Raw genomic sequence first — 144,179 nt, forward strand, 5'->3', positions numbered from 1 at the left:
AGTTGTGGGGGAAGTGAAGCGTGCTGTGGCAGAGGGGGGTGCACAGCAGCTGGCAGCTTGCTGGAGCCCAATTAGCATTAGCAGCCTGGCATATCTACTGAGCAGGGTGAGGGAGGGTGGAGGTGGGGCCAGAAACAGATGCTATCAATAAATAAGCAGAACTGTAGTAGTGCCCATTGCGGCATCACCGAACAGAGCCTCATATGCAATAGGATCAGCAGCTGTACTGTCTAGAGGCCATGTGTGAGCAAGGAGGGTCTTAAAACCGTGTTGGTACAGAGAAGATCCCCGCAGGGAGAGGTGCAGCCTGCAGAGAGAAGCTGAGAAAGGAATAAGGATGCAGGAGTAATTGTGAACCTTTGGAGGTACAACCTGTGTTCTGACAGTGAATAACTGGAACCTGCAGGCAGAGGGAGGATCACTTCCATTCCCTGTGGCTAGACTTAGGAGCGATGACCTCCTTAAAACCAGTTTTAAGGAAATTGTTCTTGAGTGTCTTGGACTCCTACTCTTCCTTAAGGCTCCCTAACTTCTGCCTCTAGTAATCAGAAAGTATTTAGACCAAGAAAAATGAAAAAAACTTCAGGAGACCTCAGAAATAAAAGTTGCCCTGGAAAGTCCACTGCTGGTTTAGTTAGGCCAAGCCACAAAATCACCCACTTACCTGGAGACAGCGCTAACTACAGTGTGGGACAAAACAACAGGGCTTGCTGACAAGATGGGGTGAAGGGCCATATTGCCAAGTTCTTGGATGTGAAAGAGCAATCAGGCTGCGTGTTTGCTGAGAGCAGGAGAGGTATTTGGTAGATATGGGTAAGATGCTTTCCTACACTTAAAACAAGTTCACAGATTTGCAGTGTTCTCGTTGGATTTACAGTGAGTTTGTGATGTGAGTTTTATGGCTGTGTATGATAAAACTGGAAACGCTTCCCAGACCCCGCGGCAAAGCACAGTGAGACAACACTGTTGTCACCGTAACAAGCTGCAATACAGCAAGGCTGTTGCTCGGGGCTCCCCGTTTTCCCTGTTTGCCCTGTCAATTTGCTGGCTGCAGCTGATGAGATTCTGTGGTGACAGGGAATGTAAGCAGAGACGGACGGTGATGCATCCCACAGCCAACACACTATGATCCCTTCCATGCCATTTCCTTGTGCTCTGTGTGAATAGCTACATTGTTTTATGGGTCTGAAGAATGGGGCATGGAACCATGTAGACAGCTGAGGCAAGGAGAGAATTAGGTCAAAACCCCAATGAAATGGCGCCCTGAATACAAAAGGAAATAGCGCTGCAGTATGAGGCTCCTTGGTGTTTCCTGAAGTGATTGTGCATGTTTCTCTACTGACCTTAAACTTGCAGGAGAGCAGCACCAGCAGAGTCAGGAATATCTGACTTCCTTACAGGGAAGGCACATCTGAGTGCAAGTGCTAACTCACAAGGCTGAAACTCTTTCAAAGTAGTTTTTAAAGCAGTCTAAATTTATGTTTCAAACTCCATCTATATTAGCCTGAATTTTCCGAATGGACTAGGAATAAAAGCAATCAATATATGCTAATCCTCTTAGTGTCTGAGGTTCAGAGCAGCCAAGGGTTTCTTTCCTGTGAGAAACCCCTGCTGAAACAACTTGTGTTTGAAATTCTTCACTCTGCTTTTGTTTCTTCCACTCTCTACACCTTTCATCACAGGCAATCTACTTCTTCTGCCTCTGTTTCTTTGTGTTTTCTCCATCCCACCCCCGGCTTGGCTGATGGTAGGAGGGAAATACAGCATACATAGGATGATGATTTCTAAACCACATGCTTTACTTCAAGAAACAGGCAAAATAGGAACAGTTTAATTTGCATACAGCGGTCACAAACATTCGCAACTGCAGCAGGATTGAAGTAAAATGTTAATAACAGTGAGGACTTCAGCTCCCTGACAGACAAATACAGACCACCGTGGCAGTCTTTGAATTCCAGTACTAGGCAGATGCTGTAGCTAGCTTCCTAGCTTCCATCTCCTGCTTAGCCTTTTCTCTCATCTCTCTCTCTCTCTCAATGAGAAGTGCTTGTTCTTGCTCCCACTCCTTTAGCTTCTGTTCATGTTTTGCAATGTCTTCCACTTCACATGCTGGCAGCTTTTCCTTGACAAGCTGGGTGGTCAGGGTTAACAGGCTTTCAGATTCAACCTTGCCAAGCGAATGCAGCTTAGAGTACAGCTCCTGTCATAAAAAGGGATTTGGTGGGGAGTGAGAAGGAGAGAGCCAGTCAGTCACAAAACAATCAGTCACAAACTTCCCTATAACAACCAATACATAGATGTTTGAATCTAACTACTAGCTGGGCTGTACAGGCCAGGTAACTATTTTATACTAGCTAAATGTTTTGACTGTGGTAGCTGGCATAATTTCTCAAAATGCTAGCCTCTAGAATAATTTTTTTGAGCAAAAAAACTAAAATAATGAATTTTCATTTTCACTAGGCATTTAAATTATCTTTATTTTTCCAAGTTCAGTTATCTGGTATTAACAAAGATCAGCTGACGAGTCAATGTAATCTGAACACCTTGGTTCTGCTTCTTACCTCAAAAATGACTGAACGATTTGCCACACACTGCCTACATTAGCAGCCCTCTCAACAGATGCACATCGCTTTAAATGCTCTCTTGCTAATGGCATACTAAGTAACTCCCATGATTTTTCTTCCAGACAGTTACTGTGATCTGAGGGCTGACTACGCCTACACAGACTGTACAGCAGTGCTAAAGCAAGCTGTATTTTTTCAGTAATATTCCACACTGAAAGTAAAAGCTTCAGTAAGAAACCGTGCAGTATTTGTGTCTTGATCTTTACTTACCTATATTTCATGTAGCATAAATAGCATAAAAATATTAATTCACTTACAATGACGAATCATCCAGTGATATTATTTCTGGCTTTCTGGAATCTAGCCTGATGACTCACTAACAATCTGATTAATTGCCTTAAAAGTGCAGATACACAGCCAGGAAGGATGTTCCTGGGGGAGAAAGATGACATGGCACTTGCAGATTCTTTGCTCTTTGCTCACTCATTAGATGGCAACACATTTTCCTGATTGTTTTTTTTTTATATAAAATATTTTACAGAGCCCAGCACTTGCAAGAAATGTTTAAATTAAGTGTGTGTCCTAAAGAAAGGTACATGCGTGCTCCTTTCCAGGGCCATTTGAATAAAGCCCATTGTTTTGCATTGCAGGATGACGGAAAGAAGAGGTCAGGATCATCCGCCTCCAAACAAAAAGGCAATGCTGGGGCCATGCAGATATCCAGACTTTCACTCCCAGTTATCACTGGAAGCTTACACACCGTGCTGCTGGCCCACAGTGTTCCTCTTACCCAGCCCACACTGGCAATAATCTGCAAAGGCAGTGCCCCTCAGGTCCTGTTCTCGAGGCTCTGCCTTGCTCTCATGCAGGAAACTACCACATTCCCTCTGAGGCCTCTCCGCTTCTCTCTGCCTCAGCCAACAAAACTGCAGGCTTTGCTGTGTTTTGCCAGACCCTGGAAGGTTTGAACTGGACAGACAGCAGATTAAAGACTCTTTAAAATGCTAGGCATGCAGGTCTGAGGGGCCTGGGTATTTGGCTCTGTCTGCTCTTTGATTTTATGATAAAGAATGAAAACAGAAACAGTAGCTTTGAAGCTAATGGACTGAAACTGAACTAAGTAATAGTTAGGTGTATTCATCTCTATTTTGTTTCAAATGTCAGTAAGCATACAGTCCATCAGTGAGAAACACAAAGATCATACAGCTTGGGTCTGGGGAAGCAACCTGCAACTATACTCATGCTTACAGATTCAGTTCAAACGTAACTGGTTTAGATAATTCAGATTCTCCCTACTAATCACTACCAAGGATTTGCTAAAAACAGGGTTTGTGCACTGAACCTAAGCAGTATGAAATTGAACTAGAGAAAGGCAACAAACTAGCTACTAATAGGATCGCTCTCCTAACCCATTACTGGTACCGCTGAACTGTAATCTTCCCTGCTCTGCTGTGATACATTAGTGAAACTAATTCAGGAAAGCAGGAGGCTTTATGTCCTGCAGGTACCAAAAGGGCCCATTTTCAAGTAGCTAAATTATTGATGTTTATACGCAGTCTCCAGGGCTCTGCATACAGACACTTGGAGAAGGAACACTGCTTTTAGAGAGGGTGTGCCCAGAATTTATGTGATGAAATGCTTGCCCACTGATCATTGACACAGATGGAAGGAATTGCCTGAGGAACACTACTGAGTAGTGAGCCTCAGTATATGGGATCTGAAAAGAGGTAATTACAACATGAATGACAGTGTCAGACGGAGAGTCTAAATTACAGCTCTAAAGGGTTTATCTAGAAAGAGCCAAGTGCCCTGAAGTCCTGTTTGTTTTAGTGAAAGTGAAGGACATACTGTCTCTCACACATCCTATCTGTTAGGCTGCCATGGCTTTTTCAGGTACTTCCACAAATGGCTGGTCTGAAGGTTGGTATGAGACATGGAATCCAAGTACGTGTATAGAAGCCACGCAGAACAATCTACAGTTCTAGACAGGAACTGCATGTCTGGGGCAAATACACTTTTCCTTCCATACCCAGGTGTATGACTTGTGAAAGGACAGAAGAAATTTGTTTTGAGCTCAAGAAGAAAGACCAGGACGTGCAGGGCTGGACAAAGTACGACAGAAGTCGTTTCAGCAACAGGAAGTGCAAATTCGGTGTTGGGGTTACATCACACGAGTGGCAGATGACCTGTGCTGAGACAGCAGCTGTGAATGCCAACATCACCAGGTTGCTTCAGAGCTGCCACCTGCCCTCAGACTCGTACGTAACTCCTCTGCTCTGTGAACTAGACCGACAGGTGTCCAAGGGTTCAATTGGGAAGACAGGCTGCTGCTGGTCTAATGGATTTGAGAAGAGTTGGAGAGCTCTTTCAGGCTTAGCTGAAATGGCATTCTAACTTGAGGGCTCCTTTTCTAATCCAGATAACAAGAATTTGTGTCTTATCTATATATAAATTACTGTTGGGTGCCTAGATTTCACATGAGGGCTACGTCTTTCCTTATGCAGAGCTAAGCATTGGGACTGTAGTTTGTCAGCTCGATGTCAGGGTACTCACTACCACACCAGGCAATGCCTAAACTGGGGTGAATCATGGAACTTGTGGAAAGGTTGAGGTGAGGAGAAAAGTACTCTCTTGGCACCAGTCTGTCCCCAGTTTTGACATTTAGGCCTTGTTTTGAGCACTCTGCATTATTTTCTTCAATGCTAGACAACAGATAGACAACGAGCGACTCATAAAAATGTCTCACTCCCTCCTTCAAAGGGCACTTGTGTTTACCTAATTCACTGTAATTCATCCAGGCATTAATTAGCACATGCTGTGCACCCACTGGTTCCCAAACACTTTAATTAAAAAGTTCTAAGTGCCGACAAAACAAGTTTAATATCTAAAGATTAGTTGCAAATAATTTATATAACTAAAAATAAGAGAAGGGAAAAGTGTGTGTTTGTGAGGTGAAACCATAGGCTACTAGTCTTTTAACTTTTGAAATTTCTTAAGAAGAACAACTGTCTGTATCCAGGACAACTGTCCAAGGTCATTACAGCAGCAACGGAAACCGATGGGCTATGGAAAGAGTACTGCTCCTGGAACTACAAGCCAGTTAGTTTCAACTTGAGGTATTTGATCTTTACCACAGCACAAATCAGAGATGATAGAATAAAATTAGACTGTTACATAGCTATGAGATGATCAAATAAAATGAACCCATTATATATAGTAGCTATGCCCTAATGAACAAATATTTGTGTTTCACATTATCAGTGTGACGACCTAAAGATAAAAGGGAGGTGATATAGCCTTTATTCCCCAGACTGAACTTATAGGATGCAACATTCCTACTTAATCATAAAATACACAAATGGACAATAAATTCAGGATGGTGTCATGCCCAGTACAATTTATTTTAACAAGGAAGAGCCCACACAAGGTCAGATAATGGATCTCTAATGACATACCACTTTCGTGAACAAGATTTGGATTTATCATTTTGATGTATGAAAAGTGAAGATAAAATCACAGCAGACAGACAAAAGACAAGTGGCCTTGAGCATTTATGTCTTTGTAGGCTACTGCGTCCTGTTTGAAGAAGTTAAAACGTAAGGTGACATCAGTTTCAAAAATGCCAGGTAGGACTCCTTGTGCACTGAAGGGATGTCAGCCTACTAGCCATTATGAGACAGCTTATATATTTTCTAGTATATATTATGGAGATATACTACCGCTTAGAATATTTAGACAAATGCAAATCTCTTACCTTGAATCGGCTGTAGTACTCGGGTGCTTTAGACTGCTCTGTTAGTTCTGATTCTGCACACTGTGACTTCTGCTCTGATTCCTTGACTTCTTCTGTCGATTCTGGACCAGGTTTTGCTTCAAGGACAGACTGCAAAATGGTCTCCAGAGCATCAATCTGGACAATCACATTTGTCATTGTTAGCATAACCAGTTTGGAAATACAATCTAAGTAACACTACTGTCACGTTTGCAAACAACTTCATGAGTTACCATGTATTTTGAGATGACTTCTGTTTCTGATAAAAAGAAAAATTCTAAAAAGAAATGGGACTTACTCTTGGAAGAATTTTGTTCTATCTTGGGACCTTTGACGCTGGACATTAAATCCCAGCAACAGAACAACTCTTCCACCCCCTGTCAACAGTAAAACTCCCCATGACTCAGATGCTGACTGATCTTTGCAGATCTGCCAGGCATTAGATCAATGTCTCCTCTTGGTCTGACATCTGGCCATAATTCCTAACACTAAATGGTAGCCACAGTGATACCAGCACTAGCATGATATACAATCACATATACATCTAAATAAGATACTACTATGGAATGTTTGAACTATATAATCTCTAACAGATAAACACCACCTCTTTAGTGAAAATAAGCAGGGAAATCAACCTCTTCACTAACAAGTGCATTCATTTGTATCATTAGTTTAACAGTAAAAATGGAAATGTAGGCATATAATATACTGGTATAGGTATATTTTTAATGTCTGGGATACCCGCATTGTCTTCATGCTTTTGTCTTTCAATGTGAGAGAGAACCACCTTATCCTAATCTAATTGCAGTTGTATCAAAAGAATGAGTTAGCTTCACTAAGGGACTTGGTAAATCATTTCTGTGTGCGTTACTGACAGAAAAGATGGAATTGCTATATGGATGCTGCTACTGTTTTGGGAATAACAGGATCTCTGTAACTAGAATTACTGGATGGAGGTTGCCTGCATTTTGAAGCACAGCTTTTACAAATCCGAAGAGCTGTTACCCTTCCAAGAATCCTAATTCTGAATGTTTATCAGTAGGATGAAATAACTCTGTGTAAACTTTGAATCTGTGACACTTTCTCCGAGCAAAAGGGATCTTGATAGTTATGGTTTCATTTTCCTAGCATAAGTATATAATCCTAAACAACAAAAATTAGCCTTATTTGAAACAGTATTTTTGACACTGAAATGTAATCTTTAAACTAACAATATTGAAACAGGATGAAGTAAGCAACGAATTAATAACTATATGCTTGGAAATGCATACATTCATTTCGAGTTTCTCAGTCAAAAAACCCCAAAATTTGTCTTGCTTATTCAGAGTTAAACAAAATAGAACAATACTAAAACAGTGTTTCTATTATTTTATTATGATAGTAATGGCAGAGAGAAAAGGACACCCTGCTAGTCAGAAGTGGATGGAAGCTTAAAGTCTGAAGGAAAAGTGACTGATAATTGGCCAAATCACTTGAAAATGTTTGCACCACAAGTGCACAGTTAAAAAAGTTAATTTGAAAACTTCCCTTTTAGATAATGAAATTTGTTCAGCCAGAATATACCATTACATTTTGCAAAAGAACCTAATTTGCAAAACCAGGGCTGTGTCTTTCTCAGGTAACTCTATGATTGTGCAGGCATACAAGAATAATTATTTATAACATGGCCCACAATTCTCAGTGCTGTGATACGGATTTCCAAGAACTGCACAGTGATCAATCTAGTCTTGCCTGAGAGGGGCCCAGGGTACTACAGGAAAAAAGGGTTTATGGCACCTGGGGTTCTTTCCATCGTATCTGCTGGTGAATTCAGTGGAAGCTGACTGACTTCAATATTGACATGGTCAATGCTTTCAACACTTCACCCTTAGGAATATTGCATTTTATCTGGAGATAGTAATTAAAAATACCTTATGGATTTTAATAGTAAAATCTTAACGAGCATTTAGGTAGAAAAGGCAAGATGACGCTAATCAATACACTGTAATTACTTTATACCAGATAAGGATATGGACCAACATATTTTTTTGTTTTCCTTTCTGCATTGGGGTCACAAAAATACATCACAGAAAAATTATTTTGATAATAGCAAAGTATCCACGTCTGCTCTTGGTCCTCAGGTTGGCGAAACTTAGGTAACTTGCACTATTGTTAATATACTGCTACCTAAAATCCAAATGAGGCCAAGTATCATTTCAGGGAAATTTCTGTGTGGCTCTCATAGTCATTGCTTTTTGGACTCTACTACTGGATTTGTACAGAGACACTTGCAGCAACAGCACGTGATCAGCAACAACCTTATTTTGTAAGTTCTTCTGTGAGTTCTTAAAAGACACATGTGATTAAACCCTACAGCTTTATTTGTTCACTGAACAAAGTAAAAAGTGTTTCTGCAAAGAAATATTGCTAGGTATTACCAGTTTTTACAATTACAGTACCAGTACACAGAAGGATGGGACCCTCCATAGACACAGATGTAGCCTTGTTCTAACATTAGGATGTTCACCCACAACCCTGAACAAGCTGAGAAGTTCCTTAATTTTTCTAGGGTTTGTAAGCAGAAAAAATTCGCAAGTGTATTAGGTTGAGTTCCTCAGACTTGGAGTAAGGATGAAATCCCCAACACCACACACCCATACAGGTAACTTTTTGGTGGAAGTTCAGATGTGATCCTTCCTTGCACTGTCCGGTATTACACAGAGCTGCTTCTGAGTATGGAGCAATAGGAAAACCTGTTGAGTAGTGCCCAGGCCTTTATTTGTCAAGGGAAATGCAGACACTGCAAGCCTAATAGTGATGCTAACAAAATGGGGATTTCCATCACCAGAGACACTGTCAGGAAAGAGTACCAAGAAGGGTAGATGAGATGTCAGTGCTCCAGATTATGTGGTGGTGCTTTCCTAAATTACTCCTCCTAAACTGGCTGATTCCAGGATCAGCCTGAAGCACTCCTGAGGCCTAAGTCCCTTACCACTGACCTGGTAAATGGACTGAATCTATCCATCTGTCCCGACTGAGAGACTACGACCCTTCTAGAAATCATTCTGTAGCTTTTTTGGACCAGTATCACTCAGAACAGTATCATCTCAGAAGGCACAAAATACATGGAATTAGCCAGGAGAGGAACAAGATGTGACATTTCACTCTCACTGCTATGAAATGTGTTTCTGAGTGAGTTCAAAAGCTTGGGAAACAATGGTATCTTCCCATCCCTATAGCCATATGCTTGCTGTGATACAGACCCCAGTGTCTCTACAGGGAGGGAAAGGCTCAGGAAACATACTTAGATGGTTTGTGGCAATAGCGGACACTCATTCCCAACGACATGCCAGTAGACATCCTCACTGGCTCATCAACTGAAGCAGCGGTTCTGCTGTAAACATTTCTTTCTCTGCTGCCTTCCAAATCTCTGAAGTATTGCTGAGCCTGTAAAAGTCTGGTATCTTCTCATTAACAAGGCACAGAATTCACAGGTTTTACTGGAGATTGGTTTGTACAAAATTCCCTCTGTTCAGCAGGTTATAGCCTTCATACTTACAGCTTCTTTGCAGATTTTGCTGTCCCCTGACAATGAAGCCACATTCTCCATCACTTGCAAAGCTCTGTTCAAGTAACCAGGTGTCCACATCAGTGGCATTAGATTGTATACAGCTCTTAGCCCTTCATTCACCTCCACTTTCCCTGTGATAAAAAAATAATTTAGATTTAATACTTCAACATTTGAGTCTTAATGGAATCTGTATGGCTTAGCTCTGTTTTTCAGAAGTGAGAGCACGTGTCTGGGCTTCTGTGGTAAAAACAACAGGCTCTTATACAAAGGTGCTCTGGCAGAACTGTGATTACCTTATTTTGTTAAGGTTCCTTCTTTTTGCCCAACTTCATGGCTATTACATGTTTGTTGCTGGTTCATCCCCATCCCCCGCCTCCTCCCGCCTTGCTATAAATTTTGTCCAGATGGGAAAGAGGAGATGTGGTCAGGTTTTCTGGTTGTCTGGCAGTTCTAACAGCAGCAGGATGTCAGAAGACCTCAGACAAATGGTTCCTTAGCCTTCAGGGACCAACTATACAGGACGTGTGCACTAAATTTGAGGCACTGGACTCACCTCTGTGGCTTTCAGGCTCTACTCACATATGTGTCATGGTCAGACTGTATAGTATTTACAGCATCTGCTCTGGCTAACTATACAGCTTAGTAGCCCTATTTCTCCTGGAGTTTCCCAAGAGGAAATAGAGGAGATCTGCCAAAATGAAATTTGGGTCCTCAATTTAGGACACTCTGTGCAATAAGGTCTTCACTGACTTTAGCAGGACCTGTGATGTGCAGCATCATTGCCAATGTGGCTTTTCTTCTGACAGTAATTGCTAGAGAACATGAAACTCCTACGTAATAGAGGAAATGTACATCACGTTGCAGTTAGCGAGGACTAATTTACAGTGATTGTTGCTCTAACGTCTCAGTTTTGTCATTGACAATGTAACAAATAATACCACTTCAGTGTAGTTTATGAGGGTCATACCCTCATAACCATCACTGGGCACTTGCCCAATCTAATTTGCACTCTGGCTATAATGACACAAAACTATGAAATGCACCTTGCCCTTCTTCATATGGAAAAGTTTAGGAAAACCAAGGTAATAAGTGCTCAGACAAAGCTCATGGACTGTAGCTAAATTAAAACAGCTGAGGTGCTTGAGGCCACTCTGTGCCTGTAGACATCTTTCACTCTCTCAGAGGTTGGTTCCATTAGTGTTGGCAAGACTGTGGAATACGTGACATAACAGTAAATAGCTTTTGATCTACTGAATGTCAATGTCATGGAACAAGTATTACTGCTCACAGACAACAGAGAAGTGCATTTCTGAAATACAGCCACTACTCAATCAAACTATATGGCATAAAACCCACCACGAACTGAATGCCAATTGGACAGCAAAGTCCCTGTTTATATCAGCATCTCCACTGGATAACAAACTACAGCTCTATGGAAAACTCTGCTTTCAAATTAATTTTCACATTTATCTCTCTTTTTGACTGAAAACTAGGTTTTTTTGTCTAATGGTCATGATAAATCAGAATCGGCATCCTAATTCTGCCAGTACATGTTGTATTTTGAGGCCACATTTTAAGAACAAGTCCATTTTTTCTTACCCTCAATAAATTATAGAATAAAATATAATGCAGCAATGGAACAACTGCATAATCATAAACTCTAAATTAATTGATTACTTTCAAGTAAATAATAATTTTGCAGAGAAGGACAAAAACTATTTGCACTATGGTCCTCTAAAGGTTAGAGGAAATTAAAGAATTACTTATTCTTCTTCCTCATTCCTCTTCCATCCAATTCTAGATGTACTCTGATCTAACTGTAGTTTAATAATATAGCGTATTATTAGAAGCAAAGACTCCTTAACAGATGTAGGATAAAAACAATGCTATCTGCTGTTCACAACAGAAACAGTAACTTTACAGTGAGCAGTAAATGTTCTAAACATAGATTTTTGCAGGCTGTAATCTGCAAACTTCTAGTAGTTTTAAGAATTATTTTAAGAAGCTCACAAACTCTAAGAAACAGAGTCTATTGCCCATAAACTTGAATTTGTTTTATGTAACTCTTTACTTCTTGGAAAATTTGTTGGTCCACAAACAAACCAACCCTATTGTTCTGCAAAGATGTCTTATTTGTTTCAGCTGCCAACCTAATCCTGCAAGGGGCCCTGAAGCAGGTTCTGAAACTGTCTGATAAAGTGCATACCATTCAAATCAGTATTATCCTCCAGCATTACAAAACAGGTTCAGTCTTAACTCTGAAATTGTTCCTTCCACTATTTCTGCCTTTTTTTAACCTCAGTCTTCTCCCTGATTACATTTTATTGAAATAAAGATGCCAATTTAATTCAGCCACTGAAGATGCGATGGAAAAGATGACTGCTAGGGAGGTAAAACTTACCAAGGAATGCATAGCCATACAGCTGGGAGCTAAAACCCAGAGTGCTTGTTTGTTTTAAACCCGTAAGCACTAGCGATGCTCCAAGATTTCTCTCCTCTTCCCACTGCAAATAATGTAAACCAAGTAAGTGTTACGTGACAAACACAAACATAAAATGTCAGCAGTCAAAGACAGCACACGTGGCTCTCATCAGATGTCTCAGCAATAAACTAAAGAATCATTAAGCATGTCCAGTGTTCAGTTGCAGTATATATATCCTAATGAATAGTACACTTCTCATACTGAGGAACATCTCTCTTTCCAGAAGACAGTAAAATCTGGGTGGGTGAGATTTTGCCTGGAAGTCAATCAGTGCATTTCCTTCAGGACAGAGGGTTACACTGATTCACATTGGCCAAACTCTGCCTCTGTCCTGTATGTTCTAACACTTGCTTCAAGCTAAGACTGCTGAAGAAAAAAATTAGATGGCTTCTGTAGCAGAGCAGCCCTTTCTTTTAAAAATACGGTAAGATCCATGCTCCACCATCCCCTCTACAACAGGAAAATACTGAGAGAAAAATATGCTGCTAAAGGCAGCACAGTCCAAAACCTCCACCGTGAAAAGAACATGTGCAACTCACCAAGATCACTGTATGCCCCAGGATTAAATGTGCAGCTGTCTCTACAGCTAGAGATAAGTACCAGCTGTCTGAGCCAGACCACTGCCAGCATCCTATCAGTACATACATTAAAACCGTAAAAGTAGTGTGAATTTTATTTTGCTATGAGATAGTACAGTACATTTTTAAAGACCAGAGGAGCACAGTCATCAAGGATAAATGTCTCTTCACTGCGAGTGAAAGGAGCTGAACAACTCTCATTGCTAAGAAAATGAGGAAAAGGAAGATATAAAAGGCCATAGACTGGAGGAAGCCTGACTCTCTAAAACATGGATGTTGTTGCTGGGTACTTCAGTATCTTGCTTATTACCTTATGACCTGTAACAAATAACCCTGGTGAAAGGAAGAAGCCTTCTGAAAAATTCCCTGGATTTGACCTTCTGGTTTAATGCATTATTCAGAGATATCTTTTCAAGGTGTGGCATTTTTTCCTGTTTCCATTTGGGTGCTACATGAATTTGAATGGTACAATCTGATACAAAATAACATCACCTGACAGCCAGGCAAGGTATTTGCCTGACTCAGAAAAGGGATACAAGGGGATAGGGCTGTTTCCTGCTAAATTCAGCACTCCAGCTGAAAGTTATAGGAAAATCAGATGCAACTAGAAAAACAGAGCTTTTACCAGTCAGTCTAAGTTCTTTTGGGAGTTAGCCCATTTGGCTTCAAGAGCTAGAGGAACTGGAAGGACTTCATGTTAACACCTCTGCAGTGGAAGGCAGCAATCACACTGATTGTTTCTAGCAGTCAAGGAGGAAGCTTTCCAGTGAGAGGCAAGGATGCCCAGGCTTTCAGTGTTGTTTATAACAGCAAAAAAAGGAAGCTCCGTATCACCACCGCTATACACACCAAGGACTACCATAGTCAGATTGGCCAAGATTCAGCTAGCAAAGTCAAAAAACTTTTCACCAGGCTGTAGGACCCTCAGCTACAGCCAAAGGCCTGTCTGCAACAGTACACTCTGACCTGTCCCACATCTTGGGAAAAGGGAACGGGGATTTTCAGAAGTAGCTGAGCAGATCTCATAACTTCATCTACCCCCACCTCTTAAATCAAACACAAAAAATTGGTACTGAGCATTATGAGGTGTTGAATGGTACACCGTATTGTGTATACATATAAAAATATGGCTTATTGCTGGCTTTGGATGGGGTTATTTAAAAATGCATATGAAACAAGTCACAGGTACTTAAATATGCTTGTCTTAAATGTGTCTTATGCCCACACCTTTGCCTGCATGTTCAGCTTGCATGAAGCGCTACACATATTGACAAGTGCTTCTCTTTGCAGTGAGGATATACAAACAAGACAAACACAATTGGAATATGAGATCTTGGTCCCTCTGCTTTTCATATACAAGTGATCACGCATATTTGAATTCTGGGGAATGAAGGAGAATATAGGACAGAGCAAATGCACATCTGTTTTCTATAGTGAACTCTGAAATTACAACCCAATTCACTAAAACCTTTACGCATTTGTAAAATGCATTTTGGAAGATGCTTCATGTAACACAAGTAGAGACTTCAAAGATTTTAATTATGGACAACACCATGCTATTGAAGGCTTGTGGCAAACCACGTGAGAAGCAGCTGTCTAAAGTGATGGACATGGCAGAGCCCTTTGCTGGTACCTGAGCCCCTTCTGTAAAGGAAGAATAAAGCCACTTCCAAGAGCCTGAACTGTCAAATTGGCCTTAAGCAAGAGAGAGATGTGAATAAGAAATTCCTAATCTTTAGAAACAGGAGAGATGTAACAAATTTCGTTTTAAAACAAATACATGTGGAAACAATACTCTCAAAGCCAAATGGGATAGTAAAAATCCTGGTGAAAATGCTTTACAATTATGCAACATCACCTTTACCAAGCTCCAATGGTGAGCAACGTTCACCTTAACACTGTCCTGTACAACAAGTGAGAAAGTTTTTTGTGTTTACTGGTACAGCCCTCTTTGATCTGAACTGGCATATCATAACTGTCCAATGGGCATAGATTACATCTGAAAATCCCAACACACCCTCCCTTTCAGAGAAAGGAGCAAAAGGGGTGACAAGTTATTTGCCGTCTTTCATATTTTCTTGTTTGGTTTTTTTTTCTCTCTTCTGCATTTAATTTTTGCAGGTAAACTTAGGAGAAATAAAACATATTCATAACTGAATGCCAAACCAACTGCACCACGACACTTAGAAAGAGAGGCTCTGTGTATCATTTTCACTGTGGTCAGCTTACCGTATGTTCAGACTTAGTTGCGAGGTACTGGTACAAAACATAGAGAGAAAGAAGCTGTGTTGAGACTTCATCAAAACTTTCTTGCAGCATGATTTCTGTTACTACTGACATAGCATCTATGGAGGAAAACAATACACAATCAGCAAGTGCACACTGACATGTCTCTTTCCTTTTGCATCCACTAGTGTTCACTGATACTTCACCGTTGCAGTATGTTTTCAAGAACCCAGGAAGAAAGTTAAAGATTTTTTTATTACTAGCAGTATAGACTTGGGTTATTCAAACACACTGTGATAAGGAAGAATGGGTTGAGTAGCATAAGCCCACAGCAAAGGGGCTTTCCAAACTCACCTCACCTCTACACTCTTCACCGGCTCTTCTTTGCTCAGCCCTTCAATCATTAACATTTTTAAACAAAATCTCTAAAAATGACTTATTTGTTCTTGTGTTGAGATTACAAACAAGAGAAGATCAGCTTAAATTCACTGCCCTTAAGGTGACAGGAGAGTACAGCGGAGCAGAAATACTGTCACAAATCACCCACAGCGCTCACTGTATTCAGCCAGCAGCGCTCTGGAGGAGCTCCACAGGGAGTTCCAGTGACACTCCCTGCCAGGAAGGACACTTAGTTAAACAAAAGGCCTAGAGCTTGTCAGAGAAAATAAATATGGATGGAATAAACGGAATTCTCAGATAGGGGAGTTCTCAGAATAAAATATGTATTAATTTGCCACTTAACAAAACCTTCATAGAAATAGCAAAACCTGCAAAATAAAAGCTACAGACATGTTCTTCTGCAATTCTATTATCCCTTTCAGTTTTTTGTTTTACAAGAAGCTTAGGCAAAGAAAAGCTCACTGCAAATCTACAGTAACAGAAAACCTGCAGTGAAATGAAAATCTTAAACATTTGTCATCAAAGCTGAGAGGATTATTCATCTTAACATTTAAACAGTCAACAGGGCAAGAGAGGCACCTCGACACAGCAATTAAGCAGAGCTGGCTCTCTGGAGTGACAGCCTAGACAAACAGTTCAGTTTAGATGTATAGCTTTGTTAAGGAAATGTAGGAAAACGCAACATGCACTTTGATTCTTGTAACACTCTAATTGTCGCTAATAACTCCTATGATCTTGTTAGTACATAAGCTGGACTTGTAAAAATTGAAGAATTTTACACTTGAATGGGATTAATCACAGTAGAAACTGTGAACTGCACGTGTTTAAAAATTATATAATGAATAAGAACCCAACAAAAATGAGACATAAACACGCAGAAAAGTAGTTTAAAGAAGGAAGGAGAAGGTGTGTTTTTACAGTGACTTCGGAGGAAATATGGCTAAACGGTTTTAATTCACATAAAGGCTGTGCAGATTTAAGAGCATACAACTGAGGATGCAGAATTGCTACATAGTTTCTTACCTTCATATTTCTTCTGCTTTATAAAGCAATCCAACAAAATATTAAATGTAAAATTATCTGGAAAAATCCCATACTGAACCTGAGGAGAAGGAGGAAAAAAAATCACTGTGAAAATCTGCTGTTTAAATCTTCCCAAGCATAGCACTGCAGGTATCAGAAAGATCAGAACAATGGCATTGCACATGGGTGCAATGTGGCAGTCAAACAACACAAGGAGATTAGCACAGCTCCTGCGGTTTAGGCGTTCTAACTTTCAATGTACTGGATTTGTTCTGGCACTTTGAGACCAGAAGGGGCATTGCCTATCAGGTTTTTATGTCTCTCGTGCATCTAGCATGTTTCAGACACCAGCACTGTTTAAAAACTTCCTGGGAAAGAAGAGTCAATGAAAGCTGTAAAGGGCTTTAGCTAATTCAGGTCCAACATTAATTTTTGTCTTGACAAAGAAATGTCTGAACTTAAAACCACAGTCTATAGACCTGGCTGCAATAGGAACTTCAAGCAGCCACACTTGTCTCAAAAAGCTGATCAAATATTCTTGGCTTTTCCTTGTAAAAACTTACCTTGTTTTTTAATGTGTATAAGGCTTTGTCTTGTGCACCGTATTTTAAGCACTGTCTGATCCAGCTGTGGATGGTCCAGTCTCTCAAGTACCAGCAATTTGGACTATGCCGAAACCTAAAGGATGATAAATAGTCCAGGCGACAACATGACTCTTCATTATCACAGAAACAAACTCTGTAAACAACAACTATGGGTTTCAGAACTCCTGCCTTTTATGATCTTAAATATAAATCTGTCTGTATTTGTCTTTGCAGTCAATCATTGCTTTCAAAGCTTTGATATACTTTAACAGTGTGTATGAAGGAGGAACCTTAACTCTTCACAAATGCATTATATTTGAAACATCACTTTCCAGAAAGCCTACGGCTTTTCCCCAAGAAGATGAACACTGTAAAACAATAGCTTGGTATATTTATGAAGGCCAAGACTGCCATAAACACTGTAGTACTTCTTAACCTGCCTTTCTGATTGTGTCACATCGTATTGTTGCTAGTCTGGTCAAAAAACCACACTGCTCGGTGACTGACAACACAGCAAGTATCAGAATTCCATCAAAATGTTTATCTAGTGTTTCCCACCCTTGACTTAGAGAGTCGTGCCTCACTTCAACCCCTAGAGAATTCTTTGTGCCTCAGCACAGGCCATCGCTGGGCTGCTGCGTGCTTCTCGCGCATTGAGAAATGTTTCATCAGCAAGGCATGCCTCACGCAGGGGCAAACTCTGCTCCCCGAGCTGCCTGGTTCCCGACAGATGCTTCTTTAACCTGTTCTGAGATAGCTCAGGCCGTGGCTTCAGCAGCGTGCCTGGGCAACTTACTCCAGCGCTCAACCGGTTTGTAAAATTAAATACTTTTAAGTTTAGCCTCTTCTGTTTCATCCTTATTCAGCGATATGCACTTTGCTCTGTAGTTGGAAAAACGTGACGAAAAGCATATGGGGCTTCACCTTTGGCAAAGACTCAAAAACTAATTAGGAGTCCAGCGGTAGGAGCTGCTGCCTTGGTTCTGGGCTGAATTTCACACCCCAGTGTGAAGAGATGCACACAGCCTTTCCCAGTTCAAACTGTAAGCACGAAAAATGGGCTCAGTCCCCAGCACAGAAGTGACTGCCACCTCCTGTAGAGAATGACGATGGCGGCGCCGGGCTCGTGTGCAGATGCTTGCAGCCTCAAGCCAAGCTGCAGCACCATTTAGAGGCAGGGCAGGCTCTTCCATCTGAGTGAGCATGCTTTCCAGAACATTTATCAGATTAATGTGGCCACCAACTCTCTTTCTCCCTCAGTGAATCTCTGCGTATTGCATCCCACAGCTGAGGGCTACACAGATGACCAAGCCTGGAAAAGTACTGCAGCCTAGAGAGCCTTCAGAACGCAGAAGACATCTGTGCCAAAAGCAGAGCTAAACAACTACACAAAGTATAAATATACTGTTTTTGTAAGTGGCATATGAAATATTCCCATTAAATTAAACAGAAAAAAAGAAAAGCATGCTTTGAATATTAAATTACAAACATCCATTTTGTTGCTCTAATTGCTTTCCATTTTCTTCCCTCTGGAGTTCAAATATTTGGAACAGCAAGAACATATATTTGCTTTCATTAAAGTCCTGTTTCAATAATGCTTACAGGAAGCATCAATTACAGGCATTTGGATTTAATCATATTTTGATGAAACAATTATCTAGTTACTGCACACTGTTTCACCAGCCATTTAAGGTGGGTCAGAGTGCAACACCAGCACCCAGTAATAAAGCTGCCAGCATCTTTTAAAGTCGCTTCATTAAAGGGTTAATATTGTTTCACAAGTGGAAAACAACAGACTTGTCTTATAAAAACATCACACTCTCAAAGACTTAGGCCTTTTTTTTTTTTTGATACAGTCTTTGGCATAATTTCTACAAATTAGTTACACAGGAGGGAAGCAAACATTTAAAAAAAAAAAAAAAGGAAAGGAAATAAAACCCCAAACCCCAAAGGTTTTAATGGGTTTGAATATTCACCTTTTTGCAGCACCATAATTATTCTCTTGAGTACAGCAGAGTGAGAGAGAGCACTCCAATATCTCCTGCACCTTGGGAATGCTAGAGTCTAATGTAATGGTGAAATGCTTCAAGGTTTCAAATTTAAATTGTACTTGGACAGTAAAAGGCCTAACAGGGATGCAATGTGGTCTAGAAACAGGATGAAACACATCCTCAATTAGCACAAGTTCTTGGAATCGATATGCACAAAATTCAGAGGCATGTTATAAAACTCTTTTAAAAAAAAAAGTTCGCATGACCTTCGTAAGGCTGGGACCGATTCCACTGTGTGTGTGTTCACGTACAGAAAACCACGGCATCTGCCAGATAAAATTACTGTATGTTACTGTTAACAGCCTTACACTTGGACCAGGTATCTACTGTGCTAGGTACTATGCAAACAAAAAGCAAACAGATTCTCAGCCAAAGATTTTTCTAGTTAATTCTAACAGTTAATTACAAAAGAGTTGCTTGGGAATGAAGAAAGGGGACTGGTGCCAAAATTGCTGTCTCCAAGTCAACAAGAATGCGATACATATGCATGTACATGATCTCTCAAGACTACACACTTCCATTAATCCACAATGTGGCAGAAAGAGAATTTGAAGTGAAAGGGAAACAGGTACGCTGCAATCTTTAATTGTTTCTGATCCATATAGTGCTGGAATGAACTCTGTTGTACTAGCTGAGAAGAGAAGCCAACAGAGAATCTGTTTTTACAGCTAACCTAGACAAACTAACCAAATGTTGCGGCAGACATTTTTATTTGAAAGGGAATCAGAGAAAGGAGATTGCTGGTCATTTTGACAAGCATTAATATCTTCTTCCTTCTCTTTCTCCATGAAACACAAAACAGGATATAATTAAGCAAGGCAATATGTTCGGGGACAGATGAAAAGACAGAAGGAAGCTGAAACTACAGAAAGCAGAGGATTCAGAGTGAATTAAATAAAGGAAGCCTCTAGCAATTGCTGTGTGTTTAATGGAAAGACCAGGAGGTTATCTTGCAGACGTCTGCTGCTGAAACTCATTTTTCTGAGAACTAATAAAAACCCGAGAAGCACAAGCTTCTTATAATGTGTTCAGAGAAGACCAGAAGAAGCATCCATGACAGTATTAAGGGAGCTCCCTGTTGGTACATTTTAATGTTAATGGCTAAAGAATCAATATGGTCATCCTCCTGGTCACTGTGCCCCCATAGGGAACATCTGCCCCCATAGGGAACAAGAAGAGGAATACCTGTAAGACAAGGAGTTCCTGAAATGTCAAGATCACTGTGACTCTAACAGTATACAGTGCAATGGTACTAGAATTTCCTTTATTTTGGAAAATTGTTCAAATTATGCATTCCAGAAACTTAGTTTTCCTAAACTATTGCTTTGTACTTGCAAAATGATTATTATTATAACTTGGAAGAGATACAGTGAGCGGACAGCTTCCGTACAAGGCAACCAGAACATTTTTTGCCAAGCAAGTGCACACTCTCTCTTGCTCAAACTGACCAGCACATTGGTCTAAGCATACATTTTTAGTTTTCTAACTTCCTGCACAAGGCCTTATTGTCCGTTATCTATAGCAGTGCTGAAGGACTAATGCTGTATTAAAGAAACTGAACAATGGAAAAGTTTATCAGATGCTGAGACTGCTTTACGGAGTGCTCTACTTATACAGCAAACATGACTTCTGTTGGTGCCCTATCACACTGCAGAAAAGCTGAGTTACTTCCCTTCTTCATTTATTTTAAATGCTCTTTGAAATTTGTTTGGTGCCATCAAGCGGTGATAGACCCTAGTGCGGCTTTCACATACCTTGTATTCTCAAGGGAAGTAATACAGCAACCCTGAGAGCAAACAGAAGCACCAAGATGCTGGACTGTACTCTTTTCCCTGTGTTTGGCACAGGGGCATTCACTGCTTTGGGGACAGTCACAAATGAGGAAGATAGTAAAGGAAAATGTGCTGGACTACAGAAGAGCAAGCACTGCAGAAGTAATACACTATCACAAAGAGCTCTGCGGTACAGAGGGAAAGCCAGCTCAGCAGATCTGTTCTAATTCTTTGCTAAGATAATCAGAAGCTCCCATTTTGCACTCTGTGGCTTTCTTAAGGGTGGATACAACATGTGTCAGTGCCAGAGGCTATCCTTCTGCAATACAATATTCTTTGTTTTTCCCGATCTGTGAAATACAAAGAAGAGTCCCCTTCCTTTCTCCAACGTTGTCTGAACTAATGAGAAAGTATTTTGTAATGATCTACGCATCCAGTGCACAGAACCATATGATCTCTTGGGCTCCAGATTTCTTCAAGACTTTCTAAATTTCACCTGCAATTTGATTTGCTAACATTGCATTACCATACATAAAAACATGTCCTTAAATAAAACCTCTTGTACTATAATGTTCTTTGCTGTTCCTATGTTTTAGGGATTCCTATACTGTCTTCTGCCATATTGCAAGGAAGTGGAGAAATTAACAACAGAAAGACACTGAGTAATCTCCATTCTTTCATTATTTCTAATATAGATCATTTAGATGTGTTATTCCGCTTTCCTCAGAGTTAAAACCAAAAAGGTTTCATATGCTGCTAGTCCACTTGTAGGACCTACTCCAGGAAAGGAAGGAACCTACCTGGTGGTGGTCACTGTAAAAAATGTCTGACACTTACACTTCAGATCTCTCTCATTTCTTTTAGAACTAGAAAGAAATAGAGGTTTGCATGTTCATTTGCTTTAATCAGGAGGGAAGAGTGCGAGATTTCTTCTCATCCACTTAAAATTCTAAAAAGTCCTGAAGAAAAATGTAAGGAGACTTAAAATGAGTAAATATCATGAGAAATGTCTCCTGCGAGCCAGGAAAAAGCTCTCACAATGGAATGAATCCAAAGCCACTCCACATTTTACACAAGTCATACATGGCTGTGAAACTCCTTGGCAATGCCATGTTTTTTTTCTTTCCTGGCACATATTTAAGCTGCGGTGTATACTGATCGAATGGATTCCAGGCAGGCTTAGCTTAGAAACTGGAAGGCTAAGGAAACGTCACCCAAGTCTCCCTTTGTTTGTTATTTCAAGACACAGGACTTGGGAAAAATCCTCTGCATTTTAAATAGACCCAGAGGCATTGCTCATGTGTCAGCATGAAAGGCAACAGCCCTGAAAAATATCTGTTGTTTGAAATTTCCTTTTAAACATGAATAAGACTTTTATTTTTGCATCTCTTTTTTGCCTGCATCTTAGTCTACACCTTTCTTCGTATGCATCCTTTTAAAATTTCATGTATAAACATACCAGTCGAATACGAAATAGCTCATGCATTTACCTATACTCAAGCAAAAACAGAGGGAACGCTTTCATTTTTTGTTGAAATAAAAAACTCAACTAGCATACATAGTATAAGAAATCAATTATCAAAAGCAGTAACAGAACAGGTTTAAAAAATTAGACGAGTCAACTACAACAGAGGATAGTCTAACGCTGAGTCACAATTGTGCTCTTACACAAAAAGATAAGCAGTTTGCAGACTCCCTGAAGAAAGCCCACATTCAGACCTTCTTCTGTTTTAATTTTTATTGACTCTACCTGGTCTTTGTTTTTAAACTAATTCAGCTCTTGATTGCTTTGGCCATAAAATGAATTCTTCTAAATGAGGCTTGCTCCACCTCCACATGAATGTGTATTTCTTGCACAGCATCTTTTGTTCAGGGGTTGCACAGCGCCCTAACACCACGGATGAATGGCAGCCTCAGAAACAGACCTGAACGATCGGGTTACACCAGTGTTGTGGTTTAACCCCAGCCAGCAACTAAGCCCCACGCAGCCACTGGCTCACTCCCCCATGGTGGAATAGGGGAGAGAATCAGAAGAGTAAAAGTGAGAAACTCATGGGTTGAGATTAAGACAGTTTAACAGGTAAAGCAAAAGCCGCACACGCAAGCAAAGCAAAATGAGGAATTCATTCACTGCTTCCCATGGGCAGGCAGGTGTTCAGCTATCTCCAGGACAGCAGGGCTCTATCATGCGTCATGGTGACTCGTGAAGAAAAACATCATGAAGTCCCTTCCTTCTTCTTTCCCCAGGTTTATCGACTGAGCATGACATTACATGGTATGGAATAACCCTTTGGCCAGTCTGGGTCAGCTGCCCTGGCTGTGCCCCCTCCCAGCTTCTTGTGCACCTGCAGCCTTCTGGCTGAAAGGTCTCTGACTTGGTATAAACATTGCTCAGCAACAAGCAAAGATCAGTTTATTGTCAAAGTTCTTCTCATACTCAAACCAAACCACAGCGCTATACCAGCTACTACGAAGAAAAATAACTATCCTAAACAAAACCAGGAGAACCAGCTAGCCTTGAACCCCTCTGGAATTAGAGAGGAGGAATCCTTCAGACAACTCGATAAACTTAAGTATCCCACAGGTTTCCCTTGAATTCCTTGAACGTTTATACTAATTAGTTCATAACCAGACTGAAAGAGTAAAGCTCAGGCTCAAACAAGATACTACTTCTCAAGACTTCCTTTGCCTCTAGGAAAAAATCTTCCAGCTGTTAAACATGTTTGCAAAAAGCTCCTCTAGCCACGTAGATTCAAAATACACCAGAACTATGTACTCCTCAGCAGGACACCACTGAAGTTCACTTCTCAAAAGAACATGAGTCAGGTTTTCTTCTGTATCAGCTTAATTGAAGGTGCCTGTATGCCTTAACCTGACATAACAGGACATCAGTCACAGGTTTTGTCTAGGTAGAAACTAAAGGTCGTAACACTTAAAATACCAGTATCAACATGGTTCCTTGTTCTAAGCATAATATTCTAAAAAGCCAGTTTAAAGTGAAGGTTGCCAGCTAGCTCACTAAAGCTAAAACTGGCCATCAGGGCATCTCCAGTGTGACTGGTAGAGAAAAGAACACTGTCATGCTATAAATATTGCTACTGAGAAAAGGTGGTAGTACCTGGTTTAGTTTCACGGAGAAAATAAAAGTGGGTCATTTCATCGACATTCAGAAGCTTTATTTCAAATCCAAACTATGAAACAAGCAACACACTTTTTCAGCTTTACTTCTTTATGGTCAAGACAGAATGATCAAGTTGACAGCATGGAAGATTTGTTTCACTTCTTGTTGCTTAGAAATATCTCTCCAATGAAAGAAAACAAATAAACAGACACTTTAATATAGTACTCCTCTTTCTCCTGCTTCCAGGCTATAGTGTCTTGTTACCATCAGCCTCCCCACCTTTCCCACTCCTTTTGGAAAAGACAGGCAGGAAAATCAGGTTTGCTTCTCACATGCATTAAGAATCCATATTATTCTCACCACAAAAGATGGAATTCACTCAAAGAACAAGATAACAAGAAAAAGGAAAACCCTTGTCATAATAACAATAATAAAAAGCCCAACTTTTCCTTAAACTATTGACTATAAGGACACAGCTCCTAGAACTTCTCTCACTTAAAAATACTTCTGGGCTTTTACAGTTGAAATGACTGGTTTTGAATATAAATGCCATTAATAATCTAGTGACTGAATAGAGTTCCATAGGCTGAGGAAAACATGGAGAATGATGGGATGAGCTGTTACTATAGTGATTCTGATAAGACACTCCCTAGTGCCTTTCATTGTCCCCATGTAACCACAATGAAGTCTAATTTAAAACCAACTCTGGCATTAATTATATATTTTCCTGGTATCCTGGCATACAAAAACATAGAGAGAAATTAAGAACCGTACAACACATTTCTTGCTTTAGAGAGGTTTTTGAATCTCAGCAATTTCTAAGTGTGTCAGGCTAAAATTTGCTCTATTAAAGCTCAATGAAAGGTCAGTTCTGCTGGAATCTTTACTCACATCTCTGAAAGCCGATTAACACAAAAGCTGTAAAAAACCGGCATATATAAGTAAAGTACTGTTTGGATTATTACCATTTTACTAGCCAGGCTAGGCCTATCATTATTTCAATTAATTCTCCACCTGTCTGAAATCTGGTACACAAATTATCAACTAGAATTATTTTTCAAAATGAAATGTTTGTGAAAAATCATTGGTAATTCACGATTGCTGAAATCACCTTTGTACCTGGTTCACTTTGCAGAGTGAGAGAGATCCTCTGCTTAAGATTGCCAGAAAGTCAGTTTCTACCAGAAAGCTTTTCTTTTCCTGATAGCTGCATATTGGAAGTAAGTTTAAAACCTTCTGGGTACCAAGCAGTACTTATGTCATGGGCTTTCTCAAACCAGGGCTATCTGTATTATTTTGGGATTTTATGGAATAAATTGCTTCAAAGCTAGTTAGGTGTTCCATTTTTAAAAATAAATAAATTACTTCAGATGCTTTAAAAAACCTCCACGTCTTAGCCATCAAAAATGCCACAATCAAAATTAAACTTCTGTTATTCTGTCTTTACTTCAGTTATTGCATTCACTTCTAGTGATGCCACAGCGAAGCCTGGGTTCCAGTCACCATTAACCAAGCTGGACAGAGCCAGACATAGCACTAAGGGCTTTTCAAGCTGACAAGACAGCGACTTCAAGTTTTATAATAGTTCATTCAGTGCCAGAGGGAAATGAATCAGAGTTAGCACCAACATTCACGAGTTTCTGCCTTCTAGTGCTAAGCTTAAACTATGACAGTACACTCCTTTCATATTATATTAACAAGGAACAATATGGGTATGCATAAAAACTGCTGTCAACAAAAGCCAACAATGACTTCTTATTTTCAGAACAGGAAAAAAACATTGCCTGTAACTAGACATTGCTATTACAGTATTTATAAACAGCAACTTTTTAATGGTGCCTAATATACAGCCCAAATTTAAGCTGAGACAAAATCAACATAATTTTGTCAGAGACCTAATTCACTGACAGCTGGAGTCCACATTGTAATGATGTTGCATTTTCCATTTATTCTGCTCAAATTTCTTACGCTTCACAAAATATCTCCCAGAAATACATCACACACTAGCTTCAAACTACTGTAACATTGCACCCACTGACACAACCCTTGACACTTTTCATTTTTATCACAGTTGAACTTGCACAGATTACAAGTGATGCATTCCTCTGGCTCAAATATCAAAGGCTGCAATACAGACGCATATAAGCCAAACTGTTTACTCTGCAAAGTTATTCAGTTTCACACCACATGCAACCTAAGCAAAAAGAAGGTGCTGGCAAGAGACTGCTGCAGGCATAAAAATACTGAATGGATCTTAGTAGCCAACTTAAGCAAGGGAAGAGCCAAACCTTACATTTGCTGCCAAACACTTCAAAAACTGGATATGCACAGTTCAGGTTTCACCTTTTCAGATTTGCTGCCACAGCCCCACAGTTCATGTTAACCTAATTTTGACCTACTACCTGTGCCCTTTTCATTCTTCACCGCTAGAGTTCAATTGTCCAATTTCTTTGTGTATTGCTGTCCTTCTGTATCCCATGAGCAAAGGAGAGGCAGAGCTACATGACAAGCTGTCAAGGATATATAGGGGACAAACCCCCTGATGCTCACCTGTTGTTTCAGCCACAGCCACTGTCAAAAAAGTAAACCACAGGTGCATAGCCAGGTCTTGCTACCAGGCAGTCCACCATGAATCCATCTTTATTTCATGTCATGTCTCAAGGAGCTTATTGATTTTCTTTTTTTGTTCTTCCAACCAAGTATTTTCCTGAGAAAAATATTTTAGCAATGAAAACCAATAATCCTCAAGTCCTCTGTGATACACTTCTATAAAACCTGTTCCCTAACCACAGTAAGTTACTCAATCACAGTACTTCAGAGGCAAACTCCTAGTCAGTGTATCTCTTAGTGTATCTAACTTCTTTCAAGCCCAGTGGGACAGAAGTGTCCTTTATTTCATTGCATATGATGTCAAGCACAAGGACCAGTAAGCAAATCTAAGGTAAACATGGCAAAACTGACTCAAATGTTTTGTCAGGAATTTTGAAATTTGTGGGATCATACCAGCTTTTGTTTTATTCTTTTTAGAAAAATACTGTACCGCCAGATCTGTTATTTAAAGAGACAGTAGGTACCTCACTTTAAGTACTGCATGTACTATAGGACAAGTGTTCCTTTGTGTAGGTAGGTATACTAAAATGCATAGTAAAACGAGGTGGTGCTACTCAAAACAGGCAGAGTACTTCAAAATCCAAAGGGATATTTTTGCAGTTCCTTCCCTTTTGTGACAGGAATACAGCCAAGACTGCTAGTTATAAATATAACCCACTACTGGCTTTGCTTCTGCTGATGAGCATCAGTGCATGTTGCATTCCCAGGGTGCCCTGCCATGTTCGCCTTGTTGCAGTGGTCTACTCGGATCTTCTATTCGGGCTCCACACTGACACCTACAAGCATCTAGCTCTCTAAGGCAGTCACAGTATCCGAGGCTTATACACAGAAGAGAGAAGACAGGAGACGGCGGAGGGAAACTCTACAACTATGTGCAATTACGTACCTGATGTGTTTCTGCCTGACTTTTTAAATTTTATTTTATTCCTCCAAAGAATCATGACTTTCAAAACAACACAATAGTGTCTTACATAACATGAAATCGCTGCTTGATGATTTAACCTGGCAAAGGGAAACTCTGCGAAAAAGGGTGATCACTGCAGGACTCCAATGAAAAACAGAAAAAGAAACCCCTTTGCAGAGGAAGCAGGGTGTACCGCTCCTGCTACAAATGCTCCTCTGTCACGCTCTTACAGTAGCTATTACACCTTGTCCATCCCCAGCTACAAGCACCAGCAGAGAGTCTGTTTTGCCAGAGCTTTGGTACAGGCAGCGTAAGCAAGCGAGGGAGGTGGGCTGTCCATTGTGGCTGGATTCAGCCCTGCCTTGCTTTCTTCCTAATGGAAATAGGTGGAACGTGGCTGATTAGACTGAAGAAAGGAGTATTTTTCTGCTTTGTTAAATGAAAACGGTAGAGAAAGAGGAGAGATCAGAATTAAATGAATGACAATTTAAAGAGGATGATCATAAGTTGACTTTAGAGATTAAAGCCAGCTTTACATCCACAACAATTCTTAGAAATAGATATTACTCATAAAGGTGCAAATCTGCTTGCAAAGCCAGTTCTCAAAATCTATGTGCTTTCAGCTTCCCAAGCTCCATGTGAAGGGGAAAAAAAAAAAAAAAATCGAAATCCCTGTTTATTTTCCAGCAAGAGAAAGAAGGAATGTTTATTGTGTCTACATTTACAGCTGAGAAAACAAGAGTTTCTACCAGCTGCTCTCTTGTACATCCCTTTCCAATTTTAACAACAAACCCAAGAAAGCATTCTTTGTTGGCTATTTCAATGCTCCCTGAACTAGACCCTGGGTCAAATCCTCACCTGGTCCAAAGGGACAACACATGGTTCCCCCAGCTATGGGGGACTTGGCTTAATCTGCTGAGAACCTGGCACACCACACATGCTCATGGATCATTCATTAGACTAAAGTTGTGAGGCAAGGACAACTCCAGCACCTTTCAAGGATGTTCAACCCAGTATCCCATGAAATCTGTCAGAGTGGTGAAGATGGAAACTGACTGCTGAGCTGCTGCAGTGCTATCCCTGAAATGACAAACTCCACACTTAACAGAGCCCCTCTGGCTTTCAAACTGATGTAGCAAAGGGGAGACAGGGAAGCAGCCGAAAAGCCTGGGGACATTCTCCTTCAGGGACAGGGGACGCACCAGGATTTTAGGAAATAGGTGAGGGAATATCATCAGCTGACAGGCTGGGATTAGGCTTCTATCTAAGCTTCCCCCGCCCCATCCTGCCCTATGCCCCACGTCACTCCCCTTCCAAAACAAAAAAAAATAAAAAATAAAAAAAAAAAGAAAGAAGAGATTATTCTGTCTAGGAACCAAAGATTTACCAAGTAAAGGACAGAAACAGAAAAAGAGGTAACGGGGACTCTGCCAGAAGGAACAGTCACAGGTAGCTGAGCAGAGTGACCAGAGTGCTTGGTATAGAGAAGTGCTGAAAATGCAACTGGCCTCATTCCAGAAGACAGTACAGATTTGCTATCTGGAGCATGCAGCTTTAAAAATAGCTCACTATTAAAGTAGCATTAAAACAACCAAAAAAACACCACCCAAAAAAGTAGGTGCCCTGAATAACCTTCTTTTCACTTTGCTACTGAGCATCTTACATCAGAAGTTTGCACCTTAATTTCCCATTTCTGGAAAACAAAGAGAGTAACAACGTTAGAAATCACCCTGTGAGAATGTTAACCTATGACCTTTGCTCATTAGGTCTTATATTCAATTATAGCAAAGCATTGTTTTGTGGGTCTGTTTGCAACACAAGCTTCTTCTCCCCTTAGAGAGTAGAACACTTTTCAGAGGCACGAATATATATGCAGAAATAAGCAGCCATACCAGTTAAGTAAGTGTACTTGCTTATTTTATTTTTTTTTCTGTACTCTAATGTTTTTGCACATTTCTGAAGAAGATGGAAGTGTTTAGAAAAAATTAACCACAAGAATCAAGCAATGTAAGCTGGCTTTTCAAATTTCTTTATAAATAGGGCTAAAAAGAAATCTATAGCCCGACGGATATAATCAGATAATTTCCTAAATGTCTTGACAACTGAATGTTGACCAAGCCTTTTCAGTCCTACAAAAGCATAAACATTCATTTCTGTAAATAAAAGCGGCCAGCTATTTGAAAATTAACATTCCTAATCATTTATAAGCTAAAGAAACATGTATGCTAAATAAGGCTCTCTCCTCCCGGTCACAGTTATTTTGATTTTGTTACAACCATTTTGTCTGTAATAGGGTATAAGAGAAGGAAAGAAGATCAGATCTATACCTGTGGTGCATTATTTCATTCCTTATAATGGGCACCTTAATGTTTTTTCCATTTCCACAGGCTTTCACATTCTGGAACCTGCACCGCATCTGCTACCTGTTACTACATACTAAGCAGCAACATGCATCAAAACCATAGATATTCTCAGTGCATAACACAACAGATACTTTACTGGTTCATATTACTAAGCTGAACATCTTCACCGTTATCAACAAAGCCCAGAATGCTTTTCTTGGCTGCTCCGAAGTCCAATAAGATGGCATAGGCCCTTTTTACATGCTTGATCAGACTGTGTTCTTCTTACCTGCCCCATGGAGCACATCAAGCTTTTATATGACGATTTGTTTAAAATTAACATAATGTGGATTTCTCATTGTATACCATAAAATGAATGGAAATTCTCACTGAAAATGCACTTAAGCCTTGTATTTCATGTGCTGGTTGAAGTATCACTGGAAAAAATATTCTAGTGCCCTCCTCCTTCTCTCCATCATTCTACACTATAAAACCAGTACATGACTTGCCATCATTCAAGCATACTGACCATCTTCTTAGTAAAGGTGGTGCAGAACAGGAATCCTCATGCAGGGGGATGTCATAGAGATCCTTCGGTTCCAGTTCTTTTAAGCATTACTTTTAATTACAAATAAAAGAAGACAATTTAAACAGAAAAACCTGAGCAAATCCAGGTGACTGGATCAGCTTTACAACATATGCCTTCAACCCAAGACGTATTTTCAACGTAACAGCTGTGGCAGGTTATGCCCCATACCACGACACTAAAGATCCAACACAACTTTCTGCCTGTCTTTCCTCTCCAGCTCCCAACTTAAATTTTTCCAGAATAAAACTGATAAAGTCAAAAGCATATCCAAGCTCTAAATATTCATCCTGTTGTTAAAAATCCATCTTCAATAAAACACTTGTCCTCACCTTAACAGAAGCTCAGCCATAGCTGCACAGTGCCTTTAAGACATGACACCCTGATTCGCCCAGTAGAAAACAATCACTGACAACAACAAATCAAAACCATAACTGACCTCATGAATCACCTTTACTCTCTCTATTACTACTGATTCCAGTAAAATAATCACAAACACTGACATTCCTAAGTAATTTTCTTCTTGATCTGGAAGCCTTTTGACTTTGTACTTATTCCTCTGTCTTCTGATCTTTAAACTGTTTAGCATTCTGAGTACACACAGTAGCACAAACCCCTACATTTCCCAAAGTATAGGACAAACGCTCTGCCATTTTTAGCCTGTTTTGTTATTTTATACACGATGTGTGAAGATAAGTTAAAATGGCATAACATTTCCATTTGAATGGCTATCCCCACTTTTGCTCACACCACAATCCAGTGCTACTCAGCAGTGTGACTAAGTTAAAGTCAACAAAAAATCAACAGAATCTTTTTTAAATAAAGTGCTTGCAAAAAAACCACCACCACCAAACAAAAAAACCCCAAACCAAAACAGAAAAACACCACAAAAAACCAAAAAACAAAACAAAACAAAAAACCCCACCACACCCACTCAAATCTGAATTCAACAATTTGCATTAAATATCTTTTTTCCCTCAAAACCCATGTATTTTATAGCTAATTTTACCAGCAGGATATCACATACTAGAGAAAGTTACTAACTAAGCAACTGAAACCAGAATTTTTAACGACTGTTGCCCCTTCTATAGCTGCAATCATAACACATTATTTATTCTCCTATGTTATGTCTAGTTCAGCTCAAAAATGAGTAATTGTGACTGAAAACAGCAGGAATGCATGCTTACCTCTTCTACATAAAAGAGGAATAAAAACTGGCACCTACAGATACTAAAATCTGGACATCTTGAGAATCTGTTCATTTCACCAAATAAAACCAAGATTTCCTGCAGTCGTTAAGTTTTAAATGCCAAACATGTTCTGATAAATGCTTTCCATGTTGTGTCTAATATTGTGTCTAATGTTTACATATTCATTAAAATGTGTTTATTTGCAGAAAAGCAAGACTTTCATTCAATGTTGTTTCTCAAGAGAGTTATCCACATCAATGAAAAATAGCACTCTGCTAACCAGTTATCTCTTTTTTTAAAGCTAATCAAATACAGAAATTAAGCCTATAAAGAAATACCTGTTAACCTTCTAAGTACCTACACAAGACTGTCTCCTTGCTCAGTAAAAAAAAATGGTTCCCAATTAAGAACAAACATTCCAAAGAAAATTAAAATAGTTTAAAGGCTTACCAGAAAACAGTAAAGCTTTCTTCAGAAAGATAAATAAAATCATAAACATAAAACATGATTAAAGTATTTTATTTGAAATAAGGTTTCTCGCTTGCTGATTTAAGCTGCAATCAAATTAAACACTTCAAATAATTCTAATAAATCTATCTGTAATAAGACAGTTCTGATCTACCACATATCAAGATTATTCCTTAACAATGTATCACAGAATCATTCATCGCTATTTTTCTGCTGTATTTGTTTTGATTCAAGAAGGAATAAATACTTGCACCATTTAAAAATGGTTTAGGTTGATGGATACAGTAACCACAAAGTTAGTAGTTCCCAAAGAATGGATCATGGCAGCTCTGGGTATGGCTGTAAGCCGAATAAAAATTCAAGTTTTTATCCTAGTAGTTGCCATCTTCAACAGTACTTAAATGGAAAAGATCACTGTACTGCTTAGCACTGCTTAAGAAAACTATAATAGAAGGAACTCAACAGAAACAACTTCATATGCTTTTTTCTTCTGTTTACATGGGTTTGGAGCCATTGTGTCACTCTGGCTACCATTACTGCTCACAGCTGTAATGGCACCTGAAATCCCTTTCAGAGGAAGCTGGATGGGGCTAATTCTCAAGCGTATCTTTACAATTATTAGTCATCAAAGCTAGCAAACAAATAAATCCTGCATGTGTTTGTATTTTAAATTCTGAAGCTTATAAAAGGCTTTACTGTGTCCTGGTCATTTGTACTTGTATTTGTATGAATGGCTCACTCTTTACACTTTTGGCTGCAATTTAACCTCTGTCTAGACTTTCAGTATTTCTAAAATAAAATGCAAGATCTGCCTCCAGACAGGCCTTTTGTTGGTGTAGAAATTTATGAAACAACCTTTAGAATGCCCCTGGATATAACAAAATTGACCTTTAAGGTGAGTATGAGTCAAATTCTGAGACAAAACTGCCATTTCTCCCTCAATGTATAAGAAGTATAACATTCAAGGCCTGGTTCTAAATACTTACTGTTCGCATTGTACTTGAGTCCATTTCCAATACTATCTACTAGATATTTTAGAATCCTTTGAACTGTTGGCAAGAAAGATGCTGTTTGAAAGATATGAAAATCCTGCTAACACTCTTTTCTTGCAGGTATAGTAATGAAAGCCTTTCTCCCAACACTAAATGAAAAATGTATCTACATGGGGTGTGGACTGAGTCAGTTCTTCCCATTTCTGAATATGACCTGTTTTATCTTTCCATCTGCTCCAGAAATACTGTAGGGGTGCCCCATAAAGTCGATATAGCATTCTGTTTGTAGAAGAATCTTTCTTTTTCCCTTGTTTTAAATAGAAAGGTTTTTTAAATCTAAACACTTAACCCTTTAGTGTTGGCAACATGAAACAAAGATTATTGTTAAAGGCAAGTCTTCCAACTTTTTCTGCTTTTCTAGGCAGCACCTAGAATATTCTTGTCCAGTTTCTGCCAAGCTTAAAGGAATGCGTATACGAAAGGATAGACAGACTATGAAAAGCAGATCAACAGCATCACACACTGGCCACCATAAAGCAACAGCATTAAACACAGGTACTTCTGTCATCCACGTGCAAGTTACTGGAACATTCTAATGAGGTAAATCTCCCTGGTGTTTCCCTTCTTTATGTCTCCCAGCCTGCCAAAGAGCAGCCCAGATCTTTTGCAAATGAAGTTATTTCGGATTGCTCAGCTGAGGCAGGTGTCCAAACTGGTAAAACATACCATTGTGGCTACAAAGTTTATTTTTCTCTCACATGCTTCCACTCCTTCTCAAAATCATTTCAAAACATAACTGCTGCATAACTTGAGTAACAGGCAGACATTTCTGACTCATTTATTTTTGTATCTCTTTTTATTTTTTTTAACCCACATATTTCTCTAGAGGGAGCGAAAGACAAGACCAGATGAATTGTCTAAGTGTATGTCAGCTACAGCCTTAGGACAATGGAAACATCTCTAAGCAAGAATTAAATATGCTGAAGGATTGTGTCTATGTCTCTTCTTTTTCTATTTGTCCTGGAACAGGTTAATGGCATTCATTACATCCAGTAGATTTATATACAGAAACAGAATATCATATCAATGGGAATGAATGCTATGCAAAGTGTATTTCAGGAGTAAAAAAAAATTTTTTGGTCCATTGTGATCATTTATTACAAGCAATATTTTAGAGTAACTGAACGTTTTCAGAGGCTAAACTGCTTGATTGACATGAAAGTATCAAAAACTGCAATTTCTACACCCACAGAACAGGCACGCAGATATAGACATGCAGATATAGATAGTACAGGTGAAACTCATTTTGCATGTGATGTCGGACTAACTACTGATACACTGGAATTACAAGGAATAAGCACAATTTAATACATATAGGGCTGCTACAGTCCCAAAATGATTTAATGGCTGAAATTAGGCCTCAAAACTGTAACTTGTTAGCATGAAAGATATAACAGCATATCTAAAAATAACTTCTTATAGTTTGCTCTTGTCCCATTTTGTGATTATAATCAAGTATTGCCTCCAGATAATAAATTCTGAAATCTGCAGAAATAACTCCATTTCCAAAAAAACAATTATCAACCAAGGAAAAGCAATGAAAAAATCTAGGAAGATTGTACAAGAATTTGGAGAGCACATGCACCCACGAACATTTACTTTTTACAGACAGTGTGTATACTTTTTTCTACACAATGGGTCATGGGTTTAATGTAATTAAAAATCCTCCTCAGGAATCTCAACATAAAACTTCCACAATAGCTTTCGAACACATCTTTGTTGGCGTAAAACCTACATAGAGAATCAGCAGAACTACCTCACCACAAAAAATCTCTCTATTATGCTAATGTTTCTATCACATGAAAACCACCCTGATGTGAGAAATAGTGATATCTCAGTGAGACAGGATAAAGTAAGGCGAACTGCACGTCTTTGATCTGGCTGAAAGTGCTCTGCATTCTGATGAGAAATTCTGCTGGGATCCTAGGAGATGAAAGGATTTTTTTAAAGTCTGACAGTTAACAGAGTGGGGGAGGCATTCAGAAGAAAACAAAAAGAGGAGCACCAAAAGCAGATGACGTCATGCCTCAAAATGGCCTTTACCATCTTACTGACACGTTCCACAATGTAGCATAGCAGTTTCCACACAGCTATTCTTGAGAGCTCAAGATCCTCTGTGGAGACAGTATGGCTGGAGATCCACTGCTTTAAAGGGATAGAAAGCTGAAACAAGCCTAAATATAATACGTATATTGTATTTTGGGACCCTAAGTGCATTATGGTAATGTTCCAGAATACTACTTTATGAAACTATGTTCTGCTTGACATGCTACAAGAAAAGCCTCCAGTCTACAAAGTTTACAAATACAAGTTCTGGTACTCTCATCTTAAGGAAAACCCCACACAGAGAGCATGAGAATGCTATTCACTTCCCTCTGATTCTTCCCACAGGCACAGTTTGCCCTTTCGTACCAGGAACCTTCCAACCTTTCAAGGGCCTTGGAATTGACTACCCTTCACTGCAGATTGCCAGAGGCACTCAACACTGGGGAGAGACATCAAAATCTCCTCCTTATACTCTACAAGCAGTTAAGGAGAAAAACACAGGGCTCTGGGAACATTCTGTTTATTTATGTTCAGGTAAATGCACATATAGCCAACTTACCAGGCCATGTACATGCCAGTTGCTCACAATGGATTTGTATACCTTAGAAGAACAAAAGCTTTTCACTGATACTGCCTTTTCTTTCTTAGAAGTTTAGTCTCCTTACATAAAGTACAAAAATTGTGCTTTGAACTGTTTCTCATTAAGTCAGAAAAAGAGATTTCTTGTCAAAGTTTCGCTATTTCTTAACTCTCCCTCTCTACCACCTCCTTTACGTCTCATGGTGTGGCCACTTTTGCAGGACTTTTTCTATGTCAAACATCCTCCCGGCTGCAAAGAGATATCTTTGTAAAATGTCCTTCATTCGAAGTCCAGCCTAAGTGCAAAACGTAATAAACAATAAAAGGGGCCTTGTGGATACTAACTTCACCTCCTATTTCCTGAAATTAGCACACCTATTTTCATTTGAAAGTGAAGCTGATGTTATAATTGGGATTTTTACATTTTCACATGAATTACAGACCTCACTACACTGTTTCACTACCTGCATATTAATGCATTTTGAGAGTAGTTTCATGGATCATTCTGGAAAACTCAATCTAACATCACCAAAAGACTAAGCATTTTGCAACACCAAAACAAAGCAGCATTACAGCGAAACACACACGAAAAATTCTAACTAAAGCATGCCTGACAAGCAATGTGACACATCAGTACCCCTCTATTCTCTCCACACAGACTACTAAAAGCTGTATCAATTTCAAATGATATTTGCTATGTGCATAACTACACTCTCACCAGCCCCAAGAGAATTATTTCTTAGAGAAACAGTAAATAACTGTTATTATTTTTGAACTGCAAATCTCTCTTTTAGAATGTGTTTTTAAGGATAAAAATCTTGTCTTTTAAACTGATATACTAACCAGGCATAGCTGAAGAGTGGTGAGGACAGTTATATGTTAGATATTCCCATTCTATTCTCTCCCTCTTGCTATGGAACATTTTCTGTGCTTCTAATTTTTTGTCACTCTCTCTGAACCTCTTGTTTTCAAAAAGAAAGAACCTGTAAGATACATTACATATGAATATCTCACTCCGAGTATCTGGATTTTATCTGTACAATTTTGAGACTTGGCAATTAAACTACCACACTTTCCTCTTGGTATTAGGGCATTCGAAGGCCTCTTGGCACCCCTCACCCTACAGAGCCTGACTCCATCAGCCAGAACTTAAGTCTGTGGCACAATGTACATTACGATCTTCAAGACTGTTAGCAAAAGGTACTAACAGCACATCTGTAAAACAAAAACAAAGGGTTGTCTTAAACTTGCTTTACTTTCTCCTGTTTTCATCTCACCTGATGCAAGACGGAAAACTTATTCCAGACCACAGATTCCAATGGGACCAATGAAATCTTGATCAGAAGGAACCAAAGCTCCACTAACCTCCTCTTTGTAACAGAGCCTTCTTGCTCCTTTTGTTTTTTCATTACAGGATATTCCTAGTATTAGCCAACTAGGTTTCTCTTGTCTCCATCTTTAAGCTCTGAGGTTCAGACACTGCCCCAGTAGTACCAGACAATCAGAGATCTGAAATCTAATGCAGTCAGACACTTAGAACTATGCATATACTTAAAACAGCCACCCAGTAAACTTCTTCATCAAACTAACAATCATTATTATTCACAAATAACAACCTGACACCATTTGTAAAGATGTTCTCTCATGCACTTTGACAGGATGAGTTACTTTCTCCATCAGGAAACCTAGCTCTCAAAATGCGTGCATAATCACCTGTAAAAGCACTAATTTATTTTAGTGATCAGCAAGAATTACTGCTTAGTGTTGATATTGAGATGTATTGACCTGGAGCAAGCAAGCATTCAACATGACGCTAGCAGAAGAGATACCAAATACACTTCACTCAACACAAAAATAGTTGCAGAAAACCCTAACAACCTATGTCTAAGGTGAACTACTCAGCTTATCTGGAGAGCATGAAGCACTAAGGGAATAAAAACCAAAACTATACTTTATTTAGTCTTGCTGACTTGATCATTACCACAGCATTCCCATCCTTATTTCTGTTCATTTTAAGGAAACAAGATTCCTTGAATCCCACACTTACACATGCAAATATGCATACAGCCAATTTAGTTAAATTATGACTTAGAGAACAAAAAGTATCAGAAGGAAAAAGTGTAAACAAACATAATTCAGCACCTCTACTGTAAATCATAGCTGGAGGTTTTATTAACTGTTCAGTGGCTCAGACTAACATGCTTGACAGGGGTCCATGCCAGAGGTCCAGAAGGAGGTTAGCCATCACGAAGGAAAAGTTACCACGAGGGCTCTTAGCTGTGAGTTGTAAGACAAGTAGATGAACTTATTTTTCAGAAGAGAAATCAAAGCCAGTAAACTAGAAAACATCAGTCTTAAAAGGGCAAGATTTCATAGTATTTACTTATATGTCTCAAAGTTCATGCTGGGGGGAAAAGATGCTTACTTGTAGAGATAATATTCGGCTTGATCCACTTCCTCTCGTGAAGAAATGTTGTCAACAAACTGATTGAAAAATAAGAAATAAAAGTTTCAGAGGGAGCACTCACAACACATATTAGAAGAAAATGCTACTTCAATAAACAAAATGCATTTGTTTGGCATATTTAGGTATCTGAGAGTACTGGAGGTCTTAAAGTCTTTGCCTGCTCTTGCCCAGGTTTCTTCTAGACTGCTAAAAGTAAAATCTTTTTAAACTGAGACAACTCCCCTTTTAGCTTTTAAGACACATTATGCACCCTGAAAAAACGAAGTCTATCTCAGAATTATGCCCATATAGCTCAGCACGCTGTATTTTTGCTGCTCCTCTCTAAATTTTTTGCTCTTTACTCGCATCTTTTAATTTGAGAATACATTCAGTTCCTTACTTTTTTCCCCCCAATTTTGAGTGAGTCTTGACACACCTTACTTCTCTTTCTAAAAGGTATTCTTTTTCCTAACATTTTCCTGTTGCGCCTATTCATACTATAACTTCTGAAGGACAGCAGCAACAGCATTTTGTATTTCACCACACACATAAATATCGGTAAGAAAAAAATCACCCCTGTGCTGTAAACCACAATTTTCCTCTCATTTAAAACCTTGTGTACTCCAGGCAATCTTCCAAAATTCCCACTACTATCAACTATTTAAATAAAAGCCAAGTTTTCAACCAGATTTTTTCTTACGGTAACAGTGAATCCTGTTTTCCTGTAGGTTTTCCTGACATAAGCATAGATGCTGGAACACTCCAGAGTCTTCCCAATATAATACCTTTAGCTTAGAATGTATAAACGACCACGTTCTCAAGATCAGCACTTCTCTTTATCCCAAGCACAGGCTAAAAATAACAGTTTCAGCTGACTGATACTTGCTCTCCAGTGTCTTAACTCTCCTTGCATGCTGTATACAGGTAGGTCTCATCTTTTGCGTGTGGCAACAGCATGTCTGTGTGCTGTATTTACATTCCAGAAAACAAGAATCTGATGTGAGCTCCAGGTATTGGAAAGTGGGCCTGTCTGACAATCTGGAAATACCACTTCTCCCAGGAAGAGGTCAGCCCAAAGCAGGAACATGAAGGGAAGAAACAAAGCTGATTAAATAATAAGAGAGGCAGGAACACCCATTTGCCCCATGGACACTCTCTCAGAAGCAATGATCAAGAATGCTTGATCTGTATAAATGCTTGATCTTGTAACTGTACAAAATATTCTGTCATTCCTTAGTTAGTGGTGCCAATGACCCTAATTGGTGGTGTTACTGACATACCAGGGTGGTGACTCAGCTTCTAGATAATTTTGAAGGTTGAAATTAGTTGGGTTTTTTTGGTTGTTGTTTCTTTTAAACAAGTGACATTATTTATTCTCCTTCTTCAGTACAAACATTCCCTTACACAGGGAACTTAAAAGCACATCTCACGTGTCTGCCTTCACTCCCCCTCCTCACATTAACCCCTTTGGAGGATAAAACTGGTTACTAATTCCAGTAAAAATAATTGTTTTGCTTATCCCACGCCAGCATTTGTCCTGCCTCAGTCTGCTGAGGCAAGGGAATAAAACAATAAGGCAAAACTTATCCACCCCCGTCTCACTCTGAAGGGATCCTGGGAGCGGAGGGAGGTGCAGGCCAGCAGGCAGTGTGCTGATTCACTGCATTCCCTCAGCGTGGGTTCTGATAAAGTGCCCGAGGGGAGGTTAAAAATCTCACTAAGACAGAAACCACATAAGGGCAGGGAACTTATATAAGAGAAATACATACCCCAGTAATGAAGTAAGGCCTGATTTTACAGAGGAAAAAAAATAATACTTCTGTTTTGAAGACGCTACTGTTCAAGTGTTAACTAGTAAGTACAAAGTAACAATAAAACAGCTCTACACAGCAATTTAACAGTATAACAAGACATTTAGGATCCCAGAAGTCCCAGCAGAGGTGATATCATTTTTCCCCTCTCAGCTCACTTGATTTCATAAGCATTCCACTGTAATTTCCATCACGTTATGACTGGGATTTATTTCCTTACCCGGGCTATTGTCAAAGAGCTGACAGGCAGCTTTCTTTCATAAGTTCTGTCCATTAAGTGGGCTAGGTCAGCTGAGAAAACAGAAAAAGAGTATGTTTAATCAACTGGCATTACAGGAAAATCTGCAGAGCTATCATATAACCTAGAATAGAACCTCTGTCCATGAAATCAAATTCTAGTTCCTTGTTAACATCTCATTTTGAAGTTGTATGAAAACAATACTTTCAATTATTGTTAAATATTTTAACAGAAAACAACACAGGGAAAGGTTCTCAACACTATGACTTTAACTTACCAGAAAAAAGGTGGAAGAAGCAAACTACCCTATCATGTGTTGGATGAAATTAGTATAAATACATAAAATTCACACTTGCTTTCAAGCTTAGCATATGCTGGACAGTGCTTTTGGCATGGGTTTGTCCTTTATTTTATGGTAAAACAATGAGACACGGAAACATACAGTCACAAACAGCAACTCAAAGAAATCCTGTCAAACAAACTGGGCGCTATGCCAGTACCTTATTAACTTTATAGCATTCTGCTCCAGCAGTTGTATAACAACAGTAATTTGACCATAAAGGAACTTTAAGCTTCTGACTGTTGAACAGGTAGCCAACCATTGCATTTAATGAATTTAATTGGAAGTTAAATTAATTTAATTTAGAGTTTCAGTTTTGTACTGTTCCTGGAAAATAATGACGACTCAGGAAGAGTAAGCTGTTTACTGTACGCTTAGCGTAGGCTGTTTTGATTCTTAGCTGAGTGTGGCAGTTGCACTTTCCCCCCCACGCCCTGAGAACTGGTGTGGCAGTTGCACATCCCCCTCTCAGAACTGGGGCCTTCAATGGGGCAGTTACCGGCTCTCTTTGTGGAGATCCAGAGCCGGTGGGCAGGGTCCTCAGTAGAGGAGGGGCCAAGCGTGTCCACAGCCCAGAGAAGCCGAGAAGCTTCTCGAATGCCCACAGCCAGATCTGAACAGACTATAAATGGAGTTCCTGCTGGAGACCCCCTTTGTGTGGTCTCCTCGGAGCTGCGGGTCTGCCATGCTGCCGGAGTCCCTCCCCTTAGACGGAGAAGCCGTCTAAGGTAACCTCCCAGGACGGGGAGCGCCTCACCTCCATGTGTGGGTAAGTGATAAATTACTGAATACATGCTTTAATAAGTCCTCACCTGGTAGGCGAGTGTAATTCCTTGTCTGGGACAGACAAGTGTAAATTCCTTGCCTGGTAGGCAAGTGTAAATTCCTCATCTGGGACAGACGAGTGTAAAGTCCTGGCCGCAGTAGGCTAGTGCTTATCTCTTATGGGCAAAACGGGGCAGAGAGGGCTCTGGTTTGTTTTCTTGTGAGTGCGTATATGCACGCTGTGGATCCTCATTATTCTTATTTCGCTGCACCCCAAATAATCTCCTGACCTAATATCTGAACCTGTATCTTGTGTTATCGGAGTGCTAACTAATTGTATAAAGCCCGTTTCTAACTGGCCAGAATAAAGTTTGGTTTGGACCTTGTTGTCCGCCTCAACTTATTTTGGGGTGCTTCTGTGACACTGAGACATGAACTGGTGATATTTAGGTACTTCCATCATATCCTTTCTTTCTTTCTACTCTCCCACATATTCCGAGACGAGGAATCTGACATTTGCACCATTAGCACCTTGCTTCATCCTTTGTACCCCAAGACTCCAACTGTTACTAAACCAGTCTATTGTTTGACACCTCTCATCCTTCCAAGAGCTGATGGGTTGGCTGACTTTACAATTCATTTTCCAAAACGGTCATTCGACCTCCACACCTGGCAATGAAATGTGAGGTAAGAACAACTCGCAGCACCACATCAGAACTGGCTAAGCCTTCTACTCTGTCAAAGCTGTCAGGGGCAGTGAGCAGCTCTGCACCAGAAACATACTGTGTCTCTGAGGGATGCAGTCCATGTATATTCTGTCCAAAAAATAAGTGATATCACTACTCATCATTTTAAAAACACACGTGTACTGCCAGTGAATACTGCAGGGTATACAGTCCTAACAGTACGAATGGCATTCAATGCTACTCTGACCTTACAGGCACTCTCTCCAATTACAACACATGTGCAAAGATTTTTGCTGCAGTAAAATGACAGAGCCTTGATTTGGAATAAAATGGTTGACTCTCAGTCTGGACAACATTGCAGTCTGCCACACAGCAGTATTTTTTGTTTACATAACGCTTTCCTTCCTGAGGCACTTTAGGGCATTCTTCAAAACACCAAAAGAGCATCTCTGACATACATTTATCTCTGGCTGACGGAAGGCAAGCATTTTGTGACCATGAAAGCAAAGGAAAATCTGGGGGAATGTTACTGAGGCAAGTACCAGCTCCTACAAAATACAACACAGGATGTTGAGCTGATGTGGGCCACCAAGGTCATGCTATACCAGATAACCACTAAAACAGTGGACCAACTTTTTTAATGGTAAAGAAATTTCTGTAGGAATATCTTTGCAAGAAGTGTCTGTATTTGACTTTATATTACCCATATCTCTAGCACTCACAAAGATCATGATGGAGCACATAGGTAAAGACTCTGAGGGTATTACCAGTACTGCTACAAGTTAGAGAGAACGGATGCTATGGCCAAGTCACCTTGTCAGGAACTAAGAATTGACTTGCCTAAACATACTAAGCCAAGTCTCATCCAACATAAATCATCTGCATTTCAAGATAGCTGGAAAAAAAGTATTCACATCTGCTCTGTTTGATGACATAGCAACATGGACCTGAGAGAGACAACTGCACAGGTTTAGAGTCCAATTATCTATTCCAGAGCTATTTTTGTTATGCATCACCCTCTGAAAAAGTGATGCCTAAGACCATTTTGGGCCACACTCAATCCCTGAGCTTGATGTTTCTTTCGTCTAGGTGCTCATTTCAGGAAACACTTAGTACTCAAGTAGAATATAAACCAAATTAATGCAATGCCATGAGTACAAGACTGTCAGCCATTTATACACAGGCCTCCACTGGAAGAGTTCACACACTGAATTTTACTGATTGACCTTTTATGCTGTCTACAAAGATGGAAACTCTGCATCGGAACTTTAGCATGGAAAGCAACATAAAGCACCTATCTATCAGTCCCAGTGTAAGAGCCACAACAAAATGGAAACTGATTAAACCTTAAATAATAGAAGACAAATCAAGTTAATGGGAAATTAAGCTTTGTTTCCTGATACATTGCCACTTCTGCTGTAGTTTCCAGATATGAATAATTTTCAATGAGTAATTCTTTCCCTGTTTGTTTTCTCTTAAGAGCAGCTAAACTCAGACTTCTTTTTCTTCATATTCAGGATTTGAAATAATTCAGCTACCTTTTCTAAAATGAGTTTACTCCGTAAGTTGCTATTCAACAATCAAGATTAAAGCTTTTTCTTAGATATAAACATCTGGACAGAAGCACTAGAATGCAAGAATGTGAATGTCAGAGTCTCCTAGCATTGTTGGAAGTAAACCTTGAGTGCTAACATTGCTGTATAAACAAAATAAACACTTTCATGGCCAAAGCAGAATTCCATGTACGTTCTAACAGACAGATCCTGTAAGTGCTTTTACATTACTTATCTGATAGCCATTACCAAAGAGAACACCAGTATACATAAGTCTGAGCTAAGGTCACTTAACTGAGGACATGACTTCACACTTGTCTCTAGAATATTGGTATCTGAGATTTCACATTTACTTTTATTTTCATTTGTTCATAGAAACTCGATGTCTTGCTGCCTGCAACAGGGTGATTCAGGATGACTGGGAAAATATTGGCCCTCACCTTCCAAGTTAGTGGTTGTGACGTCTAATACCAGTTTGGTGGCATAGGAAATCAACAGTTTCAGTCTGATTTGCAGGGTGCACCTATCCACAGCATGTAGCCACACCAACAAGTGGTACATTTGACCACCAGGTAAGGTCACTACCCTCTTATTCTTAGAAGTGGTCTATCCAGGACAGAGTTGAAATCCAGTGATGTGGCAGCAACAAGAAGGTGGATACAACTGTGACACAAAGTTTACCTGTCCTAGAAATGATGGGCAGAGCTAACACTTTAACTCACAGGCTAACATTTCGTTTTCTATATGAAGAAAGTCTTGATTTACTTTAAAGACCCAAATAAAACACAAAGGAAAGCTGAGGCAAGTACTTTGCCTTAGAAATGTATATGTTTCACATTTCTCAGTATGCCGACATCCCTAGCAGCTTCTGGAAAGAACTACAGCTTTGTACCAAAGAAGGCTTTGAATGGAAGTTATTCAAATGTGCAAATGCGGCACTGCCACCTGGTGTTGCAGTTGAGCCATTTTGGGTACCATGAGTTTTTCTAAAAAGAAACCCATTTCCTATCTCATTTGGATTCTGCCATCCCCTGGGATTCTGGTAACTGCTATTCTTCTCATCAAGATGTTTATTGTCACATAATTTTAACCTTGTTAGTGACAAACCAATATCGACATTGGAGAATCTAAGTCCAGACATGCCTCCCGTTTCCTTGATATCTCATTTTTAATAAGAAGAATCCAAACTGCTTCTAGATATGTTACCCTCCTACCAGCAAGCAGTTTGTAAATTCCAAATTAATGTATTTTCATTTCTTACCTTTTTGGACAAATGTGCTCTGTACACAAAATACAGTGTTGTTCTTGCCCACACTTCTGTCATTACTGAAGTTTGCTAAATTCATTCATGTTTGGCATGCTGAGACTATGCAGAAGAGAATAAAGCATATCTTACAGACACCATAAACGAGATGCGATGGCACCACAACATTGCAGCAGGGAAACAGAACTGACTTTAGTTCTTTTCTCCTCACAACATCAGTTTGCAGAGTAAGAGTTCTGAAACAGTGTTTTAAATATACCAAAAAAAAGCATCCCCTCAACACAAGGAATTAACTCTAGCTACAATTACTACAAGTTACTATACAGAGCATTGTATGTGCAACCATACAAATGACAGCTACAGAGCAGGAGTCTGCAGGGCTGTCTCTTCTTTGAAAATGCTAAAACAGCTGACAGCGTGTTAGCTTGTTTCTCTTTTCTGTGAACACAAAAACAAAATGCAAAGTAGTTCTTTGAAAAGCAAAGAACAGACATCTGCTTTGGACCAAGATCTTCGGCAGAGCAGCAGCGAGAGCTGTGTCTGCCAAAGAGTGACAAAAGGTCTTGCCAGGCCTGGGGAAAGACAAGCATGGACTGCAGCAGCACTTGCACAACGTTTTCTTCTGCACTGGATTTCTGCTGCCTACAATGTTTGTCTAAGTAAGAACCCCTTTTTGTCTGGAGGTGACTGGTTTAAATGCATCCCAGAGCACTAGTTTGTGGCTCCTGCCCAGGAAACACTGTATGAGCAGCCCTGTTCACAGTGAAGGGTCACAATGCATTAACAGTCTCTGCAGGATCCAGGCCACAGTCATGAGCACCCACTGGTTGTTTCTGGACTGTGTACAGTAAAACAAGCTGGCAGTACCAACCTAGCTGTTTATAAATAAGAGAAACAAATTAGTGCATAAAAAAACATTACTATGATCATTTTGTCTGTCTTCCTGCCTGACAAAAGCCCTTGAATTTCACATGCTAACTCTCCTTTCAACCTCATAATCTGCGTTACAATTAACAAATACAGTTCAGGGGCCCAGGAATAAAAAAAGGAAGACAAAGATTATGGACCGCAAAACAGTTTCACTCATGGTCCACAATAATGTATATGTATCTTTAGCATGGAAAAAAAGTTTTGCATGATGCTTTTCTTTCAACATAGTTGCCAAAAAGATGGTGGCATGTCATTTCAAATGCAATCTAGCCAAAGAATTTAGCTATGAAATTTGTATGAGAGATCACAGTACCATATGCAGATACAGGTCTATGTACAACCTCTCCAAAATAAAATGTTTAGTTGCATTTTTTCCCGGAAGACAAATTTAAAATTTCAACAAGAAATTTAACTTTCTTTCAAGAAATGTAACTTTCCCTCCTGCAAAACACTGAGGAAAACATTCTTTCAAAAAAACCCGTTTTACAACAGGAGTGCCCTCTAATACTTGTATAATAGGTCTTCTTTTGTAGTGCATTACAATTAAAGCAACGTCAATGAATAGGACACTTGAAGACAGTCTTAACTGTCAGACACAGAACTATGACATTCATAAAAGTTTTGGATTTTGTAAAAAAAAAATAAGCTTGTAGAAACCAAACTTTAATCAAATGAGCAAATTCTTACTTGTTTCTGCATTATAGCTTTGTGTATTTATGACAGATTTTTAAGATGTTGGCCAGATTTTGACATAGAACCTCAGAAGTATTTTACTCCACACATTTTCTTATTTTGAAGTATTTATAGATGATGAGTTAGTCTACAATGAGTTCAGACTGCAATTAATTAGTCAAAGTGGAGTAAAAAAAAGAAATGTTTCTCACCCAGGCTATGCTCATCTTTTTGTCTCTTCTCCCATTTTGAGCTGTCCACATAGGCTGCAGAAAGAAGAGATCTTCTACCTAAGGAAGAAAGAAATCACTACATAAGCCAGGTTGCTTAAACATTTCTAAAGAAGTATACTAATGCTTCATTAGATATCACCTTTTTCTGTCACATTTACTGAGTGGGATGCACTGAACTGCCTTTATAACACAGCTACCAGCAGCAGCTACAATAACAGTTCAGATTCCTTGTAGATGGATGAGTTGTAACCTTGTCATTTTTAAAACAGAAAAGTTTTCCCCTAGAAGTTTTTTTTCAGGATGAAACAAATCTTCCCCAAACCAAACTCTGTGTTTAGGGAAAGCATAAATTTGTATATGGTTGGAAAAAAAAAAAAAAAAAAAAAACGAACAGCAAAAAAGGATAGCTTCTTTGTGCACAGAGACCTTTTTCATCCAATGCTAGCAATTATTTAAATGTAGGCATGAAAGAATAAGGATAAAAGATGAATACACACAAAAAAGGCTTTTTTATTCTTGTTGGATGGTTGTTTTTCCAACCTGTAAAGATCTATCTTACTGGAAATGAAAAGTAGATGGTCATCAGTAAATACTCCATGTTTGATCATCTCTTTTTTTGTTGCATCTCCTGTGAACTGCAGAGTTCACTCAAATGTTTTTGAAAGTTTTTTCAACTACTCCTTCTACCAGCTTTGAAATCCGCTCAAGACACTATTCTAGCTTTTGACACAAAATGGAAAACGCTTTGATTGGAAGAACAAACCATGATGTTTGTGCATCACTGACAGATGATGAGGCCTTGAGGATGCATGAGGAACATCTGGATAAAATTTATTGAAGGAAAACACACGCAGAAGGTTGCAGAAATTAATGTTAAGAAACATCAAATATTTTTAAAAATAAACTTTACTATGCTACACAGAATTCTTAGCAACTACCTTAAAGCCCTTATATGAAAATCTATCTGCTACCGCTAAAACTTTGTTATTCTTGGATGTGAAGTAATTTCTCTGCTTATCATCCTTCTGACATACAAGTATACACACATATTCAGCTCTGAACATCTTTGCAAATTCTTGCCAAAAAGACCGGATACACCAAATTCCACAGTCAGAATGTGAGAATATGTACAACACTTTACCAAAGAAGAAAGTCAGAAAGGGAGGTATTTTTGTTTTGTCGGTGGGATTTCTTCAAAGCCATCTTTCATTATGCTGATAGAAGGTGCGCACAAAAGATCTGGGGCTTTTTATAGGATAAACTCCTAGCTGCCACTAGAAAGTGTGAGGCTTTAAAGAACTATTTTCTACAGCAGAAGCAACTGTCTGTACGAAGGTGCTTTGCTCAGGTAAGCTGGAAGTCAGGTTTGAGCTCTTCACTGTGGCGCCCTGCCGAGCAGCTCCAGTGCCAGAAGGAGCGAGACACGGGCACCGGCGGCCTGGAAGCGGCACGGAGGCATTTCTGCTCGGGGAAGCTGACAAGGCACGACCAAGTGACCCATCACCACCACGCTTTCAGTAAACACTAGTGAGTTCTGCTCCTCCCGAAGGTCAGGATTTTTGGAAAAGTGGCTTTTGGAAAACACCGGCCCTGGCTGTGCCGCTGCCGCCGGTGTTGCCGGCGCTGCCCCGGGTGTGGCGGCCGCCATGCAACCCCGCGTGACCTCCCGTGACCCCAAAACGCAGCTCGCAAGCTATGGAATTAGTGAGGTGGCCCACCTACTAAAAAAATAAAAAGCCACTACCCTCCCGCGCCGCACGGTAGGGACAGGCCGTTCTCGGAGCCGCCTCCCATTTTGCAAGTATCTGTACCAAAGCGAAAGGCCCCGCGCCGCACCCCGGCCATGCGCACGCTCCCCGCGGCCCCGCCACGGCCCGGCCCCGCCGCCACGGCCCGGCCCCGCCGCCGCAGCGAGCCCCGCCGCCGCCTGCCAAGGGACCACCGACCTGCCGCAGCGCTGAGGGCCCTCCCGCTCCAGAGCACGCCTCGCCGCAGCACGGGGGCGGCCATGGCACCGGGGCAGGAGGCGAGGGCCGCCGCGGGAGGGAGGCCGGGCCTGCGAGCGCCCCGCCCCCGGCGGGCCCGGCGCAAGATGGCGGCGGTGCTGGTTGGCGCCTCGCAGCGGGCGGCGCGGCAGGCGGCGCGGCGCTCGGCTGTTCGCCCGCCCGCCCCGGGCTGCTGGGGCTGCGCGCCTGCAGGTACCGCGGGCTGTGAGGCGGGGGGGTGCGGGGCCGCGGCTCTGGGCTGCCCGCCGGCTGGGGCGCCGTCCGGAGAGCTACAATTCCCGGCGGCCGCCGCCGGTCCCGTGCCTGACGGGAGTTGTAGTTCGGAGTGCGCCGAGGGGCTCCCCGCGGGGCTTGAGGCCGCGCCGGAGCGGGAGAGCCGTCCCGGGGATGGGCTGGCAGCAGCGTTACGCCATTTATCCCGCGCTTGCCGGCGGCTGGATATGAGCCACTAGAAAACAAACAAACAAGCTGCTTCATAAATGCGTATTTATTCTGGAAGGGTGACAGCGTTATCCAGGCCCTGGGCTGCATCTGCTGGTTGTCACCACCACCATGGCCGGGCCTTCCAAAGGCGCTCCCTGGGCCCCGGCAGGAGCCGTGTGGCGGCTCCCAGCACAGGCGCCGCCGGGGGTTTGCTCCATGCTGGGCTCTGTCAGACACCTCAGAGATGGGAAGATCCCCCCTGCATGGTGCTCTGCCCGCTGCTCCCCGCTGGCCTGCCTGTTAGAGGCTGTGTTCTCTGGCATGGCCTGCACTGCCTGCGAGCACAGTGATCGTGTCAGTCTCCCTCCTCACTCCTCAAAGGCCCTTGTATTTGTTTTTGCACTGGTTTGTTTCTGTAGCACTGTAAGGTTAGGCTTTAAGGGAGTGGTGGAATTGAGCTAATTGAGTTCAAGAAGGCTAAAATTCTGCTTCCCCAAGCTCTCTGCTGACACTGCCTGTGACCACGGGGTGTCCATGTGGTGTGGGACGCCTGCCACACCCCAGGAACCAGCATGATTCCCATATCAGCTCTGGAGAGACCCAGGACTGGTTTGGTCTTTCAGTGTTAGACCAGCTGAACATTTGTGGGAAGTAAGTGGCTGGGAAATCCAGGCAGATGTCATGCTGGATGACGTGTGTTTGTTTACTCGTTGGAACTGTTTCCATTAAATTTAATAAGCAAAAGTGCCACTTAATGTAATTTTTTCTTCAGACTTTATGAGGTGTGTGATTACCATGCTTCACTTGCGTAGAAAACAAGTGGCTGGTTACATTTTGCTATAGAAATGCAAACTAATGTAAACTAATACAGTGACTGTCCGTTACAAAATCATGGGTTGCAACTAAAAATCTACTGGAGACCTGGTTTTGTGACAGCAAAAACTTCACAAATAGCACCTGCATGATGCTTTTGTTAAAGGAGGTTACAACACAGTACAGTCGACATCAGCACCCAAAGTTAATTTTGAGATTCTAAACTCAATGACTGTTGTAACTCTGATGTCTGTTCTGTACCAGAACTTCGCCAGGTCTCCTGAGTGTTACTACAATTACTACAATGCAAATAATAAGCTTTATGTTTTTTCCTTTTGTCTTCCTACTGCATTTGGAGCTTCCAGAACAATGCATTCTACAGTAGTGGGGACAGCATATGTGAAGAAAGGAAGCTGTGCCATAGTGAATTGTGCTGAACAAAGAGATGACGAGACAAATCCTTATAAAAGCATGAAAGGGGGGAGAGATTTTATTCTTGTGCAGAATCCTCTTGTACCTTGGCTACGTGGAGAGGAATGGTGCCCCTAGTTTTTTATTTGGACATCAAATAAATATTTACTTTTTCATCCTTGTACGCATTAACACTGGAAAGCTGTGACAAGAGTGCTTGAGTTCTCTCGTTAGTGACATGAGCAACTGCAATTTTTACAGTCTTTTTTTTAGTGTCATGCTGCTGGTCGTCTGGCATCACACTGTAATTAACAGCAGTAATTCATAAATGCGAAGTTCAGTAGTATTAAAACAGACAGTGTGACATAAGACACAACCTTCCTCTTTCTTTTTATGGTAGGGAAGCGGTATCTGCTAACAGAAAATGATATAAAGTTGCAAGAATTTCAACAGATGAAAGTCACAATTATAAAAGAAGTCCACGGCAATAAAGGTATTAGTATTTATTTCATAATCACCATTCTCAATTTTAGCATGAGTCCTAGGAAACAAGATGGTCAAGTCATTATAATATGACACGAAATTGACTCCATTTAGAGGAACAACTTATATCTTCCTCTTGCAAATGTTTTGCAGCTAAAATTATCGGGAGATCTGAGGCTTTGTAAAATGAAACAATATTAATTATGCTGTGTTAGAAAATGTGGAGAAGCTTTCAAGTATGCAAGGTGTTTACGTAAGACGTGGAATGTTTGTGTCCTTCCTTTTCCAGCTTTGTCAGGTAGTCTAACAGGAAATACTGTTTCGGTCTACAGATCTTCCTTCAAATACAGCAGCAGCAGAGGGAGTTAATACAAAGTCTGATAGCTGTTTAACTGTCCAGAGAAGGCCTATGCCAGTAATTCTCTTTTAACCTTCTCTGCAAATTTAGTTATCTTATTCTTTTAGCTTTTTCTCCTTTTACCTGATGTAAGTTCACAGTTATGCACGCAATTCCAGATGATGTATATATACTTAGAATGTGAAAAACGAGTTCAGCTTTTCCAAACTAATGGAGGAGCAAGATCGGTGGATTTTTTTTTCCAATGAGGATTTTGTCATGCTGTTTAAAGTGTATGCAAATTCCTTTCTTTAAGTAACATAAGTATAAACATAAATCTGTCCTTAATATTTAAGAAACGTTAGGTAAAACTCAGTTTCCTGCATGTTTTTCATCATATGCAGGTGTTCTAGAGATAGGAATTTACAATTGTTCCAAAGGATGTAGTTAATTTAAATTTTTTTTGTTTGGCAAGGAAGAGACAAGTAATCCAATTTAGTTTTATATAAACCAGTTTTCTGGGACGGAGAGGGAGGTAAAGTCAATGTGACAGTTTTTCTATATTAAGTAAAAGTAAAATTTAAATCAGGCAGTGGCAAGTCATAATGTTATTATATTTTGCTGTAATTATAATGTACTCATATTGGGGATCATTCATCCTGTATGTGAGATACATTTAATTTTTTGCCAGGAGTCAGTCACTCTTGCTAAAACACGTGTAGAAGCCAGACATTTGGCTTTACGTGTCACAGTTGACCTTATTTTGTACAAAATAGTAGCCTCTGAGAACTGATGGAAACAATGTGCTAAGCACCCATTTCTGTGTATGTGTGCATCGTTTCTGTACTTAGTGTTTAGCCTAATACTTGAAAAGAATTAATTAAGGCTAGTAATAAACTTGTTTTAGAAATGGAAAAAGCGGTAATAACTATTGTTAGACAGACTATCTAGTAGCTATTGTTTATTATAGTTACAGTACAACTATTAACTATAATAGTTATACTATTAACTACAGCAGTTAAACAATTGCCTACAGTAGTTATAATAGCTAGTATGTGTTCTTTACAAATAAAATGTTTTTTAAATTTCTGTGCACCTTTGAGCACGTCGCAAACATTATATGTATGTGCTTATATGTACATATAAACATTCTTCTGACTTCACAGGATTCAGCCTTGCATCTCAGTCCTTTGTAAGGACTTGTATTTGCATGTAGCAACAGATATGCATCCAGGGGCTGAATATGTTGTGTGTGCTCACTTTGCACCTCTTATGTAGGCTTGGTAACAGCAGTGGCACAGCAACTCCTACAAGAAAATTCGCTTCTCTGCCCAAGATGGGGGACAGCACTATTAGAGGGATGGGTCTGCCAGGTGGTACATGTGGTTTTAACCTTATATGTGTCTGAATCAGAGTCTTGAGATTACCAACTGAAGGACTTGTCTTTGTGCTTGCGTTGTCATGGAAAAATGTGCTGGATAGAGAAACCTTTTTTTTGAGGGGGGAAAGGAAGCAACTCTTAAGTTTATGGCTGTGTGTAGACATACATAGATTATGTATAAGACTCTTTGTGTTTGCATTAATTGTGAAGGAATTTAAATCTTCCCTAATAACAGTGATAAGCAGAAGTTCTTATGCTTGTCTCAATGCTGAGTGGAATTTTGTTTGTTTACTTGCTTTTTTAAAAAAGAGTATAAGGCAGAAAATGTCACTTAAGAAACTTCCTTTCTGTTTAAATTTTTTGTATTATCTGATACATTCCATCCTATACATAATGAGATTAAGTTCAAAGTGAGCATCTTGGTTTTCTGAGTCTGACATGACTTCATGGGACACCTCAGTATGTTTGTCTGTGAGAAACTTTATGCCTTTTTCTTGGTGAAAAAAATAAGCTTTCTGCTTCATTGAATCTCCATGTTTCAGGCACCAAGTATGCAACATAGGTAACGGAGTTGTCTATAAACTGCTGCTGTAATATGGTTTATTTTCAGATCCGTATTTTAAAAGTATTAAGGAAAAATTAAAGAAAAATGGAATTATTCTCAAAAATGAATTAAAAAATTTACTGCATTTATGTCAGACTTCATCTGATGTGGAACTAGCCAGAAGAGTTATTTACAGGTATTTTTAACAACACAGGTAACACTATTTTCTGTATTTATTTTTTTGCTTTTATTAGATCATGCCAGGTTATGTCTGTAGTTGAGGGCTTGCTCTAATTCAGTCGCTGTATGCATAGTTAATCCTTTAAACTAAGGCTGTATTTTCATTTACTTTGGATCTTCCTACCCTTTAGAGACTCTCAGATCAAAGGGGAGTCAAGCTGTGGGAGCAGAGTGGTGTTGTACTGTATGCAGAATGAATGGTGAGCCACATAGACACATGATCTCTCAGCTGAGGCATAGTGGTGAGTTCAGTGACTTCTTCCAGGCAAGACCTGCCTGGTTATAAGCCAGTCTGGACCAGCAGTGGCATGTCAGGAGGTTTTGTGAGTGAAAGCCCTCCCAGCAATTACAGTGTAGAAGCTATAAAGAAGCAAGTGAAACATTTTGGTTTTTTCTTTCTATTTATTTTTCAGCGTAGGAGAGAAAAAATTGAGTTACCTTAGCAGGTATTACTGCTAAAGTAGAGTGCTGCAACTTCTTGTGCTATTGTTCTGTGAACAGAAGGTAAAGTAGCTGGGAATTTTCGTGGCAGAGACCCATTCTATTACTAATCCAATGCAGTTTACTTTACTGGAAGTAGAAAAGATTAAATATTGCTAGTTAATTTATTAGTTTGATCAAAACAGTATTTTTTCCATAAAATTCATCTCCTGTTATCTAAATGTCTTTGACTGGTGCAGTAGGAAGTGTGCCTCTGCCATTGCACATACACATCTTGCTGCCTACTTAAACCTGTTTTCCCTTGACAAATTCCATGCTTTGTGTGATTAACCTTTTTTAATCTTTTCAATAGGTACCATGAACAAAATGGAATCACAGCCTTACAAAATTTTAAATTTGGACCCCTCTTTATGAGGCTATGTTATGACCTGGACCTTGAAAGACCTGCAGTAGAACTTATCAAAGATCAGGTGATTCATCTATATATTTTGAAAATGTCATTGTTATTATTATTTGTCTGATAGGAATAATTGGTATGCTATGCATGAACCTTGTGTGAGCTCATAGACATGAAGTATATGTATTACAGTAGCAAGGATGTCTGTAACGTTAATGTAAGAATGCAAATTAAAGTTTTTTATTTAAAAATAGCAAAACTGTAATTAAAAGAAAAATAGATGTTAGTTTGACTGATACATTTATTATTGTACTTCTGTGCAATTGCATCATTTGAATGAAAAGTATTGATTAAAAAATAATTCTTCAAATGAACACAGCTGATGCATGTTTTCCTGCATCTTGTGTTGCTGTTCTTTCAGTTCTGTGGTGGTGGTACTTTATCCCAGAGATATTGTTAACCAGCTGCAAGCTGTATTTCTGCTGAGATTTTGGAGTTGCGCTTAATTAATGACTTCTGCTTGCATGAACTTAAAGGTTGCAATCTGTCATTAAAAATATGATAGTGGGAATCTCTGGGAAATTCCTGTTTATTTTTAGTGAGCTTTTGACCATATTGAATCACCAGTATTTTAGAGGTTACTTGACAGAGGGACGGTTGGGGAACCCAGAGAGTGAAATGTTGAACTTGTGAAGATGGGACATGTTACAGTAGGAAGACCTGGATGCTATGCACAGTAAGAATGCTCACTGTCCTAACTTTCTTGACGCTTGCTCTGTTTGTATGTTTCTTCTCCAGAATTTGCGTGGTTTTTTCTCAGAAAGTACATCATTCCATATTCTGATGACTATGTTGTTTAAAAAGGGCCATTATGAAAGTAAGTACCGTGTTTGCTAAGGCAAATGCGTTTTGAGGAGGATGCTTCTCACTGTGTGTGTATAACTCTACATATTTCTAATAAATATTGCTGATTGATTTATGGTTTTAGAGAGCCAAACGTCATGTAAATTGATGTAGATGTGAATGAGCTGTACTGTAAAAGTTGAAGGCTCTATCTGTTTCTTACTTACTATGGAATTCTTACCATTCTCAGTTGCACAGAATTGTGATTATACAGGGGGGCTTGTTTCCTGAAGGCTTAACTTCTCTTTGGTTTGTAATTTCCCATAGCTTTTTGTTTTCTCTATTTAAAGTTTGGTTTACATGGTTTTTGGAACAGTAAGTTCTTCAACAACTTTTTGGCAATTCTGTGTTTGTGTCACAGCAGAGAATATTACCCTTTTTTCTTTGATAACAAAAGCAGACCGTAGTCTTCTTTTGGTGTGTCTTACTAGTGTGCCTACACAGAGTGGCTACTGCAATATTTACGTCAAATGCTTCAAATCAGTTGTCCCTTTGTAAGGATAAGGGGGAATCATCTGACCTGACTGAAAAGGCTTTCCATGATAAAATCTTAAATGGAGTATGGAGTAAGCTTTTCAAGCAAATCCCTTTGAAATTTATTGAACAGACAGTGCTTGGTCTCTTGATGTTTGGCAAATCTAAGTCCAGCAATTGTCCTAGAAGTTAAGACTGAGCCACTGTAAAAATAACTTGATCAGAGTTTGAATGCAGTGTTGAGGCGTAGTGGAACATGTACGTTATTGAGGAGCCGTTTGATAGTTTGCCTCAAATAATGGAAGGTTTGATAATATGTATGAAGGCTTGCTTTCTGGGCAGTTAAAAGAGAATGAGAGCGGCTTTTTCAAGTATCCAGAGTTTATTTACATCCAGCTGACCCCAAATTAAACTTTTTAAAATGTATTAATTAAAAACAAACAAACAACAACAACACAAACAACAACAACAGCTTATTTCAGTTTTGCATTTTTATTTACTGAGCTCATGCCACGCTGAAATTTTTTTTTTCAATTACTAAATATACAGCCTTAAATTTGTGAAGCGAGTAACACTACTGTATTTTTGACAGGTGCTTTGGAAGTTCTGATAGAAATGAAAAAACAAGGTATACCTTTCAACAAAGAAACCTATCTACTTGCATTTGCAATATGCTACAAACTGGTAAGTACTTTAAATTCACAAGATGAAAATGTACTTGAAATACCTTTTCTATGTCTTCCTTTTTTTTTATTTTAAAATTTCCATGTGTTCCCAGTCATGATTTCTTATCAAGTGCAAATATTTTAGACATATTTAAGTCCTATATTGCTTCATTGTGCATGACAGGGTGCACATACATAGCTTCCCATACAGACTAATGTCACAAAGCAAATCTCAAAATATTACGTAGATATAAGCACTAAGGAACAAATTGGAAAGAGACTTTGATTAGCTGATAGTATTCTTTCTCTGTGATCTGTGCATCTCTTGAGACTATACTCTGTATTTGAGCCTCAGTATGGGTTTTATAGTCTGGTTTCCCTAAGACGGAGCATATATATATGTTCTGTTTGTCAGACGTCTCCCATACATTTCTCCCCTCCCTCTCCAAGTAACCTTGAATGATTTCTGTAGTCGCACCCATATTTGGCAAGGATTAGAGTTCTCAAAGGTAATCTGTTCCTACATTCCTGATGAAAACAGGCAGGTGAGTGTAGAAAAGAAACCTAAATGAATGCCTTTAGTGAGAGACAGGCTGCCCCTTGAGCTTAACTGTATTTTTAGCTCAGAGAAAAAGAGCATTAACGCAGTAAGAAACTAGGCTACATAGGTTCTACAAGTGTTTCCTTAGAAGTGTTTCCATTTTGTAGCCAAGTGAGATCTCCAAACTTTTTTATTTTGATCTTCCATTCCAGATTTTAAGCAGTTGTGCAATTTGGAATATTAACATGGGCCCATCCCAAACTCAGTAGGAGACTATTCTTCAATTTCCCCATGTTTTTAGGAAAAAAGACACTAGCTGAGGAAAAATTATACCACTAGACTAAGCTTCCTCAGATTTCTCAGTTAAGTATACAATGAAACTGAGTGCCTGTGTGATGAAAATGAGGCCTAAAATGGTAGCTCTGCTGTAATTTATGTGTGCTTCTGAAATTCTCAATTCTAACGAATCAGGACTACCTTCAGCTCAGGGGAAATAGAAACAGCCCTGTGGCTTTGGTGTTTGGACAGAGGGGCAGTAGGCAGGGCCAAGGAAGAGCTGTGAAGTTGTCTGCTGTTAAAAACAGCTGGAGTTTGATGGTTACAGTCAATTTAGGAATGTTAACAGTTCTGTGTAGAAGGCACCTTTTTTAGACAGTTATGAATGTACAAAGACTCTGACACTGTGCTACAACCCAAGTTTATAAGCCGGTGTTTGCTACTAAAATCCACTTAGGCAATATTTACCACTTCAGGGTTGCTCCTTGGTCTGTACTGCATGTTTAAGTACAGGATTTCACAGAAACCCACTGTGTTTCTCTGAGCATTCCCTTTGGTGTAGCTTCTTCCCTAAAATCTCTGCATGGTTCTTTCCATGGCCTGCTGTCAAAGGGCTTGGATCCATGGCATGTGCAACAGGAGGAAGTTCCTGAGGCTTTTGTTTCCTACTGCTTCTGCCCCTACCTATATTTTCGATAAAGAATCTGACCTGTCATTACTTGTTTAGTGGATTGATAAAAATAAAGGGGAAGTTATTCTAAACTGCCACCCAGCTATTTTAACAGCCACAATAAATTTGTAGGAATTTCTTCATTAAGATAAAATACTATCAATAAAGCAGGAAGCTGTAGTAACCCTTTATGCACAAAAGAGGATTAGATGGAACTCTTCCAAAAGCTTTATCTGTTGATTCAGATTTTAGTGGTAGGAGGAAAAAACATGAAGCTCAAAAGTGGTTTTGCTCATCATGCAACATAAGAAACTTCAGAAAAAACCTTGAAGGAAAATATCTTCAGGATGCACTACTTGAATACTGGAAATAATGGTGTTGGTATCATTAAGACCAATGCTGGATTTTTGCCACATTAATTCTTGGTTTCTTTTGAATAACCATGCCAGAGACCAATATGAAAAAATGTACAAGGCTTAAAGCTCTGATTGTTGCTAGTGGATAAACAAAGGAATTAATTTTTAATCTTTGTACTGAAGTGTTTTAGAGGCAATCTCTAAAACACATCTGGGATGTTTTAAATCATTGTAAGGCACTGCTTTCTCTAAGGTAACAGATGGTCCTTCTTTTAGTGCAGGAAATTGCTGTACGCCTTTTGATGACAACAAAACATATATGTAGTAATAATCAACCCTGTAGTGGTCAGAATGTTTCTGGAGAAAAGGAGGCTGAAGGGAGACCTTATCACTGTCTAAAACTACCTGAAAGGAGGTTGTAGCGTGGAGGGTGTTGGTCTCTTCTCCCCAGTAGCAAGTGGTAGGATGAGAGGAAACAGCCTCAAGTTGCACCAGGGGATTGGATGTTAGGAACAATTTCTTCACAGAAGGGGTTATCAGGCATTGGAACAGGCTGCCCAGGAAAGTGGTTTAATCACCATTCCTGGAGGTATTTCAAAGACGTGTAGATGTGTCACTTAGGGACGTTTTTTAGTGATGGACTTGGCAGTGGTACGTTTATAGTTGGACTTGATGATCTTACAGGTCTTTTACAACTACAATGATTCTATGATTCTCAGGTTCTGTTTTGTTTGGGTTCCAGTCAACTCTACTCGTAATTTCCAGTGTGAAGAGCATTGTTTTTGAGAGTTGTTGGTTTGTGAGATAAAACACAGGTAAACTCATTGCCTTTTAGTATGGACTCCTATTGAAAATAGTCTCAGCAATAATGCAGTTTCTGTGTTGGAAAACAGGCAAATATCTAAGCTGCTTTGGAAACATCTTGCAATATTTAATACATAACAGAGCCTAAAAATTGCTGAATGTTCAAATTCACACATACGCAGATTTCTTTAGTGTAATGGTACTGAATAGTTCAATACTTAGAAAACACTGATTTTCATTAACTGCCTGATGTAGCTTTCAGAATAAAGTAAGACAAAAAGTCAGCTTTCTTGCTGATTTGGGAATGATTGGAAAGTGGAAAGGAAAGCATCTGTTAGTTTTACCATACTGCCAGGTTTTCACCTCTCATAGAAGCCAAAACAGTTAGGGCAAGGTGTAGTTGTTAAAATAATGGAAGTTATTTTTGTCTGCTTCTTAAGTCTGTAGCTTTGAGTATTGTATTTTGATATTGCGTTTCTCAAGAAGTGCTGCACGGAATCTGCTTCGTTGGGTTCAGGTATGGATTGCCTTGGGGATCTTACAGTATGATGACTTCTGAATGTCTTCTGAAAGTAATTGCAATTGCCTACAGCCCTTTCAGATCACAAGAATGACAAGTGTAACTTAGGTTTGAAATTTCTGTGCAGGACAGCCTGGACTCTTGCAAAATCTCTGCAAAACTGCTTGAAGAAGCACAGCTAAAAGGTGACACATTACCACTGCGAGCATTCTGCTTTGCCATGGCATCTGCTCTGAAGCAGGTACAGTACCTTTTGGTTTGATTTGTGCCTGAATCTTGATAGTTTTACTGTAGTAAGATAGTCAGTGGAAGGAAGCTAACATAGAGGAAGCATAACTGATCTATGTAATAACTTCAAGTGCTAGAACTTTTAGGCCCCTAAAAGAGTAGGATTATAGACAATTCCCGCACAAAATGAATGTGGAAATTCTGAAATCTAAACGTATATCTTGATTCTAATGCATAGGGATTTTGTGCTAGTGACAATCACATGCAGAATATTTTTAGAAAATGAAAGAGAGTTGGGCTAGCGGGTTAGACGTACCCATGGACTCAGTCCTGCAGATACTGCTATTTCACAATTGTTTCCCTTAAATAAAATGGTAATTTAACATATTAGCCCAATCAGCTCTTTAAAATAGTTTATCTAGGGAGGCAAACTCAAAGGCTATGATGTGTTTTGCCCTACTGCCTTGGATATGGCCTTTCTCCACAAGTTTCAAGGGGAGGTTTTTTCAATACCTCCTGGGCCTAGGCAGTGATATAAAGAGGCTGTGAGGCAGTACACGGTGAAAGATTGAGCAGGAGAATAACAATTAGGAAATTCTAAAGTCCAGTATTTCCTCTGTTGTTAATTTGTGTATACAGCTTGAGGAAATTCTGAATCTTTTGTATTTCATGTCTAAACAGAAGTCAGAGGCACTGTAAGAGCTAGCAATTTGATATTATTCACGGATTTTAATAAATTAAGTAGAATTGTTAAAATGTTTTTATGCATTCTGTGATCTTTTTGCACTATCTCTGTGAACAGAGACTGAACAATAGCATCATTCAAGTTAGTTTATTCATGTGCATGATGGCATGACAGGGCTTCTCACTGGCATTGAGGTTAAAAAACCAAAATTTCTGTCTCTGAAATACCATGAAACATCCATGATGCTGTTGCTTTATGTAAAAATCAGTTGAAATTCTTCTTTTACAAACAGAATAATGTTCCACGTTACACTTAACTATTCCTTAAGCTGCATGATCTTTGACAGTACATCTTGCTGTGAGTAAGGTGTTTCTCGATCCCATGTAACAATGGTTGGTCTAGTAAATGTCAGTGTAACATTTACTGTCTATACAGATCAGTTCATGGCATAAATACAGTACTGTAAATGTGAATGTCCAAAAGGTTTAAAAGTGCTGGGTATTATAAATACCCACATTAACATATGCTGCACTTCATTTAAGTATTCTGACGAGTGCCAAACTGAGGATGTGTGTAGATCTTTTATCTTTCAGATGCTCTCATGCTCAGTGTTAGTTATGGGCTTCTTTCCCTGCTGATCTGAGGCAGGGAGGACCATCTGATGTGCTTAAGAGTCAGATGACGTGGGAACTCCCCACAGTGTGAGGTGTTCCTTTCACAGGCTGGATGCTGTTTGGAGCCCGTGGGTCTTGGTAAAGGGTTTCTAGATGCTGGTTTGTGATTCATCGAAAAGTTGTCCAAGACTGTTTTTTTCTTGAACTTTTATTGTGAAAGTGCATCACACATGTTTAGCCATATTTTTTTAATTATTTCTAATTCCTTCCTAGAATGATTTAGCACAAGCCAAATTTTATTGTTCCCAGATAATGAAAACAGAGAACAAACTATACAATAATCTTAAAGTAAGTATGCTTGCTTTATATTAAAGTCTTGCAGAGAAGTATGTTGTACTGGACAAACAACTCCTGAGTGCAAAGTAACAGAAGGCCAGCTTACTTAGTACCACAGGCCTGTATCAGTACTGTTGCTGATCTTGTTTTTGAGCCAATAGACAATTTCTGTCAGTTGGATGACTTATATTCTGAATTGTTTAACACCCTCCACCCATTTTTTAAAATTGCTTCTTACCGTAGATAAGAATTGGAAGTAGACCAGTTCTACATCTGTGGGTATAGACCTGTGAACAATTCCTAATTATGACATAGTGATTTTTTGCTTTTTTGCTACAAGAGATTTAAAATAACAGAGCTCCAAGTAAATGCTTGCCTTAACTGTGCTCTGCACACTTTGGGCCGTCTTCAGCCCTATTAACCTTAACCACATATGTACATATGAAAGGTTTTTTCTGTAGTTGCTTGGTCTACAACCTGAGAGAAAGTCTGCTGCGTGTGCCCTATAAGTGACCTCTCTAAGCTATGGAAAAACCACTTTGTTCAAGAACAGCTAATGCAGCTGCATCAGAGGAGCTCTGCATCCAGGCTCACCTTCCTTTCCAGGTCCCAGATGCGGGAAAAAAAGAAAAAACAAACAAACAAACAAAAACCCCACAACTGTGTGGAGAGTTATCATTCCCTCTGCTTTCTTCATGAATAATTGATTTTTGTCAGCACAGCATGTAAAATTTTGTCTTGCTTTGCTTCATGTCTTCCTCAAACACTTTTTTTTAAAATTTGCATTCTCATGATAAGTACTATTTGTGTGGTGTGGTTTTATTTTATTTTTAAGGTTCTTGTCCAGCTCCGATCTGGTTCACTAGAAGAAGTAATAAAGACGTTAGAGGCAGCAGTGGAAGTAGATACTCCTCCGTTTGTGAAAAAGATCGAATTTTCTGAGCAGGTGGTAAGTATACAGGAATGAGAGGAGGTCCATGGTGTTTCTGAGTGATGATGATGGTGGTTCAGCTACAGAACTTCACCCTACTGAGGTTGTTTGGGTTCTGATGCATTCAGATGCCAAAGCAGCTGGCTGGCTTTCTGTGCTGTTGTCAGGGTACTTCCCTGTCCACTTCCCTTTTTTATTGTGGATCTTGCTTTTAGTCAAATTTCATCTGAATGTCGATGAAGCATTCCTTAGTGGCATTAAATAATTTAATCCCTTTCCTTCTATGTTATTTTAATTTGTGAAAAAGTGAGAATAAAGTTTGCGCCACAGTGATATTGTTAACTTGGTAATATTTGAAAAGACTTGTGATGCTATGCAGGGAGGTGCGATATGGGAAACAGTTATTTTGCTATTTTACTATAAAAATAGCTTTTATAGTATTGATCGCTAAGAAGGCTTCCTTCAGAGTGCATATATGCCCCTGTCAGCTTGGCAGCATTGCTGCTGCTTCTCCTGAAACATTTTAGTGTATTAATTTTGAATGTGTCTATGGTACAAGATATTTTAGATACTTAGGCTTTCACTGCTGCCTATTAAACAAAATAAATAACTGATATGTAAAATAAATACTAGGTAGAAGGGGGACATACCTTTAAAAACATAACTGCTATGTTGAAAATAGATTTTTTTAAGCAGCATTTCATTTTGTAAATTCATTGGAATAAAAGTTGCATGTGTCAGTGGTGCATTTTGGTTTTGTTTGGCAAATGGGTAACAGTCACAAATAACACTAAGCATTAGTCCTAACCCATTCCTTCCACAAAATGTTATTGATCAACAACAATTTTTAAGATATTTACTTATACTTGAGCTCATCCTCTGTATAGCATACAGAACTTTTCAGTGTTCTGTAGTCTGACTTTTATTGATTTGTACTGTACTGTACCTTTAGTGTGATACATAATAATGATTAGAATTGTGCTGATCTGGAAAGTAGATTCCAGGAAGCAATTATGTTTCCTGGGTTTAAATAGAAAATAATTGTGTTAGTCTGTACTACAGCTGAAAATAGGCCTGTACAACTTTGAGGAAGTTTTAAATCTAATAAACTCTCTGTAATAGGTATCCAGTGCATTTCTGCCATTGTCTGGTGATGTATAATGTGTGCTGCTTAAAATACTGTTCTTATGACTCATCGCATTAGCCATATATCTTAAGTTGTGTACTTCTTTTTTCTTTGAGTGACTGCTTGTCTTCTATATGGTGATTGTATGAGACCTTCACTTGCTGAACTGTAAGTCTGTCATTTTCTTCTCCTTAGCTGGCTACAGTCAGGGAAAAGATGGAAGAAAACCCCGACCTTTCTGCCAAATTGGGAGATATTTGTATGAAACTACAAGCTTCAGGACGGATAACCATGTGCACGCTGGAAGACATGCTTTTCCAGATTCCTAGTTCAAAGAAGGCCTCTGCAAAGCTTTTAAATCAGAAGCAATTGGGATATCACGCTGCTAAACCACTTCAGTCAAATCTATTGGTGGAATAGTTCAATATTTGATGGCAAACTGAACTGCTGTTAGCATCTCTTAGAAGCCAGGTTCAAATAAAATGTCTTCTCCCCTCCTCCACAATGAACGATTGTTTGTGTGAAACTGCATTTGAAATACAGATCGTGCAGCTTCCATGTTTCAATTTTGATGCTAAAAACAAGCCGTGACAGCGGGTATTTTTGTGTTGTTCAGTAATGGAGTAATGGTTTGAAGTTTTCCTTTAGGCACTTAACTTTTCCTATGCTAAATGTCCTGATGGAAGTGAACAAAGTAGAATGTGTATCTGACTTGACTTCTGTGGTTAATGAGAAGAAAATTCACTCTTCATCAGATTATGTTCTGACTGAAAGAACAGATGCAGTCCAAAGTATAGATAAAAGAGTGTGGACGTGCTTTAACTATTTATTCAAATTCTCTACATCTCGAGAGAAACAGAGGAAAGCAGGCATATTTGGTTCCCTTTAATATCTTTCTATTCAGAATCAATATATTGGTATGTTTTTTCAGGTCAAATGACATAATGGAAATGGTATGGGAGGGTGCATGGTAACCAACTGGTTGTTTTCTTGCTTGAAGGAAATTCCTGAACAAAAGTCAGAGTCTCAGAGTGGGTGGCCCCACATATTGCTTCCTTCAAGTTTTCTGATATTAACCCTCCCAGGATAAGCAGACATTGATACAAATTTGGAACTAAGTCCTAAAAGGTTTCATAGAGCAAGTACAATCACTTTTTTAGACTAGAATTACATATCATCTGTATAATTCACTCATGCGTAGAGTAAGTACTCACAAGAACAGTACAAAGAAGCTTCATGTTGACCCAGCTTTAATGACTCTAGGCCAAATGTGCTCGGTTTGAGTAGTAAAAGGTGTTTGTAACTATGAGTCCTGCATATCCAAAAATCTTGTCTCATTCACTATCTGGAAGGGAAGGAATTGGAAACAGTTGTATCTTGGCTGGCACTCAGATACTTTTGGTTTATTTGTGCATATGAGTGATGGGTCTGCTGATAGAGAACTTAGCAGTCCTGTGAGCACAAGAAAAGGTGGAGCCCAGCTTGGTACTCTCTGAGTTGCATTACCTTATCTCTCCTTTCATGTCTTTTTTATTTTTACTTTGTCTCTCCCCCTCTTAAGCAAATCTCAGAACTCAAAGGATTCTTTCTGGGGATGGATCTATGCATGCTATATGAAACTTTGTTGAAGCCACTGTGTCACTGCGAAGAAACGAGTCCATCCAAGCAGAAACACATCTTTAGCCATCAAAGCAAGCGTGGCTAAAGCAGGTCAGAGGTTTCCTTCTGAAGCTCCAACACTGTAACTCATTTCTGTCACCAATGTGTCTTGTTAATATTAAAATGCACAGAACTTACGCAGTGGATGGAATTTCATGCAAGTGAAAAATAATTTTAATTTATCACATTTTTGCGAAAAGTGTGCAAACTTTTTATGAGTGGTTGCATAGGCTAAATTACTACATACATTAGTCTAAAAACACAGATAATTACTTGTTCTGTAATATCGTGTGGCATGTTATTTCACACATAATTTGAGAGTACACATTTTTAACAATTTTGCCTCAGTTGTAAATTCGTTTGAATACTTACTATACAAAGTGGATCCTTGAGTAGCTCCCAATCTTTTATCCACAAATAAATTTGGTAAAGGATTTGTGAAGGCTGCTTGCAGTGTGGCAAAGATTAGTTTCATAAAACTTAAGGGAGTAAACTACTCTTCACTTGCTACTATTAGGACAACTCTTTGATGTCAAACTACATTTTTACAGACAATAGAAGATAGTTTGACCCAATTAGCCCAGTACATACCAAATACATGAAGTCAATTCTGTTTAATTTCTGTATTTGGCACTCTCAAACTTTAATTGCAGGAAGTTGGTTCATCATAGGACTGAGATGCACATGTTTGTTTGATTTAATCTGACTTGTCTAGGTTCCTGACTGAGGCCATATCCTACCTGCAACTGAAGTAATGATAACTTCTATTACAATTCACTGCCAATAGACCTGATGTTTTCCATGCTTTGTTCTTGTGGCTGCTTTTCTTGAGGCTGATTTACTTAACTGAACTATTAAGTTGATAATTTGTTATAAAGAAACATCGTTTCTTTGTCTTGAGAGAGAAGGGGGATGCATTTAAATAACTAACAACACTTCAATAGAAAAAGAAAGCAAGGGACCCAAGAAGGATTAAAGAGTTGGTTCAAAGAAACACAGAAAAAATTCGGACAATTAAACATTAGCATATTGAAGGTTGCTCTGGAAGTGTCATAGAAGACTGGTCAAACATTTTCCCGTAGGAAAAAATGTAGGAGAAAAGAGCAACTTCTAATATTTACGCATTTGATTTCAAATAAAGCCTAATTTGTTTCATACAAGTTGCACACAGGCTTTTCAATCAGGAAAGCTTGGATTTGAATGTATATTTATAAATTTACCTTTTGGTGCATCAAGGTCCTGAGCACTCTGGTTTTTGTGCAGCAGAGTCTTTAGCCATGTGCTTAGTTTAGTGTATTCAGGTGTCGTTTGCTTCTGGTTTCCCAGCACCCAAGATCAGGAAACCACACAAGTCAAGCAAATACTTAAGTGGCTGGAATGTCAAGGGCTGAGTTACTAGAGAGCACCTCTTGGAGACAGCCTCAGAGAGCATGTTGTGCATTATGTTATTACGGCCAGTGGAGTGAGTAATTCTGTTTCACTCATGTGGAGTTTTAGCCAAGGATGAACCTTGAAATTAAGGAGAAGCCAACAGTCTGAAATTCAATTAATAGATTTTTGGTTTTGTTTGCACAATCTGGAAACAACAAGGCATTTGCATTTCAAGGAGAATTGCTGCATTTTTTTCTAGATTTCACTGAAAGAGTCTCCTGTAGGAAATGCTGCTTGAAGCTTTATGTAGTAATTAGTTCAGATGAGGTTCCGAGGACTGTTTTGGGTACTGTTATGTGGAAGGCTGTTTATCATATCCATATTCAAATATTCTTCCTGCAGTAAAATGAAAGGTGGGTTTTGTGGATGTCCTTGCGCTCCGGCAGCTTTTCAGAACAGTGATCCAGGAGACAGTAGGTGGCGTTTCTTGATCATACTTTCCTACCGGTGTGATTTCCAGGGATAAGTTGTACCTGTAGTGTCAGTTAAGTAAAGGCTGGGCAGAATTAATGGTTTGCGCTATGTTTAACGCACGCCATCTTGAAATGGAAAATCTAGGCATTAGTCAGCAGCGTCAAATGGTTGGTGGTTAGCATAGACTGCAACCTAGAGATATACAGCATTTCATATGGAACTTACTGCATTCGTTGAAACAAGTCATCCTTGCCAATAATCACAACGCAGTTTTTACAGTATTCTGTAAAAATACTAATCAATGACCTAGGAGGCAGGCTGATGATGTTAATTCTAGTACACCATGTTACTTCTGGTACACCAATGACAATTATAAAGGCTTACTTTGCTATACGTGCTCTACATTTAAGAGATAATTGGGCACCTTTCCAACTTGATTTGTAAAACCATTTTTATATTCACATGCGATCTGGATTGTGCAGTCTTCAAATGGCTGATGTTCTTCTGCTATAGATGCTTCTGCTTTTCTCCATGGGTTAATACCTCTTCTTTTTCATATTCCTTTCCACAAGCATCTTGAGTCTTGGTAAGGAAGGATCACTTCCTCTGTGCTTCTCCCATGTTAATTTTCTGCTTCAAAAATATAAAAATGAAGGTGAAAGGCTTAGTCATTGCAGGGGAGCTCAGGAATGCTTCCAGGCCTCAAGACAAGTTTTGGCATATTTAGTGAACCTTTTGCCTAAGTTTAAACAACTTTTGAAATGAAGACTTGTTAGAACTTTGCAGCACTATAGAAAGTAGGGAGACCTACATGTTGTGTTGTTTTGTTTTGTTTTGTTTTTCTCAGGGTTGTTTCAGGGTGCATCCTGCTAAGAAAAATTTATTACAAAATAAGCAGAGACTTGTTTGTTTGTTTTAAAGCTATATCTGTTGTGGTTGCTTACATAGCCTGGTGCTGCCACATGCTACTTAGCAAGTGTATCAAAAGTAGATGTTGCTTATACACCCCCTTCCTCCTCTACTTCTTTTCTCCTGGTGCTTATGAACAGTGTTTTGAACTCAGCAAATGTCTGATTTTCTACCACACTTCCTGGCTACTTTTAAGGTCACCTTATTTTCCTCTGACTGATAAATTCAAGCGTGAGAGGGACTAGGAAGGCTTAAAACTACTACTGGTAGTGGTCTCATGTTTTGTAATGTGAAATATAGTGCTATTTCCATAACTGTCTTTACTTGTGCTATTGAAGATAGTTGGCTGAAGACCTTCAGGAGCTCTTGGTGTGTCTTTGCTCTGTGCAGTTGTCTGGACCTCCTAATAACTCAGCAGCACGTGCAGTGAAAACCAAGGTAGTCTGACTTCACCTCCCCAAGCACAGATGCTGTTTTTTGCAAGTACTGATGCTCTAAGTAACTACAAACCCATATGTATACTGTCCGATAAGGTCAGCTCCCAAGTGCCTGTGCCATACAGCAACTCAATATAAATGCAGGAGCACTGGTACCGGGGGGAAGTTGAGTTAAGGACCACCTGCACAAATCAGACATGGGTACAGAGCCAGCTCAGCCTGAACCTGGTGTCTGCATGAAGAGTAAAGCAATGTGATAGTTACAGGAGACTCCTTCCTCTGGAGGATGAAGGTACCAATCTGACAACCAATCTAGAAGTTGTGGAGGTGCTGCCTAGGCTTGTTGATCTTTTGGACTCTTACCCCTTGCTGATCTTCCATGTGGGCAGCAGTGATGCTGCTGGGAGTAACCTGGAGTGCATTAATGGTGGCTACAGATCGCTGGAGATGAGAGTGAAGGGCAAGGGGGCCAGGTGGTGTCTCCTCAGTCCTGTCAGTGAGAGAGGGAAAGGCCTAAGCAGAGGTGGGCTCAGCCAGGGTATCGTGTGTGACTAAGTGTGACATGGGTGTCTTTGCAAACAGGCTTCCTAACCTAGACTTTTACATAGGCCTTTTACATAAGGTATGCTGGCAAGGGTTACCATAACCTGGAGGGAACTGAGAATGCAGAGCAGATGCGCCTGGGAGACAGCACGATGGGGAAGGCTCTCACACTTCCCCTGTAAAAGCAGTACAACTTTGGACCCATCTCAAACTCCTCTACACAAATCCATGTGGCATGAGAAACAAGCAGGAGTAGCCTCTATGCACAGCTGCAGAGCTAAGACCTCATTAACATCACGTCGATGTGGTGGGACAGCTCTTGTGACTGGAGTGCTGCATGGAGGGATGCAGGAAAGATGGGGAGGGTAGGGATGGCAGAGATGGGGTTCTGTTTAAGGGAGTCATATGCACGGAGCTTTGCCTTGGGATAGATGATGAGCCAGTAGCAAGCTTGTGGGTAAGGATCAGAGGACAGACCACCACAGGAGATGCTGCACTGGATATCTGCCACATCCCATCTGATAAAGAGGGGGCAGGTGAAGCATTCTTTAGGCAGTTGGAGAAAGTCTTAGTCACAGACCCTAATACTCACCAGTGACTTTAATCACCCTGCTGGAAAGGCAGTGTGGACGGGCACAACTGATCCAGGGGATTTCCAGAGCATATTTTTTGATATTGTGATATTTATAAGATAATTTTTTGATGCATTTGACTGATGAACTGGTGAAGGAAGGTGCTTTGCTGAACCTGCAACTTGCAAGCAATCAACAGCTGGTGGATAGCGTAAAGGGCAAGGGCAACCTTTGCTGCAGCAACGGTGAGACTTGTGGAGTTTAAGATCCTGAGAGAAGTAAGCTACATCCAGAAGAGCAGGTGTTGGCTCGTTCAGGGACCTGATTGCAGAATCCTGTAGGAAACTTTCCTGGATGGAAAGAGACCTGGAAGACCTGGTCGATCTTCAAGGACAGCCTCCTCAGAGCACAGGAGTGATCCATCTCAATGTGCAAAAAGTCAAGCAAACTAGCAAAAAGCCAACATGGATGAACTGGCTGAGCTCAAACCAAAAAAGATGCATGCAGAAGGTGGAAACAGTGGTAGGCTACCAGGGAGGAATGCAAAGATGTTGCCCATGCTTGTAAAAATGGAGCCAAGAAAGGCAAATCTTAGCTGAAGGTGAAACTAGCAAGGGAGGTGAAGGATGTACATTGGCAGCAAAAGAAAGGTTAAGGAGAATGTGGGCCTGCTGGTCAGTGAGGCAGGGGAACTAGTGACAAGTGACAGGGAAAAGACTGAGATACTCTGCCGTTTTGCCATCAAGCTGGTCAGGAGAAGAGAGGCTGAAAGAAATGGGTTTGCTCAGGCTTGAGAAGAGAAGGCTCAGGGAAAACCTTATTCCTGTCTACAGCAAACTGATCAGAGGGCATAGAAAAGGTGGAGCTAGGCTATTCTTAGAGATGTATGATGATAGAACGGGGGTAATGGACACAAGTTGAAATATAAGGCATTTTTATCAGATATTAGGATAAAAAAAGTTATTGCGAGGGTGCTAAAAGCCTGAAACAGATTGCCCAGAGAGGATGTAAAATCTATATTCTTGGAGGTCTTCAACTCAGTTGGACAGGCCCCAAGCAACCTCATCTGATTAGATCCGCCCTGAGTTGAGGTTTGGACTAGATGACCTTTGGAGGTTCCTTCCAGACTAAATTGTTCTGTTATATATCCAGGTGAGCTACTGACTAACCTGCCTTACATTCCCCCACTGTCCGGTAAGAAACAAATGGACACGAATATTTCAAACTCTGAGCATGCCACCACATAGCCGTCTTAGTAGTCAGCTTCTACACTTTAGTGTGGACAAGAGTCTCTTTTTAGTCTCTGCCATACTGAGGACAGTGATCACCCAGCTGGGGGGTTGCCTGGTCCCCACACTTGGAGTGTCAGGTATATGAGTTACAATGGAAGTTCTGGACTCAGACCTGTCCTCTCTGCTGCCCCTTTGCTATCCAGAGCATAGCAGTGTGCATTTCCAAATCTTATGACAATCATGTGCTGTACAAATAGGCAAGATGATAGCTAGTCTGGCTAATTCCACCGTTTGGTCTGGAAATGACCCAATTTAGCTAGACATGGTATAATAAGAGCAAGGTGGCCTCAGAAACCTAATCAGCAATGACTGGCACAGGCATGAATAGTTTTTTTTACCAGTTCTTTACAAGACCAGTGTTATGTGGTCAAATATTACTCTCTTTTGGTGGTAAACATCTCTAACATTAAATGTCCAAAATTCTTGAGGGGGTGCGGATTTGAAATTAGTTCAAGAAGGCTGTCAGATACTCTATGGTAGAACTGTAGCACATTTTATTCATTTTTCCCAGCCTGTCTGATTCATGTTGTAAAATGGAAGATTGAAAAGGATAAGATCAACATTGTGTTGCTACCTGGGTTGTTCTAGCCAGGACTGGTGTCCTCAGGCTCTGATACAAATGTTCAGTTGCTAGCTTCTCCATTTAAACCCAGAATTATTGCTACTTCTCTGGTTTCTTTGGACATGGCATACCTCCTGGTGTTTTGGCTTGAGATACTGGTACAAAGTTTTCATAGACAGCTCATATGTATAGTCTTTTAATCTCAGATACTACCAGCATTTGTCTTCTGAAACTTCATAATTTGCCAGAATAAAATAAAATACACGTCTCAAATTAGCTTTGCTTTACCATATCAGTAAAAACAGGCTATTGGAGCAATGATCTTAATGTTTCTTACTGTCTTTGGAGTAATTTAAGAGGACATCTCCTTTTCATATACAATATCAAAGCAGATGATGGTGTGAACTGACACCATGCTACCAGCAGTCCTAACTTTCTTAGCAAATAGCCAGAGCTCTATGTGCAAGTCATACCCACTGCCTGCTGCAAGAACAAGGCAGAAGAAAAAAAAGTATGCTCACGTCTGTAAAACGTGAAGCTTTGACTTAGCTGCTGGGGTTGATGGTATCTTTGGACAGGCAACATGACTGTTTGTCTGAAATAGCTGGGGCTCTTTGTTCCTGGAGGCCCAAGGGGATGTGTGCTTGCAGCAACCTGCCCCTGCATCCACTCAGGCACCTGCTCCAAGAAAGAAATTGTCTTCTTAGTTCACATTAAAGATGTTTTTTCAAGGCTTTGTACTCAAGGTAGTTTGTGACATGTGCTTTTCATGTCCAGTTTCCTGAGTCCTGAGCTAGTCCTTGCTGTCAGCTTCTGTGCAGTTAAGGGAAGTTCGTGGGGTCTCAGTCCCATTGATTTTGTGAGATGCTTGTAGAGAGATCAGGACCTCTGCCATATCCAGCAGAAATTAAAACATCAAAATAAAACAGAAAATCACCCACCTCCAGTCTTGCCTGTGCTAGGTAATTCCGGCTAACTACCATGCAAGAAATTACCACATCTGCTTTAAGGAACGTGTCTTGTAGCAGGAGTCTTGGAAGCACCAATGTTGATGGGAAATTTTAGAAAAGAATAATGGAAAAGGTAAATTAACAGTAACATTCGGAACAGCTGAGAGAATGCAGTGTGAATTCCCAGGTAGCAGCTCCCTGGTAATTACTCCATCTGTAACTACTTACAAGTGCTGTAGCACTTCTTTCAGCTTTATGGCAGTAAATGGATCATGCTCTATATGGCAGGATTTTGATTATGACTTCTTTGTTGCTGGTTTAACCTTTAGAAAGAGTGGTCCTGCACTCCTTTCAGGCACCATGTGCTGCAGAACTGGAGCTAGAGAGTCCAGCATAACTTTTTAGAACAGGAAAGAGAATCAGTTCACAACTGCAGGTAATTTAAAAAGTTGTGTGTGGTTAAACATTAGCAAAATAGTTTGAGAAACTTCTCATTCTCCTTCTCTATAATACCATCACTTGGGGAGGTGTAAAGGGAACGGAGGAAAAAAAAGGAGAAATAGAAGGCAGAGACACTGTTGAGAACTTCTTCTTTATGTTTGAAGCTTTATCAGTTCTCACATCAGAATGACAGAAAAAGAGAACTGTGATGGAGAAAGGATGATACATCTATTATACAAAATTGCCCTAGTGGTTAAGTACTTTCAGGGGAAATTCAGACCACAGAATCTGCTTTGCTGCACTTCTACTACCCTTTGGAAGGATTTTAAATTTGTAAGCATTGGCAAATGAAAGCTTTGAAAAATGCCTCACAAAATACTAAAAAAAGTTTATGCTTGATTTTAGAAAAGAACCTGTGGTGCCTCTTGCCCTAATGCAGCTCTCTATGCTCAGTCACACAGATGGAAACATCGGCATGACAAATTTTAGGTCTGAAAGTTTACACATTATGCACCTTTGCATGGGCAGAACTGGTCAGGCTGCAAGGCATTTCTCCCTCAAGTTGCCATGTACCTTTCTCTGTTGTGAGTATTCAGACAAAGTAGTTTGCTACCTTGAAGAATGTGATGGAAAAAGTGTGGTGCCTTGTCATATTTGCATTACCAAAACCTGTTTTGGATTTTTCATTTGTTTTACATGTATTTGTAACCCTATTAGTGACACTTATGTCTTGGGTTGATTTTTTTTTTTCCTTGCAAACTAATCACAGCACTGTAGAATAACTTACACTGTAAAAGATTTCTGGTGATCATCTTGTTCCACTTCCCATTACAGATCAGCAGAAAATAGCACTGAAATATTAAGTTGGAGAAAATAAATTCAAATCCTTGCCTGTGCAATTGTAGCCATATGGATGAGGCTAGCTTTTCTTCCTATCAAACCAAGCTTGCTCTTTAACTTTTGATTCATTTTAAGAGCCATATGTTTTCAGTTAATTGTCTTGCTTCATACCTGGTTATAGCTAGCTCTTGTTCTTGCCTACTCCTAAAATGACTGTGCTCCAATCTCAGTAGAATGTTTTAAGTACCTGCTGAGAACCTCTCTGAATCAGGCCCTGTACTAGTAACTAGCTTTTATTGTTTTCTTCCTAAGCAGGGGCGCCTAAAAATATCCTCTGATCTCCAGAGAGTGGAGCAAAGAAGTATTCTTCCATTGACAGATGATTTAAAATATCTCACTGCTGTAGCACTATTTAATCTACCCACAGTCTATTTTTTACCTACTGGCTAAATATAATCAGTCACCCTCTACTGCAGGAGAATCTTTCCTAGCAATTAGTACACAAATCAAAGTCCCATTTATTTCACTAACATTCTCTTTATATTTACGCTGTTCTTTTACATTTATTTCTCTTAGGGTCAGAGTGGATGTACAGTTTCCTGAACCAAGTCAGGACTTCCCATGTTATTTAATGAACTACCTATATAATTAGTCACTTCTGTCTCCTATAAGTCCCAGGGATGGAGATGGTAGTGATGTTTTTCCCAACAATATTTGTCCAAAGAACTCTTGCCAAATCCTGATGACATACCTAGAAATGTCCTGGTCACAGACGGAGTTTGCATACTTCCAAAATAGCAGCAATAAGCAGAAAGATCCCAGTATGGCTCTGATTATTCCTGTGTGAGATGTGTGTTGTATACAAGACTTACGAGCAATATAGGACTTGCTGTGCTGTGTCTTCGTCCTCAGATTTGAATGTTCAAAGGGTAAGCTGTGTTCTTTCCAAAGTGAACTTCAGCAGTCGGATGTTTTCTGTAGCCCCGCGATGGCATGTCAGTGTATGTTTCTTCTCCTTTGTGCTCACATATAAAGCCAGGTGTGACTTTTTTCCCACCCCCCCATTCTGTTCTGCTTGGTCCTGTTCCTTCCCTATTATTTAGCCAGAGGTGTAACACTGTACTCAATTTGCCAGTGAGAATACCATGTATGTTATTGTAACATTTTGCTTGCATAAATGCTTAATCTTCTTTCGTTAGCTGCAGGGAATAATTTACACATGTGGGTTTTGTCTTATAAATATTCAAGGTCAGTCTTATAAATAGTGACTCAGGTCATTAGTGTGTGATTTGAGCAAGACTGCTCATTTAATTAGTCTGGACATTTATGTCTGGAAGCTGCAAGTTAGAGTCGTACTGTGCTGGTCTTCTGTTTGGTTTCTTAATATTTCTTTCCTTAAACTTGCATGTTCAGAAAGGAGACATATGAAAACAGAGTGACGGGGAAGAGGAAGTGAGAAGTGTTTCTCCGTGTCAGAAGAAAACTACATCACTGGTTGTTTACTTCATTAGAGCTGTTTTCCTATCCTGGATGCAGTCACAATTCCTGATGTGAATTAGGGCAACTCAGAGAACTGAGTAAGGGTAGTAACAAATCAGCTAGTGCACAGGTATGCTGAGAATGTTTCCCAGCTGTTTCAACACCCATTATATCCTACTAAATAGCCCAGTATGCTCCTGATTGATAGATTATTAAAAAACACATAGAAAATGACTGTAATGCTGAATAATTAAATCAGTTCCACTATGCAATGCAATAACTTAGAAAATTTCCTGTGAATGGCATGAGGGACTGCTGTGTCTCGGATTCTGAGCACAAGTAGAGATATATCCTCTATATGCTGCAGTGACTATAATTGATAATTCATTCGAGAACTGAAATCTCTTCCTTGGGACCACATGAGATCATTTAGCCAACCTGATTCCTGAATTGCTAGCCAGAAAGACTGAGGGGCTAAGAAGTAATATTTATTTAATGGGATTATTCCATCTATTTTAGAGACAAATACGTAGTTGTAGCCAAACTTTTGATATTTTACTCAGTTTTGGAATGATTGTCTCTGGAAATTTAGGGACTGATTTTCAGATGCTGTTTCACATGGATTTTCTATGCCGTCTGACAGCTCAGAAAATCAGCTACATGGTACAGTGTCCCAGAAATGAGGTATCCCGGACTGGATGCCTTTCATAAAAGCGTAGTTCACAGTTTTGGCTGGTAACTGTACAATATCTCAGTGGCTTCCAGCTGTGAAATGAATTAATAATTCCTGGCAGTCACTTGCCCACTGTAAGTGTTCTTAACCAATTTGTTTTACTTCCAAAACTCTTCCTTCCCCAGAAGTGCAGGAGGATGATGGAAAGGGTTCTTGTAATTTTCCTACATGCCTCGCAAAGCCGAAGATCCTGAAATCTTGACATCTTTTAAATTCCAGCACAATTAACCTGTAAACTTCATAAAACCCAAGGTGTTTGAATGTTTTCATAAAACATACCTTGTCTTGGAATAGAACTACCTTTGTATTACAGCATCCCAATAGGTTTCACTCAGATATGTGAAGCTTCTGGGCTTCTGTAGGAACTTAAGAAAACACAGAAGCCAGACATCCACGGGTATAAATTGTTGTGTGTCACCTTATTTGAGCTCAGCTCTGATTACTTTTGCTGTTAGAGGATTTTCCAACGGGTGGCAACATCAAACACCCAATCTGTAGATTTCGTAAATGTAGTTGAAAGGGCAGCTCAGAGAATTATGTTGTTTAAACAATAAGCAGAAACATAATGAGTGAGAATGCTTCCTGTTTCCCTAACGGACTTTAAGGGAAAAAATGAAGGTACAAAACTGAGTATATCAGACCTTTTTTAAAAGTGCTTTTTTGTGTAATAGAGACAAATTAAGTCCAGAAGTACAGAAAAACCCACAGTAAATTTGCAATTTATTGTGAAAAGCTGATTTTGGCCTTGTCTAATTTAATTTATTTTCTTTTTTATGTAACTGAATAACCCCCCCATTTTTTGTACGATTTATGCCTCATCATTGGCAAGGTTATTCCAGTATGCCCTGACCTGCAAGGAAGCCATTTTCCTTGTATCGATCTTAATCTATGTGCATAGTTTTGTCTTTCTCTTGCGGGCCAGTATTACCACTGAGCACACATCTCATGCTCTGCCAGGCAAGACAAGAGGCAGAAACCCTCACTTTTGTCACAGACAAATCTTTGTGCACCTCACTGCTGCTGCTGTTGCCTGTACCTGCAGCCATTCTGTATTGTTGCTTGTTCCTTTACAGTTATGGAACAAACTGAGATTCTGAATTCACCACTTCTGCAGCAAAACAGTATCAAAGATGTCTTGCTTAATCTGGACCCATGTATACCAAGTTTGTGAAGCCAGAGAAAGAGTAAAATTATTTTTACTGATGGATTCAAATGTTTGAAAACTTAGTAAGGCCAAAGGGCTTTCTGAGAAGAGAAAATGTTCTGATTGCATGCTCTATTGAAAGCCAGCTGGTACTTTGTGCACTAATAATGATAAACGTGATACTGCTTTTCTGGCATAGAACAACTTTTTTTGCGTGCGTAAACTATATATTGTAATAGGATATAAAATTTCAGCAGCATGGACAGAAACTGAAAAATACACAGAACAGTATTTTGCTGTTTCATGGGACCAGATAGTTGCACGTGCACTTTGAAGCCTGGGTAGATGGAAGAAGGTGAGATTGACTCACAATATTACAAAGTGTTTGCTGCTGGAATCAGACCTGGTAATACAGATGTCATCATGCTGAATCAGGAAGAGCAGAAGGCAAATGAATGCAAGATAATGCCAGAACTGTTCAAGCGTTGCAAAAAGAGCTGTTTCTCAAAATCCTTATGTCAAATACAGAGCAACAAGTTCAAGCAAACTCTATGAACATATGAGAAACCTTCTGCAACTGAGATTATAGATAGCCAGTGCTGTTATGCTGGCTATTCTACAAAACAAAGTTTATTAATATACTGCAGAAAAAAAAAATATTGGTAGGAGATCTTTCACCTCAGCAAGTTACTTAAAATTTACTGAGGCCACTGTGTATGACACATAAATAAGATAAATTCCTTACATACTCTGGATGTAGTAAAGTATATAGTTGTGCTGGTTTGACTGAAAATGAGTTAATTTTCTTCAAGCAGTTAGAAACCTTCCTAGCACGGTCATTATTTGGACTTAGTTTGAGAACAAGGGGTAACATTCTGGCATGGAGACATTTGCTCTGGTCTGAGAGCTAAGGACGTTCCGAGCGCTCTGCCCACAGGTGTGACGCATCGAGGAAGGGGGGCAGGGATGGGGCAGAGCTTGACTGATCAATAAGAGTATTCCATCCCATTAGCATCATGCTTCATTTTTTAGGAGAATCGGGATCTTCTGGTCTCTCTCTCTGGTTCTCGCATCTCTCTCTTTGCTCTCGGAGACCTGTTCGGGGGAGTTCTGTTTGGAACTTTCATTGGTTTGGCCTTAGGCTGTCCTCCCATTTTGCAGACGCCTCTGGGCCTTTCTACCTTTTTCCTCTTTTCTCTCCCTGGGATCAGCTGTTGGGGACCAGGTGCTGCTTCCTGGGACTGGCTGCTCAGGTTGGATGGAATTCATGAGGACTTGCATTGAGGATCTTTTATTTTATGTTCTATTTCTATTTTATATATATATTTACTAGTAGTGTATTAGTATTTTGTTATTTCATTAAACTGTGTTTATCTCAGTCCAAGTTTCTCCCTTCCCTTTTGATTCTTTCCCCTACTTGGGGGCTGGGGAGGGGGTGAGTGAGCAGCTATCACAGTTATAATGCTAGCTCAGGTTAAGCCACGACAATAGTTAATGTTTTTTATGTATTAGGAGGACAGCTGCAAGTTTGTCATTGACCCCATCAGCACTGTTTACCTAAGTCCAACTGCTTACCATATTTTAAGTATTTCCAACATAGATCTGTTCTATGTTCAACATCTGTAAGACAAAATTCCTTTCATGGACGCTTTGCAAGTAAATATGAAATCGATTCGTATTGCATACCTGCTGAATTCTGTACTGCACTTGCTGGTATTCTTACACATAACAGGCATCTACTGGCTATAGTGAACTTACATGTAATTAAAAGATGCTCTGCTTCAACTCCACCACTGTGACCTTAGTTTCAGCTATCAGAAAAGATAACATTGAGGAAACACGTTGTTGTGTAAAAGGTTTTATTCACAGAATTAAAATTTTTCTTGCTGTGATACTGATACAGTGAGAAGATGCCCTCTATCATTTTCAGCCTGAGACGATAACTGTCAGGAACTTCAGAAACTGTAATTCTATCAAAGTGATTGCATCTTTGGAATGGTTTCAAGGAGTAATGGAAATACAGAATAATGCTAAAATTATTTATGCATGCTTTTAAAGAAGCCCTGAAGATCACAATGACCTTCATCCATCCACCTCTACATATAAAAGAATAATTAGAAGAACTTTGTGGTTAAATACATTTTCTACTCTTGACCCACACTACACATATTACCAAATTGCTGAATAAAAAACAAATATCCCATCATACTTACTAAGCATGGTGGACTTTTCTATTCTGAATACGTTATACTGGTTTGCATTAGTACCCCAACTTGGGTATCTGTGGGTATTAGTAGCCACAAGTCTAGTATTGCCTGAACAACACAATAATTAGAAAAACTCCTGAAAGTTCAACTTCCCTAAATGCAAACCCAGAAAGTCAGAGTTACCTGTCCTTGCACCTTGCCTCTATAGCAGGACCGAAAACAGACCTTCTGTCACCATAGCTAGGAAAGTTCCATCACTGAAGGAATGATGCTCCTTATACTCTCTCTAAGATCCTACATTATGATATGAAAACATTATTTTTCCAATATGTTTCAGACATTCAACCACGAGTACTGGTGGTATGTGGAACATGGAGCTTGTCCTAGGCTGATGTCCAGTACCCTAGGTGGGGTATGCCTTTTTTATTTACAGTGGTGACTAGAGATGCTTCAGACTCCACGACAAAAAGCTTAATCATTCTAATCACTTTCTACTGCCATTTTGGAAATAAAGTTTTTGAAACTTGTCCTCTTAAAATTATTACTCTGGAGTATGTGATTGGAAATCACCTTGAAAATAAGCAGCTATGCATAATAAATAGTCATTCTTTTCCAATTAAGAGGCAAACAGACACCAAGACACTTTGACTGACTGTTTCTACTTGTCTCCACAACAGCAAATCTTGAAGTTTGTCATTATACCACAAAAAAACCCTCTACATGTTCCTGAATATGCTCCCAAATTTTGCCTTTTCTCATTTTTTTTCTGGCTTCCAGGCATGCTGTTATTTGTTTATCTACTACAACATTTAGTGAAGATCATTATGAATTATTTCAGCTTTTTTTGTAGCTAGTCAATAACTTACTTTTGTTACATTTCCTCCAGGTCTGGGTTTTTTGTTGGCATTAGAGTGGACAATTTTCAGATCAATTTAGTTCACAGAAGCTTAGAAATGTGAGTTGGAAGGGCCACTCATGGTCATTTGGTCCAATTTCTTACTAGAAGTAAGAGTATTTCTCAGACTAAGACACATCAGCCATGCCTTTTTCTAGCCAGGTCTTGAAAACTTCCCTGGACTAGAGATACCTCTCTGGGCAAGCTGTTCCTGTGTTGTGCTAGTTTTTGCTAGCAAAAACATGCTTTGTAGTAGCCCTAATATACAACCTGAACCTCCCAAGCCACAATTTCTGATCACTGCCTTTGTTATATCATGTAGCTCTACCAAGAACTGGTCTGTCATCTTTGTAACTACCCTCCAAGTAGAGATAGGTAGCTGTTAGATGACCGCTTAGCCTTTGCTTCCCTAGGTTAAGTAAATCCTTCAGCCTTTTTTCACAGCATATATTCTGCAGGCCCCTGACCACATCGTAACCCTCCACTGCACCCTTTCTAGTTTCTCCACATGCTTGTTGAGGGGAGATGAATAAAACTGGAGGCAATATTCCACAGCCAGTCTCACCAGCACAGAACAGTGTGTGATAATATAGTTCCTTGACCTGCTGGCTATAGTCCTCCTAAAGCAGCCCAGCATATCAGCCAGGTTTGCCTGATGTGCAGCAAGAGTGCTCTTAGCCAGTCCATTCCCAGCCATATCAGTGCATGGGCTTCTTTCACTTTTCTTTATTGAAACTCATGAGCTATGCATTGGCCCAGTCCTTACATTTATCAAGATCTCTCTGTGCTGAGACTCTGCAATTCATTGTGTCAGCTACTTACCTTGGTTAGAGACACATTTCTATTATGATGCTCAAAATGTTTATCTGCATCTAGAGATACTCTCCTCAGAAGCCCCCACAGCTCCATCACTATTGATTTAAACCTCTTCCTACCTATGTGACATATAATCCCTCACGGCTAATGTAATTTGCCTTCTTGTTCTTCAAAGACTTTGTTAGTGTTGGAGAAAGAAAACAAGACCATTCCTGTTGAGTGAAATGGAAATTGGATGTAGACTACATGCAAAGAAGAATAGATACCTGTAATTTACAGGGAAAAAAAAGCCTTTGATAATGAGGGTTGGATTTTTCTCTAGTAAACTTAGACACTTACTAGCTCATTATTAATGTGCTTTTTCGATATACATTAATGCCATTTCCTTTACAAGTTGTGCACTTTGGATCTCCTTATTTTTCCTATATGGGAGAACAATAGCAGGAAGGAGAAATATGTGTGTATTATTTAAACCGAGGAAGGGACAAGTGCAAAATTAAGTGACTGCTAGTTTAATAGCACAAAATGTTTACACAAACTCAAATGGGAACTACTACAATATATGCTAAGAAGATATTTGCAAGAACTGATGTAATGCAAGGATAATGATACATGAGCTACTATTCTAGTACTTTTACTGCAAGGTACAAGGAAGTAACTACAATATCCTGAGAAAGAATGCAATGGAGATTTGTTAGAGCCTGTCAGGTTTCTATGAGGTCACATGGATGTTGGAGTCAGGCAAACCACTCTGAGTTCTGACAAAGCAGAGATTTGGGGCAATTATTTTACCTGTTCCCCCTAACACCACACAACTATTGCTAGCTTTCATAAATCTGTGGGGCTTTCCTTCATTATAGGAATGTTTTAAGGAAAAAATGGACTACCCACACTATTCTACATGTTTTGTAATAATAATAATAAATGTTGGGTATTTGAACATCTATTTGAACCATTCATTTGTATAATTTCAACACATTTTAATAATGGCTTGCAAGCTGGCATTTTATTATCAGACTTACTGTGGGGATTTTACAAAGTGTACATAAGTGTCATTACCTCTGTCTTTACTTTTAAATAATAGGACTTAATTTTCAGATAGGTTCCAGTGACTCACCACACGTAGCCTTAGCTGACAGATTGGAAATATCCTCTAGCTAAATGCTCTTCAGCAGAAAACTAAATTTTTGATGAACTTTTTCCCCAAAGATTTTATGGCTTCCATGAAGAAGAATAAAATTTTGTTGTTGGCCAAATCATGGAATTCCTTGAAATCAGTAAAGGTTTTCTTGGTAGCTGAGGTGTGTTGTATTTCAGATTAAATTAAATGCTTGTTTTCTGAATGGTGTCTTTGCAAAGTGTTGTCTGTGAGCAATGAGGTTCCTTCCAACCTCAGTTATTCTATGATTCTCTGATTCCATAAATATTGTGTCCTCTGCAGCTGCTGACATTGTTAATACAACAAATCTATTTTCCTCTGTCAGTCAGCCAAATTGTAGTTTCCATGGCAACAAGGGGAATTTCTCCTTCTGAATTTTTCCTACTTGCTAGATTAATTACTGTATTATAAGAAGACCTAACTGAAGGTGAAGGAATTCCTGATTACTACAGGATTATCTTTTTTTTTTTTTTTCCTCCCATGCAGTACTACTCAGTTAATCTGTCAGATGGGGATTTGTCAGATGGGGATTTTGGAGGACAACGTTGTTGAAATTGTCTCTATAGTGGCTGTTGGTGTCAGTAAAAAATGTGGAGAGAGATTTCATCTTCTTCATGTTGCTTAATGCATGAAAGTTGCTAGTGAAAAGGAAAGTACTCTTCTCTGTTGTACCCAAGTCTGATTAGCAACCTCTCACATGAGAACAACTCAACTTCAAATGAGTTATTACTGGTTTACACCGTAACAAGTCAATTAAGTTCACCATAAGAAAACCATCAAGTTACAGTCCTGGATTTAAAACCACTAATGAGAGCCAACAAATAGTTAAATGTTTAACGTGTCTGTGGAGAGCAGAAATTAGGCTTCAAATATCTACTGGAATCCCTTATTCCATTGCTCTTTGTGTTGCTCTTTAACAGGTTTAGAAAGATATCCAGTTTCAGCAGTGTTTGCTCTGCTGTAAAATGAAGGCTTCACTAGCTGCTATTGACCTTAATAGTTTCCAGATTGCATCCCACATAGCTACAAAAAGGGAAACATCAGCTATATTTACAGTGTCACGAAAGACAACATTTTTTTCCTTAAGCTTTCATCTTGTTTGCTCCCTTAAAAACACTAAAAATGAATAGAAAAGAATTTCCTGGGGAAAACTCTGAAACACTTAGATAAAATAGAAGGAAATGACAGTGAAAGAGAATGACAGGCCTGTGTGTCATAGAAGGGGGAGGGAGACTTCAAATTATGAAGTAGAGGGTAAGAAGCAAACTGTTTCTTCATAGTCAGTAGCTAAAAAGTCATGACATTATTAATCATTTGTATAGGACCAGAAATGTGCATGGCTCTGTACTGTGAAAGATAAACAAATAGATGGATCTGTCATGGGTTTACGTTTTAAAGGAAGGGGAAAAGTCAAAGGAACACAGTAGTGCACATGTAATGATCACAGTTTTCAAGCTTTAGAGACGATTTTATAGGGTCAGGAGTGGCTGTAGTTGAGAAACACTTTCTGTGTAACTTCTGTCAGAAAAAGTTCTTTCAAATCAACTTATTTCTCTCTTGAAAAGCTGTATTGCTTCCAATGAAAAGTTCTTCAGTAAAAAAGGAGTTTAGATTTAGATTGCATTCTGGAACCTATTCTGAAAAAAAAATGTATATATACATATAATTCAATACCACTAGGTGATTTTATGTAAGTTGTGCTCGTAAATGTTTGTTGGCACCTGCTAGCATGTGTTTCTTGCCATCACTATCTCATTTGGCTAGTATAACATGTGACTTAGATTTGGTTTACACTGAAACACTTTGGAGAGAAGCTGGTATATATGCTACTTACCTTTATCCAGGGAAGTTGTCTGCTCACTAGGAAGCCAGGCACCTTGCATAGCCAGAAGAGAAAGAGATGTTAGGCTCTTTGTTTGCTGTGATGGTGATTCATAAGAACAGGAAGAGTAGAGTTGGAGGCTGAGACAATTGCTGCCCTCCATTCGCTAAGACGGGATCCTACAAAAGCTTGAGCTTGGAAAGCATTTTTCTGAGGCAATGTGTCAAATTACTTTTAAGTGACACAAACAAGACATGTTAGCCTGAAGAAAGTGTTTCATATCAGTACTGAGCAGACCTCATTCATTTTAAGAATGGAAATAGAATATTTGCACTATTGCATTATTAAAAAATATGAAAATATGATGATGGAACCATCCATGAAGGAAAAAAAAAGTAAAAATATGTAATTGTGTAATAATTTCAGAAAATTCAGAAACTCAAAAAACTTGGAACCAAGATTCCTACAGTTTCCAATTCTGCAGACATTCAATTTGCTACAAATTAATAATAAAACAAACATCACACTGCCAGACAAATTAAGCTGAATTTCAGCTAGCTTTAGGACCAATCAAGCAGCATGCTTATGCCACTTTCCCATTCATTAATTAAGTCAACTCTCCTATTTGATTCCTAAACTGGACAAACTAAGGATACGCCACCCTCACAAGCAGCAAAGCATTTATTAAATCAGTGTTTGTGAGTCACATCTGTCAACCACCACTGCTATGAGCAAATCTGGCAGAAGAATCACATTGTCATACCTTCCGCTTTGTATATCATCTGCTGGAGTTACTTTTCAGAACAATACTGAAAGCCTATTACATACTGCTTCAAGCATGTCAATATATAATTATATTACACTGACCGACCATTTTCTTTTTCATGGCTATCTTGAAAGGACTTAGGGAATTACTATTTATATTTTAGACATAAAAGTTGACCCTCAAGGATATGAAGCTGAATTAATTTTAAAGTAGAATCAGAATCACAGAACCATAGAATCATAGAATCATTTCGGCTGGAAGAGACCCTCAGGATCATCAAGTCCAACCATAACCTAACTCTAGCACTAACCCGTGTCCCTAAGAACCTCGTCTAAACATCTTTTAAACACCTCCAGGGATGGTGACTCCACCACTTCCCTGGGCAGCCTGTTCCAATGCCTGACAATCCTTTCTGTGAAAAATTTTTCCCTAATATCCAACCTAAACCTCCCCTGCTGCTGCTTGAGGCCATTTCCTCTTTTCCTATCACTTGTTACTTGGGAGAAGAGACCAACACCCTCCATGCTACAACCCGCTTTCAGGCAGTTGTAGACAGCGATAAGGTCTCCCCTCAGCCTCCTTTTCTCCAGGCTGAGCAGCCCCAGTTCCCTCAGCTGCTCCTCATCAGACTTGTGCTCCAGACCCTCACCAGCTTCATCACCCTCCTGTTCAAGTAGATTCAGTAAAGGTCAATTAGTTCCTTTCTGTATACTGTTTTCAAAAAATAATTTTATATTTAGCTTAATTCAAATTCAAAGGGAATTTAATCAAATAAAATCCAGGCTACAATCTAAACAATCTAACAATCTAAAGCTGTAAGAATGCTCCACTTTAAATCACACCTTTATATAATTCAGATTTATCTTCTCAATTCTGATCATGTTCTCAACCTGACAATTGAATTCCTGCATATTCTAACTTGTTTTCTTTTAATAAATACAACACTTCTAGGCTGGGAGACGCTGGGAGCTGTCAGGGCTCATAATTTTGACGTATTGGTGAGCTAAAACCTCAGTATAGCTGTCTAGTAGACTCGCATATGACCTCACTGAGAAAATAATTAAATACCCTTTGCTTAGCAACAAAAGACACAGTCAAAACTGCTACTCAAGCCATAGACCAGCAAATTGCTGTGGAAAGCCTGGAATGTACCATTCAAAAAACTTTCTCTGGGATATTTTGCAAACACAGACAATGGTTTCAGTTGAGATCGTAGAGTTGCAGATGTGTGAGTAAGAAGTGAACCTAACAAAAATGCAGTCAAAAAAAGCCAGGGCCAGCCAAGGAAGTACCAGCAGCATAGCCCTGGAAAAAATCCAGAAAGGGAGAGAAAGTTCTAATTTTGGACAGAATGCTGGCTTAAAACAGATTTGGTTTTCTGAACAAAGAAATTGCCTCCTGTTGTTTGTCCCTACAGTATTCAAGGAGACAGAATTCTGTGTACTTTATTTGTAAATAGCGAGCAATATATACCCCAAATTCTCCAGATTTAACTTGTTTTATATCAACTGTCTTGGCTGAGAGCAGAATTATATACCTGAGGTACTTGAGATGTGTTTCATTGGTACTGTTTTTCTAAAACCCATTGCCTTTGTTACCTCTATTCCTCTGCTTCTTTTGCACAGAAACAAATATAAAAGGTATCAATCTTCGGCAGAAAAAAATCTTCGTTTCAGTTGGAAACTAAAATAAATAATAAAACTCCCTATTTCTTTCCTCCTGCTGCTCCAAGCCTCTCCTTCCCCTTCAGATAAGGAGCTAAAGAGAGCCTTATACAAACACATGGCTTGCGTTGGTGCCGTGGTGTTCCTAGATGAGATAGATAGTTCTTCTAACACACTGTCCCCTAGGAAGAATATTGTGCATCAGCTCAAGTGACCAGAATAATGAAACCTATTGCAGGCTAATCTAGCCTATTTTTTTAATAGGATTAAGAGTTTCCATGAGGATGGAAAGGAAGAGGAAGAATGTGATCTCGTATAACCAGACACCTCTCCGATGAAGAAGCCCTTTCTAAATAGGTTAGCATTCTTGACAGTAGGATGAATGTAATCAAACTCTGCGGTGGTGCCTTGGATTCAAATTTAGATTACCACTTCCAATAGCCTATTTCATTTACTAAGGATTTCTAGATCACACATTTGCACCTGAATATGGCACAGGAGCTGTAACAGCAATCCTCTGTTGCAAGAACTGCCTTTCTGTCTTTCCAGGATTTGCCATGGATAATGATGGAGTTTTTGCTGCTGGCTAGCAAAACGAAGCTGAAGTACAACCTTGAGTCAAGACCCATATCTTTACCGGGTCAAATTGTTCTTTATCTAGCTCAGCATCTTTGACTGCCTGTACTACTGCTCAGGCAGAAGAAGAAGGAAGTTTGCATGTCAGGAAGATTGCTTCCTATTGCAGCATGAATAACCCAACTGGTAGCAAGTTGGCTGTGTGCCATTCAAAATTGAACAGCCAAGTCAAACTGGGTCAGACCTGCACTTTACCAGCGCAAGGCTGTCCGGTCAGACACCAGCAGAGGAGCTTTTTCAGATCAGAGTCTGCTCAGCCATGGGAGGAGGAAGAGAGAGCAAAGGAAGTTTGGCTGTCAGAAACCTTGTTTTGTCTTCTATTGTAAATAGCCAACTGGCAGCTGGTCAGGCACTCAAAGTTGAAAGGTCTAGTGACACCTGTTTTACGTACATCCCTTCCTCAGCTGCTGAGCTGAAAGTGTTAAGCATCAGCCAGAAACCTCAACTAACAGATAAAGCTGTTTTCTCTTTCAGCCGTGTGGTCAGCTACTTTGGTCTGCAAGTTCTGCGTGTATGCCTTGCCAATGGGCACAGAGCTCAGGCTGATATTCTCATCACTGGTGGATAAGGCAAACACTGTTCTTGCTGTCAGGCCCAATCTGCTGCCCATTAAAAACAGGGAACAGACCTGGAATGCTGTTCACACATGCTAAACTGGCTCCATAAAGTCCTCTTTACTCTTCTGTGTGTGACAATTGGTTTGCGGTAAAGTGAAAGTTCTGAAAGTCAGCTTGGCTTTCCTGTGTGCCATGGTTTTAAAATCTACCCTTTTAAAAACAACATCCCTGAGATGATTAAAGACAAGAGAATTAAAACTTTCATTTAAAGGTGGAAAGTGCAATTGGATCCACCATAAATACAAAGCTACTATTACATTCTTGCACATTGAACCTTAGCATGTGCTTCAGCTTCATGGTAAGGGCAGCATGCAGTTTTGCTCTATATTTTCATTTGGCTTTACAGTTTGACTTACATAACCTCCTGCTGTTTCCCACCTGAAGAGAGGATGCGCCAGTTGCTTCTGCCTAGAGGAAAGAATAAAAAACAAGCAAAAGGAAGAAAGAGTGGAAGGATAAAAAAGACTGCTAGCAAAGACATGGCACAGACTGATAGCATGTGAGGGGAGTGATGCTAGTCCTCCTCTTACAAAGGAGAACTCCGTAATAACAAAATGTATACCCTAACAGGACATTGTTCGGGTTATAGAGTCAAACAGCCAAAGGTCAGCAGAAAACAAAGCAAAGAAGTTGTGAGGAGGGAGGTTCTGACCAGGCAAGGAATGGATCCAAGCACTTCTATCATTGTGTGTGGTGGGTTGACCCCGGCTGCATGCCAGGTGCCCACCAAGCCACTCTATCACTCCCCTTTCTCAACTGGACAGGGGGAGAAAAATACAACAAAAGGGTTGTGGGCCAAGATAAGGACAGGGAGATCACTCAGCAGTTACAGTCATGGGCAAAACAGACTTGATGGGGAAATTAGTTTAATGTATTGCCAATCAAATTGGAGGAGGATGATAAGAAATAAAACCACATCTTAAAACACCTTCCACCCACCTCTTCTTTCTTCCCGGGCTCAACGTCACTCCTGATTTCTCTACCTCCTTGCTGCCAGTGACACAGGTGGATAGGGAATGGGGGTTGCAGCCAGTTCATCACATGTTGTCTCAGCTGCTCCTTCTTCCTTGCACTCTTTCCCTGCTCCAGTGTGGAGTGATTCCCACAGGAGACAGTTCTCCACAAACTTCTCCAATATGGGTCCTTCCCATGAGCTGCAGTTCTTCACAAGCTGCTCCGGTGTGGGTCCTTTCATGGAGTGCAGTCCTTCAGCGACAGATTGCTCCAGCATGGGCCCCCCACAGGGGTCACAAGTACTGAAGAAAACTTGCTCCAGCCCGGGCTCCTCTCTCCAAAGGGCCAGAGATCCTGCCAGGAGCTGCTCCAGCACAGGCTTCCCACAGGGTCACAGTGTTCTTTTGGCACATCCACCTGCTCTGGCACGGGATCCTCCCTGGGCTGCAGGTGGGTATCTGCTCCACCATGGACCTCCAAGGGCTGCAAGGGGACAGCCGGCCTGACCATGGGCTGCACCACAGGCTGTAGGGGAACCTCCGCTCCATCTCCTTCATTGACTTTGGTGTCTGCAAAGCTGTTTCTCTCACACATTCCCATTCCTCTCCTCTGGCTGCTTTTGCACAGCAACTTTTTCCCCTTCTTAGCTATGTTATCACAGAGGTGCTATCACCATCACTTATGGGCTTGATCTGGCCGGTGGTGGGTCCATCTTGGCTGACGTTGGCTCTATTGGATGTAGGAGAAACTTCTAGCAGCTTCTTACAGAAGCCACCTCTGCAGCCCTGCTGCTGCCAAAACTTTGCCATGCACACCAAATACATTATGGAAACCATGTGACTGCCTCAGCTTATCCAGTGGGAGAGATTTGTCACTGGGAGCAGCAAGGTGGAGAGAGCTGGTCAAGGGGTCTGAAGGGAAGAAGTCCTGTTTCTCCAGTGCTTGGAGGAAAAACTGATATTTTGATAGGTAACTTTGCTTTAAAGGTGCTGGAAATCTATAAAGAAAAATGAGAAGACAAGCATAAGAACTGGTGGTCCTTGTCAAACTGGTTTTTGAAGGTGCCTTGAGAAGGGCTTGTATCTTGCCATAGTGGAGGACCTCAGAAAATGGAGGTAGGGCTAAGTGCAGGGAGAAGCTGGAAGAAGTGAAAGATACAACAGCATCTCAGATATCGCCGCATTTTTCTCCCTGATGAGCTATGAGGTTGGTTTTCAATAGAGCTGGCTGTTCCCCAGAGTATTTGTGCTCTCACAGATCACAGAATAACAGAATGGCTGGTGTTAGAAGGGACCTCTGGAGATCATCTAGTCCAACCCACCTGCTAAAGCAGGTTGTCCTAGGGCAGATCACACAGGATTGTGTCCAGCGGGGGTTGAATGTCTCCAGGGAAGGAGACTCCACAACCTCTCTGGGCAACCTGTTCCAGTGCTCTGGCACTCTCAAAGTAAAAAAGTTTCTCCTCATGTTTTGATGGAACCTCCTGTGCTTCAGTCCGTGCCTGTTGCCCCTCATCCTATCGTTGGGCACCACTGAAAGGAGTCTGGTCCCATCCTCGTGACATCCACCCTTGAGATATTTATAAGCATTGATAAGGTCCTCTCTTAGCCTTCTCTTCTCCAGGCTGAACAGACCCAGCTCTCTCAGTCTCTCCTCATAAGAAAGATACTCCAGACCCCTAATCATCTTTGTAGGTCTCTGCTGGACTCCCTCCAGTAGTTCCTTGTCCTTCTTAAACTGGGGAGCCCAGAACTGGACGCAGTGCTCCAGATGTGGCCTCACCAGGGCAGAGCAGAGAGGGAGGAGAACAACCCTCGACCTGCTGGTCACAGTCTTCCTAATGCACCCCAGGTACCATTGGCCTTCTTGGCCACAAGGGCACATTGCTGGCTCATGGTCAACCTGTTGTCCACCAGAACTCCCAGGTCTTTCTATGCAGTGCTGCTTTCCAGCAGGTCCGTCCCTAACCTGTACTGGTGCCTGTGGTTATTCCTCCCCAGGTGCAGGACCCTACACTTGCCTTTGTTGAATTTCATCAGGTTCTTCTCTGCCCACTCCTCCAGCCTGTCCAGGTCTCGCTGGATGGCAGCACAGCCTTCTGGTGTGTCAGCCCTTTCACCCAGTTTGGTGTCATCAGCAAACTTGCTGAGGGTGCACTCAATCTCTTCATCCAGGTCATTGATGAACAGATTGAATAAGACTGGACCCAGTACTGACCCCTGAGGAACCCCACTCAGTACAGGCCTCCAACTAGACTCTGCACCATTGATCACAACCCTCTGAGCTCTGCCATCCAACCAGTTCATGATCCATCTCACCATGCACTCATCCAACCCACACTTCCTGAACTTGTCTATGAGGATGCTGTGAGAGACAGTGTCAAAAGCCTTGCTTAAGTCAAGGTAGACAACATCCACTGCTCTGCCCTCATCTACCCAGCCAGTCATACCATAATATTATAGAAGGCTGTCTTGTTGGTCAAACATGATTTCCCTTTGGTGAATCCATGTTGACTACTCCTGATAACCTTCTTTTCCTTCACATGCCTGGAGATGACATCCAGAATGAGTTGCTCCATCACCTTTCAAGGGATGGAGGTGAGACTGACCGGTCTATAGTTGCCTAGGTCCTCCTTCTTGCCCTTTTTGAAGACTAGAGTGACATTTGCTTTCTTCCAGTCCTCAGGCACCTCTCCTGTTATCCATGACCTTTCAAAAATGATGGAGCCTGGCTTACAGTAACACCTGCCAGCTCTCTCAGCACTCATGGGTGCATCCCATCTGGGCCCATGGATTTGTGGAGATCCAGTGGAGATCCAAATGATCTCTCATCTGATCTTCCTTGACCAAGGTCAAGTCTTCCTTTCTCCAGACTTTCTCTCCTATCTCTGGAGTCTGGGATTCCTGAGGGCCAGTCTTAGCAGTAAAGATGGAAGCAAAGAAGGCATTCAATAGCCGCCTTCTCTGTATCTTCCATCACCAGGGCACCCTTCTCATTCAGCAGTGGACATATGTTTTCCCTAAACTTCCTTTTGCTGCTGATGTACTTGAAGAAGCTCTTTTTGTTGTCTTTGACATCCCTGGCCAGATTTAATTCCAAGTGGAGCTTGGCCTTCCTCACCACTTCCCTGTGTATACTAACAGCCTCCATTTTGACAGGAGCACTTTACTCATCCATGCTGGCCTCTTACTCCCTTTACTTGATTTCTTGCTCATAGGGATGCATTGGTCTTGAGCTTGGAGGAAGTGACATTTGAATATTAACCAGCTCTCTTGGACCCCCCTACCTTTTAGAGTCCTAACCCATGGGATTCTTCCAAGCAGGACCTTGAGGAGGCCAAAGTTCACGCTGCTGAAATCCATGGTTGTAATTCTACTTATTGCCCTGCTTCCTCCATGCAGGATCCTTAACTCCACCATCTCATGGTCACTGCATTCGAGGCTGCCCCTAAAATGTGCCACTACTGAAAGGCACATTTCTTAAAACAATTCCTACCAATTCACAAAGCACATCAAAGTGAGACCCCCCTCTCTTGCATCCACCCAGACTGAATGTTATGGGAGAAAGCATAAGTGGTTATTTGTGGTAACAGTGATGCACAGATGTAGTGTAGACCCCTTTTGTACACCTTCTGCATCCCTTTCTCCCATCAGTAGGAGGCTGACCCTAGTGCCCCAACCTCACTGTAGGCCACTAGGCAACCTTGACAGCTGTGATGTGGCTGGCCCCTTCAGCCCTGGGAGCCACTGGGTCCATTTAGATGTTGTCACCCTCTAACATTGTGGTGAAAAGCCTCACGTCTCTTCTCTAAAACTGATTGCAGTGGCTTGCACCCCACAAGACCAAGCTGGAAAGCTTTTGCTTAGTAACCAGTTTGCAAAATGCACCAGCTGGGAAGTACCAGCTGAGCAGACGCCTTGGTTGGAGAGGTCAGCGCTGCAGGGAGAGGGAGATGTGGTTGCTCTGACAATCTTGCCTCCATGCGTACTCCTGCATAACTGATTCAGAAAGCAGCAGGCAGACGGGTAATGTGAATGTACAAAACCAAACCAAACCAAACCAAACCAAAAACCTGCAGAGTAAGGCTTGAAAAGCTATATACTTAATTAAATGCTTTTGGAGAGCTTGGATAGCTTGGATAGCGTAGGATAGCTTTCTACTTGCTGGGTAGTTACGCTTTGTCTTCATGTTAGCATCACAGAAAAGCTCTAAAATGCAAGAAATTCTAGGGATGTTTAATGGACAGGTTGGAAGGTGTTTAATATTGGTAACCATACTTTTTTTTTAATTAATCTAGATCTCCAAAATTGTTATGCTGTCTTTTCCTACCCCCTTAACTTTTTTTTTTTTGTATGACTCATAGTGATTCAGTTTGTGATTTTAAGGTAAGAAGTTGAAAACAACAACAAAAACATGACAACACTGTAACTGAGGTGCTTGATCTGCAGAAAAGAGAAGGTGCCAGATTATTTTTAGCAAAGGGATCTTTGTGCCTTTACAAACCCACATTTATGTGATGAAAGCAAGTCCAGCTTCACTGACTGTGCTGCCTTCATGAAGCTGTTGTTTTGGGTTGATGTAAATGGGATGAGACCACGCTTTATATCCTGATTGGCAGGATTTTATGGTTGCTGTCAATCCAAAGGGATTCTTTTTATATGTGTCTTTGAGAGAACTTGTATATAGAAATAGCTGCATTATGTCTATATGGATATATAGATATAAAAAAATAGACTGTTGATTCATGGTGTATAAAGATAAAAGGAAGATTAACAATCTTTGTCCACTATGAGTGAATCTGTATGTTCCCACTGCCTGCTATTACTCACACGTTCAGTTCATAATCTGAAAAAGTGTAAACTCTGAAACACTGAAATAGGTTTTTCAAGATGAATCTAAAATTGTTTAAACCTGCCTCTTGCTTAGAAGTGAGGATCAATGTGTCACACTGGCTCTTGGAAATTATACTAAGTGCACATTGGTCTGTCACTATGTTTGCTTGCCTATCACACTGGGGTATTCTTTTTTCTTGCAAGAATATCATATGAAAAGGATTGAAATGGCTTTGCAGCAGTGGTCTCAGAGTAGATCACCCTAAACACTTAAGGTCCTCTGTAGGAAGTTGATCAGTGGTCTATGCACTGGGATCCTGGATGGGAGAAAGTAAAATCAAAAAAGAGGAAACATTTTTTTAAAATACAAAACAAAAAAGCAGAAGCATAAGAAAAAATAGTATGATAGTTCGCCACCATATGCCAAAAATGCATGCAAGTAATCATTTCCACTTACTCTCCTCAGTATGCATTATAACGTCTGCACGAAATTTGGCTCTACACAGAAGCCTAAGAATGCCGAGCTAAAGCCATGGAAAAATAAATCTGTGATGTGATCACAAGAATATGAGGAAGCAGGTGAAACTATCTGCAGGATTATTAGAGTCCCACAATGAGGCTGTTGGAGCAATGGAAATGAAAAAGCCCTTCATCATCCAACAGAGTATGAGTAGCGGGGTGGGTTCATGCAGTGCAGAAGTTGAATCTGCTAATACAATTCAGTTAGAAGGACCACTGACCTCACCGCTGAAACCAGGCATGTGAGTGAATGTCCTCATCAGGTGTTCACTAGTAATGTGGGTGCAGCTATTTCAAATGTATTTGTCCAACAGCTGATGTTACAGAAGGATGGGTGGAATAGGCAGCATGAACCTGTCTCTCATCCCTTTGAGTGAAATCAGGCAAGTTTGCTTGACCTGGGGATGGTATAATTAAAATGGACTAACTGCACTGAAGTGAGTGACGTTTGCAGAATCCACTCTCATACTGCATTCTGCTGGTTGACTGTGGGTCGGTTGCCCCTTGTAGAATGATGGTAACAAGCTCATATGAGCTACTGTTACTGTGATCAGCCCCGGACATTTTAGCAGGAAATTCTTCTGGGTAGCATTAGTTTTGCTGTTGTCTAGTTTCAATTGGTTGCTCATGTGAAGTCTGCCTTATACAATCCTTGCAGAACTTGCAATGTAGTTAATCCCAGTTTAATAAAATCTCTCATTACTGGATAGCTTTTCATTTATTTTTTTTCCCCTTAAGTAAGATCATATTTCTTTCTAAGCTCCCAGGCAAGGTTTGCATGTGCATTTGTCATACTCTTAGCATCTTGGGACATCCTGCTCTTGGTGCTGCTCCCATAGACTTCCAAGATAAATTGTAACAGGCACAATCCTGTGGCTAGCTGGAGGATTGATTCTCTCTCCTGGGCAAATGCTTTATACACTGATTTAAAAAAATAATCTTGGCCTGTGAAATTAACGAAAAAAGTTAAGAGTTTGTGCTTCTACAAAAGCCCTATAACTTCTAGTAGAAAATGGTGAGGTTTGTGAAGAATTAAGCAGCTTGCAGTATTCCCTGGCAAAATATCAGTCTGTAGTGACAGATATTTTTCTGGGTTTATATCTGGCACTTCCCTTGCTAAACTGCATTTCTTTTACAGACATTTCTGCGACACCTTGTCTGTCATCTTTATACTGTTCTCATCTTCGTTGATTTTATAATAGTTCTCCATAAGGTAGAAACACATTTCTTGGTTTTGTTCAACTGCGTCATTCTTATTTTACTGTGCCCTGTCTTTTAGTAGGCTAATTAGTGTCTCAATCATAATTTATTCGTTAAATATTTTCCATGCAGGACTGTAGGGGTACTTAAGCACTGAGAAAGTGTAGTATAAACAGACAATCCCAGCTCCAAAACCACCAGCCAACATTCTCCACTGATGTAAATAGACGGAGGTCTGTTCAACAAAATATACTCACACTACAAGAGATTTTTCAATCTAGGAAGTAATTCACTGAAAGGCAATGGTGTCTGGCTCCATCCAGATAGAATCATTTATATGATTGGACTGAATATACAGTATTTTTTCAGACAGGGTAAACAGAATGATAGGACACCAGAAGGCTTATTCACAAAGCGGCTGTTCTCTGCTCAGCTCTACTTTTATTGCAGGATGATCAGTAGGGAAATTTATGCTGTATGATCCAATACACCATCATATCATATCTGGGAACAGCACCACAGTATTCCTTATTTAGTGTTTCATAATTTACAAGTGCTGAAATGACTGACACTCTGCATGTGTTTTTACAGCAGATTTTTGCATCATGAATGAGTTGGCAAACACTTTTAGCTGTATCACACTATACAACCATAGAGTGTATTAAAGGGAGAATGGCAAAGGGTTGTTTATGCAGCCTTGTTACTTAAACTAGGATTTTAATCTGCTGAAGGTGTAACACACTGTGACTTGTCAATGACTTGCTGTTCTCAGAGATGTCCCATATCATTTGTATCAAAGTTGGATTGTTTTTCCTTTTAACGATTCACCGCTTTTTGTTGTATCATCAATATTAATTTGGCTGTCTCCACAAAAACGCTTTAGATATACTGAGCCTTTCACCATTTCACTACAGGCACAGAAAAGCCCCCCTGGGAACATCTGTGAGGCTCTCTTACTCTTCTACTTAATTTCTGCTTGTTTGAAGACATAAGTGAGCATAGTTCAGTTTTCAACAAAAATGAAAAGGAAAATTGTGAAAAGGACCAAACATATATTTTTCTAAATTATATATTTGTGACTGGGAAAGGGGAAACTTTGTGATTCACTGATGCTGAGTCACATGGGAATGAATTGGGTCACTCCCCAACATATCCACCCCCTCCTCAAGTAGAAGTAGCTTATAATCTTCATAGTCATTGTTACCTGCAATCAAAACAGAAGGAAAAAAAAAAAAAAAAGAAAAGAGGAAAGCAAAAAGGCTTAGTTCTGTTTCTTTTAGCCTCTTACATATGTTTCTAGTTTCTGTACAAGCCTTCTTGCACTTTTTATGGTATATACCTCTGAGAATTAGAAACTGAATATCTCTATTTTCTTTATTACTTGAATTTTTTATAGCAAACATTCCAGTTGCTTTCTCTCTGTGCTCATAAACAGCTTAAAATGTTCTCCGTGAAGTCTGATGATGCCAATTCCATCAGGAGCTCATTGAAACAAAAAAAATCCAAGATTTTCTCATCACTTAAAATTGATGCTTTCCATTAGAAAAAGAAACTCTGAGCCTCTGAGTTCAGAGTCTTCCGCTTATTCCTGAAGTCATAAAGATATTCCTACTTTCTTAATTTCAATCTTGTAACATGTCTGGTTGTTTATTCCTCTCTTTTTGCATGATGCAGATCTCTGAAACATCTTTACAATAAGGATTACTTGTTTCTCTTTTAGCTTGTCTGAGGCTAAATTAACAAATTCCATAATCATTCCAGAGCATTCTGTAAGTCCTCCCTGCAGTCTGTAATAATAGAGTCTTCTCTCTACTTCAGAGAGAAGCCCTTGTCTTCTTATTACTCCTTCATCATTGCTTTAGGTTTCCCTGTACGAGCATCACTCTCCAGCAGTTCTGAGTGAAGTATGACCTCATCAGACCAGCCCCATCCATTTACTACATGAAATAGCTAGAGTGCTAAGAACTCCAGACTCATTTCAATACAAAGTACAGCAGCTTCTCCAGTACACCTTTATTTGCTTAAATTAATACAATACATCATACATGCTTTTACTATTGAGATAGAAAGCCAGAAACCAAACATTCACAGATAGTTGGTCCACTTTTTTGAGTCTGGGCTTTAAATAAGAACCCAGTGTTCTATGTGAAGTAAGTATATAGCACATTATGCGCGAAATCTGTTAGGAGTACAAAATGTTAGGTCTGTTACATCTTGTTCAGCTAAGCAGACATGACTTATTTTCAAATCTGTTAATGATTATTAAAACTTATTAGAATAATAAATATAGTACTTACATTACTTCTTAACTGTACACTCATAATAGCAGAGCCCAGCAGCACCATATGAAGAGAGAAACTGGAGAATAGCTAGTAGACCAACACAGAGTTGTAAAAAGGCAGGTACAGTAGCATTACTTGGTCTTTCCAGTAATTCGTTTTATGGGACGCAGCACAGTATAAACTCCTGTTATAATGTTATCACAAAGTGTTTTATCCTTTAAGTCGCTGAACACCAAGCACCTGCCTTTGCCTTCAGACTGGAGGCTGCCTGGCAGCCAGAACAACTCAGGTTCACAAGGACATGGCTGAGTCCTGGTGGCCAGGCTCAAACGGGCTTGTTCCAATGCTACTTACAATGTCATTTTCTCAGTAAATATGTTGTATTTCTTTACCCTCAAATTTTACTAACCTGACTCTTGACTTTTCATCCGCCTACTCTGCTCTGTACAGTATCTTGCTGAATTCTCCGTACTGCTCTTAAAAGGAGAAAAGCCTCTGATTTAAGAAACCACATACCTTCACTTGCTCAGACCAACTTATCAATTGGCCAATTTACCTTTCCTCAGCAGGGCTTCTTGTTTGTATGAGTTTGGAAAGCATTTTAGCTGTATGAGTTTGTGGCAACTCTTTATTTGCTCTGATGGTCTCCAAGAGGATGAAGTTAGGCTTCATATAATAATGCAGGGAAATTGTATGGCTGTGATTTAATGTGGAGGTGGTGGAGACTGGGCTTTAATTTCACAAGCTGTAAACCCAAATAGCAGAGAAGAGTCAGATAAATATATTTTTCTCCACAATATAGCAAGAAGAAGGTAGAGAGTCTCAGATTAAGAAGGAGGGGAAAACTATGTGTCCCCCAAGGTCCAGGATACAGGCAATGTCTCTACAGGACTTCTGAGCCTCTACTCAGAGCAAAACAAGGAAGCTAATCCCTAGAAAATTAGAAATGGGAAATAACTTCATTATGAGAGCAAATTTCTTTAAAGCATTTTCAAAGCTATTAAAAAGTAAAGGCTGTTACTGTCTGTTCCCAAAACTGTGCCAATGTAAATAGCTTGAAAATAACTTACGTTTGAAAAGCAAGGTGCTTCACAATGAAGGCTGTTATTTCACTCTTAATTTGTCCCTTGGGGACTCTTTGTAGCAAGTCTCTTAGGCCCAGCTGCACTATGTTCTGCAGTATGGAGGATTATCATCTCCTGATCTCTTTGGCTGGGTCACTTGACACTGTCTCCTTATCACAGTAATAGTTTTGTTTGCAATTCCTCTGATTGGTGACTTACAGTTTTAAAGGAGTTCTTTACTACTTTAACACGAATTACCCTTGGGTGCTTGTGAATTAGCTTAGTGTGACTATGTGACTGGGCACAGTCTCAAGGCCTCATTATAATGGAATATTCTCTGCTTTCTAGGAAGAATGCAGGAAAAGGGATTCACATTACAAATTATTCCCAAATAGCATTGCCATTCTGGGTACCTCTACTCCTTTCCACCTGCATGTACATGGTTGGCTTTTGCTCCAATGAGAAGTGGGGGTGTAGAAATGGATAACTTGGCTGCAGTGAAGGTGTGGTTGAAAGTGGCTTAACTATTCAGACAAATCAGACCTGTTTGCAGTTATTTCGTTTCCTAAGGACATGTCTGTCACTTTCCCTTCCATTTGCCTGGAGTGCTTTTGATATGTAATAATTCGTCTTTTTCATGATGAGGATTGTCAAGCTGTCCCGTAACACTCTCCAATGCAAGAGGGCTTTGCAATGGAAGGGCTGCATGCCTTTCTGCTTTACCCACCACAGAAATGAAGAGACTTGCTAAGTTCAACTCGTCTACATGATCACCATCATAGAAATTGCAACCAGGTTCCTGATTCCTTGCTTATTCCTGTTATCATAGGAACTAATATGGCTGCAAAGGTGGAGGGGAGTGATCTTGAATTGTGCATAGCTGGAAACTACACCACCTTGAGACAGACATTTCTAAGAGTCGGTGGCTCCAAGGTCTTGGCTGTACATGTTCTCAAATAGGAAGTTTTAACTGGCAGAGACAACATATTGACAAGAAAGTAACCAAAGGATTCACTACTATGTCTAAGAGACAATCTCCTAGACCATGCTGAATTTCTACCTGACCATTTCCTCTCTAGTTTAAGAAAGACTGCAGTCATACACATCACTCTGAAAATGTTCTGATTCTTCTGCTTGACCACAATGTCTTCCTTGAAAGAAAAATGCCTCTTTTTTCAAGAGGAGTTATATTGCAGTAGAAGCAAGGAAGTTGAATGTATATGATAAAAGTTAATTACTGACAGAAAAAACATGGCTATGTACCTCTGAAATACACCTTGTTTTGAAAGAAATCATTAATTGTAGGCCTAAAGTGACCTACATTCCACTTCAATTTAATATCCCCTTTTTATTTTAAAAAAAGTATATACATCAGCTGTAGAGTTAATTACATTTAGAAGTCACCCGTACATTACAGCTTCTTTTATCAACAGCTTTTTCTGCTCTTTATTCAGAATCTTTATTACGTCATGTTTGAGCCCTGAAAAATGAAACCACCTTCTGCAACCTCAGTTTTATATGATAAATATGATAAAACCCATTTTTATATGATGAGTAAGGGCTGCTGCACTGTGAATGCTGATTAACTGGTAGGTGTGAGAATCATTAGTTCTGTAGGGTGAGTGGTTTCTTATAATGGCAGAGAGCTGCAGCTACATGATTCTAGCCTTAGCAAGCCATAAGTATATGACTATATTTAATTATAACTTGCTATATATATTGAGCATAATAGCAAGGTATTTCAAATCAAGAACTTGGAAAGTAAGTGAAGAGGATAGTAATATTTGGAAATGATGTACCATATATAGGGATTTTCACCTTTTGAGTTGGGTTGTCAGAATGACATAGGACTAATTAAATGACTTATTAAATCCTTATCCCCTCATAAGCAATGGTATGGTGTAGGGCTGTTCTGAGAGTGACAGCACTTTCATGCACACCGTGTTTAATAGTACTCTTGTTTATACTGTGAAATACTTAGTATTTTCAGATTTTTTTTTGAGATGTACGGTTAGAAGTGTTCATATGTATTTAGCCAGATAATAAATCAAATGCTAAATTATGGGTTTTGGTAACTAGACAATTGCGTATAAGTCTTTGCCACCCTGATAAAGCAAAATAAACTTCTACACCCATCCCCTTGTCTGCTTATACATCAAACGGATAAGTATAAAAATGTCATTGTTCAATATCTGTTGCATTTCTTGGTGACCTTGGACTGCTTCGTTCTTTTCATGTACGTGGTTTACCTTAAGTTACTTTTATTAATTTGGCTTGTTTGTTGCTAAAGAATGCTACAAACTTCCAGGCTTTGGTAAATCACAGTTCATGTTAAAAGTTATCCCCATTTTCCAGCTTTTAAAAAACGTTCATTTTAAATGCCTATAAGCATTGCTTGTTTTTCCATTTTTCTTTCCAACAATTCTTTCAAACTCTTGTTCCTGTGCTTGAAATACAAGTAATCTGAGAGAGAGTGGCCAAGTCTGGCCTTTTCAAAGGATCTAAAGCTGAGGTGTTCTTTGTTGTTTGCAAGCTCTCTCTCTCTTTGGCTCTCCTGTCTGTCTGAATTTCCTATTCTCTTCTCCAGTCCTCCCTCACTTAGCACTTCTTCCTTCTCATTGCAGTAGGACTCTCTCAAGTCCTTCATCATGCACTCAGGTTTGCCAGACAGATCTTGAGCCACGTACAGCTTGTTGTCATGGTGGTACATGCCAGGGCTGTAGCGCTCTGCCTCATAGCAGTTGTCTTCCTCTTCCTCTGGGCATGAGCTTCCCTTGGCACTCTCGCCATCCGAATGAAACGAGATTCCTTTCCCTTGGCTTTTCTGGGAAAGATCAAAGGGCTCTTCCTGTTCCAAGTTTCTCAAGACGTTTGTCTGGGACACAGCAATTCTTCCTCTTCCAAAACCTTGTAGTGGTTTGAGGTGGAGGGAGAAAAGGAACAATTTACATACGGGAAATATTACTATGTGATACATGGTTAAAAAACAAAATGTGAGGCAGCCTTCTATCTAGTATTTTACCTTAATCTTCCACCAAGCTATCTCCAAGTACTTTTCTGTTTACATTTCATGGCATCTCCTTTGAGATGCTGTTAAAAGAAGTACTATTGTATACACTTCACAGCGAGGTCAGGACACACAAAACATTGTGCTGTACATGCCACACACTTGATGAGAGAGCTAGGAATAAAAGTGAAGTGGCCTGGCCTCTTGTAAACTATTTTTGCCAGTGAACGTACCCACTTCTCCCTTCCTATTTTTTTTTTCATATGGACAGTTTGATCTAAAGCATAACAGCCCATAATCAAAGTCTTCGGGTTTTTTACTTTTTTTTTGTTTTCCAGAACAGTGGAAGACGTGTTAACGTATTTGTTCTGTGGACACTCTGGTTCAAAGTTACTACTATAAAAATAAAAACATGATAATGTCTCAGCAGTCTATGAACTCCACGCTCAATTTTTCCTCTGTCATTCACTGAGAAGCCACTCATGCCACTGAAAAGCTAGATAGTGCTTCAGTTCAAGGATATCATTATAGACAAATGAAGATTTTGAGTGGTGCAGTATAAGTCTGAGTGTAGTCCTGGATCTGTTTGTCTTAATATTTGTCAGAGCATCTCCTCTCTGTTTGTCTTGCTGGAAATCCAGAAGTTACCCAGGAGACATATGTGGACTCAGATGTGCTCTGAGCATCCGGATGCACAGAAGAAGGCTCAGACTCTGCGGGCACAGTCCATCTTAATTAAAAGAATGGTGACAGTACTGGGGTGTGGATTTTATCAAGTAGCAAAAATCTATTGAAGTCAGTATTTTACTTGCTTTGGTTTGGTTTAGGGTTTTTTTCCCCCCTCAGTAACTGAACACAGTTTCTGCAGGATTTATGCAGCCTCACTAGATATGGATGCTACTTTGAAACAGGTTGTATTTGTTAAAATGGTTCATGAGCAGGCAGTAGCCCTTACAGATTGTCTTGTGTCTGGTAAGCCTCAAGGGCTGAAGAATCTTTCTACACCAAAAACCTCTTAGGCTGTCTTCAATTACAAGTAATCATGTACTAGCATGATGCTGTAGGAGATTTACAGAAAAAAAAAAAGAAGCCATTTTTTACTATTTGTAAATTTTATGGTAAATGTCATTACAGTATGTGTTTTACACACATGCTAGGCTGCTCTGAAGCCTGAATTTGAGGAACACCAAGAAATCTTACCCATGAAAGAGTTCTTTATCCAGAAATTCTTAACAAACAAAATATCTTGGATACTCAAGCTCTCAAAACAATCCTCCCTAATTACCCCACTTCTTTAGATAGCATTGGCATGTGTGCATACAGGAGGCTGACTTTAGAAAGTGTATGTAGTGGATGGAAGATAGGAAGTGCTTTGCAGGATACCCTGAGTAGTCAAAAATACATATGAGGAAGGAGCATCTTTGCCTGTCCACATGCTTCTTTGTAAATATGGTCTTGAGCCTATGATCTTGGTCTAAAATCAGCTATGTCTATATGGTACAGAATAACTATATCTTGAGCAGAAAAGCTCCTGGACATAGAGCCATTCAGCTTTCCATTCCCATTTCAGACATATCCAGTAACCAGTGAGCAAGACCCAAGAAATCTTCTACACATTTTGCTTCTATCAGCTTCAAATGGATTTATGTTCTACCCTCATGTTATAAACCATGGGCATGTACCTCAAACATGAGAAAAAATATAAACTCCTAACCAGATGTTCCTGAGGAAAAATGTCTGCTTGTCCACGGCTGCTAGGTTGTGGTCTGTCAGCATCTGGGAATCAAGCCCCCTGAAACTGTCATATTTATTGAAAAATAACGTAGCTACACCCTCAGTCAGGTAGATGATGTCATACAATCATTCCTCTGGCCAATTACATGTGCCACAGCCTCACTAAGGCTTAGTCTCCTCCTGCTCACTCCTGTTTATGTCTCAAGCTGGTCTGAGAGGTCTCTGAGGCAAGTGAGGGTCTCTGACCCATAGTGCTGGAGTAATACAAATAGTTAATAACAATATCCCAGGCTTATGAGATTCAATTTCTTCCAATAGCATTGGATTTATGGTACAAGACTGTATATCTGTGGTATAAAGCTCACTTGGGTTTACAGATATGCACCTTCAAACTTCTCAGAGAATGACTTTGCTGAAAAAATATTACCTTGAGAATGAAATCCTCTTTCCATGACCCCATGTTTGACTTTCATGTGCCTGGTTAGGTTCCCCTTCAAGGTGAATTTGCTGGGACAGTAGAGGCACTTGAAAGGCTTACTGTCCGAGTGCAAGTGCATGTGTCCCATTAAATTGTGCATTCTGTTAAATTCCTTTCCACACAGCTGTCAAAAACAATAAAAATGAAAATCATTAGTTTGAAGGGGTACTTCCAAGGACAACAGTTTAGGGGGAAACAGAACATACTCTTCTCAACTCCAGCCCTGCCAGCTTATGGCTACAATCGGTTTTTCAAGGACATAAGCAAAAATCCTATAGACAAGAATATGTGGCTGAGTTTGATCTATCTAGGGCCTTCTGCGCTGCTACTTTTTTTTTGCATTTGGTGACAAGGACAGATATACAGTCAAGGATTCTCCAAAATGAGGGAATGTGGTTGTAGGGAGAGGAGAGGCTTAAGTGAGTAATGTGGAAGGCTCAAAGTATAACTTTCTGCCCTGGTGAACTCTTTCATTTGTAGTTTATAAATCTAATATTTAATCAAGAACAATGTCAGGCAGAGATGGAGATACAAAATAAAACCAATGAAAGGTTTCTGTGAAACAGACAAGCAGAATGTTACTTCCCTTTAAGTGCAAATGAAATGGCTGCACATTTTCCTTAAAGCTAGAAAAAGTAATTCCTTTTTTTTTTTTCTTTGTTTATTACTCCCCCATTTTTCTCTGATCCTTTTATCTTTTGGTTTACCAACTTCTGTGTTTCAGTGTCTCTTGTGAGTAAGCTGGAATTCAGTCATGGGGCCACAGGAATGACTCAGCTTTCCCTGAAGCTGTTCCTGCCAGCTCCAGCCATTGATCATGCTGGTTTCCCTTTGATGAAACAATAAGGGGGTTTTTTGCATTGTCGTTGTTTATCTAGATGAGTCCTTTTGTAGTTTGATCCCTTACAAATCAAATGTATTCTCAAGACATGAGAGTTTGACATCATTTTTAAAGTTTCTAGTCTTACTTGTCTTGTAGTCTTTCCTTATTAGGATTTACAATTTTATTCACATTCAAGTGGCCATTTCCATCCTCTGCAAACTTCTGTGTTTGCTTTCTACTTCAGCTTTTTTTTTTTTTTTGGAATGCTTTTAGACAAATACTTCTACCATCAGAACTAATTTTTTATTATCTTTTTTCATATATGAGTCAGAATCACCATTATCGAGTAACCAAAAACTTACATCAAGCAGTGTACTCATCTAGAAGAAAATTATTAAAAAATGATTACTGAGTATCCACCACATTTTTGGTCTAATCTGACTTCTGATTTGTTTTATTTTAGAATATAGAAGGTCTGCTACAGTACTTCTTGATTCATATTCACAAAGCCACCACCTGGAATATCTGCATGATATGTAGGTAGTGGAAAATAAACATAGTTCATTAATATAAAAATTTTCAGGTGTATTGTTTTTAAATAATAACTAGAGTTGAGGCAATGGTGCAAAAAGAAAAAGTCTGAAAATACTAACTTGCTTTTAAAATCGTGTTTACTTCAGCTGCATTAGTTCTCTTCTGTGATTTTCTCTGTGATTTTGCTAAAAAGAGCATTCTAGCAAATACATTTATCAGTAAAGTGTTCACTGAGAAAGTGGAAAGAAAAAAGATTATAGACACTGAAAATGAGTTATTCATTTGTAAAAGTAAGATGCTTAATTCCAAGGGTCATCCATCCACTTAGGAAAGAGGACTCTCTCCTTTGCATTCAAAGAAAGCTAATATGCTGGGTGACTTATATTCCATTAAATGATTGCACCAAAAAAACACTTGGAAAGTGCTGGGAGGAAACAAAGAGAAGAAGCACTGACAAGCACAGAAAATTTGCTGGGAAGAGCAGCAGCTGGAACGATCTGTGATGTGCCAATATTCCTCTGGCTACAAGAATGCCAATATGAATACCTCTCTAATACCTTTTGTTAGAAGGCTTCTGGTTATCTGCTTGTATTGTGGCTGACCTGTGTTCTCATCAGCTTTTGCTTTCTGATAGCTACGTCTTTGCTTCTCTGTCTAAACTGAAGATCAAGGAAAATCAGGTTGAACAGGTGAATGGCTAGATTACTTCATGCAAATCTATATCTTTATAAGCTATTGAATATTACAACATGTCTAGTAGGAGCATTTATGGGTTTTTTGTCAAGGTGATATTTATTTCTCTTTCTTCATAATGAAAAGACAGGAGATTTCATAAAGGATAGCTCCTTATAGCGTTAAAGATTCATGTCTCTGAATAAAGGGGGTAGGTTTTCCATTTCCCAAAATAATGCACAGTCTTATGGATGTGTAATGTGTTCCTGTCCTGAAATCTCTGGGGAGGTGAGGAAATGGTACCCGAGTGGAGAGGTGTGGCAGGAAAATGAAAGAAATGCAGATATGAAAATTGTTTTTCAGAATGATGGCTCTGTGGCATGGTCTCTGGGTAACCTATCCTTTTCAAAAGGCACAAGATGACTTTCAGATGAATGTCCATGATCCAGAAGGCTAAGGGAGCAGGTTTTGGGCTCACATGCTGGAAGACACGAACTCAGAAGTAGCTGGAGTTTACAGCTAGTGCTTAAACAACAGTCTGAATCTTCAGACCAAATTGGGAAGGTGTACAAGATTTTCTTGCTCTGTGACAGGGCAGGGGTGTGAGCAGAGTGTGACAGATGACCCTGAGCCAGTTGCCTGGGAGGGAACTCCAGCAGAAGTCACCACGGAGCACTCTAGCACTCAGGGAGATGCAAAGCTCATGCAAGAGATCTTGGGATAGCAACAGTGATATGGCTCACTTGTGGACCTTTCGTTAGGCTGTCTACTTGAGACAAAATAAAATTCAAGCCCTGCAGAGAAAGGCCTCAGCTACGAGTCGGCTGAACACGCATCGTTGTGCTGGCTGGTGAAATGGTCTTCAGTACAGTTTACTAGAAAAGCTCAATTAGTTCTACGCTAGATTTTGTCTTCCTAAGCCATCACATGAATTGTCACCCTTCTAGATTTGTCTGTGTGTTCTGTTTCTTCCCAAAGTGAGAGGTTTCTCACGTTTTCTTTGGTTTCGACTCTTGATATGAACCCCTGATTTCAGATGGTGAAAAAATAGAGTTCAAAACATATACTGCAAAGTGTATTTCACATTCTTTGTTGGAGGTCTGAGACATTACTGACTGCAGCACTAAAAGCAACTAAATTTCACAGATCTCTCTATGAATCAGAATTAGCATTATCGTACCAGCTGGTGCACCTCTTTCAGAACTCTTCAGTGTATTTTTATGGGTTTTTTTAAACAGAAGTAAACAGGGCAGCACAGGCTCAGGCCTTTAAAAGTTAAAGAGAAGTTCACTCTTCAGAGAAAAATCAAACACAGACCCAGGCTGCAGCTGCATAAGGAAACAGAAGGGACAACTATTTGCTGCTCCTTCACTTCAGATAGTCTGTGCCCAGTTGTGATTAGACGCATAGGAAAGCCTCATGTTTTCTTTTGCTGTGAGAAAAAGGTAAAGAAAACCATTTCATGTGGTGAAATATAAAGGCTACCGCTGTGCTCTCTTTTGCTTGCATTCTTCTTCTTTTTTTTTTTTATTTTCTTCATAAGAAGGGTGTTCCTTTCCTCAAAGAGAGAGGGAGAGGGAGAAAGACTGTAAACTGTCCAAAAGGACCGTGAGAAAACAGGAAGCTTTGAAAAGTACAAGAGAAAGCAAGATGAAATCTATTTGCAGGCGGTTCCCCGGGGGACATGTGAGCCATTGTTAAGCAGCCTGTTCATACAGCTATATCCTTCCTTCTGCCGAGGAGGAGCTTGGTGCCAAAAGGCTGCTATCTGGTCATTGCCTTAACCCTCTGAATGCCAGACAGAAATTCTCGCTTGAGTCTTTCCAGGGCTCAGCCAGAGAAGCAAGGGATGGTCCTAATACCAAAGAGCAATTCTTGATTCTCCCTTTTCTTATTGTTACAGGTCTCTGCTTTGTTCAGGGGCATTGATGTTGAATCATACACCTCCAGGCACGGGAGAAACTGGTTCACTGCGCTTAATTGTTTCTTTCTTCCCAGGAACATTGGGTGGGGACAGAGAAGTTAAAAAAAAAAAAAAGTAAGAAAAACAGGTGTTCCAATAGAGTTTTTGTTACTGGTTGGAAAACATATTGGTGGTACACCAGTTCCTAGCTCACACTATTGCCTTCTCCGAGTTTTAACAGTTCATCATCAGCTCCTAACCTGAACACAACTTCCAGCCAAGTGGCACATATCTCAAAAATAGTGTGGGTCCAGACACTTCATCCAGAACAGCTGATAAAACAACTGAGTTTCTTTTCTGAAATTTGAGGAGTCAGAGAAGGACGCTGACCAAATGGGAACAAGAAGACAGGCTTTCAGTTGTTCTCAAAGAATGAATGTCTCCAGCAGACTTGACATGGAACTACATAAGTATTTCAGTGACAAATATTATTTTATCAGTATAGAATAACGTAAGTTCTAGTATACAAAACAACATTTTAATAGGACATAAATTTAAAAGAAACGAAATGCTAAAGTTGAAAGGTTTTGCTGTTATTTTTTCAAAGTTAAATTCTCCAAAGTTATCAAAGCAAAATGAGAAAGGACAAAAGTTTCATTTTTACATTTTCCTATTAGAATTATCACTGAATGCCATATTCTCCTATGACATTTTTCAAGAGAAAATAATTCCATTTAGGATTTTTCATCCAGCTCTGCTTCCCAGTGACACACTCCTTTTAAGAAAATACTTAATTCCATAAAGATGTTGGATGAAAGAGTTCTAGAAATTGCTTCCAGATCAATCTTCTGTTACTTAGGCATAAAGTGTGAATATGGTCCACTCTGTATTTATAGCCCTCTTAGAGCAGATCAAAGTGGGAATAAAACCTAAAACCTTTGACTTTACAAGGTATGACTACGCTAATGAACCAGATAGGCAGCAAAACAAACAGATGTAGTGTCCAATACTGAGTAAGGATATAAACATGAATAATTCATAAAGAATATATTAGAGACAAGCACTGTCAAGAAAGCCAAAGCCTCAAAAGTTTATGGGGAGTGGAGAGAAGAGAGACTGGAAGGGGAATGTCATCCTCCAATGTGCTGGAGGGAGGTAGTAAACTGGAATTCCCACAGGATTCTAAAAAGGCCAGATGGTCTCAGAGACTGTTTTGTTAGGATACTGATGTCCTGCTCTGTATTTCAGCCTGGTAATTACATTTGGCCCCTTCAAATATCTTCTGCAGTTGTAGTTTCCTGTGGCTTTCTTTGAGTCCTTCCTTGAACTGTTACATAGCATCACTGTGTGAAATCATAGCTGCTGCTTTTCCATGGTCCTCTGTGGGGTGCATGACTTGATGTTTTAGTCAGTGTTTCAAGCTGTTAAGCACTTAGACTTCTGTTTGGATGGCTGTACTATGCAAATGTCAGGTATGTTTATTGTACTCAAACTGCAATGCTGTCCAAATGCTCACAAACAGAAAAAAATATTTTGGGGTGAAAGTTACCAACATTGAAGGAGAAGGAGTAAACCACAGATATTTAGCTCCATTATTTTGTGCTGCCTAAGAAGAACCTGGACCAAGAAAGGAAACCAGACTACTTTATGCTCATTTAAATGCAGCTGTAGTATGTATTAGGAAATCTTGTTTTTCTAATTCTGTTATATTGCAGCATGATAACTTCACAGAAATATCCAGTGGGTAAACACCCCTGCCACCAAATGCACTTACCTTGCATTTAAAGGGTTTGACATCAGAGTGAACAATCATGTGGGCCTTGAGAGTCTGCTTTTGTACAAAACTCTTGAAGCACAAATGGCACTGATAGGCTCTGATATTGGTGTGGATCAGGACATGACGCTTCATGTTGGCCAGCAGAGTAAATTCCCGGCCACAAATTCCACATTTGTGCTCTTTCACACCCTGCAAGAAAATTAAAAAAAGAAAAATCAGAAAATTCTATAGGTGGAAAATTTCCTTGATCATTTCATTTTCAGTACAGCAATATATGAATTATTTATTCTGCATTAGCAAAGCAGATAATAAATTATTCCACTTCTAACATCATTTGTGCAAGTAATAGATACTTATGTATTTTTCTCCTAGCAAATTCTTACGAGAGTCTGAGAAGCAGAGAAAGAAAAGAAGATGTAAGCTTAATGAAATAATGAGTTTTGTTTCCATCAGTGTGTTTACAAATCAACGAGACATAATAGCAGAGCTTCTTTGTCCTGCATTGCTGCTTATGTAAAGTATTGATCAAATGTGTACACTTATTGACCAAGAACAAAAGCTAACCAGATAAGAGACTAAAGTAATGCTTGCCTGTGGTAACTGAACAATCACTGGCTTCTAAAAAAAGGCATAGCACTGTTATGAGGAAAGCTATGGAAAATAATCTGAAATAACCAAGAAGTAGTGAAGCTGTATCACCAAGTAAGGATGTACCTATTACATTCAAAGAGTAAAAACTATTTACTCTTAGTGGGACTTCCACTGACCCTAAGGGAGCGACATCATTTTATCTCGTGTTTACAGAGCATTTCTAGCACGTTTTATGCCATCCAGTCAATTTACTAATGCATAATTCAATATCCCGGGTCACACCCATGTGGCCTAGCTACCAGCTCCTCAAAAAGTCATTTGGATGCTATGAAAATCATTGAATTTACCACTAAACACTTTAGGAGTTTCAGTATAACTTGCTGAAGATAATGGGAATTTCCTAGTGAAGTGCCAAGAGCTATTACTCCTCCTACAGACCGCCATTACACAGAAAACTTGAAACAATATCTACTTTTGTGCCAGTCAGTGGTATTCACAGCTAATTTCAAAGCAAAAACTGAGAAGACCAACAGCAACTCAAAGTGTCTGCTTATCTGATGTGAAGCTGCATTTGGGCAGCTAAGTGCTGTTAATTATGTTCACAGCTGAATCCACCTGCAGCTGTGGACAAAGAAGCAGAAGCACTCCGAAGGCTCAGGGGCATTGTACTTCCTGTGACAAAAAAAATACCAAGTCTTAAATTAGTAGAGTTTTTGCATGGAAATTCCAAAGCCCAGGGAATCTCCAGAAAAAGCAGAAATCATAATCTTGTAATAGAGAAGAAAAAGCAAATGTGGAAGTGGAGGTTGTTGATTTTTAAAGAAAATGTGTCTAAAATACAAAAATGCTGTGACTTTCTGTATTTTTAATTTTTTTTCATATAAAAGCCAAAATACAAGTGTTAAAGGAAAAAATATGCAAAAATTGGAAACAAATGTTCATCAAAATGTATGGAGTTTTGTCTTAAAATTTTTGTAAACGTGGATAAACTAGTTTTAGACATTCTTAAATGGAACAGTTACATTTTTCCTATTTTTGAAATTGGTCTTTGTGGATGTGTTCCAAAGCCCTCTCGTAGCCTAAAATGACTCTGCTGTCATTGCTGTCAGCAGTGGCAAGACTGCCACTTGATGCAAATTGGCTGGGATTATGGTCCTGCTTGTCCAATTTTATTAACTGGAATTCTGGATAACTTAGGCATGAAGGGAAATTTTTATTAGGTTTTTTTTGGTTCATTGGTTGGGTTTTTTTCACCTAAATGTCACATTATAATGATTCTTGAAAATCTGATGAGTAATATATATTTACTTTTGCTGCATATATACAGCCTATCGCAAATCCACCTACTTCCCAGTTCAGGGAGAAAAGCCATACATCTGGTTTTCAGTAGAAAATGTCTGTTAAAACTTGGGGGCATTACACAGCTCTACAAAATTTTGTTATGCTACAGAAGGTCATCCTGAAGATAAAATCCAGAAGCAGAGAGATGTAAATACAGTTTGAGAAAGCAATACAGGTGGTTTAATTGTACTCCTGTTTACAGCAAGGCAGTTTTTGTATGTATTTTCTTAAGCCTGACTGAGATATCTAGATAGATATCTAGATAGATAGATAGATTTTTTTTTTTTTTTTTTTCCTACTATTGCCAGTGCAGCTGGGGTTTTTCTCTGCATAAAACTCTCCAGCTGGCAAGGGGCCAGCATGAGGGTTGTAGCCTAATTACCTTCTTTCTGAGGAGATACACTGGTGTATCTTTTGCGGCCGGTAACCCCTGTGCTACCTTCTGATGCAAGGTGAGAGCACAACCCGTGCTGGCTTACCTTGTGAGTTAGGGAGTGTTGTTTGAGATGGTGGGGCTGCACAAACTCCATGCCACATTCGGTGCAGATGTACGGGCGGATGTCTTTGTGCTTCATCATGTGGTTTTGCAGCTGGCTCGGGTACTGGAAGGTCTTATCGCATTCAGTGCAATTGTACTGTATAGGGCCACGGTGGGTTGTTAAGTGCCTCTTCAGCTGGGCCAGGGTTGGGAAGTCCAGACCACACTCCACACAGATGTTCTCTCGGCCACTCTCATGCTTAGACTCATGTGCCTTCAGCTCACTGGGGTAGGCAAAACCTCTGCCGCAGATCCTGCAGTTGTAAGGCTTGATGTCACTGTGTTGCATCATGTGCCTCTTAAGGTGACTGGTTTGAGTGAAAGCCTTGTGGCACACCTGGCACTTATGTGGCCGGGTGCCCTGGTGTGTCAACATATGTGTGTGCAAGTGGCTCAGCTGCTTGAAAAGCTTGCCACATCGGGTGCAAGCATGTGGCTTAATGCCGCTGTGCCCCAAGATATGGGTGACCAAATTGTACTTGGATGTATAGGACTTCTCACACATGGGACACTGCCAGCGTTTTTGTTCACCACCCACATCAACATAGTAGCTGTCATCTATCTGAAGGTTGACATCTACTCTCTCCACTTTCTGTTTATTTTCACCACTTTCTCTTACTTCAGCCCTCCTGAAGGGGGCCTCTGGAGGTCTTTTCATTTGAATGGGGTTCCTGAAATGAAAGTTGGGTGGCACAATAAAAGGAAACATTAACCCAGGGTGGACTTTAGGGTAATAAGAGATAGGAGCCTGCATGAATGCTGGGCTACTGGGCCATGCCGTGTTAGGCTTCACTGGTTCTTGCTTAATGGGCTTGGCTCCAAAGTGCTCCAGACTTCTGTAGAACTGGAAACCAAAGTTGCAGAGGTCAATCATCTGCGAACTGTACTTGGGCTGTGCTGGCTGTTGGAACACCAAGGGGAGACTGGAAGAGCCTATGTCACTCTGATCTTCAGGTCTGTCTGGTGGTGGTGAGGAACCCTCAAGAGCGATAGAAGGAGGCATTTTTGTTGGCATGCTCTTACGTTTCCGAGACCCTCCTTCCAAGGACCCCTGGAAAGTTTCCATGTCTCCAAAGGGAGGAGGGCCATAGCGGAAATGTGAGAGGTGCGATCTGAATTCTTCACCAAATTGAGTTGTTCTGTGTGGTTTTGTAACAGGGCTCAGCGGCCGCAGGCAGTGGGAGAAGGGAGAAGCTCGGGTGCTGTCCACATTAAAACTTGTTTCTTCATTCTTCATCATATTTATTTTTTCTTTGTTGCTCAAATTCCTTAAAACAAACAAAAACCCAAATCTCTTTATTTCTTCCTGTTCTCCTGGGTTTAGCGTTTTATTACCTATATTATTGGTTTGTACGTTATGTTTTTTAACTAAATGCAACTAAGGACATCTTAGGGCCATATAAGAGAGAGGCCTGATGAAGCAGAACTAAATTGGTTCACAGAGAGCAAAGAAGCTTTGGTCTTCCTGTGGTAGAATTGGTGGTTTAAATCAAGTCTGATCCATACAACACCTTTGCAACATAAACACACTATGCCATGAAACACTACTTTGCAGATGAATCTGTACGGCAACGTTTCTGCTTAATTTAATTCAGCCAGACTACTTGTGGGCAAAATCCTGTCCTTGTCTGTGCATGCACAGGCTCTAGAAATTGGCGGTGCATTGAAAGGATATGGCAATACAAACAATAATGTGCACATTTATTATGGTTGTGACATGAAAATTCAAAGCCAAAAAATGTTAAATGTCTTTGCATCATTAACATGTGTGACTGCGAGAGAAAACAATGGCCAAGTGATCTAAGGACACTGTGTACCATCAGGTTTTGCGCCGGGTTTCCTGACTTCTCTCACTTTGTATTGTAATAAGAAGGCGGAGATTAATTTATTTTCTTTGTTTTAATCCCAGAGATATTTACCTGGCAGATTTGGTGGAGGAAAGACCTTTGACAACTCTCCAAATTACATTCAGTTTTACAGACTGCATCTGTGTTGTTTTTTGTTTTTATTCTAAACAGGGGGGATAAAACCCTCACTGTAAAACTAAAGCCTTTCTAGTGGTACAGTGTGACAAGGCTGATCATACAGGCAACTTCTGAATTTGGGGTTCATCTAAAATGTTTGTTGTGAATTTCAATTCATCTTAAATTATGCTGCTACCTTTTGCCTTGGCTCTCTAGGGATGCACTTATCTGACCATGCATGTTTGTGTACATGCATCTATCCAACCAGGTGGAAGTTAGGTTGGAAAACTAGCCATATTTTCCCTCTGTCACCTGTGATATGTTGAAGCTATTTATAATACCATTCTTGGAAATGCTGGGTAGAGAGCATGAAGGTGGTTAGAGCACTAAAGACACTCCTGTTTCATTTTTTCAGATAAACCTGCTTCTAAAGATAGATAAAAGCACATCTCTGCGACCTAGTTAGTCTGTCGACAAGAAAAAGCATCTTAAAAACCTGCTTGCAAACAGTTTATTTCCTTCTAACTGGGCAGATTGTGGAATTATCTCTGAGATACTTCATGAAGCCAAAGGCTCAGTGATAAAACTTTAAGATGGAAAATTTAGACAAAGGAATCAATCAATGCCTGAAGAAGGGGAAGTAATTGAAGCAAAAATTTTAGGATCTCTAATACGATTGTTCAAAAACCACCTGTGATAGTGGAAAAGCCTAAAAAAATCACTTAAAATGGGGACAAGTATTGAATAATGAAGCCAGGATGTGACTTTCAGTCCCTAGCTCACTGATGGCAATAGCGTACATATATACACACTAAACTTAGACATCATATTTCTGTGCGTGTATGCATATATATGGAATATATATGAGTGTGTTCAATCAGAGTGGATTATTTAGGAGTATTCATTCTGCTATGTTTCTTTGTCAGCCCACTCCCTGGGCAAAAAAGGGAACAGTTAGACTTTTAAGACTCTTTGGGTACAAAAGCTTGACTTATTAAGAAGGGACAAGGGGAAGGCAATCCTCTGAGTACCAAAAAAGACTCTGTTTCTTTCCAAAAGGGAAAATGTTGTGGTTTTTTTCAAAATTCTTTTTAAGCAAAGCTAAACTCATACAATTTGAACATAAAATGTGTCTGTAGACTAAAATCTTCCATTCAAAGTACAGGCCTGTCCCTCAAATATCTTTCATCTTGTGCATCTGATTATTTCCCAGCAATAGGCATATAAAATGCTTTGGAAAACCCACAGCAATTGAGAACCCAGCTGTGTTATTTACTGCTTTTGTTAGATTATTGAAATGCTGCCAAAAATACTCAGACTTGACAGTGCAATGTGTCTAATTGCTCTCTTGTCTCTTGGCTGCTGGTTACTCTCTTCTTCAACAGCCTGTTTTATGCAAAATTTCAGTCTTTCTGGAATACGGATTTATGGCAGAGGCTATAGAACTGCTTGAAATTACTAGAAAGAAATAATTTCCTTGCTTTACCTACCTTTGGCTGCTTTCACTGAAGGTATGGGTTTATTCCACTGCTCACGGCTACACGCATCACGGGACTAAGCCTACAAGTGAAAGTGTTTGAACAGTCAGTGACCAGCACAGAGAGGTGCTATATAAGCCAATAAAAGAGCACCTAAAAGAGGAGGGAAAGTACAGACCTGCAATCTAAATACGGATCACCTTGCTGCTTTTCCCCCCACACTTCAATCTGCCAAACCCCATGATGCAGAAATTCATTGAGGAAAGATTAAGTGTAGCCTCTCTTCTCATCTTCTGTTTGAATGGAGGCATGATCTTCATCTTGACCAGAACTTAATTCCACTAAGTCCAGAGGAAACTGCAGAAGAGACTGCAGAATGGCAACCATGCACGAAACCATTAAGGAGCAGTCCCTTCTCTTTAAACAAGTTCAGTAGAGAACTTTAAAGCTTTTAATAGCACAGATCCCCAGTAATTTTGTTCTATCTGACTCTGGAGTAGCTGATCTCATTTTAATACTGAACAATAAATGAGGGGGAACTGAAGAATTTTTGCTTTAAATATCTCCTACTGACCTTTTGTATTTCTTATATAAGCATTTTAAAACTTCTTTCCTTCTTTCTTCAGCACTTCATTATTTAAAATGTAATGCTGTGTAGCACAACAGCATGTGATTCTAAACATTGAGGTTAGGCTAAATGGGGAGAGACTTTAAAAATTCTAGCTTTTAACAGCAGTGTTTTGGTTTCTCAGTTTTGATGTCTTGATCTGGAAAGCTCAAGACAGAGGTTTCTGTGCTGTATCGGCACTTATACATTAAAAACCCCTAAACCTAGCATTCCAGAAGTTATTAAAAAAAAAAAAAAAGTTAATTTAGTTAATTTATTTAAAAGAGACAAGCATTCTCACTGTTTCTTCCTTTATAAAAATAAGTATACTTGAAGATACAATATTTTGAAACCTAGTACCACAAATAAGCTCTCTCCCTGCCCTTTCATAGAAGAAAGGCTACACTGAGTTCAGATAGTTGTTGAGGTATTTCCAAAATAGAATATCTACGCAGCAGCTAGTAATGTTGTTAACTTTAACGAAAGAGGAAGAGATTTTAACACAATATGAATCATCATTTACTTTCTCATTTCCACACATCATATTTCTACAGACAAAGGATCTTTAAAAGTACATAAATAATGCTATTCACTCTACAAGCATATGCATTGTTGTGGTCTCCAATAAATATTCTGTACTGAAGTCAATAGCATATTTTCTTTAGAATTTAGTAGAACAAAGATTCTGCTACCTGTACGAAAGGCCAATAATAAGCCTAGCAATAGAAACGTGAGGTTATGAAATTCATCAAGCTTAAGCACTGAAAACTACTGTTCTGATTTTGCTCTTGGGCAATACAATGGTAAAACCAGAGATGAGACCAAGATCAGAAAAAGTGCTATGTACTCTCTGACAAAGGGAAATGGGCTGCTTTATTAGGAGGTTTGCACTTGTGTTTGCTATTTCAGAAGAAGATGAAACAGAGGAAAGTGTAAGAAGTCTAAAAGTGGCTGAATAGACTGAACAGATTCTCTCAGCTAGAAGAGAAAATCCATGTTAAACTGAACATGAATTACTTTAGTTTGGAGAAGAGGAGACTGAGGGGTGACCTCATGAGTTTATAAATACATAAAGGGTGGGTGTCACGAGGATGGAGCCAGGCTCTTCTCGGTGACAACCAGTGATAAGACAAGGGGTAATGGGTTCAAACTGGAACACAGGAGGTTCCACTTACATTTGAGAAGAAACTTCTTCTCAGTGAGGGTGACAGACACTGAACAGGCTGCCCAGGGAGGTTGTGGAGTCTCCTTCTCTGGAGACATTCAAAACCCGCCTGGACGCCTTCCTGTGTAACCTCACCTAGGTGTTCCTGCTCTGACGGGGGGATTGGACTAGATGATCTTTTGAGGTCCCTTCCAGTCCCTAACATTCTGTGATTCTGTGTTTCTGTGACTGTAGAAACTGTGCCCTGTGAGACTCTGTTCCTGCTGCCCTTTTGGGGCTTGAAATATTGGCATCTACAAGGAAAGAATGAAATCTGACAGCTGTTTCTGTGTTGGATGTGGTGAGGATCAGTGACAAATGACACCTTATTACATTTCCTGAGCTGAAGTTGAGTAATTGGAGAGCTTCAGGCTTATTGAACAGCCAGCTTTTTTTTTTTTTTTAGTCACTGACTTTTGCAAACTGTTACTACAGAGGTAGTTATGGTTGTCTTAATAGGTTTAATGGGATTGCCTTCATTCAGTTCACACTTCTGTATTGTTTTGGTTTTAAATGTGTTCAGGCACACAGCTGTCGAATGAAGTAACAAATTCTTTACTTAGTATTCACTCGTTTGTTATTTATGCAAAACTCGCATTTGTCTCAGGGTCTGACCAAAGGGGCTTTACTACCATGAACTCATTTCAGCAGCAAAGCAGTGCTCCCTACCAAACCTACACTCCATTCATTTATTTGCCAAACTTTGAAAATGCCAGAAATACACATACAAACACAGATGTGTCTATTACTGGTAACCAAGTATTTTCAATTATTACACATTTGATCTCTCCTTACAATTTTCCCTGCTAGTTTCCTTCAATGGCAGCGTGAGCCCTACATAAGACCCCTTTTTCCTTCTCTTCCACTTCTTTTCATGTAGTCTTTACGGCTGCCTCCAGTCTGTGAGCGAAGTCCTCCAATAATGTTGTCATTTCCAATTTCATTTTCTATTGGGAATTTCATAATTTTGGAAAGCTGAAAAATAATAATGTGGATGTTTTTAACCTGTAATTTTCAAGTGCATCCTGTCTGTTTTTCTGGTTTTATAGCCTGTCTTGAGTAAGAAGTTGGATAAGATTATAATCATATTCCATATCTGTGAAATACATGCACCTGATTGTCAGCTGTACAGCCAGATTTTTGTTTGTAGGTCCTGCCCTGGGAATGATGAGAAGTTCTAAATATGCTCAAAAGATTTAGAGTTATTTCAATACTAGGTATTGGCTCAAACTGCCATTGTTAGTCAATAATGGGTTATTTGTAGACGGTGTTTTTGTTTTTCAAATTAAGGCATTTTATTTATTGTAGGGCTGAGTGACTATAGGCATTAGAGGAGGGCAGAAAGTAAAAGACCACATTCAAACCCATACCAGAACTTCTCTAAAATCAGTGTCAATCCTATTGTTTTATTCTTTAGAGAAGACCATGCAAGCTGTGTTTTCCATCCATGTTCTCCAGGCATAAATATCCACATTTCAAGCACACAAATTTGAAAAATTGACTTCATTAACATACGCTGAGTATGGGTTAATATACTCAAGCTGATTATATAAACTGAGCACATGTTATGTATAAACTGAGGATATGTTAAGAGACAAAATCAGCCTTGAAGTCCTTATACTACATTTGAGGCTATCTTAAATGATTATTTACATTTTAAATGAAGAGTTCACTTTTTCTGTTGCTGTGTGGAGCCTAGAGAAGACAGAAATTTGTACTACCTGGCAAAAATAAGCATGAATTTAAGGAAAGCATCCAAAATCAATGAGTGCAGACACTGATTATGGAGACACAAATGTTGGGGAAGCCTTAAAAAAAAACAGGCCTGAGGTGGGAATAATAGACATTGTGAAGTTTAGTAAAATCTTTTCCAATACCACTTCTACAAACACTTGTTTTTTCTCTCTCACATGCATGTAGACCGTGTGTCAAATGAAGTCCATGATTTAATCATGAGCTTAATTGTCTTCTGAGATAATTCTTTTTATGAGACAGATGTCTTAAATGGAGAACGCTATTAAGATAAATATATTGCCTTAAATATTTCTCTTCACTTTTTGGATTACCATCATTAATAGAATTGTAATGGGAAACAGGTAAACAATTGTTCATTAAAATGATATGGAATGACTGAAAATGAGAAGTGGACCAGACCAGTTTTTTTTCTTCCTACATTAGTATGATAGTACTGAGGAGCTTGATGTCTTTTCACTTCTCCCTGGGAAACTACCTTCATTTGCTGGTGTCAGGCTTCAGGATAAAACTTCTTCTTTCCATAAACTTTTTTTTTTCTCAGCAAGTGCTTGGTAAATGAAAACTGATAACCTGGGTAACTCTTCTTAGGGCATAATTAGAGCTCTCTAAGGTTTATGAAAAGACATTCAATGAACTCTGAAACTAATCCTCCACAATTTTCCTTGTTATTTGTTATGTGTTCTGTTGTCCAGTGAGATATAACCCCATCTACACCATGACCAAAAGCAATACTTTTGACAAATGTGTTGTATGCAAATGGAAAAATATAACTCACATCCTGAGACAGACGGTAACCTTTGTAGACAAACTTAATGGAAATCATACAATTACACACCTAAGGAAGTAAATTGAATAAAAAATCTGACATATTTGAACAGCTTAACATGACACAGTATAGAGATGCAACAAGCAATGAACTTTCAAAGGTATCTTATATATTAAATAACTTTTCTTTTTTTTTCTCTGACTCTGTTTTGACATGTCTTCCTTGCTTCATATTTGAAACATGATCATTTCGGAGATTCCATCTGCTCTAAGAGCTTTCTATGCAGGGTAGCTGTATCTGGGTGATGACACCAGTATGAAGAAATGGGTCTTCTCCCAGAAAACTGTGCAAGAGAAATACTCTCCTTGTATTCTTTGTTATTCCCAAATTCTAATGCTTTAACTTACACAATTTTTTTTTTATTGTGGCTGGGAAATGCAGAAGCATAGGCAACATACCCGCTTGCCTGCACTGCTTATAGAGTGGCTTTTGCAGCCCACTTGGATGTATGTGTAGCTTGTTTTTCTATTCAATTTTCAGGAAACAAGACACTACGATTACTATTACGGTAGTATAGTTACTTGGGTATTTCTTGTAATAGTGAAAATGCTCAAAATATCAAAATGAATGCACATTCACTTTTCCATACCTTACAGATCATTTTTATTTTGATAATTATTGAAAATATTGAACTAGATTCTGAGATTTCCTCCGTTGAAAATCTGGAGCAGTCCCACCCCTACCCTGCCAAAGGTAGGGCACTGTTGGTGGCATCACATGTGCTTATAGAATGGTTTGTGACATAATTTATGAAACAGTGGTGGTATTGTTTAGATTTTTTTTTTTAATTAAAAATTGCCTGGTGCTGTGGTGAGGTAGCTGTAGATACTTTTCTTCCCTCCAGAACGAGTGCTGCATTCTCAGTTTAGCAACATGGTTTGCTGTCTCTCTCACTGCTTTTATGTGTGCTCTGAGCTCAGTTTGGCAAAACCTTTGCTATCATTTACATTACTTTTCTATTGCCTAACAAGACAGTTGGGTGAAGGTCACAGAGCAGTATGGCTGGGTTAACCACTGAACATCTGTGGTAAGGCCTTATTGGTAATGCCCCTAGCAGTACTTTAGCCACACAGACCATGTCTAGTCATTTCCATGTACATACGAAGTGGTGTTTGAGTACAGTTTAGGCTTGCTGCTGTTTTGGGTCCTCTTTTTCTTATCCTCCTTTCTCCTTTTTTTTTTTTACTTTTTTTCTTCCTCTTTGTGATTTTTTCTTAGTTCTTCTCTTACATTCCCTTCCCTCTTCACTTCTCTATTTCATTGTGGTTCACTCCCTCTTTGCTTCACAAGTCTTTCTGCTAAAATGATCAGCAACACATAGATAACCTGAATAACAAAGTGCATGTTGAGTCCACAGTCTCTGAAGTAATAGCTGTTTACACAAAGTCACCCCAAACCACAGCTACAAATAGTGGGAGCCTGAAAGGCAGAGCAAGTTATCTGGTCTTAGCGTGTAAGCGGACAAATATTATATCTCTCCTCAGCTGAGCACCTCCACCTGCCTGATCCTCTGAAGCGAACAGGGAACTCAAGGCTGCTTTGGGATGGAGAGGAAGGGGAGAGGGAACAGGCACTGGCTGTCAGATCTCTGGCACTGCGTCCACAGCGCAGCCCTGGCTCATCTCTGCCCACATCAGGGTGGGCTCTCACCCAATCTCTTGCCTCTCTTTTTTCCCCCAGCAGAAACCTGGTAAGTGTAGGCTGAAAAGGAGCTGCTGTGGAGGTGCAGGAGTATGCAAAACCAGCTACATCAGCTCAGGCTAGTAGTGTAGCTAACCCAAGACAATGGGTTTTGAAGAATATAAGAAACAGAAGGAGTATCATGATGGTTTTCCAGAATCAGGCCACCAGCTGGCTGTGGCTCAGAGATTTCCCCATGTTGCATTCTGATTTTTAATTCTTCTATGAAGGCTAGATTTGGATAAAAGTTACTTAATATAAAAAATCCAAAGACAAGTGTTTCTTGTGGGCTGAGGGGTGTACAGAAATCGGTAGCTGTGTCCTGGAGAAGTGAAGTGTGTCTGAGTTCTCTGATGGAGGATCTTCAGAGAGGAGTCAGGGCAGTGAGAGCTGCACAGTGCAGTAGAGGTGCCCACTTACACTCTTCTCAATCTACTTCCACCCTGAAACACTTCTGTGCTTCTCTTTGAAGTACCCTGAAATCCATGTGTACTGTAGGTTATTTCAAGCATGCCCCACTTTCCATCTCCCCACCACTCCCTGAATCGTCAATCCCATCCTGCTTCAATTTCTCCCATCTTTAGAAACTGATCTGTTGCCCCTGTAAAGCTGCATCATTTTTGCTGATAACCCTTGAACTGTATAGTCTTTATTGGTTAGGGTACAATGTAGAATGCCTCCCTTTTATTCTTTTTTTTTGCCAAACAAGAAAGCTAAATATATCCATACTCTGAACAGAAGTTTGGAGGATACACATGGGTGGACTATTGCCTCAAGCAGGCTAGCCAGAGTGTGGCACTGCTCTGCTTTTGAAGGCACTCATGTTCATGTGAAGAAGAAATTATCTTAGGTACCCCAGAGTAGTTTTGTCTGTTTTGAAAATAAAACAAACCCAAGAGGCCGAGTGCTGAGAGCTGCTGTCAAGGAAATGAGTATAGGTCTGAGTTTAGGCTGAGGATGTACCTTAACAAATTGCACTCACCCATTAGGGATCCTCAGACTCTTCTTCTGGAGCTTTGGTACTGCAGAGAAGGTATTACAAAACAGAATTAACTGAAAGGAATCTGAAGCTCTAGACAAGCCATAAATGCAATCACTTGGGAGGGCGAAGTACCTTTAACTTGCAACTTTTGAATAAACCTGCAGAAGCAACACCTGGAGGGGGCCCAGACCCTCTAGAGAGGATGGAGTCTGCAGCAGACTACCAAGTCTGACTTAACTCTTCTCCCTGCACCTTGGCATGTATTTTTTCCTGCATAATGGCCCAGGTTACCCTCACACATCTGAATCTCTCAGGAGGGAGCAGGGAAATTAGTCAAAATCTCCCACCTCATAAGGTTATATTTTGCACTGAATTTTATGTCATTGATGTATATTCAGTTTCACATAAATATTTTTACAGGACTGGATCCCTAAGAACATTTGAGCATAGGTATACTGAGTTTCCAGACCCTACCCTACAAGGCCAGATTATCCAGGATTGTGACATCAGGAGCACATACATAGCAGAGTTTCAAATGTGTAAAGTTTAGCTGGTGCCAGCAGACGGGGTGGAAATGCAATTTGATCCTGCCCTCACTAGTTATTGGAATTAACAATGGGTTGGCCACCTCAGATAATTACTCGATTAAACAATGGCAGTGATTCATCCTAAGTAACTGCCCTAATTCTCTCCCTGGCATCATCCACATTGAACTGAAGTCATTATGTAAAATCAGAGGTGCAGCTGAGAGCAAGAATTGGTATTTGACTGTTATGAGGTGATGCCAGTAAGACAAATATTTTCATTTTCTTAATTGGATAAGGAGGACATGTCAGAGGCTGGAACCATGGATCTGTCCCTGTTTCTATAAAGTATGTGGAGTCACCTTAATGACTGTTTATAGAAGTCCTACCACTCCATTCCTGTTTCCTGTCTACTTCCATATCTGCCACTGCAAATTAAAATGGTGCATTTCTGGCACCATAGGGATCCTGTATATTAAATAAGTTTTCCCCTGGAAAACTATCAAATAACAGTAAAGCAGTTTTAGGGGTCTTTTTGTTTGTTTGTTTTTTCTCACCATACAGATATTATCAGGGACAGGGTGAAATGAAGAACAAATAACTAATATGAATATAAGAAGGGATCTGGAAGTAAAATAGTAATATTGAATAGAATGTGGAGTTCTTGGAAGAACACTTTGGACAGAATCTTTCCACTAAAAACCACAATGATTAAACACTATAGAGTGGAGACAAAGGGGGTTTGAGATGTAGAGAGTAGTGTTATTTAAAAAAAAAATAAGGGAGCTGTGCAGAACACCCAAAATTAGAATGGTCAAAAAAGCATACCCTTCCATAACCTTCAAGCTGTCCTGCTTGGGCTGTTGTTTTGAAAGTAAACCTTTCACTGGCAATCGTGACCTTTGAAAAGGAAATAGATTAAGCTTTCCTTCCTACTGTAGTCCCTGTGTAATTACCACCTCTATGGAGACCAGGGAGATGATCTGGTCTCCTCCCACCTCTTCATTATCTTAAGGGGTGGGTGAGGGCCACTTTCAGCTTTGGTTCTTCAAGACAGCCCATTGGCAACCTCCCACACCATTAGCAGTTAATGTGTGGAAAGCAAGTGCAGCTTCTGAACATTGCATGTGTAAAACAACGGGTACGTCAAAAAGAAAGTACTAGGTAAAATGTGTGCATATCCTTGGAGAAGGGCAGAGGATTTTATGAGAGAGTTTTCATACAAAGTCTACAAAACAGATTGTTTTGTAATGAAAGTCTAGCTTTATTAAAATTTGGGTGGTGTATTACTATTCTTCAGCAGGGCCACCACTTTTTGTATTTATTTTGTGTTCACTTCTTTGTGTCACACTATTTAAAACTTCAAGTGAAACTGAAGGTCGCTAGAGTGGCAGGTATCATGTGTTCCAGTAAGGCATGCTATATTCTACAAGAACTGAAAGAAGCGGGTTTCATCCAGAAACTGACAGAATTAGGAAAAATTTATCTGCTACTGAACACTTTTCTTGGTGTCCAGTTCATTAAAAGTAATTACCAGATGATGCTTTCCTAGTCATTTAGAAAAGATTAACGAATTTGATTTCAGCTGAAATTTGAGCAGAATTGTTGATGGAAAACCTGCTTGGCTGAAAAGACTAATTAATCCCTATTAACCTCTATTACTTTCTTGCAATCAAGCTGGCTCAGTAATGACTTGGACATTTCCCTCTGAACAGAGTTGAATAGAAAACATGGCAAAGGAATGAGAGATGTCAGTGCCGTTCCTAGGACACCACTGTGTTTATCCTGTTGATACCCAAATAGAAAAGACTGAGAAACATGGGCAATGAGACAGAGTTAAAAATGGGTCTTAAGGCAAATTACTGGAGCGCTGGAGGAAACTACTTTTGATATGTCTGTACTGTGAATAGGAAGCTCTGCTTTCTAGCCTTCCAGAGCATAAAATCTGTCTTACAGCATTGAAACCATGTTGAACTAAAATACGTACTCATTGTTCAGAAAAATTATCACCTTCACATACATCTCACAATTGCATTCAAATGGGAGTCCATTTTTAAAATCAACCTATATTGTTTAAAGAGAAATACGCTTAGCTCTTCAGTTGCAGCATAAAATGGTATTTTTGACTGATCATACAGGGTGCTTGCAAGGAAGTAATTTAAGATAACTTCCTCTCTGGCTTTACCCTTCTCCTGAGATGTCAAATTTGAATCTTCTTCTTGACTGAACAGCAAAATGTAAACGATTTTTCAGTCTGATCTCCAAAATGCATCCCGCATTTATCTTATTGTTTTTTAATTCCTAGAAATATTTAAAAATCAGAAATAATTTATTGACACAACTAAAGGGATTCTGAAATGTAAACCAAATTTTATATTGCTTCTGTCATTTTGATCACTTGAAAAACAAATCTCTATGTAAATCAGCTAACAGAGAGAAATTCTTGGGGTTAATTATTTTAAACCGAAACAGATTTAAAATGCCAGTTTTACTGAATTCAATAAACTAACATACGGAGTGAGAATGGCAGCTCAGACTTAGCCAAATGTCATCAGCAGATACTGGAACAGAGGCTAGAGCTACAAACAAATAAGAAATTACTTTTTGCCAAAAAAAAAAAAAGTGAGATAAAAGGAACTCAACAGAGTTTGAAATCTGAAATTCATAACAGTTCCTGAACCACTCTAGTACTAATTCTTCACTGTTACTGATGCCAAACACTTGTTTTGGATACTCAGTTCACATATTCATCATAAGAAAAAGAAAACCAGAAAAGCATCAAACCACTGTGACCCTACCCCATGTCTAAGAATGGCTAACCAACAATATAAAATACAGTTTTGTAAAAAACATCTTATATATTAATGTAACTTTTTCTCTGAATCCTCTCCCTCCTCCTCGCCCCCCCAAAAAAACAAAAGATATCATTCTGTTCAGAACTTTTTCCCTGGAAATATGCTAAGTGCCACATAAAAACCTGGAAGATTTGCTAGGAATTATTTTGTTTCGGGAGGAATGGTGGCAGGTGAGATGGTGCTGTGGGCAAAGGGACAGTACTCAGAGGATAAATAGTCATGTTAATTCTGTTCTGATTTGCTGTCCTGACCAGGTTTAGTGCCTTCCACTGGGTGTCTGTCTGTGCATTTTTGCTGTGTCTCGTAGCGACCGAGCTAGTGAATACACTCACTGCAGTCATTAGAGGGAATCCCAAGGCCTGACCATTTGCCTACAGAATACAGCGACAGCTGTTCAACTGCATTTCTTTACCCACAGCTTAAGCTTAGGGGTGTTCCAGTTTTTCTGTGACAGGAAAGAAGACATTAATGTATTTGGGGTCAAAAGGCAGAAGGAAGAGGAGATACGGAGAAGGGGTCGCTCAGCACCATTTCTTTGATGCATGTGACTGCTTCGTAGCATCTTGACAAAAGGCTACCTGCGGATATATGCAATGGTTCTGAAAACCTTGGTGACTCCGTATTGTGAGTGCAACATTATGCAGAAAACCTGTATGATATAACATTCATGCTGGTGTAATTCTTTGCTGTTGTGCTGTGGGGGAAAAAAAACCAACCAAACAAATGAAAACAAACAAGCAAACCAACCAAACCAAAACAACACACACCCCACATTATTTTCCTTCACCTTTATAAGTAGATGAGTTTAGTTTCTGGTAAACCTGCGAGCATATTATTGTCAGCTTGCTCTTCCAGGAGGCTCTCTGCAGTTTTCTGTAATTCCTATCACAGGGCAATAATTTTGGACAAATACAGGATGCTCTTCATGGCTTTAGAAACCTGCACCAGGGAGCTAACCCAAAGTAGGCTGATGCCAACCAGATGGTTCAAACAAATCCTGCTGTTCCTTAGACGCTGACAGATGCTCTAAAAACAGGTCATCCCATTCTCTTTCACCTCCTGATATTGTATTCATCGTATATACATGCTAAATACTTTAAAGAAAAAGTAGACAGGTAGAAAAATACACTGGTACCGAGAAGTACTGTATGAAAGACAACCCCTTTTCAAATAATATTTAACATCATGTTTACCTGAAGCTGAAACACTACTTGCTTTTGAAAGCACCTGACTAAACCTGAAATACTGACTATATTCCAATGTGAACTTCCTGAATATCTTTAGAGTTGGTATTTTGATTTCTATCTAGTGTATTGGATGTTAGTAAGAGCACATACTCTTTCTAATTTACGAAGACTTCAGTAGTAGATCAAGCACAGATCCCTCCACAAAACAAAAGGAGAAGTCCTATGTTAGACGCTGCAAAAAGAATCAAACAGCTACATTGCAACCCTAACCAGGGAAGACTAAAGCATAAGCAGCTTTTGCACAGTCGGGAATAGCAACAAACCAGTGAAAAGGAAGGCTTCAAGTCATCTTGTCCTTCCCAGGCAACACACTTGTGGCTTATCAGAGGGCCTGGGGTAACACTAAGCTGCTCCCCGAGGAGGGGCTGAGCTGTGAGCTCCCACCCCAGAGCCACCACAGTTGCTCCTCTACCTTGGGAACACTACCCTGCAGAATTCGTTCTATGCAGAAAAACTGGATGGTTTCTACTCTTCATCGGGCCTCCAGACAGAGGACTGAGTGGGTAATGCCTGCTTGCTGTGCATTATTATTCCTTGTAGTACAGCATCATAAGAACAACAACTGAAAACATATGACCCTTCTCATAGCCTTGCTTTCAATTTCAAATCAGCTGTACTTTTCTCGAATCCATTAGAGAAAAAGTACCTTATCAATGTATGAAACTCAGTTTACCTTGTAGCTTTTTGTAATTAAATGAACCTCCAGATTAAATGAACATTTGTATTTTTCAGTGTTCTCTGAATTTTAGTGCTGCTAATGAGCATAAGCATCTGGAAAGTTGGATGTTTGCAAGCTTACTTTTTTTGAATATTGGCAAGGAGAAAATAGGTTTTCAGGAAACACGTTCTTTACCTAAGTACTTTATTTTAACTCACATTAATTCATGCACGCCCACAAAGCAGAAGGAAAATGTGACAGTGTTTTAGCTTTTATAGTAGAAGAGGGAGAGAAAAGAAAGCAAGAATAATATTTTTTGCACCTTTCATTCAAATAATTAATGATGTGTCTTTCTAACATCCAAAGCAGGAAATAAGGAGTGAAAGAAAAAAAAAAATCAAATGTTTGCCTAATTTCTTCCCATAACCTTCAAAGCATGAAAATATTTTCTTTTAATACATGATTACTTAGCTTAATTACTTCCAATGTCATTAGAAGTTTTTACAATACATTAAGCATTGTTGATTTAGAGGAAAATGCTGTGGTTTGCTTATTGAGAACAGAGTAACGCTAGTATAAAACTATTTGTTTTACAAAAGCAAATCATGAAAGTATTAAGTTTGGAAGGAATGAAAATAAAGATTAAATAATATTTTTCATTGGATCATTAGTATTCTAGGAGCCAGACAAGAAGGAATAGTCCCTGCCAGATAGATGTAAAGAAAAATCAGACATCCAGCATGCAGTTCAGTATGTGGTTTAAATAACCAGTAAGTACTAACTTAGGCCTCTCCATTGGATGAAAATCTGAATATCATCCATAAAATTTCACTGCACTTTTACAGCCATAGAGAGCTACAGTTGCAGTTTCAGAACATCAGCTTTTCAGCAGGAAGAGGGTAGCCCTAAGTCATCTTTTTTCCAAACTTGTTTATTTCTTTCTAAAGGTTTCATGTTACTTGTCTCTCTACAAGTCTTTCTTCTACAAACTGACATTCCTTCCTTTTCAGTGGCCTTCTGGAATGGTAACTAGACTGGGAAAAACTACTGCATTAAAGAAGGAAAGGCTCATTTGGTTTTAACAAGGGGTCTATTTTTAAAAAAGGGTTGGACTATAAAATCAGTCCATCAAACAAATGAATAATTTTACAACCATCTGTACCAGTGTGCACAGCACTTGCAAGGTCTGTTTGAAGGCGCGGTTTGTTTCACTGGATTAGTTACTACTGTGAAACATACATTAATGCTCAGAAGCTATAGATCATCTCTTACCAAATAATAAGAGGCTACTTTTCCTTACACACCTTTGCCTGACTTGTGTCCTTAAATCATGGCCACATAAGAGCCCTGTTACCTTATGCAGCATTTACTGATTTAAATTCTCTGGATGGTATTGTGCTGAGATATCTGTCCGAGTGGAGTGTCCTTTCAGATACATGTGTTTCTGCATCATTGAGGCTTTGGAAACAATATAAGTGCTATCTGGGGTAATCTGTACTCTTCTGCCTCTGTATGTGTGTCTTGTCTTGGGTTGCTACTATGATTCATCCCGCTGTGCTTCTCCCATTCTAAATACAGCATGTCTATCTGGAATTACCAGAAATGGTACCTAAAATACATGCCAATATGTTCATTGTGAGACACACATCATGCCGCTTAGTCCACCAGAATCTGCTCTGCATCCAGATAGACCTAAGGCAAGGCTCTTATTGATGTGTTTGATTGAAAGAATGAGTAAACAATAAAAAAAACCCTTAAAATTCAAATATTCAAATTATCTCCTGGTCAAAAATCTGTGTTAAATTTGCCAAAAACATTACTGGACATATAAATCAGTGCTACTACTCTGCATCCAAAACTCACATTCTCAACAGTTCTCACCCTTAAAGAAGATGGTCCTGAATACAAAAAGGGAATGTATATTTACAGAAAGACTTCTATTAGTTTCTATGCTTTTTGAATCAGACTTGTTAACCTGGGTTTCCATGGGCTAAAGCTCATTTCTGTAACATCTTTGTCATAATTAGTGTAGTTTTATTTTTCAGAACAAAAGCAAAATCTATGTTTTGTTTCATTATAATTGAGAACAAAACAAATGAAAATAATGACAGACATACACTAAGTGACCTTTTACTTATGTATGTTTTAAACATAAATATGGCTTTTAGCAATAGCAGCAATAAGAATTTAAGCAAAATAAACAGTCTCTCTCTTATTATTCTTAGTTTATTGCTTCAGTATTCTATTTTTTTAATAAAACGTTGAGGTGAATAACTTAGAACTCATTTCACACACATTTAGTTTGTGCCATTAGCTGGTAGTAGATCTGAGTACATTTTACATGTACTCGATCCGACCTCAGACTATATCCTTCTCTGCTTGTAAATACCTCAGCAATGTGGGATAATACACCAGCCAAATATCTCCTTTTTCCTGACACCTCAAGGAAAATATTAGTTGTGTTACAAATTACCATTATACTAAATCATGTTACAGTTATCCAGCAATCCAATGTACAACATGAAAACAAATAAACTCCAAATGATTGCAAAGATGTATTATTTGAAAGAAATATAAACCTAATAGGTGATATTTAACAATAACGTTTAAAATTCAAGGTCTATTTTTTGCTGTGAAATTATTAAACATTCCTTTAAAAATGTTCTGTCTGTATACTCCTGATTGGGGAATAGATTTAAGAATAGCATGTACTGCTTTTGGCCACCTACTATGAATATGAACGCATATATTCTTCTTTATGTACTTCAGAAGATCTCTCAGAGAAAGGATTTATCATATATGTGGTCCAAATCAATAATACATTAATGTTCTGTATCTTCAGAAACAAAATCTGTACCTAAAGGCTGCAACGGGCTCTTAGCTACATGGTAAAAAGGATTTCTGAACGAATCAGATCAAAACTTACAGATGATTGCAACCAGACTAACACTCTGCAGTTTGAGCAAAATACCACTACAAATGCAGAGCTTACATATTTATAATATTTAGAAGACTGCCTTACATCTAGCTTGAAATAAAAAGTGGTTTTCCAGGTGTTTGATAAGCAACTGCCAAAATAGTATTCCAAATCATCTATTCAATTTGAATCAGTATTTAGTCACGTAAAACATAAACCCAGGTATCCTGAGCAAAAGATGTGGCATATGGTCTTCAAGGCAACATCTGACATCTACTTGCTACTAGCAGAGAATTCTTTGTAGGTTAAGTATAACCAAATAAACCTAATAATTGGTGCCAAACTAGATTGACCTGCAACATTCCACTACAGAGCTTCGAGAAAGAATTAATTTCCACCGCCTTTGGCAGAACCCGTCTGCTGCTCCTAAAGTGAAGGAATCTACAACTTACCCAGAAATCGGGCTGAACTTGGGGTAAATCACTCCTTCCTATGGAGTGCAGAAATGCACCAGATAGAGGGGGAAGAAAATCCATTCCACTAGTTGGTTTGCGGAGGGGTGGGAGCAGAGGGCTGTCCTGGGGAGGAAGCGCAGCCCAGGTGCCCGGTGGGAGCGGAGCAGGAGCGGGAGAGCTGGAGCTGCCTGCCAGCCCCCCGTGATGCCCTCCCGCCTTCTGGAGCTGCTCAGTACAGGTTCTGGGCATCCTGCAGATGACCCTGCACTTCATAGAGCTGCAGCTTGAAGAAATACTGGATCAGAAGATGACCAAGATCTCCTGCAGAGAAATGGACACCTGTCCTAATTCTTTCTCCCACCTCTGCAATCTTCTTTTATAAATGCATGGAGGAGATTTTTCTCTTCCAATATTTGAAACATACTCTTGTATTCTATCACTCATTTTACATGCCGCATTTATGCCCAACATGAAAATTATTACTGATAGCTACAACAATGTAAACAACAAATAAACATTTGAGTCCATCCTATTACTAATATTGTTGATCGGCCTCGGTGTTGTTATAAACTAAGCAACATGAACTTCTTTTTCTTTTCTTTTCCAAGTGAGAACCTGAAACTGTCTTACCATATCTTAAATACAGTTTGAAAGAGAAAAAAAAAAAGCCGTAGTAATTCTTCTCCCACTATAGCACAGGATGGTAGGTAGACGCAGACTTCAGTAGTGGCAGATGATACGTGAAACACATCAATTTGCATATTACACAGCTTCTGTCTTTATTTCAGCAATGGCCCGGTGAATCTTGCTGAAACACTCAGATTAAAGTTAGTGCAGCCTGTAACAAGATTCTGGTAGCAGAAGCTGTATATGCAAAATTCACAGCAGATTATGTTAGGAATATTATCAGCCTCACTGGAAAACATTTTCTTGTCTGCATTGGTTAAAACATATGCTGTTATCACCAGTATCTAAAAAACAGACTATACGTATCTATAGCGTAAATATGCTGCTTGTCAATGCATATGGTTATTATCTTTTTATCAGTTAAATGTGTATCTGATTAATGCCTTTTCTTAATACAAAAGCATAGGTATTGCACTTCTAAAGAGATAACCATAAAAGCATTTTTACTTAACTTACCAGTTGTTGAGGCTGGAAGGAGTCTTGCCCTAAGCTTTCTACCTGTTCTCATGTTCGTAATCTCTGTCTCTCTCTCCCTCTCTCTCCTTCCCCCCGTACAGAGATTGCAGTAAACTTAGAAAACTAGCAGGGACAGTGTTTCGAACGACTTAAGAAAGAGAACAGGAACAATCATTTTGTTCTCTTTTTTTCAGATGAGTACAGTACCTTCAGAAAGAAGGAAGGAAGGGAGGGGAGAGGAAGTCAACAACCCTTTGCTTTCCTGCAAAAAAATAAGGAAACAGCAGATAGCAATCTCGTTTTCTCTCAAACAAAATGTTTGGAAAAATAAATATAACCAAACAAAAAGGAATTCCTCAAGTATTATATCTACATTATTGGCTTCATAAAACCTACTTTACAGCTTGCTATGTGCAACTACATTAAAACAAATGGATTTCTGAAGTAGTGAGTGGATTAACACCCATGTCTTATGCAGAACAATCAGCCATAAGCTTCCACAGATAATGCAGACTTTTCCTCTGAAAATGAGCAGTCATAGATGGATACATGTATTTTGTTTTCACAGTGATAAGGCACAAAAATCCCTAAAACCCCTCTTTATTGTGATCACAAGAAAATAGCACATTGGATATTTACAGAATGCCATGAAATAAAAAGAGGGATGGAAGGGATCAGATAAATGGTAGAAATTGTAGCTTGATATTGGAGTTACAAAAATAAGTAACTTATCTTAAAGACCTGCATTATAGAAGACATCCTCATTTATCCAAACAAAACCACTGCGATATGTTCTGGGATGGATTTTATACTTTGTTTTGTTTCTTTCTTTCCCCATTAAACATATTTTGACAACCAGATACTGGCCAGTTGGCCAGAGTTATACTTGGGATAAGTTTAGTCCATTGTGCTCCACTGTGTTTTCCTTTGCTTGTATGTTTTCCCCTAACTTTATCTATCATCTGAAGTCCACTTATAATGATTATATGCTCCCTTTTTTTTTTCCTCCTAACTTTTTTTCACTCTAACATTCTTGCTGGTAAACACCTTCACACTGTTGCTGGGGTTGCATTTTCAGTGAGCCTTTTAATGTGGTACCAAAGACAGTGCTACTCATCGATGAGCAATTCAGGGTTGAGTTCTGTGAAAGTCATAAAACAAAAAGCTATGTCAAATAGCCCTCTCCTACAAATTGTGCATCCAGAATTTGCCCTGGGAGCAACAGCTAGATGAATACTGCTCAAATAAATCGAGTTATTGCTGTAAATCCAGTGCTAATGGGAGGACAGGTTGATATGCTATTCCATGAAGATTATTTTGTTTTATTGTACAATAATGAGAATTGATAATGTGCAAGCCTACATATGAAGTCGCTCTTTGGCACCTGTGTTCCTTCATGCAGCTCCTGATGTTATTTACATAAGACTTCTTGTAGTGATTTGGCCAGAGAAGTTTTTGTTTTAATATTCAGGAACGGAAAGCTTTGGTTATGGACATCAGTAGTTGACAGAGCAATGCAAGTGCTACAAGTGATCTCTGGCTTTACAACGTCACCGGTGTTTCCTGGAATGGGTGAATGTTTAACTGGGGGTGAATTTTAAAAGCAAAAGAATGCAATGTACTTAGGGTATACACCGTAAATAAAGTCCTTAATACTTCCTTGGGAATAGAGGCCTTAGTCAAACAGATCTCTAGTGCATACCATGCACAAGGTAAGTAAAGAGACATTGGAAGCTACCAAATTAAGGGATTGTCCTGTATAGTCAGTCTAGTATCTCAAAAAATTGATTTTGTTTTGTAATTGTTTTTCCAGTGTCACTGCAAGATGATAGCAGCTTCCAGGCTTTTAAAGTTCATTTTATTTATTTATTTGCCAGGCGTGCCAGGTTAATGAGAACCTGAAGACTGTCGTTAGGTATTATTTTGTTTCTCTTCATTGGGAACACATTGCAGAAGTCTAGTTGAAAACTTCTACTGACTAGATTAGAATAATTCTTATAAGAGTTGCTAAGGATATGAGATAGTTTGTGTAGTCCTCTATGAAAGACTTCATTTTCAGAGACATCCCGTACTTCTTCAAATAATAGTTTCATTTTCTTGAGGATTGCAAAGATAAAAAGCTGGCCAAAAGCATCCATGTGGCATCTTCACCAGATTGTAAAACTGCTATTCTGATTGAAGAAGACTGTGAGAGACTCCTACTTCAGCAAGGAGACCAGGAGATGTGAGGTCTTTGCTAATCCCACCTCAGGTCCCATTGTCAGCAGCCTTTCCACCAGCCAAACGCTCAGGACTTAGTCATGTGCTGATTTAACTGAAACTGAGTTAATTTTCTTCATGCAGTTAGAATTTTTCTCCTTTGTACCTAGCATGGTCTTTTGTTTAGATTTATTATGAGAATAATGAGGTAACACTGCATCTTCCCTGAGATAGAGTTAATATTTTCTTCCAATATCTTTCCAGTGTTTGAGATTTGGTATGAAAGAATGTAAGAACTCACTGATATCTTGGGTGTTGTCACAGAAACCAAGGACTTCTTCATCTGTCCAGATGAAGGTGCAAATTGGTAGAAGGTGGGCACAGACAGGACAGCACATGGACTGACATCCAGGATGATCAATGAGATATTCCCTACCGTTAACGTCATGCTCAATATATAATTGGAGTCAGCTTTTTCAGCTCCTTAGTTCCATGAGATTGAATTTTCTAGTTTGTTACTTTGGTTAATTCCATTTGGAAGTCCTATTCTGTTGGGAGTCTGGTGTTACTAATAGTTCAGCCTTTTGCTGTTCTGCCATTTTTCAGTTGGCCTTCGGGCCTTTCTGCCTTTTGCATCTTTTCTCTCTTCTGGGGATCAGTGGACCAGGGTGCTCTCCTCTCTGGGACTGGCTGTTCAGTGCAACTGGAGTTTCATGAGGGATAGTACTGAGTATCTTTTTATTATTATTATTTTATTTTATTATTTTATTTTTATTTTTATTTTTATTTTATATGTTGTAGTAGTAGTAGAGTACACTGTCATTTTGGTGCCTTATTAAACTGGTTTTATCTCAGCCCACAAATTTCTCCCTTCCCTTTCAGTTCTCTCCTCTGTCCCACTAAGGGGGCTGGGGGGAGAGTGAGCAAGTGCCTATCATGGTCTTAGTTGCTACCTGGGATTAAACCACAACAATTTACCTGCTCCATCCAAAGCCAGAGGTGCAGCCACTGTAGTACTTTACTTGCTCTTCTGCCCATTTCTCCCAACTGCTGCCAGCAAACCATAACCTGAGGACAAAGAGGCAGTGAAACTGACGTTTTCATGCCAGAAAATACCTTGCAAAGTCATTGCCTATGGAATTTCTGCCTGTGAAGAAATAAAAGTGTGGCTAAAATCACTGGTACTTAGACTCATGCAAACCATGTCACAACAGATGATACTATTTATGATATTGAACCAAGTTTATAAGGACAAGTTCATCTGTTTTTCAGAATAACTTTCTGGAAGAAGTTTTAGCCGCCTTTTTTTTTTTTTACCATTTCTCAGAGTACTGTTACCAAAATAAAGCCACCAATGCAAAGGTATAATGTTTGCCTCAATGCAGGTAAGTGAACAACTTCAAGTGTAAGTACTTCCTGGGTCCAGTACATAGTTTCTTGTAGCGAAGATGAGTGGCCAGGAGAAAAATATTCTTGTGGTTATGGTCAGGATAAGCAATGACGACCAGGAAGATTCCCCTAGTACTGGTCTGTACCACTAGCCTAGATCTTCAGCCAGACTGACATCTATGATGTCAAGGGAGTGATTTCTTTCTTTATCTTTTTTTTTTTTTTTTTAAACTCCAGTAGGTAATAAACTGTGTTTCACAGGCTGTGTCCAATGACAGCACAGATGCTTTTCTATATATTCAAAACAAGAATGAAATAAGCAAGTTCAGCATGCTAAGAGTAATTTGAGCCTCTATCCGTCACAAATAAGAGAGAACAGAGAGGTGACTGTAGCAGCAATAGTATCCCACTTCATGCTGAGAAAATGAGACCACCGGCAAAAAAAATGAGACATTTACTGGTTTCTTGATTGCTTTAGGACAACAACCATATACATCTGAACTGTCTGTGGAAAAAAAAAAGAAAAAAAATTAATATCTTCCTTCCTGTCTACACTATACCTGTGACATGTTAACTGAGTAAAAATAATACACTTCTCGCTTAAACGCAAAATGCTGAAGGACACCTAATTGTTTTCCATAAGTCACTCTATGCTGTGCTTTCCTGTCTTCTGCATGAAATGTTTACCACAGACTGTTCAGGAGTGAGCTGGCAGAATGCTAATGGGACTAGAGACATGTGGAGCTGAATCTGAAGGACTTTCCCTCCATGCTGCAGCATGTGAAGAGTGTGGCCCTAATTACCAATATCCTGTTGTGTATTGCAATTTATTGTATTGCTACACTTTCAGCCTGCATACATTGCTACATGATAACATATTTCCAGGCGTTTTTTTAATTACTGCAGTCATACTGTCTGTATTTCATTTAGTTTCTTGGATTAGAAAATATCAGAATATTGGAAAATATTCCAAAAGTTTTACACTGCCACCTGTCTTTCATTAGCACAGAATGATCAGAGTATTCTCAAAATTATGTATTTGTACAGCTAGATTTACCACTCTGTCATCTAAATATTTTTTATTTTTAAGTCAGGTAATAACTGACACTTTAATTAATTGTTTGTATTCACAGACTATAACCTTTGGACCAACCACATTTGTAAATTGTTTTGGGGAGAGAAAAGTCAAAATTTGTATTAGAAATGAGTGAAAGAGAGGAGCTTTCCTGGCAATAAACACCTTATTATAATTTAAAGTGGACTTTATAACTCATCCCAGGCCAAACTCATTTCTGGTAAATGACATTGGCTGCAGTCATTTAAAGACAGGCTTTTCCTGTACTCTGTATACAATCATCACAACTACCCTTATTAAAACAATACCATCAAAAGCTATTTTAAAATAAGATGGTATGATTAAGAGGATGTGTTTTCATCTTTTAACATACATAAAGCTATGTGAGCAGGATTGTGAGACCTATTCAGGTCAGAGGTGGACAAGAACTTGGCATTGGTCAATATGTTTGAATTTGGTGTCATGTTTGAAGATCTGTAACACATGGCAAGTTGCCAAAGTATCCGCCAAGTTTTTTTGGTGGTTTCTCAAAGCTGGCCATTTAACAGCAATAATGGCTGCAGCGTTAGCCCTGCTTAGACTGGGAAATTAATCCTCTGTTTTTCCTTGGTGATCTTTCTTGATTAAGAGAGTTTGTGTACTCTAATGTCAACTAAGTGTACTGTAGCACCTGAAATTAGTTAATACATTTACAGGCTGAGGCTGGACATCTTATGTTGTAAAATGTGTTGCTCTTCAGAAAGTATCAGGAAACAACATACTTGTGTATTCTTCCTTGTGCAGTGATGCTTCTTACCTTGTTAGCTCTGATAATATGACAGTATTTCTTCTGAAAGCCTGACAGTATATTTCAAGATGGATTCAAAATCAATATGAATTTATCTAATTTTTGTAATCAGCCTGAAATTGCAGTCATTTTCATTTTAGTTTTTTGTCACCTACCCTTTGTAATGTAGACTCTGTCTTAAGTAAAGGGTGGTAATGATTTTTTAGATACACTTTTGTCCTTTAGTTATGACATTTTTCTGAAGTATTCAGTGATTTTTCTACTACTGAAGTGCTGTGGGCATTTAAAAAAGGCCCTTTCTGGGAGCAAAATAAAGATAGTGAAAACCCACCACCACTGCTACTGAGTAGTACACCTCTGATTTACGGCTGCTAGGCCGCAGAGCCAGGAAAACTCTGGGAAAATCAGTACTGCACACCTGCGTGAACAAGTTGTGTCTCCAAGGCTTTTCTAAGCTCTCAGCACTTGCACTTTGGAGAAAGAAATAAATAATCCTTCTACTTGTGTTTATGTTGGAGTTTGAGGGTATTTGTTTATCTATTTTGGGGTTGGATTTTCTTGTATTTTGGAGTTTGTTTTGTGCCTTGACACTTGGGAAATAGTAGGCAGAGCAAACACTGTACTACCACAGTCCTTGCTCATTCAGTGCTCCTACTGACTGACTGCCATCAGACTTCCCTGCAACTGGAGGTAATTGTGTTAGGTCACACACACATAAAAGGATACAGCCAGTAGTCAGACAATGTAAACTGGTAGACTGTATGTGGCAGAGCATATGGATTGACAAATGAACTCGCAGGAATTCAGAGTAATTATCAATAAATAAAAAGTGAGTGTTAAGATATCTAGCCAAGAATAATTAAGAGAAAAGAAAAGCAGAACTCTTAGGTCTGTTAGATTTCCTCTGTTCTTTAAAAAGTTTAAAATAGTTTTGTTTTCAGTCCTTTTTTTTTTCTTTTTTCTTTTTCATTTTAAAAAACCGCTTTTGCTGAGACTTCTATTGTTTTGTAGAAGAGCATTTGGTTATAACTTAAAGCACAGGAAAAACCCCCATTTACAGGAAAAAACTCAGACTGCACTATAAGTCTTGCCACTGGGATTTCTTCAGCTGTACATTTCCCTTTTGCTCATCAGGGCTGCCCACTTCAGTTCATACACAAAAACATACCCTGATACAACACTGCTAGTGGTCATTCTTTTAATACATAATGCCAGAATAACCCTTCTAAGATGTTTTTACTCAGTAAACAGTGTTGCACGGTTCCTGAATATTTCTGGAGAAGGGCTGAGGTTTGTGTGCATGTGTAGTGACTGATAACAGTGCGATTTTGTGGGAGAATTTTAATTATTTTGTAAAGTCAGTTGAGATTTTTGATAGAGAACACTCACTCCTCGGCAACAATTGGAAAAATAAGAGGATGGAAGAACAAAATGGGGCAAAACTGAAGAGTACAGTTACAGAACAGGTATTGTGACTGGGCTGTTAGGCTTGCTTGATTGTTTGTTGGATTTTCTGCAGTTTTTTTGTCTCCTGTGAACAGCATAGGCTTGAAATACTGGACATTTTCTCCTGCTGCTTGAGGTAGCATTAGAAATGGACTGTGTCTAGCAACACTGTTCACAGTTACCATCTGCATAATATTTGCTGCCTTTTGCTGTCTCCTTCCAAGAAGAAACCTTGTTGCCATTAGGTCCAATTACTTTATGCTGTTCCAAGTCTTCTAGCTCCATTGGACTGGTTCTTTCTCTCTCACTAATGCATGTCACAACTGGTCCCTTTTCACAAGAACAGATTAGACCACTAAAGCATCATTAGTGCTGATGTAGGGTTTCCTCCTCACCGGACTGCCCCTTTGAGAGACTTTCTCAACATTGCAAACTCAGTGTAAAACACTGTCAGACCTAGACAGCTATGTCTGATGATAATTCTGTTTCCTGTGGTCAGTGGGATTTTTTGGTAAGTCTGAAGTTTCAGATCAAGAGAAAATCAAAGTCTCTGGCTGTAGTTCTCCAGTCTCTACTGTCCGCTGCACGAGCTGCTCACCAGGCCCAGGTACCCTCTGCCTGTGTTGTGTTTCTGTTTAGGAGCAAGACTCAACACAGCAGTAAAGGGAATCCAAATGCATGCCCTGGGCAGATACTGCAGCAAGCTCGCGTAGGTGCCATCTTGGGGAAAGCTACCTGGAAGCTGAACAGTCAGTCTACATACGCCGTTGTCCTTTTCAACTTGTCATAAGGTGTCTGAGAATGAGTAGATTAATAAGATGGGATAAGAGAAAACAAACCCAAACGAGCTCCTGAGTCATCCCTAAATATGGAGATGCCATCAGACAAGCCTGTTTTTCTCTTCTTAGACGTGTTGTTTGTCTTTCTTCTACTTGTCTGAAACCACCTACATTGCAAAGGTTGTTAGCTTGCATAATGTGGCAACCTACGTTCATCAGGCAGTGAGCATGAAAAGAGAAGGAGAGATTGTGCGTTCTCTGCTTGGCAGCCATCCCATCCATAGAGGTCATATCCGCACAGTACGTGCCTAAGTGCTTCCAAATCAGGTGGCTAACAAATAGCAATAACATAAGGAACGGATTTATTCCCTGTTCTTTTTCTTAATAACTTCAATGCCACAGTTCAGGCTGCGGGAGTGAATCAGCACTCTCAGACAATACTGTAAATAGTTGTCAGCGGGGTGCAACTGGTAGTGACATAATTCTTGTGCTCAACTGCAATATTACTTTTGTTAATTTTCCACATGTAAAGTTACAATTTGGGTTAAGATTTTCATAATGCATGGCAAGATTGGTTCCAGCCTGCCCTATACAGCTCTGAAGACAATCTTAATCTCCTACATCAAGGTGAATCTTGTGAAGCCAACAAAAATATTTTGGATTTACTGAGTATTTTTTGATTTATTGTGCTGCTCAAGCATTGCAAAAACCATTACCAATTGTTTTTCTCGTAATCATTGCTTTTCTCCTCATTTAAAGACAGTAAAATTACAGCTATCAGGAACCTATTTTGTACTGCAGAAATAACTTATAAAAAAATCCAGGATTTCTTTGGCTCCTGAATTAATTGTTTTTTAATGGAAAGTTGTACGATCATTTATGAAATTGTTCCTGTTTATTATTCTTGTCTGTAAGTCTAAGGGGAGCAAAAGTTTAAACTTCAATTGCTAAAACATAAAGTGCTAAAACTTTGGAGTTTTAATACAGGCTTCATCTCCCACATCATGTACATTTCCAACCAACAGCGTGACTTTTGATTTTGTGTGCAAGAAGAATGTATATTTGGGTTTATGACTCACCTCTGCTTAGCCAGTCTGGATGTTTATTTTTCATGGTGGCTGAGCTCACTGAAAATCTCTCTCCTATTCTGTCTTCCAGTTCGTGTGCACTCTAGAAACTACACAGAGCAAAACACCTGGCCTTTCCGACTGCTAGCCTAGGCAGAGATTATGTAGAAAAAGCTTGACACATTTACTGAAACTGCTGTTTTTCATACAAAGTCTACTTTCAGGATGAAATCAAACTGAATGCCTGGATCTGTCTATGTCTTGATTTTCTTCACTCTAAGTAAACAGAAAAATTTTGGAGTCATGCTGGAAAAACCTGGAGCCTTACATGTCCCACATGTGGAAGAGGGAAGGTCGCAGGAGGGGAGTGAGAAACACAAACAGAAGGCATGATTGTTCCATGGGAGTCTGATTCTAGTTCAGAACCTAGGAAACAGATTCTCCAGGAGTGAAAATCGTCACGTAGCAACTAAAGACAGCAAGGAATATACCCTCAATCTGAGTGAAGGAGAACAAGATCAAAATTAATTTTCCACAATACCACCTGAATATCTGCAAGATCAATGTAGCTAAAGAAAAAAAATCAGAATTTGATCTTTAAATCACATACAAATCAAGTAATTCTGCAAGTGTGGATGAGAGCTAAGATCAGGTAAGATTTCGCAGGGGAAAGAGGAACTGTACTTTTAAGAGCACACGATTTGGATCTTCCAGAGGATGACATTTTCAGGAGTATACGCTGACTGTGGTTCAGCACAGGATTAAATTTAAAAAAACACTCAAAAAAGGTGTTTTTCTTTCCAGTGGCTGGAATCAGTGACAAGCCCTGTGCCACAGTGAGCTGGGTGGCTGGGGACAAACGGTCACAGCCTGTGACGGACAGCTGCCCAGACCATGCTGATTCCTTGCAACCACATCGCACACTGGCTGCACCGCTCCTTTAGCACACATGGCCAGGGGCAGAAAGTAGCACATGCTCAGGCGCCATGGCAATGCCACTGTGTGTCTGCAAATGAGGGTTCCTGCTCCCTAGCAAGGGACAGACAGACATTTTAGTAGCATATTCAGCTAACTGGTTTTGCATTGGTGGATCTAGAATTTGAACCTTTAATTTCAGCAGTATTTCTTCTTCAAGTCTATATATTTTTCATTATTTCTCATGTTTGCTCAGTGTTTTCCTTCATTCAGTTCAGAAAAATTAATCAGATTTACCATTCTTATAAATCAGGTCTGGTATAATTTCATAGATTTCACACCATCCAAAGTAAAAATTGTCTTTTGGTAACACATTCATCTGAAGACTATTTCAATAATGTTTAGGTTTTTTAAACCTTTATTTTACTGGTTTGGGGAGCAGTAAAATTTGGACTGGAAGTACCTATTGGTTACTTTCAATATTTTTATCATGGCTAGCAAATAGCACACTCATGAAATTACTTTAATGCACTAATAAAAAACCAACTCACAGACTATGAAGACATTTTTCTTTTCATTCCCCTGTGGCTGCCTGTAACATGGATTCCCTTTTCATCTTCTTTGCCAACAGCTGTCACTAAGCCAGATACATGAAGAGATCAATCATACAAAGCTACTCTGTGTGTTAGCACTAACAATTTGCTCCTGTAACGCACTGAGTAAACAGTCCTCAGTCTCTGGTGTGTGTCATCATTTTCACAGGCTTCGTAAAACGTAATGGCACTAAAGGATAAGATTTGAAGCACTTTGTAGTTGCAAGACGGATCACATCCTATTAGAGAACTAAGCAGGAGATAAATACTTCATTAAAATATTACCTGTTGTTGGAAAAGCCTAAAAATCCTGGTTTTCTAGGCTTTTTATTGTGTTTTCTGTGCCTTCCTTATAACTCTCCTAGCTTATGGGTCCCTGTGCTGTTTCCTTGGAAAATGGAGAAAGCCCAAACATGGCTGTTCACGTGAGTGGGATCTATCCAGGTGAGCGGCATGTGGAACATGTGGGTGCAAACACTCAGCAGTGCTCGCTGATGAGGAGGTGGCCCTCACCCTCTGGTTCATCCCTGCGCACGGCAGGGCCTGGTCCATCAGGAGCAGAAGTGCCAATGGTGCTCTCCTTCATGCATCAGCTGGCAGCTCGTGGCACTTGAGCTCAGGAAAGTGGAGCTGTGGCTTTTGCACGTGTGTTTTCTCAGTATTCTGAGGCATTTTGGCTTGTAACAGTGGGACATGATGCAGAAGAGGGGAGCCTGGATTCCTGAGCTCCTGATAGAGTTAATGGAGAGAGAAACAGAGCTGTTCAGAAGACTAGTCAGACCACATATGTTAGGTGCCTAAAATTAGACAGTGTGAATACAGCTCTTGGATGATAAGCTCTAGTTGTCTTATGAAGAGTCCTGGGGGTTGATCACAGTTTGGAGGAGAAACCTGGCCCCCAAAGATCCCCACTTTTCTCATGGCAGGCTGTTCCGGGTGTCACTTCCCCCTTGATCTGGCCCTAAAATGCCTCCATGACCTTGGACCTCCTGGAATATGAGGAAGAGCATGAGAGAACCTGCTGTACAGACGCATGTCCTTCCTTGCTTGCTCCCCAGTGCTGCCAGATGTTCTTCCAGCTGGGCTGCAGAGGGGCAGGAACAAGCTACTGGTGGAAGAGGGAGTAAAAAGCCAGAACAGAGCTGCATCGCTTGAGGAAGGAAGGGTCCCACAGACAGTGCTGAGATGTAGAGACCCTCTGAGTAAAGAATCCCACCTGGTGCAATGATTCATCCTTTCCCAAAGTAAAGGAATATTCTCTGTTTGCTGGGTCACTTGGAAACAGCAGTTTTGCCGTGCGGCATGCGTGTAGGGTGGGAGAATGGGGGCAGCAGCATCTTAAGCAGGTTGTGCCACTAAAACTTCACATCAGCAAGCCATAGACTCGCGAATCAATCACCTTCTGAAAGCTGGATGGGAAAGCAAAGGGAAAGGTGATGTTTGAGCCCCTCATCCAAAGGCCACCTTGCAGTCCTGCAGAGCTCTTAGATCAACAGCTCCTCTGTGCCTTCAGAGAGCTCCTGGGATAGCCAGAGACCCCCTGTCTTTCTCTCCCTTAGACAAGGCTGGAGTCAACTGGTCTGTCTTTATCCATCCTGAGCTTTTTTCCTGGTTTTCTGTCATGTGTCTTAGCACAGCCCATAGCAATGTATGGACTTTCCCTATCTGCCTGCTCATATTTTCAGAGCTCGTTTTTCAGGGTCTTTGTTTTCAGACCCTCAGAATAAAGAAAGACTTCCCTCCTTACTATATGTATTTTTATATATTATTTATTATGTATTCCTTATTTTGGATTCCTGCTGCCTTTATGGGCTGTCTTGCAATCCAAAACAGGTTGAAATTCCATACCATATTTTGTATGATGTGTATTGAAGAACAGGGAGGGTTGGAAAATCAACAGATATTCACTTTATCATCTGTAGTTTTGCCCAGGTGAAAGGTAAACGTGATAACTG

At 39.7% G+C, this 144,179-nt stretch overlaps 3 protein-coding genes across 8 annotated transcripts; 1 reads left to right on the forward strand and 2 right to left on the reverse strand.

Annotated features, from left to right (window-relative positions):
• Positions 1 to 1,781: 1,781 nt before the first annotated feature.
• Positions 1,782 to 48,908, reverse strand: MRPS27 (mitochondrial ribosomal protein S27). Its single transcript, XM_065656058.1, has 11 exons — positions 48,784 to 48,908; positions 46,817 to 46,894; positions 40,377 to 40,447; positions 38,325 to 38,383; positions 17,158 to 17,272; positions 16,595 to 16,673; positions 15,176 to 15,291; positions 12,288 to 12,390; positions 9,875 to 10,017; positions 6,319 to 6,474; positions 1,782 to 2,200 (listed from the first exon to the last, which is right to left on the reverse strand). The coding sequence occupies exons 1-11, from the start codon at positions 48,845 to 48,847 to the stop codon at positions 1,961 to 1,963; spliced, it is 1,224 nt and encodes a 407-aa protein (XP_065512130.1). The 5' UTR covers positions 48,848 to 48,908; the 3' UTR covers positions 1,782 to 1,960.
• A 4-nt stretch (positions 48,909 to 48,912) lies between these two features.
• On the forward strand, positions 48,913 to 65,238 carry PTCD2 (pentatricopeptide repeat domain 2). 3 transcript variants are annotated; one of them, XM_065656061.1, is made up of 11 exons: positions 48,991 to 49,035; positions 49,765 to 49,917; positions 50,891 to 50,983; positions 53,302 to 53,431; positions 54,269 to 54,386; positions 55,112 to 55,190; positions 56,283 to 56,374; positions 59,650 to 59,763; positions 61,323 to 61,397; positions 62,221 to 62,334; positions 63,638 to 65,238. In XM_065656061.1, the coding sequence occupies exons 3-11, from the start codon at positions 50,944 to 50,946 to the stop codon at positions 63,860 to 63,862; spliced, it is 987 nt and encodes a 328-aa protein (XP_065512133.1). In that variant the 5' UTR covers positions 48,991 to 49,035; positions 49,765 to 49,917; positions 50,891 to 50,943; the 3' UTR covers positions 63,863 to 65,238. The 3 variants fall into 3 exon arrangements, with proteins under 3 accessions (XP_065512131.1, XP_065512132.1, XP_065512133.1); XM_065656059.1 differs by lacking the exon at positions 49,765 to 49,917 and having other exon boundaries at positions 48,913 to 49,035; XM_065656060.1 differs by lacking the exons at positions 49,765 to 49,917; positions 61,323 to 61,397 and having other exon boundaries at positions 48,913 to 49,035.
• A 31,702-nt stretch (positions 65,239 to 96,940) lies between these two features.
• On the reverse strand, positions 96,941 to 132,120 carry ZNF366 (zinc finger protein 366). Of its 4 annotated transcripts, none has more exons than XM_065657369.1 (7): positions 131,975 to 132,120; positions 122,176 to 122,215; positions 115,134 to 115,203; positions 111,621 to 112,947; positions 109,207 to 109,398; positions 103,450 to 103,624; positions 96,941 to 101,188 (listed from the first exon to the last, which is right to left on the reverse strand). In XM_065657369.1, the coding sequence occupies exons 4-7, from the start codon at positions 112,917 to 112,919 to the stop codon at positions 100,656 to 100,658; spliced, it is 2,199 nt and encodes a 732-aa protein (XP_065513441.1). In that variant the 5' UTR covers positions 112,920 to 112,947; positions 115,134 to 115,203; positions 122,176 to 122,215; positions 131,975 to 132,120; the 3' UTR covers positions 96,941 to 100,655. The 4 variants fall into 4 exon arrangements, with proteins under 4 accessions (XP_065513441.1, XP_065513442.1, XP_065513443.1 ...); XM_065657370.1 differs by lacking the exon at positions 131,975 to 132,120 and adding an exon at positions 130,829 to 131,081; XM_065657371.1 differs by lacking the exon at positions 122,176 to 122,215.
• Between the last annotated feature and the right edge of the window lie 12,059 nt (positions 132,121 to 144,179).

Source organism: Caloenas nicobarica, chromosome Z, assembly GCF_036013445.1.
Source record: "Caloenas nicobarica isolate bCalNic1 chromosome Z, bCalNic1.hap1, whole genome shotgun sequence".
Lineage (NCBI taxonomy): Eukaryota > Metazoa > Chordata > Aves > Columbiformes > Columbidae > Caloenas > Caloenas nicobarica.

Excerpts from the sequence above, each read along its gene's own strand:
- MRPS27 (XM_065656058.1), bottom strand. The coding sequence starts at position 48,847 with ATGGCCGCCCCCGTGCTGCGGCGAGGCGTGCTCTGGAGCGGGAGGGCC. Across the intron at positions 46,895-48,783 it reads GGCCCTCAGCGCTGCGGCAG|GTAGAAGATCTCTTCTTTCT; the intron begins GTCGGTGGTCCC and ends TTTCTTCCTTAG. Across the intron at positions 2,201-6,318 it reads AGTACTACAGCCGATTCAAG|GAGCTGTACTCTAAGCTGCA; the intron begins GTAAGAGATTTG and ends TTTTTATGACAG.
- ZNF366 (XM_065657371.1), bottom strand. The coding sequence starts at position 112,919 with ATGATGAAGAATGAAGAAACAAGTTTTAATGTGGACAGCACCCGAGCT. Across the intron at positions 109,399-111,620 it reads AACACTCCCTAACTCACAAG|GGTGTGAAAGAGCACAAATG; the intron begins GTAAGCCAGCAC and ends ATTTTCTTGCAG. Across the intron at positions 103,625-109,206 it reads TCAAACCCTTTAAATGCAAG|CTGTGTGGAAAGGAATTTAA; the intron begins GTAAGTGCATTT and ends TGTTTTTGACAG.
- PTCD2 (XM_065656059.1), top strand. The coding sequence starts at position 48,930 with ATGGCGGCGGTGCTGGTTGGCGCCTCGCAGCGGGCGGCGCGGCAGGCG. Across the intron at positions 53,432-54,268 it reads GCCAGAAGAGTTATTTACAG|GTACCATGAACAAAATGGAA; the intron begins GTATTTTTAACA and ends TCTTTTCAATAG. Across the intron at positions 61,398-62,220 it reads AACTATACAATAATCTTAAA|GTTCTTGTCCAGCTCCGATC; the intron begins GTAAGTATGCTT and ends TTTATTTTTAAG.